The 144,179-nt window shown below is 41.5% G+C and overlaps 2 protein-coding genes across 4 annotated transcripts; one reads left to right on the top strand and one right to left on the bottom strand.

Annotated features, from left to right (window-relative positions):
• Window positions 1-27,068: 27,068 nt before the first annotated feature.
• On the top strand, window positions 27,069-56,773 carry Tslig3b (tRNA splicing ligase complex subunit 3B). The gene is made up of 8 exons (XM_004861527.4): window positions 27,069-27,251; window positions 35,738-35,883; window positions 37,024-37,158; window positions 39,030-39,208; window positions 41,235-41,315; window positions 42,392-42,508; window positions 51,783-51,950; window positions 54,602-56,773. Exons 1-8 carry the CDS (start codon window positions 27,178-27,180, stop codon window positions 54,950-54,952), a joined length of 1,251 nt encoding a protein of 416 aa, XP_004861584.1. The 5' UTR covers window positions 27,069-27,177; the 3' UTR covers window positions 54,953-56,773.
• A 676-nt stretch (window positions 56,774-57,449) lies between these two features.
• Window positions 57,450-130,915, bottom strand: Rasgrp1 (RAS guanyl releasing protein 1). 3 transcript variants are annotated; one of them, XM_087207520.1, is made up of 17 exons: window positions 130,872-130,915; window positions 125,170-125,354; window positions 93,465-93,570; window positions 87,478-87,540; window positions 86,483-86,614; window positions 84,339-84,492; window positions 81,182-81,355; window positions 80,565-80,681; window positions 78,045-78,320; window positions 76,892-76,972; window positions 75,515-75,619; window positions 74,717-74,826; window positions 73,967-74,111; window positions 73,296-73,332; window positions 72,417-72,569; window positions 64,087-64,472; window positions 57,450-60,051 (listed from the first exon to the last, which is right to left on the bottom strand). In XM_087207520.1, the coding sequence occupies exons 1-17, from the start codon at window positions 130,898-130,900 to the stop codon at window positions 59,917-59,919; spliced, it is 2,388 nt and encodes a 795-aa protein (XP_087063646.1). In that variant the 5' UTR covers window positions 130,901-130,915; the 3' UTR covers window positions 57,450-59,916. The 3 variants fall into 3 exon arrangements, with proteins under 3 accessions (XP_087063646.1, XP_004861581.2, XP_004861583.2); XM_004861524.4 differs by lacking the exon at window positions 130,872-130,915 and adding an exon at window positions 129,679-129,841; XM_004861526.4 differs by lacking the exons at window positions 125,170-125,354; window positions 130,872-130,915 and adding an exon at window positions 95,274-95,596.
• Window positions 130,916-144,179: the final 13,264 nt, after the last annotated feature.

The following is a 144,179-nucleotide window of genomic DNA, read 5'->3' as shown; positions in this document are numbered from 1 at the left end:
AAAATAAGCATTAAATGAAGAGAGATACAGTAGAGAAGAAAAGAGAACAGGATAACCAAAAATCCCATGGTAATCATTCGTTATTTCTTCAGGAAACATTTACTGAATACGTATTATATACTGAACGTAGAAATAGAAGGAGTAAGGAGCAGAGTGAATATGGCAAAAATTGAACCGGAGATGTAGAAGATAAACTTGAAAAGATCATCAGAAATACAAGGAGAAAGACAAAGAATGAAAATGGGAGAGAAAATGACAGGTCTCAAGCAGAGGAGCCAGAGGTTGAATCTAGTAGTAATAGATGCTTCCAGAAATAAACACAAGGACAGCCAGAGAACAAGCCATGATTAAAGACAATGACATTCGCCTAAGTTTAAAAAGTAAAAATGATGATGATATATAAATGAAATTAGGTTATCACATTCCAGGAAAAACAAATCAATGAGAAGAGAACAACCTTTAAGTATAACTTGAAATTTTAAAAAAATAACATTTATTTTAAAAAAATTATTTTTGCAATGTTCAGGTATGGAAAAAATAGGTTTCTTCCAGACTACTCACTTGTAATACAACATGCTAGATAAAAAGCAAACTTGCCAAAGTTTTGATGGTAAATGATTGTAGACTAATAAGGTTATGCACAGCACCATGGTGTCTAAAAATGCAATGTTAGAATTTGGAAAATAGCATAAAATACTCTAATAAATGTTCCAACTTACTGAGAGCTTGGGATAAATAGCATCCATCTTTTCTGCCCAAGTTCCAGAGGAAAAAAATTCTCTGAGAAATAGAAGTTCAAAAGGTGGGCCAAATTACGACCCTTATATTTTTGATAGTGCTTATCTTGGAGAATGTGCCTTGTATCTCCAGACTATTCTGGCTTTCCTAAGGGAATGCTAGGACCAGGGATCTGTCTGACAAAACGTCTCCCCCAGGTGTCTTCTGGGTGAACATTCAATTTGGTGAGGCAGAGCAGGACAGAAACTTCCAGAAGGCAGGTTTGGTTCAGAAAAGATGGTGCAGCTGCAGGCATGGTTGGTTTTTATTCAGGTAAGGCCCTGCTCCACTCCTACTCCTACCCAGAAGAAGTGAGTAAGGGATGGAAACAAGGCCGTGACTGTTCCCCTGCTGCTGAGGATGGATGGAGCACCCTGTTGCTCTTCTCCTTTTCCTCCAGGGCATGCCCACCTCGTCCCTGCCAACCCCCTTAAAGAAATGAGTGAAAGTGAAAAACGAAGATTGGGCAAGTTGTTACAGTATATAAAATGTCTCACATTCCTGCTCCCTCTTAGAATCTCTACCAAAGGGAAAACCAAAACAAAGACAAAACTTATGTTAGTCATTATGGCACATGTAGCAGTTAAAAATAGCTTTGTACTACTTACGATAGCAAAATACTGTAAACTACTAAATGAACATCTTCAGGAAGTGGCAAAATCATTCAGCCCTAAAAGTGATGTTTTAAAAAGGATTTTAAAAACATGAGGAAATGGAAGAATTATAACATTACATAGTACAGAAAGTATAGATGGGCTTTATCTCACATATCAATTAAAATTAATTGTGAGTTTTCTTTTTTTGGTTGCTTTCCAGATGGATTTTGAGGCCACTTTTGGTCCTCAAAGAATAGAATACAAAAGAATGGCGTAGACAGAAGTTGACGTACCTTGTGGTTATTTGGGGTGGGGTGGGAAACAGGGTAGTTAATGGTGTGGTACCTGCCACATATTTGGCATCCACCTTATGGGGTAATTTCAACTTTGTAAGAAGAATGCAAATTTTAAAATGATGAGAAGAAAACATGCCCAGGAATAGACCTAGCTTTAGGGAGTTTGGAGCATGTGGCATTATCGGCTTCCTTCAAATATTGCCACTGTGAATCTAGGCCAGGTTCCCCCGACTGAAACCAGCTGCACCCCTTACCAGCCTTTGTTGCTGAACCTCTCCACACACACTGCTGTTTCATCTCTCAAAGAAATAATGATAATCACACTCATCTCATAGGCCAGGTCAGGTCAGGCAAAAGGGCCAAAGTTCAATATATCAAAAACATAATGTGCTTAGGGCAGTGCTGGAACTCAGGAAGTCACATTCAAGTTTTGACCATTATTTTTAGAAGTATTACAGGGGGCAAAGCCTATTTTTTATAATGAGATAAACTAAAGCAGAAAAGATTATAAGTACATGCGAATAAATATTTCATAAAATCTTGTTTCTCCCAAAATAAGACCTAACCTGAAAATAAGCCCCAAGGGTTGTTACCATGGTGATGGCCAGTGTCATGCAAATTATATCTCCTTATTCTCTTACTTAGTGGCTATTCTGTGATGGCAGATAAGGCAAGGGTAGGATGATTGGGTTGGCATTTTTGATTTCTGCTTTTCAAAGGTGTTAGGTCTTATTTTCCGGGAAACACAGCAGAAAGTGGCAAAAGCCTTATGCTATTGTTGGGATCTGGGACTGTTTCCCCAAGACCCATGTGCTAAGAGCTCAGCCCCCAGATGGTGATGTTGGGAGGAGATGGGACCTTATGGAGGTGGGGGTCTCTTGGGAGGCCTTTGAGTTGTTGAGAGTGTGCCTTGAAATCGGATTGTGGGGCTGTAGTTTCAGCCTCTCCCTGACCTGACCATTCCACCATAAACTCCCTCCATGAGGTGCTGCCGCACCACTGACCCAAAGCAACAAAACCATCAGTTGTGGGCCTAAATCTCCAAAACTCTGAGCCACAAGAAATCTCTTTTTTAAGTTACTTCAGATATTTGTTATAGTGATGGAAAGCTGACTAATACAACTTGCTGTATGATTTTCTGTTTAACTTGAATGTAGATGTCTTAGACACATTACCTGACACTCACAAGTTAAAGGAGAGATTTATTTAGCTCACATTTTGTGAGGTTCCAGTCCACAGCTGGCTCCAAGGCCGGGTGCCATGGCAGAAGAGAAACAATAGTTCATGGCATGGCAAGCAGAAGACAGCAAAGCAGCACAGTAAGCTTTCCCTTCCCTTTTATCCCATCAGGGTGACAAACCTTTTGGATGGTGCCACCCACACCCACATCCAGAACTATGCCAAACCAATCCGTGGACTAATTTAGTTATCACACACTTAATCCACATTCACATACCCTAGATCTGCCCACCTCCAAAAAACACCTCTTATGAGCACATGAAGCTTTAGGGGGACATCTAGATACAAGCTGTATGGTAGATATATAAAAATATGTATTTAAATTATGCATGTGGAGAAATATATGAAAGAAATACCTTTTTGGGGGGGGGGGTGTTAAGATAGAGTCTCACTATGTAGCCCAGGCTGGCCTTGAACACATGACAATCCTACTTCACTGCTGGGATAATGGAACTGTATCACCATGCCCAGCTCAAAATACTTTTAATAGGTTGAAATTATGAGCTTTAAACACCATTTTCATTTATGTTTTTATTGTTATTTAAAATTATACATGTGATTAAAGGAAATTTCACCTCACCACGCACACAGACACACACACACTGAACTCTTACAAACAAATGTCTTCACCTATATAGCTAGATATCTATAATTTTGTTTCCTCAGCATCTCTCTACCTTTGCTCTTGAAAGCAGAGCCCCTTGCTATTGGGATTCATCCCCCTTGTTAACCAGGGTATTTGTACAAATGTTGGTATGGCTGGTGACCCCAAGGAGGGCAATTGACCCAAGCTGATCCAATGGTAGCCCTTCCTGGGAAATTTTGAATTTGTGACTGGAAAATGTGACTTGGTGTCTCACTGGGGCAGGGGGGTGGGGAGCAGGGTATAGTGGTACATGCCTGTAATCCCAGCATTTGAGAAGTTGAGGCAGGAGGATTTCTGGGAGTTCCAGACCAGCCTGAACTACATAGTGACACCCTATCTCAAAAAAGCGAAAAAAAAAGATTTTTAGGCAAGGATAGTTGAAGGTTGAATCTCAGTCCTTGATTAGGTACATTTGGCATTATCATCTTTTGATGTACATTTCTTTGCTTTATTGTAGTTGATGGGTGGCTTTTCCAAGTGATTTTAATACATCTGAGTCAGCAGTTCTCAAAATTTGACATGCATCTGAATCACCTGTGGATACATTTAAAATTCCTAGACCTCATCCTTAAAATTTAGGGCAAAGTCTGGAAATTTACTTTTCCAACAAGCTACCAGGTGATGCTGGTCCGGGGACCACACTATGAGAATCACCGCTTTAAATGCATACTGATTATGAAGCCTACTTAACTGGGAACTCCTGAAACCAGAAACCTCTGCAGTAGGCTCCAGTCTCCTGCTCAGTGTACAATGTAAGCCTGAGAAAAAAACCTAAAAGACAGAACTAAGAGAGACAGAAGGTGGGGCACCAGGATGGCCAATGCTGTCTAATTACCAAAGGTGTTGGTCCATCCAAGCCACTGATTTTTATTGGTTATCAGTTGGGGTAAAAAAGGTGAACTACATGCGAGGATGGCACTATGTGTGGTTACTATGGAAACTAATGGAGACAAGGCTTGAAAAGGAAAAAGACAAGTATTCTCAAATTAGGAACAGAATAGACAAAATATATGGTTGTAATTCGAGCTCTGTCCTTCTAGTTAAGAAGGTTTTAGTTGTGGGAACAGAATTTGGGTATGAGTTACTCTGACCTTGGCACATAAGCTTCAGAGGGATTCACTTCTATAAACAAGCCAATTGTGGAGTTAACTCTTTACAGCCTACTTTGGTGATAATTAATTTTGAAGTCTCCTGCATACTTAGGCTCTCTCAGTACAGTATGTTCCTGACTTATGAACAAGTTCCATTCCAGGAGAATGTTCATAAGTCAGATTCATTTGTAAGTCTGACAAACATGTATAAGTGAGTCTTATACACTCATAAGACACTTCCAGACATACTGGGCTCTGATTAAGCACTGTGCTAGTGTACAATCAGCACACAGAAGTACAACTATGAAAATGTCCAGCAGACATGTGAGCTACTTCCACCATTTGTTCACATCTACTAGTAATGCAAGGTCCATTTGCATCTATGAAAGTTCAAAACTCGAATGTTTGTAAGTCTAGGACTTACTGCACTGGTTTAAGTTCAGATTTAAATATGTATGTTTTTGTGCCTTTTCTTCTGAGTTTTTTAGATGTATCTAATGTATCTCTGTTGCTTAATGTGCATTCATTCATAATTTTATTGATCCAGTTGATTCTCAGTGATCCAGGCAGTAAAGTTTGACCTTTAGTTTTATTTGTTGTATTTTGTTTTTTAATTGCACTCAGCTGAGCTTTTTGGGTGGTGGGGGTTTTAGATCACCTTATCTCTAAATATTCCTAACCCCCTGCATTAGCCACCTTTTTATTCCTATAATGAAATACCAGAGGCAAGCTGTATTATAAAGAAAAGAAGTTTATTAAACTCATAGTTGTGGAGGCTGAAGGTCTAAACAGCACGATGTAGGTTCTGCTGGCTCATCACAGCATGGTGGGAGTGTATGTGTGTGTCTCTGTCTATGCCTAGTCTCTGTCCATTTTCTTTTTTTTTTTTGGTACCGGGGATGGAACTCGGGTCCTTTTGCTTGCAAGGCAGGTGGCGGAACCACTGAGCTAAATCCCTGACCCTGTCCATTTTCTAATAAATCCACGAGGCTTCAATCATGGGGGTTCCAACCTCAAGATCTTATCTAAACCCAATCACTTTCCAAAGGCAGCACCCCTAAATACCATAGTCACATTACATTTCTATCCTATTAATATCATTAATATATCACTTGCTTAACAATTTTCAACATTCATTTTTAAGATTTATGCTCTTCCTGTGCTGGTCAGTTGCTGACAAGCTCTCCTTCTGCTCTTTGTATCTGTTCCTTGGAGCTGTGCTTCATATTCAGCCACAGCCCCCTACGTCTTGAGCCCCCTCATCCTTACCTCAAGGCTACAGACCAATTTCGCAAAGGTTTCGGGGCTGCTTTGCTGTGCGGACCACCAGACAGCACTGACTGCAATAAACTGTTACATTTGTTCTCTTTGACTCTGCTCTTTCTCAAAGCTCTCTTGGCCTCCGGTGACTTTGAATCTCACAAGTCCTCCGGATTCATCATTCATCGATCCCATTAAGTCCTTCTAGAAAGGCACTGAGATCAGTGTTGCCAGGGACTTTAGCCTAGAAATAGTAGCTGCTCTTCTCAGTAGTCTTTTCCTGTTCTCACTTTCAAATACTTTCCCCCTTTTTTCATAGCGTCAGGGTAAGAGACAAAACAGCTGTGCTTTATGTTTGAAAACTGCAACTCATATCTAAAATGCTATGATCCCAGCAGAAAGCCTGTTTTCAGCATTCTCCTCTCTCTCTCTCTAATATAGGCAAGCCTTATTCTTTTATTTCAGTGTAACTTTATATGTGTTTGAAACACACAAGCAATACTTTTTCATTGTTGGAAACTTGGAAGATACCAAAAGCAAAAATAGGAAAATAACCATCAATGATTTAAAAAAAAAAAAAGCCACCCGGAAATAACTGTTTCAGCACTTCTAAATCCTCTAATTCATATATTTTAGGAGAAAAAGCTTTCCCATATAAAAAAAAGTCACACTCAGAAGTCCAAGGTGCAAACAGATGAAACTGCAAGGTTGGATTGGAGGTGAGGGAGTGGGGCCCATGGCTCAGCGTGCCTCTCATTCATCCACAGAAGCCCCTCGGGGCCCTCTGCTGCACGCTCAGCCTGCACAGGCTGCTGTGGACAAGCCCCAGCTCTGAGTCATACCTGTGTGAACTTAGGTGCTGCAGATGCTCTGCCAAAAGCATTCTAGATGAAAGTCTCTGGTTTGCTGGGGCTTGAAGCAGATGCTATTTTTGGAGGAGTAGGCTTTTAATGTCTCCATATTATACCTTTTCATTGAGGCCTATTAACCTCAGTCTAAAGCAGAGATGTTTAATCCAGGGCTCAAACATTCCTGAAAATGCATATCCATAACTTTAATGTACAGTTTCATGCAAATTATTTTTTCTTGCTAAATAATATGTTTGAAGATCTCAGATGTTTCCAGTTCGGGAATACAATTAAAACTGAATTTATAGAGTTAGATGGTTGAAGTGTTAAGTATTTGGAAGAAAAAGAGAAAAAAAAGTAGATCTTTTCCCTATTGCTTTTAAGCTTGACCTTGGTATATCAGGTGTATACACACATATAACAACTGCTTAGCATTTTGCTCCCTCACCTCTAAATTTAAATTGAAAATGGTGTCTTACACTTGGTGTTTCAAAGTCACCATCATGAAAATCACATAACATAAAACTAACCTTAGAGTAAAAAGTAATGGCGCTGAATTCTTACAAAGATTATGCTTCTCTCCCCTTGTTATTAGTTTAATTCAGTAGGCCATAAACATACTGCCAAAAATTTGTCTTCCTACAATGTTGGTAATTTCACCTCTTTTAAATGTACTAATATGATTCCCCAAAGAGATCCTGAAGCAAGTATATCCTTTTAAACATAGTAACACTTTTATAATGTAAGTAGGGCTCTATATTGCTTTGTTTCTACATCGTTTTATAGATTCCCATTTTACATTTTGAATTTTCTGAAATTCAGCCCATTGTATGTTGGAGGTTCTCAGGTAGGTGCCTGGTCTATATAGAAAGACTCAGGACTCATCCTCGGACTACTAGATCCTAACTGTTTAGAGGGAACCTTCTCGGCTCTGAAGCCTTTCTACCCCAGCCCTGAGCATAGATTTTTGCTTGTGAGACTTTTGACTGTGATGGAGCATAGCTGGGCCGAGACTCTGCCCTCTGTCGGGGATCTCATTACCCGCTAATGACAGAGTATTTTTATGTCTCATTTATCCATTACTTGACATCCATGATACAGTTTATGACAGAATTTAAAAGTACAGATTCAGAAAAGACCCTACATTCCTGCTCCTTCATTGAGTCTTCAGTGAGCTCCCTTCATTTAGTACCCTGTGCTGTAAATAATTGTTCTTAATGGATCACTGCAGCGCTAGCTGCTCACCTGTTAGTGACTGGGTGAACAGGCAGAAATCCACCGGGAAGAGTTTAAAGGATAAAGTTAATGAGACAGGAAGCAGCCCGTTGGCCTCCTGAGTGCCTGGTGCGGCTCCCTCTGCTCCTAGGAGCTGATCCCCCTAGTGGCGACTTCTCCTCCCAGTGCCTCTCGCTCAGGGGCTGCACTGCCGTGCCAGCTGGTGATGCCAGTGTGATTGTCGCAGCAAGTTCTGCGTATCTCTGAGGTCAGTTGAATCCAGAGCTTCTAGTTCCATCTTGCGTGGCTGTGAAAAGAGATCCCTGACGCACAGTGACGATAATTAAAATTCCTCATTTCCTCCAGTCGGGTGCCTGCTCTCTGCAGATGCACCCTTGCCATGTTTGGGCAGGGAGGCTGCAAGCGAGATCATCCTTGCTTAATCGGAGCGCAATTCCTCCAGGAGCAGCTCTGGGAGCACACCTCTGCGCATGCACCCCACAGCCCGTAAACTTACAAGGGATCTGAGCAGTTCCCTTAAACTCCGGAAGCGCTTCGGTTTATATTAAGGGTCCTAGAAATGTATTCTACTGAATTGTGTAACTAGCCCGTCAAGTGCTGGACACCTTGTCTTTTCCTGTAACTTCAGTTCTGAGCATAAAATCTTGCACATAGCATGTACTTAATGAATCAAATTAATGAATAGACGCTTGTGTGTAAATGGTATATTTTTCTTCCAGAATCATTACAGATTCAGGACTAGTGTTAGAAAAGATAAATATTATGTCTAATAACAAAATATTCCTATTTGTCAACCCTTCCTGGGGAACAAACTCAGACTATGTAGGACAGGACAGGCCCATGCACAGAGGGTGTGGTTGATTTAATTTAGGCTGTAGACATGTGCAAGGCAGTCGTGTGGGGCTGTTGAGCTCATTCGTGCTGGGATCTCACAGACTGCAGTCTGACCTGTCCCCAGCAGGGATGTGCTGCTGCAGAGAGGGCCATGTCCCAGGTGAGTCTCTGAGAACATCTGGCAGAGGAATTGACAGAGACCCACATAAACTCTATAGCCCTGCCAGCCACAGCCTTAAAGGAACCTAAGGTTCTTATTCTAGAATTGACAATGTTGCCATTGTATAAGCCATCTGTCATAGCTTTGGTTTGAAAGATTAAAAATATTAAAATGGAGGACTATGGGTCAGTACAATCCCACAGTAGCCTCTGGCTGGGCTTCCTTGAGAAAGGCGATTCCCTTCTGTGCCTCCTCCTTCCCTCGATAAGCCTTTACTTTTCTGTTCTGCCTCGCAGATCCTTGCCAGGCCGTTATTACTGGGAGGAGGTGCCCCACCCCAGGCTCAGCACAGCTCTTCCCAGGAGCCACTGCTGCAGCCCCTGTCTGTTGCTCTGACATAGTCTTGACCTTCTGCTCCACTCTGACAGCAACCTTGTGAGATGGGGTGGGTGGTTGTTAAAACAAGGCCCTGTACTCTGTAACAAACTCGGATACCAGGCCGCAGCACTGAGCTTCCCAGGTCTTTTCATACGGCTCTTTTGTTTGGCTGGATAGCTTAGTTTGTTGTTATAGTTGCACAATGGGAAGCAATCTGAGTGGGCAAGTGAAGTGAAGTGAAAAGTAGTACCCTGTGCTTGCCTTGAAAGGTGAAGCAAGCTTGTGTGAGCACTGACATTTTTTCTTCGCAGAATAGTTTCTTCTCTGTTACGGTTCAGATCTAAAATGCCTCCCAAAAGTCTGATGTGTGCAGAAGGTGATTGATTCACGCAGGAGCTATTCTCGTTAGTGGATTCATCCATTGAGGAGTTCATAGCTGAATGTGCAGTTGAGATGGAGCCCGGTTGGAGGTGGTCACTGAGGGTGTGACCAGAAAGGGTATATTCTTGTCCATGGCTCCTCCTTTTGTTCTCTGCTTCCTGGTTGCCATGGGTTGAGCACTTTTCCCCTGCCATGTTTGGGTTTTTTTGCCTTGGAGCTAGCCAAACATGGACTGAGCCCTCGAAAAACCATGAACCAAAATAAACATCTCTTCCTTTAAGTTGTAGATGACTTTTAATTACTTTAATAAAAATGTTGTCTTCATAGTAAAAAAAAAAATACATTCTCCATTTCCCTGGAAAGATTATTGATGGATGATGGGTGGCCATTGTCCCTTGGCTGCCTGGGCTCTTAAGCCTTGGTGGTCAGACATCAGCCCCAATACCTCCCTTCCTCCTTAGGGCTCATTTGTCCCTTGGGATGCCTATGGGAGCTCTAGGTCAGTGCACCTACATAAGGCCTCATTGGGTAGGTTCTGCCTTCTCCTAGTTAAGTGGTTCCAGACTTTTACATGGCAGACCCAAGCACTGAAGGCCAGTGGCTTAAGAGGACTGCTCATGAACTGTGTTGACTTTGATGTCTTTGCCTGGAGAACAGCATTACTCTACTGTGCTTTATTGACCTACCACATTTTATTGGTCTCACACATCTGAGGGGAAGGTACATTGACCCTAATTAGCAATGGAGGACATATCAAGAAATGTATAGACATGTGCTTAAAATGGCCATGATCAATGTTCACTCTCTCTTCTCCCCCTCTCCTCTTCTCCCCCTCTCCTCTTCTCTTCCCTTCTCTTTCTCTCTTCTTTTCCTCCCTCTCTCCTTTCTCTCTTTCCTCCTTCCATCTTTGTATGTATCCCATCACCAGCTACCATATATTCACACAGTGGTACAGATGCAAGATTCTTTCGGAAGCCCATCTCTTGGCCTTGTACTAGTATCTTAGGTACTTTTACAGTTTGATATAACTAAAGCTGCATTTACTGAGGAAAGTTTTCTTTTCAACAGTGGAGTCCAATTCATAGTAACTGGGAATGAAAAAGCAGAGAGTTGTGTCCTAGAGAGCAATCTAAGCTGTGGCATCAGCTTCCACTGTGAGCCACTATAATGCGTTCTTAGTGGAGCACTAGTGCAGTGTGGGAGGGGGAGTTCCTCAGGGAAAGGAAAGCCCACCTTTGCTGTTAGAAAATCTGTAATGAAAGAAAAAAGGTACACGGTTATTAGTATTGTGGCCAGTTTGAGCCAATAGTCTTGAAACAGCTGGAAAGTATTATTCAAAGATGGGATGTGCTCATAAATGGGTTCAGGTTTGTATTATACAAGAAGTAAAAGGGGAAAACTAGCTAGATTTCAGCACAGTACTGATAGTCAAATTAATTGATTCTGGTAGTGCATGTATATTCATCATATCAATAAGTAGAGCAAGTTAAATATTCAGTGAGCTTTCCAGGAGAGTGTTCTCATGAGAGAATCTACGTTCATATCAAAGGAAGTTTTACTGGTCTTCATCCAAAGCATTTGAAAGCTTTTGAGTTCTAAGCATAAGGCGAAGCAGTTTGGTGGAGGAAAAAAATGACAGACTTTAGTTTGCACAGAGATAACCAAATGACTTCCTTCTGGGAAAAGGGATGTGATCATATATAATATATCTGAGTTTGTTTTCCTTTTTAATTGCTTGTTAGTGTATCACAAGACAGACATTACAATTCACCAAGTCTCTGGTGAGATTGCAGTCAAACAACATTATCTGTGAAGATTTTCTGTAATTGAGCCAGTACAGGGGAGAGTATCCAACAATTTACATGCAGGAGGGTGTAAAATCTGCCACAAATACTTTGTGTCTCATGACTGTGATCACGATCTTCATAATAAATGCTTGAAACTAACAAAATACTGAAACCAGTGTTCATGAATTAGGTAGCGCTTAGCGTTTTGTGGCTGTGGATTATGCCTACAATTTAAAATCTACATGCACCGGGCATGTATTTGCTGTATTTGTTCCTTATAATATATGTGTTCCTAGAATTGTTTATGGATCAAAGAAGGAAGTGTTTTTACTTTAAAGTGAATAAATATGAATGCAAAGCCAGTAAATAACTTACGCATGTGTGAAACAAAATAAGGCAAGCTTTACTCCTACCTTTATGATGTATTTTTGTAATAACTTTTTTAATATCTCAAAGAAACACCAGATAATATCGTTAACAATTATTTACAGTATTTGAGGTTTATTCATGTAACTGTTACCTTCATACATGAATATATTCAATATTTGCAATAAAATTTAACATGGAAGATGTTATTGTCTGTGTCTAGATGATCACCCAAAGCCTCATGCAGTCTTGTTCAGAGGTGGCTGAATATGGAATGTGTGATACTGGAATTAAGGGCATGTGATTACTAAACCACTACACGTGAGTGATTGGTTTGGCACTGCCCTAATCCCGATAGTCTGGATGGGATAAAAGGGATAGATAGATGCTGTTAGGGTTCCCTTGTTGCTTTTGTTAGTTTGTGGATGCCATGTTGTTTGTCCTCTGTGATGGCTATTTGCCAAGCCATCTCCTTTGAGATGCTTGGAGCCAGCCTTATGGACTGAAACCTCTACAGACTGTGAGCTAAATAAATCTTTTCTCCTTTAACTTTGAGTGTCAGATATTTTGTGGCAGCAACAAGAGAAAAATAAATAAGACAGAAGAGAAAATAGGACACTCTTAAAGTTACCATTTGTTTTTTGGGTTGCCCAAAATTTATTTCTCTTTCTCTGAGTGACAGTTAGCTCCCCAGTTGTTGCTTGGGCATCCACTTTCTACCTACATGTGCTCAAAGGATGCTAGCCCTTCTTTCAGATTTAGGAATCAGACCTGATAGGGTTAAATCCCTGAGCCCAGCCACTTCCACTAGACATGGTAACTAGTATAAGAATGGGCATAGACCCCATTTGGACACTGAGAAGCAAGAGGTGGCTGAGGTCTTTATCTGGGCACTTTCCCTCTTCTGAAAGTGTCATCAAGACAAATTCTTCCTTGCAGTGCAAAAATCTAGAGTCTACATGAAAGAAAACAGAGATGAGAGAATTGCAGAAAATAGAGCCAGGAGTCTGCAATAGCATAATGAAAATTCTTGGGACCAAACCATTCCTAAAACAAGAAATATTCGGCTTATAAATTGGAGCCAACACATTCCCATTGGTGCTTCAGTCTTTTTGGGTGGGCGTTTCTGTTACTTGCAGCACAAGACTCTTAAGTGTGACATAGGCTTAAACATTCAACAATAGGAGGAACAAAAATATTTAGCTGAATTGGTCAACTTATTTACATATAAAGTTCCCTGAGATAGAATTCATAATACTTCAATGTCAGGTTATGTAAGATCCTTTTCTTCTTTTTTATCCCCTTTCCCTGGTCCCTTGTTAAGGACCTGCAAGGAGGAGAGGCACCAAGAAAGAACATTGGAAGATTCTCATTTTGCCCACTTGAAAAAAGATTCTAGTGTTTTAATTCTAGCTAAAGCCAAAAAAAAAAACCACCAAAAAACCCCCGTTTTTCACGTTGTCTCCTCTGACAGACAACAAAGCTCAGAAAACAAATTACATTAAAAATAATGTGAACCAGCCAGGCTTAGAAGAGCAGGTGAAAGCCCATTAATTACCATGGAAGTCCACAGGTGCAGCAATGGCCATTATGCTCTACCTGTGTTACATAGACTAAGTTTTATTTTTAAAATTTATTTTTATTTTTATTTTTATTTTTTTGGTACTGGAGATTGAACTCGGGTCCTTGCGCTTGTGCAGCAGATGGCGAAACCAGTGAGCTAAATCCCTGGCCCCATAGACTAAGTTTTAAAACAGTTTTATTGAAGTATAATTGACATACAATAAATGGTACATGTTTAAAATGTACAATTTAAGTCCTGAAATATTATACACATGTGAAATGAGAGTCAAGATAGTGAACATATCAATCATCTTGAAACCTTTCTTTGTGCTCTGTAATCTTCTCTCTTACCTGCCCCTCCCTGCTCCTAATAGTCTGTAGGCAACTACTGATTTGCTATGTATCTTTATGCATTTCCTAAATTTTACATAGATGAAATGATATATTAGGTGCTCTTTTTTGACTGGCTTCTTTTACTTATGGTTATTTAAAAAGTCATTCATATTGTCCTGTGTGTAAGTTGGTTTATTTTATTGCTGAGTAATAGTCTACTGTATAGTGGTACTACAATTTGTTCGTTCTCTTTACATGCTGATGGACATTATTTTTACTGAATCACTTCCAGTTTGTGACAATTACAAATAATGCTAAAACATTTTCATACACGTCTTTGGGTATATGCTTGCCTTTGTCTTGGGTTAATGTCCCCTTGTAGAATGGAGGGTCAAATGGAGGATGTATGTTCAGCATTTAAAGAAGCCATTGTACTATAACTCAAAGTGTTTGTACAATTTTATATTCCTGCCAGTGGTATGTGAGAATTCAGTCTGATCCATAGTTTGCTTACACTTGGTATGATTGTTTTTCTTAATTGTTTTTAGCCATTCTAAAGTATGCATTGGTAACTCATTGTGATTTTTATTTGCATTTAAGAAAAATTATATTAAGCATAGTTTCATTTATTTTGCTTCTATATTTCTTTGGTGAGATACCTATTCAAGCTTTTTGCTCATTTTTATAGCTGGGTTATTTGTTTTCTTATTGATGAGAATTCTTTATTCTGGATACAAATCCTTTATCAGATATAACATAAGATTTTACTCTGCACTTGTGGCTTTATTTTTATTCTCTTAATTGTCTTTATTCTCTTAGAATGGCAAAAGTTTTTAATTTTGATAAAGTACAATTTATCAATTTTTGCTTTTATAAATTGTGCACTTAAAGTCATATTTTAGAAATTTTTGCCTAATCCAAAATCCCATAAATTTTCTCCTGTTTTCTTTTGCATTGTTTTTTCTGGGGTGGGAGTAAAAAATTTTTTCTAATTAGGATTTACATTTAGCTTTCTGACCCATGTTAAGTTAAATTTTGGTTATAGTAAAATTTATAGATACATTTTTTTCCACATTCTCTTTAAAGACTTCTTTAACTGGAGAGAGAAGTCTTCTAGGATCATATTGTGGTGAAGGAAATGCAATATCTTTGTCAATGACTTATTTTTCCTTTTAAGCACACAGACTGTAGGTCCTGGCTTCCTTGCAGATAGATTAGTTTATTGTGACTGGGTTTTCATCTGCACAATGTAGATAGAAATAATGAGCTTTCTTCTAGACCTGAGCATAAAACTCTGAGAATCTTTCTGCATGCTCCTCCTATTGCCTTTCATGCTGACTGTGAATGCCATGTGTCAAAAATAGTCATGAAAAGAGGTCTGGATCCTGAATTACAACACAAAGGGCCACAGGTCTGGTTCTCTACTGCTGTGTTAAAATCCACCCCAAACTCACTGGCTTAAACAATAGTGTTTTTGTTTTTGTTTTTTTAAAAATCACTGTGACTCTATGAGTTAAAGGGACTCAATTGGTGATTTTGCTTGGGGCCTCAGACAATTGCAGGCAGTTGTTGGCTAGAAGTGCAACATCCGCTGATGACCCAGCTGAGATGAACAACCAAGAAGATGATTATTTTCTGGAAAGTCAGCTGATGCTATTAACTGAAGTGCTTATATGTGTCTTTTCATATGGACTGAGGTGCTGGCAGCTTATCTAATATCCTTCTTTGACTCAGGTCAAAAATTGACCTGGCACAGGTCCCTGACAGGTTCTTTTCTTTTTTAAAAAATTCTTTTATTGGTACAATAAATTTACATTTATCATTGGGTGCTTGTACCTGTACATGATGTATCTTAGTTCTTATTTTTTCCCCATTACCTGTGCACCCTTTACCCCCTCAACCCTTCCCTATTTACATAGATTTCGTTTCCTTTTTTTTTTTTTTTTTGCTTTTCACATAATTTTTCCTTTCTCTTCTTCCCTTTCTCCTTCCCCTCCCATTACCCATACACCTTTGGATCTTTTCCTATTTCAAATTATCAGTTATTCATTTTAATCATTTGAATCCTTATTTACACTTTCAGTTTCTCACACTAGAGAAACTATTCAGCATTTACACATGTGTGTCCTATTTATTTCACAGAAGAGTATGGCCTCAATATGCACCCATTTAGCTATAAATGACTCTAGTTTCTCATTCTTTATGGCTGAGTAGTACTGCATTTTATTTAAAAAAAAAAAACCCACATCTTCTTTATCTAGTTTCCAGTTGATGGGCACTTGGGCTGTTTCCAAGCTTTTGCTATTACAAACTGAGCTGCTCTAAACAAGGGTGCACATATATTGCTGTGGTATGATTCTTTTAATTCTTTTGGGAAGATACCCAGCAGGGTAATAGCTGGGTCAAATGGGACCTCTAGCCCTAGTTCTTTGAGGTATCTCCATACTGATTTCCACAGTGGTTGCACCAGTCTGCACTCCCACCAACAATGGAGAAAGGTTTCTTTCTCTCCACAACCCCGCCAGCATTTGTCATTGGTTGATTTCTTGATAGCAGCCATTCTTTCTGGGGTGAGATAGAATCTCAGTATTGTTTTCATCTGCATCTCTTGAATGACCAGTGATGTTGAACATTTTTTCCTATATTTATTTGCTGCTTTTACTTCTTTGTCTGAGAAATGTCTATTCATTTCAGATGCCCATTTTTGAATTGGGTCTTTGAATTTGGGGGGTCTGATTTCTTTCAATTCTTTATATATTCTAGAAAGTAGGCCTTTGTCTGAGGTACAGCTGCTAAAATTTTTTTCCCACATTGTAGGTTGTCTCTTAACTCTGTTGGTGATTTCTCTTACAGTGCAGAAGCTTTTTAATAAGATGAGATCCTCGTTGCTGATTCTTTGTGCTAGTTCCCGTGCTACTGAGGTTTTGTTCATAAAGTCTTTTCCTATGCCAGTATCTTCAAGAGTTCTACTTAACTTGGGCCAGGGATTTAGCTCAGTGGTTCCGCCACCTGCCTTGCAAGTGCAAGGACCCGAATTCATTCCCCACTATCAAAAAAAAAAAAAAAAAAAGAGTTCTACTTATCTTCTAGCAACTTTAGTGTTTCTGTTTTAATATTTAGATCTTTAATCCACTTCGATCTTAGTTTAGTGCATGATGATAAGTACGGGTCTAGTTTTTATCTTTGGCAGGTTGAAATCCAGTTTTTCCAACACCATTTATTAAATAGGCTATCTTTCCTCCAATGAGGGTGGTTGGCTCCTTTGTCAAAGATGAGGTGGCTGAGCATGTCTGGAGTTGTTTCTGCATCTTCTAATCTAGTCCACTGATCCTTGGGTCTGTTTCTTTGCCAGTACCATGCTGTTTTATCACAGTAGCTTTGTAGTATAGTTTCAAGTTCAGGACTGTGATACCCCTAGCCATGTTTCTGCTGCCTAGAATTGCTATAGCTATTTTAGGTCTCTTCTGGTTCCAAATGAATTTTTGGATTGTTTTCTCTAGTTCTGTGAAGAATATTGTTGGAATTTCAATTGGCATTGCATTAAATCTATATAGCAGTTTTGGAATTATGGCCATTTTCACTATATCGGTTCTTCCTACCCAGGAACAAGGGATGTCTTTCCATTTTCTTATATCTTCCTTGATCTCCTTTTTCAAAGTGCTTTAGTTTTTAGTGTAGAGGTCTTTTGCTTCCTTTGTTACGTTGATCCCGAGCTATTTCATTTTTTTGGATGCTATTGTAAAAGGAATTGTTTCCTGAATTTCGCTGTCAATGAGTCTGCTATTTGTGTATAAGAAGGGTATTGTTTTTTGAGTGTTGACCTTATATCCAGCTACTCTACTGAATCTGTCAATTAGGTCTAGAAGACTTCTGACAGAGTTTTTTTGGTCTTCTATGTAAAGTATATCATCAGCAAATAATGATAGTTTAACTTCTTCCTCTCCTATCTTTATTCCTTTTATTTCTTTCTCTTTTCTAATTGCTGTGGCTAATGTATCCAGAACAATATTGAACAGGAGTGGTGATAGTAGGCATCCTTGTCTTGTTCCTGATTTTAGCGTGAACATTTTCAGTTTTTGACCATTTAATATGATGTTGGCTATTGGTTTTTCATAAATAGCCTTAATCAGGTTGAGATAAAGGCCTTCTATTCCAATTTTCTGTAGCGTTTTTATCATGAATGGGTGATGGATTTTGTCAAATGCTTTTTCTGCATCTATTGAGATGATCATATGTTTTTCACCCTTGACTCTGTTAATATGGTGTATTACATTTATTGATTTTCAAATGTTGAATCATCCTTGCATCCCTTGGATAAATCCGACTTGTTCAGGGTGTATGATTTTCTTGATGACCCTCTGTATTCTGTTTGCCAGTATCTTGTTGAGGATTTTTGCATCTAGGTTCATTAGGGAGATTGGTCTGTAGCTCTCTTTTTGGGTTGGGTCTTTCCCTGGTTTTGGAATCAAAGTAGCACTTGCTTCCAGGAATGAATTTGGAAGTATTGCTTCCCTTTCAATTTCCTTGATGAGTTTAAAGAGTAATGGTGATAGTTCCTCTCTAAATGTCTTGTAGAATTCAGCAGTGAAGCCATCAGGACCTGGGCTTTTCTTTGTTGGTAAATATTTTATTACATTTTCAATTTCACTCATTGTAATTGGGGTGTATAGAATTTCTATATCTTCTTCATTTAACTTTGGCAATTCATATGTATCTAGGAATCTGCCCATTTCTTCTGTGTTTTCCACTTTATTAGAGTACTGGTTCTTGAAGTAGGTATTGATGATCCTCTGGATTTCTGCTGGGTCTGTTGTGACTTCACCTTTTTCATTCTTAATTGCATGTATTTGTGCCTTTTCTTCCCTTTATTAATTTTTAAATTAATTTAATTATCATTCTTTTAGTCTCCATTGCATTGATTTCTGCTCTGATCTTTGTAATTTCCTGTGGAGAGTGGTGTTAGCCATAGAGGCTCCATGTTAAATCTTACCCTCCATTGTATAGAGCAAGGAGACTATGTGACGAGGAAACGCGTCCTTGCCAAATTAGATGTTTACCTTCAGAAATTGTCCTGGAACGTGATGAACGTTTTGTAAACCCGAGAAACAAGAAAGTCCATGAGGGTGGGGAATTTCCAAAGAACTAGAGAACAAGGAAGCAGGTGTCTTTGGATAAGGGTCATGATTAATAACCAAACTCACCTGTGATAGAAAGGGGAGGAGAATAAAAAAGCGCAGCGGCAGTCTCTCTGGGGGGCTCCCGACTCTGTCTCTGTGTCTTTCTTTTTCTACATCCTCACTCTCCCATTCAGGTGCTGTTCAACAAGTGACGGCTGGCTCCGTCATCAGGTGTTCTTTGTCATGGAAGTATCTAATTTTGAAAGATAATTTTGCAAGATACAACAGTCTAGGTTGGAAGTTACTTTCTTTTAGGGCTTGAAATACTTCACTCCAGGCTCTCCTTGACTTGAGGGTTTGCATTGAGAAGTCAGCTGTGATTCTGATGGGCTTTCCTTTGTAGGTGACTTGTTTCTTTTCTCTGCTTGTAGGATTTTGTTCTTCTGTTGGGTTTCTGGGATCTTGACTATCATATGTCTAGGTGTAGAATTCTTTTGATCGTGGCTGGGTGGAGTTCTCTATGCCTCACTTATCTGTATGTCCAATTCTCCACCTCTGTTTGGGAAGTTTTCTACTCTTCTGTGAACAGTTTTTTTATGTCAATTGTACTTTCTCCTGTTTTTTTGTGGACTCCTATCAGTCTTATGTTGTTTTTCTTCACATCATCTAGCAGCTGCTGGCTTGATTTCTCGTGGTCCCTTACTATTTTTAAGAAATCTCTATTTTCATGGTCCTTCACCACAGTCCTGTCTTCTATATCTGATATTCTATCTTCAGATTCCCTTAATCTGCTCTGCATGCTTTTAATGGAGTTTTTAATCTCCTGAATATCTGTTTGAATCTGTTTCATGGATTCCATTTCTTTCTTATGTAGGGTGATCATGGTTTCCATTTCTTATGCTGGGCATTCATGGCTTCCAGCATGTTTCTGATCTCATTTTTATTTATCTGTTTCTGATTTAGAGCCTCTAATCATATCTTTCACCCTGCTCACCATCTCTGTAGTTATCTGAGAGATTATTTCTGTTTTGAATTTTTCTAGAGCCTCATTCATCTGTTTTGTTACTTCCTATGCTACCAGTTCAGGGTGTCCAGATGGTTGATTATCAGACTTTTTCATCTCATTTCCCCCAGAATTTGCCTTTTGTGCAGTGGAAGTCTGAGTTTGTGACTTGCTTAAATGTCTTCTCATTTTTGTTTTTGGTACTGTCCTTGGTTTAGTTCCTTGGTTGATACTTTGAAGTTGTTTACTGTAAGTATCTTTATTGATGTATTTAGAACCCTTATGGAATGATTGCTTCTCAGAGGTATCTTCCAGATATAGCTGGTGTTTAGGTTTTGAGTCTCTAATGGCTCTGATGCTGTCTCATTTTTATTATACCAGGAAGGAGAACTGATTAGATCATTCACAACACCTTAGCTCAAGTGATACAATTAACACAATAGCATCAAGTACTTCTTAGAAAATGGCAATTTGTGGTAGTTATTAATCTACCACCTTTAACTGTGTGAATTAAATCAAAATCAAGGACTAACCCAACATATGTTTATAGTAAATAAACTCTTCAATATAGAAACTTTACCCTTTGAAATGGGGAGTTAGAAGGAGTTGGGGAGGGAGGATAAGTAGGTAGAAGGATAGGGAAGGTTAGCAGTGAGGCCAGAGGACACAGATGAGAGAAGAAAAAAGAAATAAAGAAAAAATACAAATTAGGGCCAGAACAGGAACACAAAGGGAGATGAAGAACAATGTGGGACAGCAAGGGAGCAAGGGAGAGAGAGAGAGAAAGAAAAAAGAAAGAAAAAAGAAAAAGAAAAAATTTAAAAGAGTAGAAAAAGAAGGAAAAAAATTAAAATAAGAGCAAGAAAATAGTGGTAATTTTGAAAATAAATAAAAGATTAAAATGAAGGGCCTCCTTCAGGGTATGTCTCTGCTGTCATAATAGACAATGTGGGCAGCAGTGTGCAGTTATAAGTCAATGAGTCTCAGTAAGCCAGTCACAGACCTGTAAGATTCAGGCAGATTTCTGGCTGCTATTACCAAGTTGAGCTCACTGTCCTCCTGCAGGGTTGATCTTTGCAAGTTTCTGTTACAGGTTCCAGCTGCCTTTCCCCTGAAGATAGTCCAGGTTCTGATGGAAGGTGATGATCCCTCTAACTTACCAAGTACAGTGGTCTGGTGTGCCTTTACTAAAGAGATTCTCTTCACTTTTCCAGTGGGCTTCAATTATCATCAGGGAGCCTGAGAGAGGCCCTCTCTCTCTTGTTCACATCTGCAGCTAAGGACAATGGCCTTTATGTCCCCGTGTCTCTGTAGTGTGGAACCAGGTAGCTGCACAGCCAAGAGGCCGGAGGTGGCGGCGGCAGGCGGGGGGCTTTGTTGTTGTAGGTGCCTGCTTGGCTCCACGGGTGGCTGATGGGCATGCCTGGGGGGGTCCTTACCAGCTCTTAGTCACAAGTAGGCATAGGCAGCTGGACAGAGCTGGGCCCAGTTAGTCCGCGCAGCTCCACGGGCCAGGTTCCTTTCTTTTAAACAGGCAGCTCAACACTTCTCCTTATATAAATATTAACTGTCTTCTGATAGCTTTCCCTCAGCCCAGACAGTGAGCCATATATCATCCTAAGGTAGTCAGAGACCACATAATCCCCAGAAGTTAGGGTCTACAGTCCCTTTCAGAAAGAAGCAGCTATATGAAGACAGAGCCCTCTACTCTCTCAACACCCCATTAAAAATTATGGGGATTTATGTCTCTCGGGAAAATGAAGCTGCAGAGGCAATATGGCTGGAGCCATTGGGCATGACCTGTCAATTGCAGAGACTAGGTAACTGCAGGCCAGAGCAGCAGATTCTGAGCTGGGGACCTGATACTAATTTTCTGACTTGAGCGCACGCTGAGCCTGGCAGGTGATTCCAATTTCCTGACATGAGATCAAGCCAAGCCCCATACCTGATACCAATCATCTAACATGAGATCAAGTGGGGTTTTGATGGGATGGCCTGGATCTGATGTCAGAAAGAAGATACAAAAGGCAGCAGCCATTGGCTCCACTGTCCTCTTGTTCTTGCAGTGGCCTTTCCTGAAAGCAGGATGTATCTTCTCTTTTTCCTTCAGAGCACTTTTTCTCAAGGTGCTCTCACTTCTTTTTGCATGTCGTTTCTTGTTCTTTTGCCCTACAATGTTAAACTTTTGCCTTCATCAATTGTTCTGTCCAAAATCATTGAACAGGACAAAAAGAGCCTGGAAAGCACTCCTGGTCACTCCACACCCAGTGACATCACAGAACAAATGGAACTGTCTCATTCCAGATGTTTGGTAGGTTCATTCAGGGATTTATCTCAAATCTTTCTGTTTTGTATGTGCTAGAATCTTATTGCAGATTCCAAGGCATTTTTAAAATGGGCCTGTCTCTGATTTCAGTGACACCATTTGTTCAAATAAATTTTATATATTGCATTATTTATAAACATTCTCAAGAGATTATTGGAGTCCTTGATCGTAGCAAAAGAATTGCTACCCATTTGTGTAGGGCTCACTTCAAATCATTTGCATGACTATATATTGGTCAAAGGTTTAGTCTTTATTTTTATCTACTAAGAATCCTTTCTGCTGTTAAGAGGCCCAAAGGATAACATCAAGAAGTGTGCCACTGATTGTTTCTCTAGCTGGTATGGTGCCTAATAGAAACCCTCCCTGATTTTCTGCACATACCAGATAGTCTGGGAGGACCTACCCATTTTCAGCAACTAGTAAGGTAGATGTAGATTTCTTGGTCAAGCATATTATTAAACAGTCCATATTCTGAATATGTCAGTCTGCATTGAGATTCAGGTAGGTTCTCCAGGCTGATGCAAAAGAATATAGCTTTTTTCTTCAGACCCCCAGTAAGGCAATGCTGAAATTCATAAACTTGACTTGGCCTTTTCCTCGTGTCTTAGTCCATTTTGTGCTGTTAAACAGTGTTTGAGTCCAAGCAACTTATAAAGAACAGAAGCATTCAACTTTATAAATGGTATCAACTGTTTCAGCTCATGGTCCCAAGAAAATAGCTTGAGACCAAAAGCTGGGGAAGAGAAAAGTGCAGTAGGAAAGGAGAGAGAGTAGAGGTCCATTATTGTACTAGTGAGGCCTAACATGTCAGTGGCAGAGGGGATTCTGACCAGCCACTTGTGGTAGGGTTGGCATATAGTGACTGCCCCTGCTAATTGAGCTTGTCTTTTCTGGTTCACAGGATGTCTCACTTGTGGTAGTGTTGCCTTGAAATAAGGATCCATTTTATGGAAAAGACAGTGCAGGACCACAGTATTTACAGGTACTGCCTACCATGTACCTTATCAGAAGCAGCTGTCCTCCCTGAATGGTGAAAAGTCCTATTGAATACTGAGATAAGGCACAAGCTGGGGCTCAACATCCTGTAGGTTGAGGTGCTGATTTGCAGTATCCCCCATGTGTTATGTGTATTTTTTTATTGTTCTGATTAAAACATTTCCATTTCAATTTTTAGTTCATTGCCTGGTTATTTAGAAATGTATTTTTCAAAGTCCATCAAATCTGTGGGGATTTAAAAATTTTTTTCTATGTGATTTCTAGTATAGCCAGAATGATATTCTTTATGATTTAAGTCTTTGAATGTGAAGAGAATTATTTTAGGATTAAGTTTTAAGGTCAAGTTTTGTAGGTAACATGTGCACTTGATATGTTTTTGAGTTTTTAAAGTTTTAAAGTTTTGGGGAGCAGTGGTCTATGTATATAAATCACGTCAAATTTATAAATGGTGTTTTCCACATCTTGTGTGTATCTACTGATTATTCCTTTTCTGAATACCTTAATTATGACAACATGGAATCTGACTTACTATCATAGTTATTTTATCACTTCCTGGGCAATGGAAGAATCTTATAGATCTGTATTTCTCAGCTCCCTAACCTCTCAATTTTTATTTCATGAGACACTACTGTTTTGAAAAGTTGGTATTTATCTAGTTTTATTCATATATTTACCCTTTCTGGCAGTACTCTTCATTCTTTTTTTACAGTATAGTATTGTGCTTTTATCCATCGTCAGTTTCTTTTCACCCAAAAAACTATTATTTCTTTCAATGTGAGAGTGCTGGACACAATTTATCAGTTTCTTTTGTCTGAAAATATCCTTATTTGCTTTCATTTCTTAAGGATATTTCCATTGCTTATAAAATCCTGGATTTGGGGTTATTTAAAGCGTGTTGAAGGTATTACTCCATTATGTCCTTTTTTTTTTTTTTGGTACCAGGGATTGAACTCGGGTCCTTGCGCTTGCGCGGCACGTGGCGAAACCACTGAGCTAAATCCCCACCCCCTATTCCATTATTTTCTCCCATTGTTCTTCCTTGAGAAGAAATCTTATCTTATTAAAGTCTAACCTTAATTTTTTGCTCAAGCTGCCTTTAAGATTTTTCCCTTTGTCTTTTGTTTTCAGGATTTTTGCAAAATTTTCTAAATTGTGATTTTTTTTTTTATCAACCCTATTTGAGGTTAGCAGACTTCTTGAATCAGTGATTGTTCTGTCAGAAAATTCATGGCCAGAATGTCTTCTTGCTTCTGCTCCATTTTCTTAGGGATCTTCATTTTTGAAGTTCGACCAGTCAATTCGTTATGTGAGACTTTTTTCAGCTTTCCCATGTGGCTATCATTATTTTTGAAAGAATTTTTTCTATGCTTCAGTTTTGTCATTTAAAAAGAAAAACAGCAGCAGGATACTCCAAATTAGCACCAATGAAGAACATTCACCTCATTAGATTTTTAGACATTCTTTTGCTAAGATTATTAAGAATACTACTTCTACTACTCTCCAGCTCTTCAATGCAGGCAGTAATCAATAACATCCACTCGTGTCTTAGCTACTTTTCTCATTGCTGAGACAAAATATCTGACACCCAAAGTTAAAGGGGGAAACGTTTATTTAGCTCACAATTTTTAGAGGTTTCAGTCCATACTTGGCTGGCTCCAAGGCAGAGTGGCACATGGCAGAGGGGAACAGTTCATGGTAGTGGAAGACACCAAAGCAACAAGGAACCTTAACAGCATCTTTCTGCGCCTTTATCTTATCCAGATAATTATGGTGGGTAGTACTCACACCCTTAATCCTAGTGCCCTTGAGCCTGGCATTGATTCATGAATTAATTCCAGCATCACACTAGATCCAACCACCTCTGAAACATCCCCCATGACTGCATGAGGCTTTGGGGGGAACATGTTGACACAAGCCATAAACCAGTCCCCTGTTTTGTTTGGGAAGAATTCAGATTCATTAAACTGCAAATCATTTTGTACGGAATCCTTGTCCTTAAGCATTAAGATACAGTGAAATATGAGTAGGTATTATACAAACATGAGCAAGCATCCCTGGGGTGTTTAACAAATTTATGGATAAGCTTTTTGTTTGAAACCATGATTTGGGGAGGTCAAAGCATTATTGGAGTGGGGCTAGGAATGCTATATATATATATATATCCTGTAATACAGAGGAAAGTCTGTGCTAAGGAAGATATGTCTTGTATGACCTTCATCCATCCTACTGAGACACTCATATAAGTGATATACCTGCTGATAATGATCTGCCCCAGTTACCTGATACCCTTTTACATATGAATGATGTTATGGTTTAGTTGTATAATGTCCCTCAAAGGTGTTATGTTTTGAGAGGTGGGACTCTCAGAAGATGATTGGAACATATAGGGAAGCCAAGATCATCAGTGTATTAACTCATTGATGAGCCCATAGTTCAATGTGCTTTTAGGAGATGGGAGCTGGTTACAGGAGGTAGGTGGCTGAGGTGTGCCTTTGGGAGGTAAATCCCTCTCTTGGGCCCTCTCTGCTTCTAGGTTGCCATAGGTTGAGAACTTTCTTCTGCCATTTCTGCCTTGGAGCAAGACATCTGGCATGGATTGAACCCTCTGAAACCATGAGTCAAAATAAACCTTTCTAGACTCAGTTGTAGGTGTCAGTTATTTTGTCCCAACAAGGGGGAAAGGGACTCAAATGCTAAGATCTTTTCTTTCTTTGTTTTCTTTTTTCCCTTTCTTTCCTTTGTTTCTTGCTTTGTTTAGGTAGATTGAATTTTGCACAAATAATACACAAAGGGAATCGTATAGAAATTTTATGAAGACTTAGTCACAATTTTAGAAAATCATATCAACTATCTTGTTCTCATAGTATTTTTGTTATACAAATCATATATTGTTGACAGTACAATACATAGTCTGAATGTGTATTTGAGGGGATTCTATACATAGATACAAACATCTGATCACTTGTTGGTCTACATTTCATAATGAACTAATGCTTTGTTATACAAGGTATGATCAAAAACAATGGTGAATATTTAAATCAAGAAAACTTATTACAGTAAAGACATTGCCATTAATCCCCTCAAAACTCTGTAAGTCCTCTTTTGTAAGTGTCCTTAGTTGGGCTGTTGTAGTTGCCTTGATCTCTGGAATTGATTTAAAACCTTTGCCTTTCATGATTATTTTGACTTTGAGTATGGGCCAGAAGGCACACGGTGTCAGATATGTGAATAAGGTGGATGAGGACACGAGGTACTGTTTTATGAGGATGGCTTTTCATTGGATGGCACTTGGTAGCTGCATTCATCATATTTTTTATTCCACTTGGTAAAGGCACAAAAGGAGACTTCTAGAACTGCTTCAGAAAGTGGCAAGAAAGATGAGATAAGTGTGTTTGGAGTAAAGAGGAGTATTTTGAGGGGGATTAATGGCAATGTCTTTTACCATAAAACATGTTTTTTACATTTTATTTAAATATTCATCATATATTTCACTCACACCTCATAAATTACCTTTCCTTTATCTCTTCTTTATATTGACTGGTGCATTGTTATTTTGATTTAATAATTATACTCGTGTGTACATGCTATTACTAACTGTTTAGCTCAAGATAATTATAATTTCATTTCTGGGTTTTGTTATAAAAAAGAGAGGGCTGGAGTCTGATAGGTTGAGATCAACAGGGTGGAATTCCGATATTTGGTAAGATTAATTTCAACACCCAGCACAAAACGCTTTACAACTATTAATTTTTAGTGTTTTAAAAGTTACTGCTGTTACAGAAAGCGGTTTTAGGCTGTCAATGTAGATTACCCCTGTGCCAGTAACTTTGGCACAAGAGGTACCTTTGTCTGTCAGGGTCTATACCCCACCCGGAAGCTTGACGCGGTGACACCAGTTTCCGGCGGGCTCTTTAGAGCGCCGAACAGCTTCGGGGCAAAGGACCATGCGAGGGCCTGAGCCTGGCCCTGACGCCACTACCATGGAAGGAGACGTGCTGGACACACTGGAGGCGCTGGGGTGAGAGCTCCTGGGGACCCTTACCGCGGAGATCGAGGCGTGCGCGCCGCAGCGCTGCGGCAGCCGCCTCCAGCCGAGACTCCACTGGGCCTGGGCGGCGGGTGAAGGCCGCCCCCTGCTCGGCCGGTTCCCTCCGGCGCCGATGGAGTTAAGTGGGAGGCGGGAGAGCATCGTCTGCGGGTGGGCGGCTGGGGAGGCAGGGGCGGTGGTTTATCTCCGTGACGGGTTGCCTCGGCGGGAGGTAGGGAGGTGCTGAAACCCGGGCTGTGGCGGGGACAGCCTGCGGCGAAGCGGGGCTCGGAGCGAATCACCCCTACTCCTCTGAGAGGGGAAAGTGTTTTCGGTTCCAGCCAATCTGTACTACAGTCCGATGCTTATTTACTTACGAGCTACAAGAAGACAGTTTTCAGATGGTTAGCTTATGCAGTCATGGGAGCTATAGAGAGAACTGTCATGCAGATTACAAGTCAGGGCGCAGGGTGTTCAGTGAGAACTCCTGCGGCACGGGGAGGGGTGTGCGTTCATAGGTGCAACAACATAATCCCCACCTCAGCCTCAAATTATCTTGCCCTGCCCATTTATTGGTTCCCCTGAACTTCCCTCTTGCCATTTCTCACTCCTCCTCCCCAAGTCAGTTCCTGGAAAACAGGTGTCTTACCTGTTTTGTTCGTTGATATTTTTCTCCGCCGCGCTCTAGAATCACGTTAAATGGTGGCTGAATGAACGGGCAGAGTAGAAAAAGGTCAAAGGAGAGTGCACGAAAGTGAACATTGAGCCAGATCGTTGAGAATCAAAACAACAAAGTTAACTGAAGAGCTGGGTGTCATCTGCAGAATTGTTTGCCCAGCTGCCTGCCAGAGTTTCATAGGAAAGCGGTGCCCTGGTGGTGGTGCTGCTGTGAAATTTGACCCCCCCCCCGCCATTTTTTTCTTCAAAAATTGCGTTTGCTACTCTTACAAACCTTTCTTAGGAGCACTGTGATAACAGCTACTTTTCTGTGACAGTGTGGCAGAGCCTTGCACTCAGTAGATCCCTAATGAAAGGACTGAGCCAGCCATGATTTAAGGGGCGTTTTTACTTCTGTGAAATTCCTTGGAAATTTTCAGTTGATTTGGCTAAGGAAGTAACCAAGAGAAGAAGTTAAGATATGTTGAAGTGTTTAGGCTCTGGTTTTTGCTCTCAAGATGGAATTCTGTAAATTGTTTATGCAAAAGAAAAAGACTGCTTTCGTCCTCCTTTCATTTCTTGGCCTTATGCTTCATATTACAGTGTTTTGGGAAATGAAGTTTACCGTAATCTTGATTTTTATCAAGTAAATTTAGTTTCACATTTTTCAGTATGTAAAGTAAAACAGTTACACACTTTATGGTTGGTTTTTCCTGGAATAACAGAGGGCAGAATTTTGAAATTTGAAATAAATGTAGAAAAAGTAGTTGTTTATTTAAAATATAGGTTGTAATTGAGCACTGTTTTTGAATGTCCATGTAAATTGTAAACACAGTAATGCATTTTCTGTTGTGATTAAGACATTTAGGATATCAGTGAGCTTTAGTTTAGGAATTAAGAGGGAAAATCTGTATGAAGGAACAGTTCAGTAATGTACATTATAAATGAAAACAGGGTGTGAATCAGTTTCCTCATTTCTGAAGTAGTATTGGGGCAGGTGACTTCACAAGTCTCTTTATTTCTAATAGTATGATTTTGTGGGACAGTAGATCATGATAATAGGTCTGGTTGTGCAGCAGAGTCATATATGGGCCTTGTGAAAAATGTTCTGGTCTGCTATGTGCTACAAACTGAATGAATCATAATCGTCAGAGGTACAGTACAAGCATGCATATTTTTAAAAAGCTTCACAAACTAGATTGAGAACCACTGTTGTAGGAGGAAGTATATTACAAGTGTTTATGGGGTACAACTGCGTATTGGACACTGTTCGGAGGAGTCACTGATGAGCAAATTAGACTTGGTCCCTGTTCTTGTGGAGCTTATTATCAAGTGCAGAAGCAGACATGATCACACAAATACTAAACTATAATAAGTGCTTCTGAGGAAAAGAGCAGGGTAGTACAGCAGGAGACTTAGGAGTTAGTGATGGGTTCCTGAGGAAGTGACATTTGGATTGAAATAGGAAGGGTAAATACAAGTTAACTAAATGACATTGGATGGAAAGGAGCATGCTGTATTAGAACAGAAAGTTAGTGTCGGGGGCTGAAAGGCAGAGGGCAGTGGGCAGAGTATTGGGAGACTGGACTGGAGAATTAGGTGAGGACCAAGTCACGCAGTACCTGTTAGGCTGTGTTGTGGATTTTATTCTTTTTTTTTTTTTTTTGGCGGGGGACGGGGGACTGGGGATCAAACTTGGGTCCTTGTGCTGTCGCAGCAGGCAGCGAAACCACTGAGCTAAATCCCTGGCCCCGTGGATTTTATTCTTAATCTAACCGCAATGAGACATGATTGAAGAATTTTAAGTAACAAAGGAGTGATTAGATATCTCATTTGAAAATATCTGTAAGAAAATGATTTGGAAAATTTAGTTATCCCACTAGTCTGAGAACAACTTAGTGGTTGCTCAGAGGCAGTGGATATGGAAAGAAGTGGATTACAGGAATTAGCGGTTGCTTGAGTATTAGAATTTAGGGATTCATTTCTTTAGTCAGTACTTACTAAGCACCAAAGAGAAATAATGTACTGGGTATCTAAATTGGATGAGAAAGAAAGTGAAGATAGGAAGCTAGTAAATACAGACAATGCAAGGGACCAGTGGAATGGAGGTAGTGATGAGATCAAAGCATAGTTGTGATTGAGTGGTCAGAAGAGCAAGCTGGAAGGATAAATAGTAGACCCTGGTCACCTGATGGGGCCACATTAATGGTGAGCATTGATATAATTTGGAAGATGGAAGTAGTTCTAGTGAGGCAAGGTCCAGGGTGGCTGATTGTTATGGAGTGGAGAAGGTCAGTACAGGGGGAGTTAGGAGATGGACAGCTCAGGTTAGTAGGTAGGGTATACACATGGACTCTGATGAAACTCCATATAATGGCAAAAGCAGAGGTGGGGAGGAAAACTGATTAGAAGAAAGGCTGAGGAGCATCCAAGATACTGATAAGTGAAAATCATAACAGACAGAGGGTGGCAAATCTGACCAGCCAGTGGTTTGAGAGAGCGGGAGAAGTATGTATGGGGAGCACTGATTTGAGTGTTGTATTGGAAAGCAAGGAGGACAAAAACCCTCCCGTTTGACCTTGGGCAGTTTGAGAGTTAGAAGACAGTCTTCCTGAGAAGAGATGCACAGCACAGGAGTGTTTATAGATGGAACAGGGTAGAAGTGTGGGAAGCAGGGAGAGATGGGAGAGCTGGTTCAGAAGCAAGGCCAGCAGGGTGAGTAAATGACAGGGAAAATGAAAGGTCTCACATTTTATATGTTGCTTATGAAAATAGAAAAATAATAAATGAGGCCCTGGATGTGTGTTTGAGGAGAGTTGTCAACAGCCTTAATGGACTAAAGCTGTGGATCACCTAGAAGTAGTGTCCAGGCCAGCCATTGTGGTTCCAGTGCAAGGTCCTGGGCCATGGAGCGACTGCGGAGGGTGTGCCTAGGGTTGTAGTAATGGTCATGTTTTTCTAATGGAATAAGACTATATAGAACAACATAGGAGTAGACAGCAGAACTGTTTGGAAATGAGAGCAGGCACAAGAGCAAGGAGGTGTGCACTGATTGGTTGCTAAATGTAGCCCACTCTGATTTCTAATAGACTGCAAGAGCAGAACAATGAGAAGTGGTGATGAGTTTTAGAGAGATTTTGGTGGAAGTAAAAAAGTGTACACTAGAACTGTGCTGCTTGGGGAGAGTTCTGTGGAGCTGCACTACTGACTTGTCTCTGGAGTAGGACTGTAGAGTCCCAGGCCTCAGTACATTATTGAACCAGAATGTGTGTTTCAGCAAGACCCTCAGGAGACTAATGTGCACATCAGTATTTAAGCACTGCTTTAGTTAGATTTACCTTTCACGCTTTTATTAAATTATCAGAATATTTTTAGACATTTCTATTGTGTAAAACAAGTAGAAAGATACATTTCTGGATGGCAGTAGTTTCAGAGGGCCGGTTATGAACACGAGGTGTGAAGGTAGAGTAAATGGCTGGCTCAGTCCTTAGCCTCTTGTTAGCTATGATTATGACAATCCTAGGGGACTTGTCTCTGTGTTCTTCAGTTCCTTTCTCTGTAAAATAAGGCTAACCATAGTACCCAGAGCGTGGAGAATACAGCAGTTAAATGAGGTAATAGACACAAAGCGCTGAGCATTGGGCCTAGCATGCAGTGGGTACATAATGTTAGTCACTGTTGTGGTTATTATTAGACGTCCCAGTTTATTGAACACATTTAGTTTTTCTTATTTTTACTTAACTCAATGAGTTCAGGCCTTAAGGATTGTGAGTTTTTATTGTTTTTTACTTTAAATTGAGTACTTTTGGTGATTTGGTCAGCTTTCATTGAATTTCATAATTAGTATTTCAGTGAAAAAGACTTGTAGCCACCAGTATGAATTAAACTTATTCAGGAGTTCATGAACATTGCCTTATTGCAGAATTGAAGACAAATGGGGGCAATAAGATACTTACTGTTAAATTTTAATGAGACACCGTAAGACACGTAGGCAGGGGTAATGCGCAGAAGCAGCCTTGAACTAGAGGTGCGGAGACCATGTTCAGTCTCCACTCTGCCTTTTCCTGGCTGTGTTATCTGAGCCAAGTTGTTTGCTTATAGGTGTTAACAGAGGCTTAAGAGTTCACAGGGAACATCTGAGATCAAATCTGGTTTAAATTTTAGTGCTATCACAGTCCTATACAATTACTGTAGAATAATTTTAACATCAAAGCATTGCCATAAAGATTAAATGAATTACAACTCTTATGTGCCTAGCCCTGTGCCTGGCCCGCTACTTAAAGCTGGTATCCTAACCTTGTTAAGTCTTAATTTCTTTACTTGCCAAATGAGGATGTAAAATACTGTGCATGAGATACAGCCAGAGAATTTAGAGAAAAAGAAATACACATCTATAGTCCTAGCAGAGGCAGGAGTATCACAAGTTCAAGGCCAGCCTGGGCAATGTAGTGAGACGCCGTCTCAAAACTTTAAAAGGGCTGGCATATAAGCTGAGGGGTAGAGCACTTGTCTAGCATGCATGAGGCCCTGTGTATTTGATCCCCCAAACTGGAAAAACAAAAAACAAATGGCTTATATAGATATATGCAGAAAGGTAGAACATTGCCTCATGAGAGAAATGTAAATTCAAATGATTCTGACCTACCAGATCGTCAAAAATCCAAGTTTGACAATGTTGAGTACCAGAGAATGGATAATGTCATACCTTGATGATGTGGGTGAGATATTTAATATCATCTAGCAAGATTATATATTCAAGGGTCCGGGGATTTAGCTCAGTGGTTCCGGCGCCTGCCTTGCAAACACAAGGTCCTGAGCTTGATCCCCAGTACCAAAAAAAAAAAAAAAAAAAGATTATGTATCCACTTACTCTTTAATCTAATCATCTCACCCCTAGAAATATATCCCAGATATACATTGAAAATTTATCAAACTATAATACTAAAACATTGTAAATAACAAAAATATCCTTCATTAGAAGCTAATTAAGGTACAGTACATCCTGATGAGTACTATACAACTGTAAAAATGATTAAGGCAAGTCTCTAAATGTTGATCACTATTGTATGCAAATGTGTGTACATGTATGTGTTTAAAGGATTAGAATATGTAGTAAATATGTAGTAAACTACTTTTTATCTTAAAAAGGATAAAAATATACGTATATTTATATCGAAAACTATATGGAAGGACAACCCAAAACTAATAAGTATCATTACCTATGGGTAGAGGGCAGAGTAGAGGGAATAAGATATGATTAAAATTATAGATTAGATTTATGTGGATTTACCTTATTTTATATGTGAGACTTTAAAACTGCTTAAATTACATAATTATAAAGCAGAATTAAATAAAAATGAAAGTAAAATAAATAAATGCCTACAAATTAAAGCAAAATGAAACAACTATTAGCATATGGAACATGTGGGTAAATTGCATGGAAATGAATTGTTTTTCTATATATCCTTATTTGAATACAGTGGTACCTCGGTTCACAAACTTAATTTGTTCTACAATTTTGGAAAAGATGGCCATATTCACTTTGAGTGGGAAAGATGGCTGCAGTTGTGTTTGTCACCCGATGCAGAGTTTGCAAATAAAAACAAAATTTTGCCAAATCTTTTTGGTGTGTGAACCAAATTGCAAACAAAAGCATTTGTGAACTGAGGTACCAATGTATATTCTTAATACTGAAGCACTGGATCATTGATCCAAATGTGATCAATTGAATAATTTATCTCTCAGATGAGTTTAATTGAAGAATTTGTCCTTGATATTCTATGAAAACATACTAAAAACCAAAAAGCCAAAACAGGAAAATTTCTGACATATTCTGTATAGGGCAATTGAAAGCATTATTTCCAAATTAATTGGCCCATAAATTCAGGCATGTCATGACAAACCCCTCTCATGGTCTTACACTTTACTTTACATTTATTACAGTAGGGCTTGATGTTTGGGGTGTATACATCAATAGATGACATGAAGGAAGTTGCTATTATTATGGTAACCTGAGCATGTTGGAATCCAAAGAGGTTGGATGTTATATGCAGACTATGAATCCGAGTCAGTGGTAGATCTAGGCAAAATAGACAGTCAAGGTTGGGCACAGCAGTCACCAGCAATTCCCAAATAATGTCTGTCCCTTGGGAGAGGCAAAATGAAAATTTTCTCAAAAAGAAAACCCACTGAAAAAAAAAAAAATCTGGGTTGATCCCAGTTGAAGAATTTGACTCATAGGGACAAATTGTTCAATTGTTCAAAAACGTAAGCTGTTTTTGGTGATGTTTTTAGTAATAATGCTGAGTAATAAATACTGAGTTTGCTGTTCCAAACAATTTATAGTTTATATCCATCTTGTATGTAACAGGATTATGCAACTATCATGAAAAATTTTCATTTTAAAAGAAAAATGTAAAACAAGTGAAATCCTATAATTCTAAATATAAACTGAAAATTGACATATGAATTCCTGATAGAGTTCCTTTTAAAAAGGTGTGGTGTGGCTTAGTGGTGTAGCTCAGTGGTAGAGCACACACAGCCCAGCCAGCGCCCTGGATTTGATCCCCAGCAACCCTGCCAAAAGACTCAGAAACACTGGCCAGCCTGTAATGACAGATTATATACTAAAGGGCCGGAGATTTAGCTCAGTGGTTCTGCCACCTGCCTTGCAAGAGCAAGGTCCTGAGTTCAATATCCGGTACCAAAAAAAAAAAAAAATCATATACTCAAGTTACCATTAGAAGTGATCAGAGCCTCAGGGGTAGCAGTCTGACCTCAGGTGTAGAGCTGGAACATCTTTTCATAGAATGCAAGGAAAGTATTTGAAGGATACTAGGGAAATTCACAAGACTCGGGATGTGAATGGGCTTAGTACAGTTTAAATATCAAAATAGCTGCAGTGGATTAAAGCACATTAAATGTATTAAAATCTATGTTTACAATATTAAAAAAAGCTTCATTGCAGAAAACAGTAAAAGAAAATTGATACCTCAATTAAGATTCTATATAAGGTGTTTTGAACAGTGAAGATTCTTATCAAATACAATTTACAGAAATGTTTAAAAGTATAAAATTATGAGATAAATTAGATTAAAATGATATCAGGGACCTTTTCAGCTGTAGGTTTTAAAAATTTTTTTTGAAACGATCTTGATATACAGCTCAGGCTGGCCTTGAACTAACTGTGTAGCCGAGGTTGCCCTTGAACTCACGGTGATCCTACTTCAGCCTCCTGAGTGCTGGGATTACAGGCACTCCTCACTGTGCCTGGCCAGTTTAAGGTTCTTTAAATTTGATATTTGCATCTGTACTTTCATCACTGTACTTCTTATTCTTTGCACTCATAAAGCTGTTAGACTTTCTTTTCCTAGACTTTGTGTTATCTGTAATATTTAAAATTGGTAGTTTTACTGTAAAATGTTAAAATATGGGGAAAAAGCCAAATATTAATTACATAGAGAAGAATCAGCAGATTGTTTCTGAATGGGATATTAAGGCCAAAGAGTTAGCATTACAGGCTTTGTTGATTATTCTGTTACAATTTGTCCAGCTCTGCCATTGTAGTATGAAAGCAGCAATAGACAGTCTATGAATTAATAGGTTTATTGGCTGTGTTCTAGTAAAAGCTAATTTACAGGGCTGGGGACTTAGCTCAGTGGTTTCGCCGCCTGCTGCGCAAGCTCAAGGACCTGAGTTCGATCTCCGGTACCAAAAAAAAAAGTTAATTTACAAAAACAGGCAGCAACAGGCCTGGATAAGAGAATACTATAGGATTCTTTCTCTCTCTCTCTCTTAAATGTTTATTTCCTCCTTTGTAGGTATAAAGGACCACTGTTAGAAGAACAAGCCCTTTCCAAGGCAGCAGAGGGTGGACTTTCTTCACCTGAATTTTCAGAGCTCTGTGTTTGGTTAGGCTCTCAAATAAAATCATTATGCAACTTGGAAGAAAGTATCACTTCAGCTGGTATTTGCCATTATGTTTTATCTACTTTATGTTTAATAGTAAAATGAACTGACAGCTTATAATTTATAGTTTTCTGAACACAAAAATCACTGATATTATGAAGAACTTCATTATAGGCTATTAAAAACCTTTGGATTAGATTTTATTGTAATCAAAAATTGATTCTTAAATTTGCTAGAAAATTATAAGCAATTATTTATCTGCTATGTTAACCTTAGTTTTGTTCTTTAGAAAAAATAGTCTGAATTTTGTTATTTAGAAAGTTTAATTTTTAAATATGGCTTATTTTGAATTAAGATTTTTTTATTTTTAAATACATGAAATCCCTAATTTATTTTCCCAAGCTTGTAACTCAGGACATGGATTCATGCAGAAAAATACTTTTATAAAAAACTTCTGTACTAGCTCATAAAACTTGTTTAATTCATCACCAACTTAGAGTCTTTTGGGATCTTTGGATAATAAGATGAAAAATGATTAATCACAGGCCATTTGCTAGGGGAGAAAGTAGCCTTCCCTTCCAAAGCTGTCCTTTTAAATTATTTTTTCTGTGCCAAGTTAACAGTATAAAGTAAAATATATGAATCTAAAACATGAAACAAGTTCCTGCCTACTTGTATTATGAAGTAAAGATAAGCAGTTAGGCTTAGTTAGAATGTATAGAAATAGTAGAAATGGAGCATTTGGTCTGAAATTAATAAATGTAGCCCTAATAATGCTGTTAATATTTCAGCTATTATCAAATACTTCCAGTTTATCTGTTCTAATGGAGAATCCTTTAGTAGAGACTTGTCAGATTTAGGGCCGGGGATTTAGCTCAATGGTTCCAGTGCCTGCCTCGCAAGCGCGCAAGGTCCCGAATTCGATCCCCAGTACCAAAAAAAAAAAAAAAAAAGACTTGTCAGATTTAAAGATAGTAGTATTTACAATCTCATGATTACTTAAGTGGTACTTTATGTAGAAATTGTTTGGTTGCTTTTACCTAAACATATTAGTCACACATCCAAGAATTAAATGTGCAACTGAAAATTTAGAATTGAATGTAAAATTGAAATCAACTAGTAGAAAACTTTATAGTATCAGATTATATAGTAAGAACTCAGTAAATGTTTTGTGATTTTTTTTCTTTCTTTTTTAAAGGGAGAGATGACTTGGAGAGCTTCCAGCTTGAGATAAGTGGTTTTTTAAAAGAAATGGCTTGTCCATATTCTGTTCTTATATCAGGAGATGTTAAAGATCGTTTACAAAAGAAGGATGACTGTTTAAAACTTTTATGTAAGTTGTTTTTCATTGGACATTTAAATGTATGTATTTGATCTGTTTTTCTATATCTTTAGCTCTAAATTTATGCGTTTCATTATTGAAACATTAAACATTTTATGTATTAAAATTAAATTTTAAATATAAAGCTGTCTCAAATATTTGCATAAGTGTAGTTTAAATTCTGAGTATACCCTCTAACATGTGATACTATGCCTACTCTAGAATGCCCTGTGTTTGTGCCTTATATAATATTTTTAGTAATTTTTTTCTTCATCTAATTCATCTCTTAGCATTAAAGACTAGATGACAAAAACTTGGTGATCTTAAACTCTGGGACGTGGGCTGCTAATCAGATGATTAGATCTTGTTTTTTACTAATAGGCAGTGAATGATAGTTTAAAAACATTTATTGATCACCTACTAGGAAATACATCAGTTTAAAAGAAAGATAAAATTTGTGCTTTCAGAGTTATTTAAAGTTTTCTTCTATTTCAAAATACTTTCTTTGTTTATGCTTTTAACTATGTTACTAGAGGTTTAAACCTCTCGTCCAGATACGTATTGCCATGTTTTGCTTCAGAAGACATGAAATTCTCTGGAAAAATGTGTAAAGTACATAAAATATGAACATGTATTCTACTGAAAAGTAATCTTAAAATTATAAACATGAAAAAATGCACAGTGTCCTTCAAAATTAAAGGGTTATAAAAATACAATGACAGGATACCATTTCTCTTACCAAGTTAACAAAAGAGACCCCATACCAAATCATAATACAAGTTTGTAAGAAAACAAATTTTCATGTACTATAGGCATTAGAGATGGTAGTAGAATAACTGGTGTAGCCTCTTCGGAGGACAGCTTTTTAAGATCACAATTAAAATTCACCTGTCTTTTGACCTGGCAATTCTGTGTCTAGGAATACATACTTAGTCCCTTAAGTGTACAAAGCTTCATAAAAAGGAAGTTTATTATTACTTTAAAGTAGCAAAATGGCTAAAAATCCAAACCACACAGATGTCCATCTTTTACTTCAGATCTACTGGTTTAGAAGCTCTGAGGACAGGATCCTGACACCAGTACTTTGAAACAGTTTCCCAGATATTTGTTTTGCTCAACTGAAGTTGAAACTGCTATATTAAATTGTAGCTTTTGTGTTTGTGTGTAGTTTTAACTGGGCAAAAACAACCAAAAAAAATGTCTTTGAAGTATTGTATTGAGAAGTTAAAACAAAGCTGTAATTATTTAAGAGTTTTAAAATGTTCTTATATATGGCTTTGAAAAAAGTGAATGAAGTGATGAAAGTAAAGGTAATTGTAAACAGCCTGTGGTGTTCTTTTCTGATTTGAATTGCTCTGTCGATTAATTAGAGCTATCCTAACCTAGTGCTTTGTACGTTGGAGAGGATGCATTGTCAGTCTTACATATTCTTAAATCAGTGATTTGCTGCTGGGTCTCAGGTAGTAGATTTTAAACTCTTTGAGGGCAGATACTCTTTCTTATTTGACCTTGTATCGCTATTATCTACCCTATGCCATCTCAGAATAGGGCCTTGGTAAATGTGTGTACCTATTAAAGTAGAAATCTAGATGATTTAAAATATTAATTAAAATGGAACTGAAACCAGCTAATGGGAAATCAGTGAAGAAAATAGTCATTAATTCCTCTTTTGCCTGATGACATTAAATAAATTCATTTTAGCTTTTTATTTCAGTGCCCTTTTTTGAAGTTTACTGTGTTTTACAACTGTTGATATTACTCTTTGGTTCTGTGTAAGTTAATGCTGTTGACTTTGTTAATATTTGTTTTAAGTAAATTATTTCAGCAAAATATCCTAAATTTTTGTGCATGTGTTGACATTGATTTTATCTTTTTTATTATAGTATTTTTAAGTACAGAACTTCAAGCTCTACAGATATTACAGAAAAAGAAATGTAAAAATTCTCAATTAGATAAAAACAGTGAAATTTATCAGGAAATTCAAGCTATGTGTGATGCACTTGGTATACCCAAGCCCACCACTTCTGACATTCCACTTATGCTAAACCAAGTGGAATCAAAGGTATTGTACTTGTTTTATTTTTATTTTCCCCCAAATTCAACTGACACATACATTCTGTATTAAAAATGAAAATATCCCCTTTAATTGTAAAGTGTACTTGTCATTTCAAGAAAAGTTTGTTTTCCTGTAAACTAAATTTTTTATTTGAATTTAACATGCTCGTGACTTCATTTGTCTCTAGCTGATATTCAGGAATGATTGCTTTTCAAATGTAAGGGTTGCTTTCCTAAGCAGGATTGTAATACATTATAATGAAAGCAGTAGAATTATCATGCAAAGTCAAAAGGCAAACTAAACTTTATTGTTCCCCTGGTAGATATTGCAGTGTGGTTTCTTTGAAGGTGAGCAGATATTTTGTTACGTGCTTAATGTGTGTTATAGTGAATGAACGAATGAGTGCTCTGATGGAGTTGATCTTGTACCTCATGGATTTTTACCTTATAATGCCATCTGGAGTATTTACCTAAAAGAGCTTCCTATGTCATTCTCTTCCTACCAAACACAAAAATTGCCTTTTCTTTCTTCTATACATAATGCGCCAAATGACATTTTATCATTGGGGAAGAAAAATTTTACTTTTGCATTTTGTTATCATTGAGGAAGAAAATTTTTCCTTATGGCTGCTCAAATGTGTCACAGCAAATATATATCATTTACTGTTTTAAATGTTGACATATAATAACTCATATAATTTTCATATCACTCATATGATTTAGACACTATTATTACAGCCTCCTTGGGAAGAAATTGAGGTAGTAAAAGATTTAATAACTTAAATAAGCAGATTTATAAGTAGTGGAAGACCTGAGGTTTGACTGTAGACAATCAGCTTTCAGAGCGTATGTTCTTAACTCACCCTATAACAGCTAATTCTTAAATTTATTAAACTAGTTTCAAATATTGAATTCCTAGAAATGAGTGTAGCTACATATAAAAAACTATAAGTGTACATTCAGAATCCCTCTTAAGTGAGGAGTTACAACTCAAAACTTTTAGTAATATATGAAATCATGGTGATTTTACAAAGCTGAGGTACTTACAGAAATGACACCTTAAGATAGTGTTAATTATATAAAATACATAGAAATCAGTAACTACATCGTTCTACAGGTAGATTTGCATCTTTCATAAAATATGTAGAAATCATATCAGTAATTGTAGCGTTGTTAAAGAATAGATTGGCTGTGAAATTAAAAGAGCTAAGCTTTGGTGCTCTCATTTGGACAGGTTCTTTCTAAGCTAATTACCTTATACCTTAGAAGATATAATTTACATGCCATTAAATTCACTCATCTTAAATGTGTAGTGCCATGTATCTTAGTGTATTTACTGGGTTATACATCAGTAAAATCTCATTTTGGAACATTCCTGGCGTGAAAAGAAATTTGTCCATTTACAGTCACCTCTGTTACCATCCTAGCTTTCCAGGTGACTAAAGAGTGCCTTCAACATTAAATAAGCTTCATGCTGCTTAAAATCTGTACTGCTGCAAAAGCAAATATAAATGCCTGATAACTTGTTTGCCAAAATAAAAGTGTTTCAAGTAATTTAGTGGCTTTATAAAAGTAGAAAAAAATTGTGTGTGGTACTTGGCCTCTTTTGGTCTTAAACAGTAAACCAGAATGTGTACAAGGTATTTATTTGAGAAAAATCAATATGCTTTTAAAATATTTTAGTATCCTTCTTGAGAATTTACCAGGAAGTAAAATAGTGCCATCTTAAACTCCAAAATTATTTTAGGTAAGACACAAATTCTCATAGTAGAGCCAATTATTAGGTATTTGGTCTCTATACATTATTATTCTTGGAAAGAAGGTGCTTTATACCTTAGTATGCCTGGTACATCTTTAAAAAAGATATTTTGTATTATAATTGTACTCCTTCCTTGTGTGAGAGGTGTATTTTAAGCATTTCACTTTAACATTTTATTTACTCTCTAATGTTCAAAACAGCTCTTCAAACAAGAGTAAGATCCTTTTAAATTAGGTATGATATACTTTTTCACAATCTTTTCTGTTACTTTTAGGTGAAAGATATTCTCTCTAAAGTCCAGAAAAATCATGTGGGAAAACCACTGCTGAAAGTTGATTTAAGTCTGGAACAGGCGGTAATTCTTCCTTTTTTACCAGTTTTATATAATTAAATTAGTGCGTATGACTATATAAGCCCATTTTTGTTACTGCTGAGAATATCCAAGGCAGGCTAATTTTGCAAAGAACTTTATTTAGCTCTCAGTTTGAGGCTAAAAGTCCAGACAGCATAATGCAGGCTCTTGCAGGAACTACTCCTTGGCTGACAGTGGCTTCTACAATCCCTGTCAAGGACACATTCCCACTTGACCTAAGGCCCTCCCCCTAGGAGCGTATTTCAACTTTCTCTGTCTGTCTGTCTGTCTGTCTGTCTATCTGTCTGTCTCTCTCTCTCTCTCTCTCTCTCTCTCTCTCTCTCTCTCTCTCTCACTGTGGGTGCCACCCCCACCTCCCTCAGTTCCTCTCACCTTCCAGTACTGCCACACTGAAGATCAGGCCTCCAGCACAGGAACCTTGAGGGGACAAGCAGTATGAAAACCGCAGCAGTCACTTAATTTTATAAGTAGACATCTAGATTTTGCAATGTGTATTATGTACATACTGTATTATTTCAGAGAAATGAAGTATATTGATATTCTAGAATAATACATCCTGACATTTCTTCAGTCAAATTATTAATTAAAAATACACCTGGCCAAAAATGCTTAATAGTACCCAATATGTTAGCACAGTTGTGTTTTTTTTTTTTTTTGGTACCGGGGATCGAACTAGGGTCCTTGCCCCTGCACAGCTGGCAGTGGAACCACTGAGCTAAATCCCCAGCCCAACACAGTTGTGTTTTGAAAAGGATAGTACCTTGAAAGTTGATAAGATGCGAGATTATTGGTATTTTCTTTCCTTTTTGGACCATACTACTTAGCAAATTGATTTTTACTTAATATGTTAAATTGAGGATCAGATAAACATGTAATATCTTCTTAATATTATAAATGTTCTAGCGAATACTGTATTATTTAGTTTGCCATATACAGTCTCATCAGAAGATTAGAAAGTGTTCATCAAGTACACTATCTTTAGAATCAGAAAGTACTTACTACAGGCTTATATGCAAAATGAGTGTAAAGGTAATGGTATTTGTTTCCACTTTCTTTAGGAACAACTGGAAAGAATCAATGATGCCCTTTCCAGTGAATATGAATGCCGCCGGCGGATGTTAATGAAACGATTAGATGTGACGGTGCAGTCCTTTGGATGGTCTGACAGGGCAAAGGTGAGGCTGTTTTCCCCTTTGTGTCCTGTAGGTGGTAGCCTGTGACAGCTCTTCAGGTGCTCTTGTCTGCTGTATTATTCTGCCACATTTGTACTTTATTACTAATCTGAACCACATGTCCAAGTTAACTACTGGTCATATGTAATGAACCTAGTCTGGTGTAAAATCTTTTTTTGAAAACAACATAATTTCTCGTTTCTTTCACATTTGTTTAAAATTCGCATTCATTTTAAATCCATAGATTTATGCTAGAACATGCATAAAAGGGGTACCCCATGAGATAATGAGATAGCTAATGATCAAGAAATCAGGTTAAACTGGTGCCTGAGTAGGTCTTCTTAAAGGTTTCTTAAGGCTGGGTGAGAATGGAGTGTGTTACAGCTGAAATGGAGCCTGTGGGGAGAGGGCATTCCCAAGTATGAATCTCTTCAGACAGTTTTAGAGAGCTGTCTCCCATCACTTCCATTTTCTATCTTTAATCTGTACTCAGGTTTAGTCTGGGATCTTCCCTGCCCCATCCTGTGTCATAGTTGGGAAATTCTGGACAGTAAGCAGGGACAGTTGCAGGACTTATCCCATCTTTCAGGGATCATTATCCTGAGCTCCTTCCTGATCATAATATGAGAATCATTGGTTCACATAAGTTATTCAGTTTCTTTTTCTTTTTTCTTTTTTTTTAGTTATTGCAAATTAGTAAATCTGGTACTTATACTCTTTCTTGACCACAAATGCAGTTCAGGTATTACATAATTTGGATTAATTGGACAGTTCATCTGCTCCATGTTCTCTCTGGTGGGGTCACTTATGTAGTCCTATGGTTGGGTATGGTTGGCCTTTCCAGTACTTGTGCTGGAAGCTCGGTCTCCACTGTGGTAGTGTTGAAGTGGTGGAACCCTTAAGAGGTGAGACTTAAAGAGAAAAGTATGTGATTCATCCTCAAGAATGGATTGGTGCTGGTCTTGACTGAGTTTAGTCTTGGCAGGAGTGAACTTGTCCTTTCGAAAATAGATTACCAGAATAAGCAAGGCCACCCCTTGTGCTTGGTGCACGTGGCTGTTTCCCCTTCTACATCTTCACCATGCTGTAATGCAGCTAGATGGGCCCTTGCCAGGATGCTGGCTTTATGCCTTTTGGGCCCTAAAGTTAGTCAACAGAATCATGAGTCAAATAAACTTTTATAAATTACCCAGCTTCGGGTATTTTGTTACAGCAATTATTGCAGATAGCTTCATTCATCTGGTGTCTGGGCTGGAACATCCAGGATGCTTGTCTTACATGTCTGTGTCCCTGAGGCTGACTCTCTTTTTCTCTTCTTGGCTCTAACATGGTCCTGGTGTCTCTCTGTGTGTGTCTGTCTGTGTCTGTGTATTTGTCTGTCTCTCTTTATCTCTTTCCTTAGTTTTCTATGGCTACTATAATAAATTGCTCCAAATGTAGTAGTTTAATACAAATTTATTTTCTTACGGTTCTGGAAATCAGAAGTTCTAAATTGTGGATATGTTGCATTTCTCCCTGATGCTTTAGAGGAGAATTCCTTTCCTTACATTTCCTAGGTATTTCAGGTCTCAGCCTAATGTTGTGTCTCGAAAGCTAGTAGTATAGTGTGGCCCTGCAGTCTTTGTCTTGTCCTCTGTTCTCACATCTTTGTGACTTCATCTCAACATTCAAGAGTTCCTGGAATCAGGATGTCATGTCATTGGGAAGTTACTCAACCTACACATACTTCTTTTTAATTTAATTTTTTTTTTTTTGGCCTTGTATCCCTTCAGTATGATGATATGGTTTTTTCTTTTAAGAATACTTCAAGAGGGCCAGGGATTTAGCTCAGTGGTTCTGCCGCCTACCTCGCAAGCGCAGGGTCCTGAGTTCGATCCCTAGTATCAAAAAAAAGAAAAGAATACTTCAAGAAATAAGTCATGTAATGAATTTTCCCTTTTCTCTGCGTATTTTCTCTCTCAGAAACTTGTATCCTCTTAAAGTTGGGCTGTTTGTATGGCTGTCCTTGGACACTTTATTTTCTGGATCACATGGCCTGCTCTTTCATTGGGTGTTCCTCATTATGCTGTAGAAAAATCTTTAAGAACTTCCACAGAAATGGGTGCACAGGACATGATTTCTCTGGATCCTTGCATTCTGAAAATGTTTGTTTGATTAGATAAATATACAATTCTAAGCTGAAGCATTTTTCTCCAAGAATACTGAAGGCATTGCTTCATTTTTTTGTTTTTGTTTTTGGTACCAGGGGATCAAACTCAGGTCCTTGTGCTTGCGAGGCAAGCAGCAGAACCACTGAGCTAAATCCCCAGCCCCATTGCTTCATTTTTTTAAGATTTAGTGCTACTCTTAGACTGTGTACTGCACATATGTGTGAAAGAAGAGGGAGGGAGGGAGGGAAGGAAGGAAGGAAGGAAGGAAAAGAAAAGGAGGAAAGGAAAGGAAACTGTCATTTCCTGTCCTTCTGAATGACTGTTTTTCTCTGGAAGCTGTTGGGCTCTTTTTTCTCTTACAGAATTTTAAAATTTTGTAGTATGTGTTGGTTTGGATCTTTTTTTATTCATTATGCTAAACACTAGATGAATCTTTCAATCTGTAGACTTAGCTTTCATATTTTTCTTTGTTAATTTCTTTGTTTTCTTTATTTCTCTTTGAAATTCTTGTCAGGAAGATACTTGACATTCTGGATAGGTCTATGTAAGTTGCTTTGTTTACTCTGTCATTTTAAATCTCCCTTTTTGATTTACTTTCTTGAAAATGTACTCTATTTTGTACTTGATGTTGAGTTTTTGTTTCTAAAGTCATTTTTTAATTTCCATGAGATCTTTTTGATTCTTGAGTTTTCTTTTTTCATAAGTTTTTCCTTAGTTTTGAATGTACTAGCTTCTTGAATGCAGACGGAAACTTTATTATTATTTTTATTAGTACATGTTTGCAGTGCACAATGATTGCATTTATTTTGGGAAGTTGGTACATGGACACAATACATCATAATTCTTTTTTGGTTCTTTATCCCTCCCATCCTTTCTTGGTCCCTTTCCATTTGTATAAGCTTTATTTTCCTTTATTTTTATTCAGTTCTCTTTTCTACCCTTTCCCTCCCTTCCCCCTCCCTTTTCCCTCCATCTCGTTTCCCTTCCCATTTGAAAAAGATCTCCCTACTTATCTTTTATTTTACATGTTGTTTTGGGTTTCTCATGTAAGAGAAACCATGTGATATTTAAGCTTATGTGTCAATAAGTCATATTTCACTTAACATTATGATCTCAAGGTGCATCCATTTACCTACACTTGCCTCAAGTTTATTCTTTATGGCAGAGTAGTACTACATTATGTACAAATAGCATATTTTCTTTATCCATTCATCTTTTGATGGACATATAAATTGCTTCTCGGCCTTTTGGCTAAGATCAAGTGTGATGGCCGTATAGGCTATTCTTTTTTTTTTCATATAGGCTGTTCTTAAGATTTAAGTATTATGATTGTGTTGCTATAAATACAGATATGCATGTATCACTGAAATATGATGTCTTAAACTTTTTTAAGAAGATACTAAGAAGGGAAATAGCTGGGTTAAATGGAATTTCTAGTTTTGGTTTTTTGAGGAATCTCCATACTGATTTTCATAGGAGTTGTACTAGTTTGTTTACATTCCCATCAACAATGTAGAAGTATTCCTTTACCCCCTGCAGCCTCACCAGCATTTGTTATTATTTGATTTTTTTGATGATACACATTCTGTGGGGGTAAGATGGAATCTGTTTTAATTTGCATTTCTCTAATGTCCAGTGATGTTGAACATTTTTTCATATAGTTACTGGCCATTTGCACTTCTGAAAGTGTCTGTTCATTTTGCTTGCCCATTTTTTGATTGGGTCTTTTATTTTGGTGGGTCTAATTCTTTTGAGTTCTTTATATATTCTTCATGTTCTCTGAGGAATAGCTGGCAACATTTTTTTCCCATTCTGTAGATTGTCTTATCATTGTGTTCATTGTTTTCCTTTGCTGTGCACAAGCTTTTTAATATGATATGTTCCTATTTGTTGATTTGTGGTATTATTTCTTGTGCCATTGAGGTTCTTTTCAGAAAGTCCTTGTCTATGCTTATGTTAGTTTTACATATTTTATCTTCCAGCAGATTGTTTTAACATTTAGATCTTTGACCCTTTTTTATTTTAGTTTTGTACATGGTAACATGTATGGGTCTAAACTTAATCTTCTGCATGTAGATATCCAGTTTTTCCAGCACCATTTATTGAAAAGGTTATTTTTCCTCCAGGGTATATTTTTGGTCCCCTTGTCAAGATCAAATAGCTGAATATTCCTGGGATTCTTTCTACTCTCTGTTCTGTTCCATTGATCCACAAGTCTGTTTCTGTTCCAGTACCATGCTGTTTTCATCCCGGTAGCTTTGTAATGTAACTACGGATGTGGAATTGTGATGCCTCCTGGTCTGCTCTTGTTACCTAGGATTGCTTTTACTATTCTGGCTCTCTTGTTGGTTCCATATGAATTTTAGGATTGTTTTCTCTAGATCCATTAAGAATGCTGGTGGTAGATTGGGATTGCTTTCAATCTATGTATCAGTTTTGGTAGTATGACCATTTTATATTTGTTTTGTCTGCCTAGGAGCATGGGATCATCATTTCATTTTCTGATGTTCTCTTCAAGGAAACAGTTTCCCTTCAATTATCTGTTTCCTCCAATGTAATGTTTTATTTGCTAGTTTACTTTTCTTGATTACTCTTATTGGTGGGTTTCTCCAACTGTGTAGTAATTCTTAATTAACCATATTGAAGAGCAAAGCACCAAAAAACTGACTGGAAACTGCAGTCATTGATGGGGTTTATTCACATCAGGCTTCAAAACTGGCTGTTATGCTGTGGTAGTTCTAACTGCCAGCATATAAAACATCTTTTCTCTGTAGTTGCCCACACCCCTTTTTTTTTTCAAAAAAGAAAACCTCATTTTCTTATATACCTTTTTTCCTTTTGGCCAGTGGAGGAGGAGTTATAGCATGGACCCAGGATTTGTAGTAGACTGTAGTACCCACTGTAGTTGACTGATTTTCAGCTCCATACTGTTTTCTGAGATGTTGATTCCTTCTTCCCTGTATCCTTTCATTCTCGTTGCTGTAAGATGTGTACCTTGTTATTTAATGTGTTCAGTCTGACTCACTTATGTGTAAATGGTCCTTCATGTATCTTACATAGAATCTCTTTCTAAACACCTTACAGATAGACACAGAAAAGTGAAGACAACAGATTTGCTGGTGCAAATTATTATTACTTCAGATTAAAAGATTGCTGTTTGAATAATACTTAACTCAGCTTTTCAGGTGATTAAAGTCTGATTCCTGTCCATATAGTGGGACCTCGGTTCATAAACTTAATTCTTTCCATGATTCTGGTGCACTTGGATAAATTCTAGGCTGTCTGTCTATGGCATTGGAGTAATGGGTATGCAAGAAGCTTGAGTGCTCTAAGAGCTATAAAATGATAGTTGACCTCATGAAATAGTTCAGATAGGTGGGAGGTACCACATACTTGACTTCTGGAAACTTAATAGAGGTTGTACATGGGTTGGATTTCCAGTTTAACCTGATAGGGTTTTTACAAGTAGAAGGAATTTAGAAGTATGAGAAATACTTAGAAATTGGAAAGTTAGTAACTTTCCCTACTAACCTGGAGACTCAGTGTTGACTTTACGATCACAGGGAATTTCAAACAAATGAGTTTTGATATATTCTTTGAACATTTAAGGTGACATGGGTGTATGGGCATAGTGATCATTTCTTGGCTTTCAGTTGGGGTTGGAGCAAATGCTCTTAGGAAATGTCTTGGTAGTTTATCTTTTCATTTTAGTCTCTTTGCATCATTTCAGGAAAGGGAATTTGTATTTTTTTTTTTTTTCCTTAGCTTGGGACACTAAAATTTTTTCTTAGCTTTTCAAGATATATTTTGGCGTTTAAACTTTTTTCCATTGATTATATGTATATGTACCCTAAGTTTTCTAGTCTTGTTAAATTTAATAGATCTCTATCATTTCCTTTATTTTCTTTTTTTTTTTGGGTACCGGGGATCAAACTTGGGACCTTGCGCTTCTGAGGCAGACACTGGAACCACTAAGCTAAATCCCCAGCCCTTCCTTTATTTTCTTAATAGAAAAATATGCCTGATACTGACTGTCATCAAATGTTTTATAGTAGTTTAAATCCTTGCAGAATATCTTATCTTATACTTATAGCTATTGATGGACAGTGATGTTTCCTCTGATTTTCTGTTTGACCATCTTTAATTAAATTGTTGCCATCTAAATGTTTGTCCACATCTTTGATATATACCTAGAAGTAGAACTTCTTAATTAAAGAATGTGTATGATTTTGATGCCTACAACAGAGTTATTCTTCACATGTACTTGAAAATACATATATATATACACACACACATATCTTTTTATCTTATCTGTCAAGTCTGCCTCCAGAAAGTTTACACACTTTATTTTAATGCTAAATTTAATTTAAGATCAATGCAAGTTACTTTGGCCTCTGCAATTATAAGAGGTGCTCAAAGTGGTGGCCATGAGCTTCCAGACATGTATTGTTAGTATGACAAACTGCTGCTTAGGTAACCTTGGTTGTTGAGGTTGCTGCACGTGTATTTTCAATTTCTTCTCTAAGAGCTGGCAGTGCAGTGGGTTTTTTGTGATATACGACATCCTCTAAGGTCTCCCATACGAGGGTAACACTATCTGTTGAAAAAACGTCATGCTTTTTTTCTTTTCCTGAGGTGTGTATACATTTTTTGGAAGACTGTATATATATTTTATATTTATATTCATATTTATAAGTATGTGGTACTGTGGGTCAAACCCAGGGCCTTTGCATTGAGCTATAACTCCAGGGCTTTTAAAAAAATTTTTTATTTTGAGTCAGGGTCTTGGTCTGGACTTAAACTTGCTGTCCTCCTGCCTCAGCGTTCCAGAGTGCTGGGATTACAGGTGTGCACCACCATGCCGGGCTAAACTCATTTATTAGTAAGATTAATGTAGTTTGTTTTCTGTGTGATTTTGCTGGTATTGAAATAATATTATTAGTATAACTTTAAAGTTTTCTGTTTTTACTAAATGTATTGTGACCATTATCTCTTCTAAAAGTGCTACTTCAAGTTACCTTTTTAAAATTTTAAATTTCCTTTGTTTGAAATATAATTCCCATAACCTAAAATTAACCATTTAAAAGTATATAGTTTAGTACTTTTTAGCATATTCACTGTTATGTAACCATTACCCCTAATTCCACAAAATTTTCTTTACCCTAAAATGAGATAAATAGCTATTAGCAGTCATTGTCAACATTGTAGATCTCCACTCACTGGCAGCCATTTCTGTAATGTTCTTTATGTCTCTGTAGATTGAGCTGTTTTGGATATTTCATATAAAAGAATCCTGTAACATATGCCTTTGTACCTGACTTCTTTCACTTAGAATAACTTTTTCAAGGTTTTCCTGTGTTGTAACATGAATGTACTGCATTCCTTTTAATATCTTTTTTATGGCTGCATTCTATTTTACCAAATGGTGATGCTATAATTTACTTATTGTATACATTTCCCCCATATTAATTCATACCAGAAATATTTCTATAATTTTTATACATTTTATAATGTGTTATAAATTTTAAAGTATAATCTATGGTTGATTCCTTAAAAGGAAACTCTTACTCTCAATTTTGCTGGCCAAATTGTGTTCTAGAGTTGTATGAATTTAAACTTATACCAGTAAGATAAATGAAATTTTGGTTAACTTTAGCCTCTCTGATATTCAGAATATTACTAATTTTCTCACTAACTTGATGGTTGAAAAAAGACTCATTTTAGTTGGTATATTCTTGGTTTTTTTTGTTTTATTTTGTTTGATACCGGGGATTGAAGTTGGGATCTTACGCCTGTGAGGCAGGCGGCAGAACCACTGAGCTAAATCCCAGGCCCAAATTGGTATATCCTTATTATTGGTAAATTGGACTTTTTTTCATAAGCTTATCATTTGAATTTCCTTTTTTTTTCTATTTACCTCTTTTTTTTCCCTGAAGAGTCTGTTTTCCTTTCAATTGAGGTTTTTTATATATTGAGGGAGTTTCCTAGTTTTTTTATTGAAACTATATTTCTCGCTTCTGTTTTGTTTTATAACTTTTGATATATAGAAATTGTAATCTTTACAATTAGGTAAGTTTTAAAATTTAAGATAAAACTTCAAACAACTGTTAATATCTTTGGGATTCCCTTTAGTATATGTGCACCTTATTATCACTGTTGTTAGTATTTTTAAAAATAGCTAATAGTTTGGTCTAGCACCATTAAAAAAAACCTCTTCCTTTAATCTGTGATTCCTTTATCATTTATGTAAATGTTTTCATACCTTTGAGGCTCTAAATATTGATCATCTGTTGTGTTTCATCAATCCATATTTTTCTTCCAAGTTTCCACTAATTATACAAAGGTAGGATGATGGCATTTTTTTCTGTACATTTGTACTTGGGAATCAGACATTTATTAGTAAGTGAGCAGAATTTGAGATTTTTCTCCATTTAGGGATAGAAATTTAAGCTTTTAGGAAGCTTCTTCTTTTTTCATCTTCAGAAAGGGATAATGAAAATCAACCACTTTAGAAGGATGTTTCGAAAATTAAAGACATAATGTCTAACTCAACAGCGTCCTGGCACATTTAATAAGTGCTCAATAAATATTAGCTTTTAAGACTTTCATATTGTATGTTAGTACCTGAGTCTCTTCTTCAAAATCCTTTGAGTCATTTGTACATGTTTAGTTTATAGATTTAGATTGTTTTCATCCTCCCCAAAACCATTCTAATAGGATTATAGTAAATCTAAATCTATAACTTGTGATGAAATTGATAATAATAATCAATATCCCCATCCAGAAACTTGATATTTCTTATTATTCAAGTTTTCCTTTTGTTTGGCAAGACAGTATTGATGTTTGATTTTTTAAAGTCTTGTATCTGTTTCAATAAAACTACATTTATGTAGTTTAATCTCTTCATGTTACATTTCTTAGGGTTGTTGCTGTATGTATTCTTTTAGCACCTGTAGGTCTATTTTTTTATTCTACATATAAATTATCACTTTAAATTATTTACTTTATAAATTATTTACTTTTTCCCAGCTTATACATTATCTTTTTTCTTTCTGAAGATTGATGGCTATTGCTCTTTCAGTAAAATTTACTTTCGTTCATTCTTTCCTCCAACTCTTGTAATTTAGGTAAAAACAGACAGCATAGCAAGAATTTACCAGCCTAAGCGTTATGCTTTGTCACCCAAGACGACTGTTACACTGGCGCATCTACTTGCTGCTCGTGAAGATCTCTCTAAGATCATTAGGACAAGTAGTGGCACTAGTCGGGAGAAGACAGCGTGTGCCATTAATAAGGTCGGTTTCTCTCTCAGCACAGTGGAGAGTGAATTTATAATATCCTTGTTTTGTGTCTTGTGAACTAGAAAAAGAGTGGCGGAGGAGTGTGAGTCCATTGAGGCTTAATTATGTTATTTGTATATGTTCATTTGAATTTCTGTGTTCATAGATTGAATTGATGCTTTATCTGAATTTGAGGAATTTAGAGTTGTTTTCATCAGTAAGTTTAGCACAAATTTTTTTTCTTTCCAATTTGTAGCCAAAGTTTGTCAATAGACTCTGAAACAGTTGTTTCATTTACTGTCATTTGCCTCTATTTGGTATAAAAGTAAGAAGAGTACATGCTCTGTGTCATACCAATCTGGGTTCACATCCCAGCTCTGGCATTTTCTTAGAGGAGTTGCTTCCTTAGGCAAGTTTCTGGATCTCTTTGAGTTTCTCTTTCCTGACTCAGAGTATAGATCCATTTCTGCAGCAGTAGTCTTAAGCCCAAGGAGACTGAATTTTTTTTACCATATCAAAGTAGTAACAGTGATCTAGAATGTTAGTCAGCTTAATCAGTGTGTCTTTTCCATTGAGGTAGAGCCCTCCATGGCATACTTTATTACAGAAGAGTAAAAAATGAAAAGTAAGGCCTATAGGTAATTTTAAAACATTGTTTCTTGGGCTGGGACTGTAGCTAGGTGATAGAACACTTACTAGCAAGTATGAGGTCCTTGGTTGGATCCTCCCGACTACAAAAAGCAAAAACAACATTGTTTCTCCCTCAGTGTAGCTTGAGACGGGGTATTTGGCCAGAGGGATTTTTGTTTGTTTTGTGGTGCTGAGGACTGAATGCAGGGTCTGGTTCTTTCTAGCCAAATGCTGTTCACCACTAGACTACACCCTTAGTCTCCAGGATGATTGTTTTTTTAGTTACTAGTTTGCTGATTATTGCTAAATTAGGCATCACCAGTATTTGTCTCTGTGCTTCCATTTTAAATCAATCCCTCTTATCTTCTAAAAGTGTTCTTTTTTTCAGTATGTTACTTAGTATGTTCTCTTGGATTATGATCTACATCTAGTTTTAGTGGATCAAGTCTTGTGCATCTGTAATGACATTGCCCATCTCTTTACTGGTAGTCTGATTATTTGAGGGTAATCTTAGATCAGTTCTTGAGCATCATCTTCATGTGACCACCAACATGTCTAGTGAGAGACCAGTGAGAATAACAACCAGGAAAGGCTGTTTTCATGGATTGGGTAATTAGGACATTATTGCTGAGATTAGAACGCATACATACCCAGAAACTTGTTCCAGCGTGAGGTTGTACTACTTCTTTTCATGGCATTTATGACATAAATTCCTAAATACAGTTTTAATTAGTGGAGGTAGATTCCAACTGATTTATGTCATTTTGGTTGAGTAAATATTTTCCTTCTTTCCTGAAAACCACTAGCAGGATGCTATTGCATTTGCCTTGGCTATGGCAGGCTGTTGAAACCCTCCTCACAGTTACCCGTCTTTCACCCCACTTGTGGGCCTATGAAGTAGCTCCTTTCCACAGGAAGTTGGCAACTTAAACTAACCTCTTCCCTAATTTATCCTTCAAAATATTGTGAAGCACAGTTCAAGGAATACATCAGCTCTTTATTTTTCTTATACAGAATGCTTAGGACCAGAGGTGTTTCAGAATTTTTTTTCTTTTCAAATTTTGGAATATGTGCATATAATAAGGTATTTTGAGGATGGGACCCAAACTTAAGCACAAAATCTGTTCATGTTTCATATACACCTTATAATATAGCATGAAGGTAATTTTATGCCATATTTTTGTTGCATTTGTGCTTTGACTGTGACCCATCACAGGAGACCAGTTGTGGAGTTTTCTACTTTATGACATCGTTGGCACTTGACTGTTGGGTTTGGGGGCATTTCACATCTTAGATTTTAGGATTAGAGAAGCTCACCCTGTATTAGTAACTACCATTATTGAAAATAAGTGTGCTTGTTTCCCCCAAAAAGGAAATAGTTCTTTGAGAATCTTAGTATCCATTTGCAATGATACTTGGAATTATAGTTATATTCAATGTTGACCTCATTACTTCTACATTATCATATATAATTTATCACTGTTGAAATAAAATGTGCTTAGGAATATACTCATTTATTGGCTATTTTGTACTAACTCAATAACAATGGAAAAGCCCAGAGGTATTGTATAAAAGTATATGAAGTTAGGGCTGGGAATACAGCTCAGTGGCACGGCGCCTGCCTTGCAAACTCAAGGTCCCGAGTTCGATCTCCGGTACCGAAAAAAAAAAAAGAGTATATAAAGTTGAATAATATAGGGTATATAGTCTTTATGTATTGAAAATGTTTTGCTAAAATTTTAGTGTGGTGAATATTATATGTGTTACAGAATTTGTTAAATTTACGTGAGAGGAAATTAGCAAAGCCCTTAAGTTTCGGAAGTACCCAGGCTGTTTTAAAATAATACGAATTCTGAGGAATTTGTCATATTTCACGCCCACATTTTCAATATTCATACAGCCATGTCCAGTATTTTCATGTTTTTAAATATTTGACTTGTTTCTTATGAACAATAATTTTAATGTCATTTGAAGCCTTTATATAAACTTTAATTTTTAAAATATTAGAAACTGAAAGAAAATGTTCCTTCACACAGGTGCTAATGGGAAGAGTCCCTGACAGGGGAGGACGGCCGAATGAAATTGAACCCCCACCCCCTGAAATGCCCCCTTGGCAGAAGAGACAAGAAGGCGGCGGAAGGGGTGGTTGGGGTGGGGCTGGGGGAGGTGGTGGGAGAGGCGGTGGTGGAGGAGGAAGAGGAGGAGGTGGCTGGGGAGGAGGGAGGGGTGGTGGCGGAGGCTGGGGAGGAGGGGGTAGAGGGGGTTTCCAAGGCAGGGGAGATTGTGGTGGCAGAGGGGGCTACAGTGGCAGAGGCGGTGGCTACGGTGGAAGAGGCTATGGCGATCCATATGGAGGGGGCGGCAGTGGTGGGTACAGACGGTATTAAAAACGCAAATTTAGATAGTAGTGCTGACTTCTTGTTAGATACATTAGGCATCGTGTTCTAGATAACGTACTTGAATATCATCTTTGAAGTAAGCACTATGTTAGAGTCCCTGATGATGCCATTCTTTAATATAGGTACCAAGATGGTTTGATACTTAGCAGTTGATCTCTGAGAGGGATGACTTTTTCCATATTCTGTGTACTCTCGAGCATGTTGTCTTTTTTAAAAAAAACAAAAAGATGAACAAAAATTATTTTTTAAAATGTAAATATTTATTACCATCAAATTTGGAAAATGAAAAGTATTTTATTGTCATGATTTAAGACTGTTACCTGTATTTTGTTCAGGGTTGAAACCCATAAATGACCCTACCTGTGGTAGCGAGGAATATAGACTCTTGGCTCATCTCTATTCCCGTGGATGTTTTTAATATTCACTAATTCTGTTTTTACAAAATAGGGTAGAAGACTGATAGTTGTGCTCAAGAGGTAGTTGCTGTGATTTATTTTTCATAGGGTGATTCCTCTGGTCAGGTTGCTGTTCAAGTTCCATTGGCTGAAGCCAAGGTCTTCTTTTTGCTATGCATATTTCATTTATTTTTCCAGTTGGATTTGAAACCCATATGATTTTGATTGAACAATTAAGTTAAAAATTGAGGTCAGAATGAAAGGGATAAAATGTATCAGTTTTACACGGTGTTAAAATATTCCTGTAAACTGGTCTCTTCATCATTTGCACCCTCACTTTAGATAACAAAATATTAAAAGGCAGGCTGAGTTGTATCACAGGATTATGGGAATGATTTCCAGCTTCAGTAGATCATGGGTAAGCGAAGGCATCCATTAGTAATTTGAATTCCCAGCTAAATTTGGGGAACACAGGGTTAGGGAATGGCTCTGTGTAGTTACAGGATCAAGAGTTGTGAATGTGAATTAGGGTGCTAGGGCCAGGGATGCGCTGGATTGAAATGACCTTAGTATCAAAGACTGATTCACCTTCATTTGTCACATGAAAATGAGACACTTGCCCTCTTCTCAGTTTATTTTGTGAAGACCTAAAATACAAATGCAATTTGTTGAAAATGTATAGGGTACCTATTGTGAAATGGCTTAAGAGTGAAGAATGGTATTTTTCTTAGCGTGGAGTCAAAGAAAAAGGGCTGCTCACACAGTTTTTACTCTCTGCATAGTTTGTAGCTCATAGTGGGCACTGGGTCCACACCTGTAACATAACAACTTTTTGCAATCCAGCCAACTCAACAGATAAACTGAATTGTTCCTAGCAGAAAGATAGCATTTAATGTGTGGCAGGCTAATTTTATGTTATGATAAATATGACATTAGTCTTTGAATTTCTGTAATACTTCATACCTCATAGGAGTTTAAGTTGAACACTTCTAGATTGATGCTGGAGTTGGAATCGTCCCTATTACACATTCCTGTGACTCTCTCCTGAATAAAACTCAGCCATCTAGACACTAATATCTTACTCTGCGGTAAGGCAAGATTTTCATAGTAATTTTTGATCAGTAAAAGTTTCTGCAGAACAGTTTGCTGAGTAATATCTAGAAGAGCAACAAGGTGAGTTAGGGGCTTAATGTGAAAGGTCATAATGTGAAAATGTTTGATAAATTGAGTGTAGTACACATGTAGAATATGATCAATGGCACTTCACCTCTTCCTAAAACCGGATACTTGTTTTGATTAACTTTTTTTCTTTTGACTTGGTTCTCAATTATTTTTTTTATCTTTCTGTTTCCTTCCCTTTTTATATTGTTTGTCTAGCCTGTGGTACCTAATAAAATAGCACCTATAGACATGATCTCACTAGCGGTTTCTGAATTAAAGTAGTAACTGACCTTTTTTCTTCAGGCCACATAAAGCGCCTCAGTTCTGTCCATACATAAACACCATACAGTTACTCATAAGCTCTCATCAAAAAGGAAACGGACCTTTCTTTGAATCTGGTTCCTTGTGCTCTATAGATCTTAGGAAACTTGCCTCATTAAAGATGAAAAAGTTTAAACTTTTATGTGTAAATGTGACAGATACACATATAAAAAATATTTGTGGCCAGAAAATGTTAAGAGCAATGATACTGTCTCCTTGCAAGGACCACGGGGTAGAAAGAATTCGGGCTGAGAAGCAGGGTGAGGTGAGCAGGCAGTTTAATCTTTCCTTCAGGGTCAGGTTGTTGGTGCAGTTTCATTCTTTCGTATGAAATATTATGAATTGTCAAAATGATAAATACACTCCCACCAAATGCCCCCGAACGTGTTCACAGTAGAATCTGAGTGGCTGAACTTCCCTTCCTCTTTGGTCTGGTTAACAGAAAAACTGGCTGGAGAACAAGAGAAAGTCACTCTGAATTATGCCCACACATAAATTGCTACAGGGGTTCTGTATGCTAGATTGAACAGTCTTCCACTACTGTTTCCTTCTTTAGTTGGTACTTAGCTTAGGTGGGATTGAAATTAAAGACAGAAGCCACAGAGAAATGACAGTGGTTAATTTTTGTTCTTTAATGTATTTATAGGCTTACTGGGCGGGGGTCACTATGGGAAAAGATTGGGTATTTCTGTACTGTTACTTCTTTGTTCTACAAAAGAGATAATCGAAACATTTCAGCTGAATAGGCTTTGCTTTTGCTTTCAGGAGAAAATTAATAGAACAGAAGAGTAGTCCATACATAAATAATAGTAAAATTTCAGGTGAGGTTTGTACATATTCATGCAGATGAAGAAGAAACACAAGACGTGTGTTGGGGGATCCTAATGTCTTTATCATATAAATATTACATGAAAACTTACATTAAGTATCAAAAAATTTACAATCTGTACATTTTTTTCTTGCAGTCCTTTTACATTATATACCTTGAGACAGATTCACAAATGGTCAGTGAAAAGGTGAGTCAATTAACAAAAAAAATGAGAAGTGACATTGTTAATAAAACATGATTTGTCCTTGTCTTGGGAGATAAATATCTGCCCCAAATTATTTCAAGTCAATATGTTGTTGCAATTTCTTTCTGTAGATTTCACTAGCTCCCACAGCACAACATAAGTAATAAGATAACATTTTTTTACTCTTGCTGTATTTTAAAACATGATGAAACTTTGGCCTGTATTACGCATTTCAGTGATCCATTCTGCAGTGCCTGAGATTGTCTAGCTGTGAAAATTTAATTAAGGGAACTGTGACCTTTTGAAATCCTATATATTACAGATTTATTTACATAAAAACTAGTTTGAGATCTTTATTTTGGGTGGAGAGTATGAGCAAATTTATATTCCATGATTATATTTTCTTTAAAAACTAAGCTATATACCCTTTAGTCTGTCACAGGAAAGTGAAATCTGGATTTTAACATTTGTCATAAGTTCATATTTATTTCATATAAATCTAGTTACAGTGCTAATAGAGTATATATTCCAGGCGATGGACCTAAGCAGCCCTGCTCTGAGGATTTCTGAGTTTGGACTTACAAAAAGAATAAATTTATGTGTGAAGCGATTCTTTAAAACATTTGTAAGTTCTGTGTCACTAAAACTTACTACCAAAAAGTATGCAAATGGGAAGTAATCTTTCATCAAAACTTAAATTATCTGAATCCTGTAAATAGGCAATACTTTGTATTCTTATGGAAACTTGCTGCTTTGGCTTTAAATTTGAAACTTAATTAAGATTATATTCCTGGCAGCTGGCCAATTTGTATATGAATTATAAATTAACTGGTACTGGATTTTCCAAGAATGAAAGCTAAGCTCCCCCACTAAAAGAAAGTGGCTGATAATATATTAGAGGCTGATAATAGAGTTTGTGAATTGCCCAGGCCACCAACTGAACTCATTCATTATTAACCTCCATAATAGAATACACGCAAGACTTGTTACTTGTGATTTTGTTAAATAATACAGTTTATAAGCAAGTTTTCCATTTTGTAACAAACAGAACTATATTATAAGAAACAACTGTATATTTATATAAATGTCTAAAAGTTGTGTAACTCATTTCCACATTTTATAGAGACAGGTCCAAACCACATGCATGCCTGATGTTGTATATACATACTATATACATATGTACATGCTGTCAGCTATTATTTACATTGCTGATCCAATTAGCTTATTTCTAAGTAGTATTAATAGTGAAGACAGTTTAAGACAATCAGTTCAAAACAATTTTAAAAAGTTTAAAAAAGATGAAACATGAAGTTATTCTTCACAGACTTGCTTTAAAAAACCCCATAAATTCCTAATTCTGTGCCCTGTAGACTGAACAAACATGTCTACACCTATTTTTAGCTAATTAGCAAGTCATGTGAGATGGTAACAGCTATGTTTCCTGGTACCAAATTTATTTTATGATGAGTAAGACTAGAACTAATTGATTTGCATCTGGATAATGTCACGTTTAATAGACCACTAAGCAGCCAGGCTGCATCTCTAGATGCTCACACGTGTGGCATAGTGATGAAGGAGGAGAAAGAGGCTAATTGATTAGATCTGAGGTAGTGAAGTGGGAGCCAGATTCACAAAGAATGCTGGGACTTACAAGGCCATCTACTTTTGGAATATGGGTAATTTTTCATTATCAGTAAGCTTTGTGGAACAAAGGAAATTCCTCAGTTTGTAGAAAACCTAGGGAAAAAGTCAATTCGTTTTCCAGAAATTTGTTTTAAGAATCAGTCAAGCAGGCCATATGAGACACTACCTTGTTAGGAAACTAGTTATGTTTTAGCACACTTTACAAATGTGAAGTTTTGGATCCTTCACCTGATAAAGAGAAAACAATACTGTAAATTAGGAGTCTTTAGGTTTAAAAAACAAAACAGTAAATGGCATTTCTCTGTTAAAGTACTGTTTAAAAAGACAGTCCACCTAAAGTTGCCCCGGTCTCTGTTCATCAGCTTAGGAAAGAAGAGCCCCAGTGTACTCATCCCGATTGTGCTCCTTAAGTTCCTGGCTAAGAACAGTCACTCTGTTCCATCTGTGCTAGGACGTGATTGCTTTTTTCAAGCTGAAGGGATTCTATTTTCTTCTGTGCATATTTTAGTTGGATCTTTAGGGCATCATTGTCTGCTTTCAGGGTATTTATTTCCTAAAGGGAAAGGAGAATATGCATGTTAATAAAACAGCAGTGAGTAGCAAATCAGTTACAGTATTGAGAGTACTAAAATTGATTGCCATCTCCTATTCACTATGGGTGAGAATTAAAAACTTTTTTATTAAGTTTATTTATTGGTGCATCTTAGGCAGACAGTACAGTTACATTCATCATTGGGATCTTGTACCTTTACGTGATGTATCTTGGTTCTTACTTTTTCCCCATTCCCCTGCTCTCCCTTCACCACCTCCACCCTTCCCTATTTACAAATAATGTTTCCATTTTTTTCCTTTTCTCATATTTTTTCTTTTCCCTTCTTTCTTTTCCCCTATCCCTCCCATTTCCCCTACTCCTTTAGACCTTTTCCTATTTCATGTTATCAATTATACATTTTGATCCTTATTTACACTTTTAGTTTTTCACACCAGAGAAACTATTCGGTATTTACACGGGTGTCCTATTTATTTCATTTAAGAGTATGGCCTCAATGTGCATCCACTTAGTTATAAATATGTCTAGTTTCTCATTCTTTATGGCTGAGTAGTACTCCATTTTATAAAAGAAACCACATCTTCAGTCTCCAGTTGATGGGCACTTGGGCTGCTTCCAAGCTTTAGCTATTACAAACTGTGCCGCTATAAACATGGGAGCACATATACCACTGTAGTATGATTCTTCTAATTCTTTGGGGAAGATCCCCAGCAGAGGAATTGCTGGGTCAAATGGGACTTCCAATCCTAGTTGAGGTATCTCCATACTGACTTCCACAGTGGTTGCACCAGTCTGCACTCCCACCAGCAATGGAGAAGGGTTCCTTTCTCCCCACAACCCCGACAGCATTTGTTATTTGTTGATTTCTTGATAGCAGCCATTCTTTCTGGGGTGAGGTGAAATCTCAGCATTGGTTTTCTCTGCATCTCTCGAATGACCGGTGATGTTGAACATTTTTTCATATGTTTATTTGCTATTTCTACTTTGAGAAATATCTGTTCATTTCAAATGCTCATTTTTGAATGGGGGGGGGTCTGATTTTTTTTTTTTTAGTTCTTTATATATATCTATATATTCTCGATAGTAGACCTTTGTCTGAGGAACAGCTGGTAATATTTTTCCCACATTGTAGGTTGTGTTTTAGCTCTGTTGGTGGTTTCTCTTGCAGTGCAGAAGCTTTTTAATAAGATGAGATCCCAGTTGTTGATTCTTTGTGCTAGTTCCCATTCTACTGAGATTTTGTTCATAAAGTCTTTTCCTATGCCAGTGTCTTCAAGAGTTTTACCTAACTTATCTTCCAGTAAGTTTAGTGTTTCTGTTTTAATATTTAGATCTTTAATCCACTTGGATTTTAGTTTAGTGCATGGCGACAAATAAGGGTCTAGTTTTAATCTTTGGGAAGTTGAAATCCAGTTTTTCCAACACCATTTATTAAAGAGGCTATGAGGATGTAGTGAAGATAGTTGGCTCCTTTGTCAAAGATGAGGTAGCTGAGTATGTCTGAAGTTGTTTCTGCATCTTCTAATCTATTTCAGTGATCCTCAGGTCTGTTTCTTTGCCAGTACCATGCTGTTTTTATCACAGTGGCTTTGTAGTATAGTTTCAAGTTGGGGGGTTGTGATATCCCCTGCCATGACTCTTGTTGCCTAGAATTGCTTTTGCTATTCTAAGTCTGTTCTGGTTCCAGATGAACTTTTCCGATTGTTTTCTCTACTTCTGTGAAATATGCTTTTGGGATTTCAATTGAGATTGCATTGAATCCGTCCAGACATTTTGGAAGTATGGGCATTTTCACTATATTGGTTCTTTCTACCCAGGAACAGGGGATGTCTTTCCATTTTTGTATATCCTCTTCAATCTCTTTTTTTCAGAGTGCTGTAGTTCTCAATGTAGAGGTCTTTTGCTTCCTTCGTTAGATGGATTCCTAAATATTTCATTTTTTTGGATGCTATTGTGAAAGGAATTGTTTCCCTAATTTCTCTTTCAGTGAGTCTGTTATTTGTGTACAAGAAAGCTATTGATTTTTGAGTGTTGACCTTGTATCCAGCTACTCTACTGAATCTGTCAGTTAAGTCTAGAAGTCTTTTGGCAGAGTTTTTTGGGTTTTCTATGTAGATAAAAACTATTTTCAAAATAGTTTTTTTTTTGCACTGAATAGAAAATAACATGTTAAGTATCAAACGAGCATGAGCAAACAGCAGTTTGTCTGTTATCATTTCACAGATGTAAGTGGCTTGCAGGCAGAATAAACCATTCCTGGCCAGTGGGTAGAGGATGATGAAACCTTTGGGTATTGTGTAGCAGATCTTAACTTGGCATAAACAGAGTCTGGTCAGGTCTGCGCCAAGAAAGTAGTGCTTGAAAATTCTGTAATATGAGATGCTATAGTACACTTAACCTGTTTTCCTACCAAGTCATTGAAAATTAATGTACACTTTAGATAGATTTTTATCCTATGCCCATAAACTGAGATTTAGTTATCCAATTTGCAGTAATTATACAGCCATCAGTTGATTTCCTGGCTTCTGATTTTGAGGCCAGTGTTCCTACATTATGTAACATTAATTACACCAAAAATGTATGGGCAGTGTCTGGATAATTGTAGACACATTGGGGTGTTCCTTAGTTTGAATTATCTGTTGCTCTCTATTAGCTATCATATAATACTGAGCACTTGTTGTGTGCCTGGTGCTTTGTTACATGACAATAAAATATCTTAGTCTTCACATGTATCTTGAAAATCAATAATTTTATAGAAGCAGAAAATGTTGCCATATAATTTCAGACTGGATTTGAACCCTGGTATATATATCTGATCCAAGAGCTATTGTTTGGTTTTTCTTTTGTCCTATGCTGATTCAGGGGTACACATACACCAAAATAACATGTATATTTATACTTCATAATTTTTTTATTACATTCTAAATACTGGTTTAATTTGACGAGTTATGGCTAGGACTGTTGAATTACAGACAAGTCAAAGATTTTACATAATTGAAAAGTGGGACACACTGTTTCTTTAAAATGTATATAGTGAATTTTAGTTTTTAGGTCTGTTTGACATTGATAAAAATAAAAGAGGCAACTGGGAAAAAGGTCTACTGGCCTGGTATTACTGGGTAGGAATTATTCTCGATTTAATTCATTTGAAATCTTTGTCATCTGCTTCTCACAGCATTACTGCTAACTGCATTTTTCCCTTTTCAAAATCATGTAAAACTTCAGAATTTGAAACCTTAGTGTGGAATCCTAACCCTGTATTTACAGAAGATCAATTAGGTCACAGACTGTAATAGCTGGCATCAGAACATCTGGTATTGGAAAATGCCTCCAAAGTCCTTTCTCTTTAACCAAACTCATTTTTCAGTGTTTCTTTCATTTTTCTTAAAAGTTGTCTTTGACAGTTTTACCCTTAAAGGAAAGGGGCTTTATGTAACCCAAGTTTTACCATCCTCTGATTGACTTCTTTCCTAAATCATGTATTAAAATTATTTAGAGCAAGACTTTTCATATGTTCATTTCAAGCACGAATTCGAGTTTAAATACTAGCTTTTGTCTTCAAATGTTTCTCTAACTCCATACCTGGGAGTCTGACGGGGAGGGTGCAGTGTTGGGAACAATGTGGGGATCCTGAGGCCTTGTGGGCAGTTCTGTTGTGTAGGAGGTGGAATTGTATGAGGAGTTGTAGGCAGGTGGACACTTGAGTTACATGTTCCTACTGAGAACCTCCACACACAGTACCAACCTTGCTTTGGGAAAAGGCAGGCAGGCAGGCATTCTTCTCCTTTGTAAAGTGGATGTTAATGTTAAAACAATATACCCTTGCTTTCTTGTCTCTAAAATGGCTTAAGTTGTCTAATGGGTAACGTTATTCCTCTGTCCCTCCCTCTGTTTTGGTTTTTAAATTATTCTTTTCCTTTACCCAGCCAGTAATCAACTTGATTTGAACCTTCTCTGGGTTTAGTCCATGTGTTCTTCTCTGTTTCGCTCCACTTTGCTAAGAGAGTCTGGATAAAAGGGCAAGTAAAAGGAAGGTACCTGTTCCAGCTCTTGATACGATGGGAGTCTGAGATGACGGAGCTCTTCTTTTGATTTTAGGAGAGACTCTTTATTCTCCCACTTGACAAACGCCCGCTTTCTGACCAAGACAGGACTGGGACATGGAGATGTGGGACTGGGAAGTACATAAAGGGTATCCTGGGCTGTCTTCCTTGGAGAGGACAGCACAAAGTGACCAGAAGGACCCTCACTGCCAAGCCAAGGCAGAGATTCGGTCTGTGTGGTCTTGTGGGCAACAGTCCTCTTCAGCCGAACAGAAATCTTCTGTGAGGATACTCCCATCAGCACGATGGTCCGATCCTTACTCTCCTCACTGTGTTCCACAGCCTCTCCATTTAGGAATGTAAAAGATCCTTCCTCGGGTGCTGTGGGGAGACACATAAGATATTGTACTCAGAAAAGCAAACACTCAACATTCTCACGTTAATTTTACATGAGACCTTACTGTTACAGGAGTTGCACATCTTCAAATAGCACTCATTTTCAGGCACCCCAGGTCAAGAGTGAGCAAACGCTGAAATCCAGGGATTTTGATGGTATTAGAATGTGTCCAAAAAAGGCATCTTTTTGCGTTTGTGCAAAGGTTGCCTAGAGGGTTACAATTTCTACAGACAAGTTCTAATTCCTGCCTCAACTTTGCAGATTTTCACCAATTAAGGGGAGCAAGATCAATATGTAGAGGAAAATGTTCCATAAATTACTTTCTGTGGACTTAGGTTTGGAAGCTCTTACTACTCAAGTCTCTGTCTTGATACAAACAAGTGCCCTCTGGTGGATAGTAGGAACTGTCGGACCCACTTGTATAATGGGTACAGCTTCCAACTTCGGAAGAGTGTTCCAAAACGTACTGCCCTTGAGTGACACTGACCGGGGGAAAGGACAGGTGGGTGAGTCAGTGGTTTTGTTCCTAATACCTCTGCCCATGATCCGGCCTGGAAATGTTAACCATAGGAGTAATTTCCTAGAAACATAGAGTAAGAGCAGATGGATGTGAGATGGGTAGTAGGGTTTAAGATTAACAGTAGGTCATCTAAGCTTTCTGTTTGCAAAAACTTGGCATAATTCTCAGCTCTTTGAAAAATCACTAAACACAACGTTTAATAATAAACAGATTATGTGTTTACTTCATTAAATGGGGATGAAAAAATATCAGAGTGTGGAGAATGAAATGATTATGTAAGAGAAAGTACTTTTTAAAAAGTGCATTTAGAGTAAAATTTTTTCCTAATAAATTTTCTAGCTAAGAGATTGGATTGTTAGTTGAAATGGCTTAATAAAACAAAAATTTCTAAGTAACATCTATAACTAGAATCCATAGTTCTAATTATGTACTGGAAATCTTTTTTTGTTTTTTTTTTTTAATGGTAGCAAAGTTTTATTGAAGGTAGGAAAAGAAACTGGCTCTGCAGAGCAAGTTTGGCCAAGTCAAAGTAGGAAAAAAACTTACACCCTACAGCGTGAGGTGGACCATCATGCAAGAGCAAACACAGTGGCCTGAACTATAGATCTTATACTTGAACTTCACTGAATTTTTCCCAAGGGGAACATGATTTTTAAATTATCATTTAATATTTATCCAAATAAAGCTGAAAATTATCACTTATTTCAAGTACTAGAATAATTAAACTGTTACATTCACTCTAAATTACATTATCTTTTTGGATGAGAATGATTTTTTTGCATCTCTATTTTCTAATTTTTAAAATTAACATATTAAACATACCCATTACTGGGATTTCATGGGCCATTTGGTTATTTGCACACATTGCACTGATTGATTTCCCTTCTCTCTGAGACCCTTCCCAGTTCCTAGTCTTCACTATCCTACTTTCAGGCTGACTTTGTAAGTTTCCACATAGGATAGGCAGCATGACTTGTCTGTGTCTGGCTTATTTTATTTAAAATGATGTCTTCCAATTCCATCTTTTTTTGCTGTGGAGGACAGGATTTCATTTTTGTTTATGGCTTAATAATACTCCACTGTCTATATATGCCATATTTATCCCTTCACCAATGTGAACATAGGCTGATTCCATATCTTAGCTATTTATGAATACTGCCGCACTAAACATGGGTATACAGGTTTCATTTGCAAGCTTCATTTTCTTTGGCTTTATATCCGAGAATGGGAGAATTGGGTCATCTGGTAGTTCCATTTTTAGAGGAACTCCATACTATTTTCCACAGTGGCTATATTAGTTTACATTCCTATCAGTAGTTACATGGTTCCTTTTCCTCTGTATCCAGTTATTTTTCTTTTATAGCACCCATTCTAACTGGGATAAGATGATACTGCTTTGTAGTTTGGATTGGCAGTTCTCTGATGGCCAAGATTTTAAGTATGTTTTCATGTATTTATTGACTAATTCTTGTGAGAAGTGTTTATTTAGATCATTTGCCCATTTTTAATTGTATTACATTTTTTTTTTCCCCCCATAGTTCCCAGGGTTTGAACCCAGGACCTTTTCACTGAGCTATAGCCTCAGCCTTTTTATAACTTCTAAATTTTCAGACAGGGCCTTGCTTAGACCTCTAGCCTGAGTATGAATTTGTGATCCTCCTACCCCACCTCCCAGAGGTTTGGAATTACAGGTATGTGTGTACCACCATATTTGGCTCTTGTTTTTGTTGTTTTTGAGTTTATATTCTAGATATTTTGTCAGATAAATAGCTGGTAAATATTTTCTTCCATTCTATGTAGTTACCTCTTCTCTGTGTTGATTGTTTTGCTGTGCAGGAGCTTTCTATTTGATGTAACTCCCATTTGTCACTTTTTGCTTTTGTTACCTATGCTTTCGAAGTCCTGTCCAAAAAATCATTGCTTGTACCAATGTCTTGCAGTGTTTTCCCTGTGTTCAGTAGTTTCAGAGTTTTAGGTTTTACATTAAGGTCTGTGATTTGTTTTGAATTGATTTTTGTTCAGGGTGAGAGATAAGGGGCTGGGTTTCAGTCTCACTCACACAGGTAGCCACTTTTCTCATCACCATTTGTCGGAGAGGCTGTACTTTCCCCAATATATATATTTTTAGAATCAGATAGCTATAGCTACGTGGGTTTATTTCTGGATTTTAAAAGTTCTGTTCCATTTTATTCTGTGTCTGTTGTCATGCCAGTGCCATGCTATTTTGGTGACCATGGCTCTGTCGTACATCTTGAAGTCTAGTATTGTGATTCCTCCAGTTGTGCTCTTTTTACTAAAAAGTTGTCTTGTGAGTCCGTATGAATTTTCATTTCTTCGCCCTACTTTTGTGAAGAATGTCATGGGCACTGGATGGAGATTGTACTGAACATGTAGATCTGTGGTAGTACAGTGGACATTTCAACAACTGTTCTAATCCCTGTATAAGAGAGATATCCCTGTCCTTTAGGGTCCTCGTTGGTGTTTTATAACTTCCATTGTAGAGGTCTTTTACTTTATCCATTATGTATATTCCTAGGTGTGGGTGTATATGTGTATCTACTGTGAATGGGATTGTTACCATGACTTCTGTCTAGCAACTTTATTATTGGTGTATAGAAAAGCCACTGATACTGTATTCTTTCATTTTACTGCAGTAGTTTATCAGTTTTAATAGTATTGGTTGAGTCTTTGGGTGTTTCTATGTATGGAATCTTACCTGTAAGCAGAGATAATTTTATTTCTTCCTCTTCTATTTGAATGCCTTTTATTTCTAACTCTTGCCTCACTGCTCTGGCTAAAACTTATAGTAATGTGTTGTACAAGAGCAGCAAGAGTGGATACCTTTGCCTTCCTGATCTTAAGAGAAAATGTTGTCAGTTTTTCCTTATTCAGTATAAAGCTGGCTGTGAGTCTGTCATAAATAGCTTTTATTATGTTGAGGTATGGTCCTTCTATATCTAATTTGTTCAGGCCTTTTTTAATGAAGGGATACTGAAATTTACCTAATGATTTTTCTGTATCTACTGAGATGATCATATTTTTATTCATCATCTGTTTATGTAATGTATTACAAGTTACACCTGTATGTTTAACCATCCTTGCATACCAGGAATGAAATTAATTTGATCATGGTGCATAATCTTTCTGATGTGAGTACAACTTGCAAACATTTTGTTGAGTTTGTATCTACGTTCATCAAGGATAGTGGTCTATAGTTTTCTTTTTCTGTTGTGTCCTTGTCAGATTTTGGGAACAAGTTAAAAGGTGGCCTGATGAAATGAGTTTGGAAAAGTTCTCTCCCTTTCAATTCAATGAAAACTTTGAAAAGTATTAGTATTACTTAACTTTCTTTAGAAATGTGGTAAAATTCACCAGTGGAATCATTGGTCCTCGGCTTTTCTTTGTTGAGTGACATAGTATCATTTTTTCAAATCTTTTTTTCTTTTAAGTAGAGTCTCCCTTTGTAGTATAGGCTGGCCTCGAACTTGCAGTGATCCTTTTTTTTTTTTTTTTTTTGGTACCAGGGATCATACTTGGGACTTTGTGCTTGCGAGGCAGGTGCTGGAACCACTGAGCTAAATCCCCAGCCCTACAGTGATCCTTCTGCCTCAGCCCTCCCCAGTATTGGGATTATAGGCATGTGCCACCATGCCCGACCAGACCCCATGTATTCTTAAATTTCTCTTGTGATTTATAGTTTCATCTCATTGTGATTAGAAAAGATACAGGAAATGCCTCATTTAATTTGTTTTGTGGCCTACAATTTGGTTTGTTCTATAGAAAATTCCACATGCTGATGAAAAGAATGTGTATTATATGCAGTTAGTGGATTGAATGTTTATTAAGTCCATTTGTTCTATAGTTTAATCCTGATGTTTGTAACTCTTTTTTGGGGTGTCTGGATTATCTGTCTATGAATGAGAGAGCAGGGTTTTGAAATTTGTCACTGTTAACTGTATTGGAACTTATCTCTTGCCTTTGGTGTAACTGTTTTATAAAATTGGAATTCTGATATTACTGCAAGTAGATTTACAATCATATCTTATTGATGAGTTGATCCCTTGATCATTATATAATGATGATCTTTGTTTCACAGTTTTTGTCTCAAGTCTATTTTGTCAGCTATCAGAATAGCTGCTCTTGCTCACTTTAGGATTCCTTTTGCTTGGAATCTCATTTTCCATCCTTTCAGTCTGTTTGCCTGTGAAGTGAGTTTTTATTGTAGGCAGCATATTGTTGTGTTTTTTTTTAATCCACGCATCCAACCTGAATTACATTACATTCAAGGTTATAACTGAAAAGTATGGATTTAATGGCTGTCAGTTTTTTGAACATTCTTTGTTCTTTTCTTCCTCTCTTAATCACCTGTGTGATATGGTAGTTTACAGTACTAATAATGTTTGGTTCTTTTCTGTTTCATGTCTGTGTATCTGCTCTTCTAGTGGGATTCGTGTTTTCACATGCTGTTGTGGTAGTTACCTTTCTTTCACTTTTGGATATAGGACTCTGTAAAGCATCTTCTGTAAGGATGGTCTTTTGGTCCTGAATTCCCAGAGTTTTTGCTTATCTTGGAAGTTCTTTATTTCTCCCTCATTTGTGAAAGACAGCCTTTGTGGATAATAGTAATCTTGGTTGGCTTTTAGGCATTTAGTTTCTTTCAAGACTTGGAATACATCATTTGATTCCCTCCTGGCCCACAGGGTTTCTGTTGAGAAATCTTCTGTGGTCTAAAGAGGTTGCCCTTAAATGTGACTTGGTGCTTTTCTCTTGAAAATTCAAAAACAATTTTTTTTCTATACTTTTCAGTTTGACTGTACTATGTCATGAAGGAAGTTCTTTTCTAGTCTTGTCTATTGGGTTCTAAAAGCCTCCTCTACATGGATGTCCATGCCTTTCTCAAGATTAGGGAAGTTTTCTGGTGTTATTTCATTGAGTAGGTTTTCTATGCCTTTCTTAACCTTTATTTCCTCACCTTCAGGTATTCCAGCGATGTAGGTAATTAATCATTTAGTGGTGTTCCAAAAATAACAAATGCTGTCATTTTTTTTTGTCTAAATGTGTCATTTCGAAAGACTTATCTTCAAATTCCAGTTCTTTCTTCTGCCTCATGTAGTCCACTGTTCAAGTTCTCAGCCAAGTTTTTTAAATGAATTACTGAACTTTTCATTTCCAAGACTTCTGTTTGGTTCTTTTTAAAAATATCTACCTCTTTGCTCAATTTCTCATTTATATTCTGCATTGTGTTCCTAATTCACTTAACTGTTTCTTTGCATTCTCTTGGATCTCCCTGATTTGAGAAAATTATTCTTTTGAAGATACTAGGTATTTTAGTATCTTTGCTGTCACCCGAGAGTTATGCTCTTTTGCAGGTGTCACATTACTTTTTCATATTTCTTGTGCCCACACTGAGATTTGCTCATTTCATGGCAGGGTCGTGTCTTGGGTTATCAGTTTGTTACACAACGTTGGCTTTGTTTTTAGCTGGGCACTGCAGTGGAATTTCCTCACACATCTCTGGCTGTGATAGTGAGTTTAGGTGCAACGTGTGCTGTGTTGGAGTCAGAGAGAACACTGTCCCTGTAGGTCATGCAAGGGTGGGGACACTTTCATAGTTCAGGCAGATATGTAGGCAGCAGGGTGTGTGAGTGTACTCAGTGTTCCTTTTCCAGTGGGTATGGTGGCCCCTACCAGGTGCTGACGTTGGCCTGTGACGTATAAGGGTCTGTGGCACTGCACTAGGCGTGGTAAAAGGAGCACTTCTCTGACTAGACAGTAGTGAGAGTTTGGAGTGCCAGGAGTGGAGGGCAGGGATCACAGCACCTCTCTATTAGCAGCGCCTAGTAAGACCAGGAGCAAGGGCGCTGGTAGTGGGAATCACATAGTGTGGGTGCAGCAGGATGTGTCTTGTTCCTCTGTGTTGCTGCTGTGGACGGTGGGTCCTCAGGTCCCCAAGCTCTGTGTGTGCCTTGGGCTGTGACAACAGCTAGCCCCCTTCCCCAAAGCTGTAGTGTCCACAGGAGCAGGAGGAATGGCTTGTGTCTGGAGCTGAGCAACATGCCTCTTGGGGCTTTCCTTGGCTGTGCATGCCCAGGGACAGGAGCAGGGCCAGGGTGACAGCTGGGGATCCCCCTGCCTCTTTCATCTGTAGTTACTGCAGGGAGTTGGTGGGAATGCAGCTAAGTTCCTCTCTTGCTGTGTGCACCCTGGGGTAGGGTGACAGCCAGAGCTTTTCTCTGAACTTCAGCTGAAGTCCCAGGGAGCACTCATAACTTAATGCTTCCCTTCCTTTGTGATTTCACTGAACTTCCACCTTTTGCATGAAGTCTTTGCCAGCAGGCCCAGGGCGTGGTCTTTCTGTAGCCTATCTGGCTTGTAGAACATACCCTCCTGCATTGTTTCTAACCAGCTCCCTGTTTATTACCTTTTCCCCTAACTAGAAAGAGGCAGACCTTTTTTCTTCCTGAGTGTCTCAATAATACTTAAATTTCATTTCTTTATTATACTGTTATTTGAGTGTATATTTACGCACATCTGTTTGATCTCTGGCCTTAAACTCACTATGTAACTCATGGTGGCCTTGAACTCATGATCCTTCTGCCTCAGCCTCCTGGGCGCTGAGATTATAGGCCTACATCACTGTGGCCAGGCCAATTTTCTCTTGATTGTTAATCTGCAAGCTTGCATTTCGTAGGAGTTCTCCTCCTCTTCCTTTCTGTATTTACCACTGTGTTTCTAAAATTTTGACAGTTATCTCCACTTGGCCTCTCAGGATCCCCAGTCTAGAACCTGGTTGTAAAATAATGGCTTAGGACCCCTCTCCTGGAAGAAAATCAGTGGCATCACAGGTCGTCATTCATCAGTGACTGTATACTTCTTGCTGCTAGCTGTGACAGTAATGACTTTTTCAGGATCCTTCATCAATGATAAGCACCGAGTGGTTCTGGTCACCTTTCATGCATAGTTGGTTTCTGTTACTGTACAGAAATCAGATTCTTGGTGCGTGCTTCTGGAAATGGAGTCATGAAGCTGTGGATTGAGATGTTAATCTTTGGTTCTGAATGCAGCTATGCCTTTTAATATGCTGTCTATATACCATATATTGTGTATGTTATATGGACACAAATGCATACTCTCCCTTATCACTGTTTTGAGTTGGGGATGGAGTAGGACAATTTTTAATTTTAGGCATGATCGTGGCAATAGTCAGTATCTGTACTTGGTGTAGGTGCTCAATGTACATGTGGCTGATTTTTAGACCTAACTTAAACTATTATTCCAGCACCTTTAGGTCAGAGGCAGAGGCAGGAATAGAGGTCAGGGTTAACTCAGACATAGATACATGTGGTTATCTTTCCTGCCCCCAATTTTGCCCTTCTCTCTCTACTGAACATTCCCAGTGCCTACTTACCGTGGAGCAGATCTCTGGCTCCCAGTGAGCAAAGGTTAGATGTTGGTGCCACTGAGGTGGTGTTCTCCGTGGGAGCTGCTGGGTTTTTGGTTCGCTTCTTGCACTCAAACACCACCAAATCTTTGCATTGTTTGTGGCAGTTCATCCCACAGTCTGTGGACAAGACACTTTGGTAGGAACTCTTACCAATTCATACAATACTCTCTTGTCAGACATATCTGTGCAATCCTCTAGAGCTAAGCTCACCAAACATTCCCAGTGAACCTAGCCCTCTCCTCACTTGGCAAACCTGTATCTCTCAGGCTGGTCTTAACCCTTACTGAGTCTTGGAACCTGAAGGAACATCTGCTATTCCAGAGGGAAGAGAGGGTATCCTGGTCATCCGGTACACTGCCCTACTCTAGGGAGACCCTCTGGAAGCACCCAGCTGCTAGACCTTACTTTTTCTTCCTTGCAGAAGTCTCCTTTCCCGTGCTCCTTAATCGTCCTAGTCACAAGGAAGGACACATATCCTCAGGAATCACTGATAAAAGGAAAGCTGACCAAGATCTTTAGTAATCATGTATCTTCTGTTTTAGAACTGATTCAGTCCTGTTCACTGTCGTGACTACAAGAGCTCAGTCTCCTACAAGCTATCTCTATTTCAAAGGCAACCAAGGTAGAAAGAAGCTCTTGGAAACTGCGGCACTGGCCACTCAGGCTTCCCTCTCTCTGTGCAGTATCAGTCACTCTCGGTCTTCTTGGGAAGCCAGTATGGAGATGAGGCTCTGAAGTCTGCCTAGAAGTTGTGGACTGAATGGACAACTACAGTGGATGAAAACTTTATGAAGAGAGCCCCTCAGAACAGGGAAAGCAATGCAATGGACAGTGCTTACTTACCTTTACATCGATATCCTTGTTTGATCACGCCCCAGAGCTATGAGACAAGACAGAAGAATGCACATGTCATTATCTGGTGTGAGGCTCCGCTCATTCCATTCTCTAGCGCAAGTTTATCTCTTGTATGTCTTGTCCCGACCTTTAACTAAAAACAGAACATTTGTGGCTACCACAGTCAAATGTTCTCCAGAAGCTCACTGTAGTGACTTTATGACCAGGCTTTGTGTAGACCCGAAATGGATGAATTATACCACTGACAGATAAGCCTACAGAGTCTCTGGTCAGGAACTTGTGTTCAGCAAAACTGTTGGTTTCAGTGAGACAGGAGGGTCAAAGCTGAGGTGATCCCTTCAAGACAGTGTCTTCTGAAAAGGGAAAGGAGGGTATCTCACAATTTTTTTTTCTAACATTGAAACAGTGTAGGAATGTAATCCAGAATTCAACATTTCTGTACTATTTACACCAGGCCTAAAGTAGGGGGTGGGGGTGGGGGTGGGGGATCAGGAATAAATGAGGCAAAAGAATGCACACACTTTAGGGCCAGGTCCTTCTAGGTGTGTGCTGGGCTCTGAGCTGGGATGAATGCACAAAGATTATGAGGTCTGTGCCCTTCCTACTATCACTGGCCTGTACTCCTCAGTTCCCCCCGATGCACTCCAAGGACAACTTACAAATCCAGCACAGTTGTCACAGAAAGTGGGCTTCAGGTAGGTGGTCTCTTGGAAGCTGTGAGGAAATCCCAGCCCCAGCTTGGAGTAGATGGAGCTGGCCCTCATGAAGTAGGCCGTGATCTCATCCCTGCTGATGAGGCCTTCCCTGCCAGCAAACGACAGGGAGGACGTGAACGTGCTGCAGTCCACGCTCAGAGCCTCCCATGAGCGTGCCTCACAGGAGGGTCACAGCACAGCGCATAAAAGGGGGGGCGGCAGCATCACTCGGTCCCGGGGTGTCCTTCAGCCTGATTGGACCACTATCTACAAGACTTGAAATGATGTGAGATTTGTGTATAGGGAGGGAAATACGTATGCTACAGGTTCTAACTTTAGAGAGTACATGACTAGGTCCCACTAGCCATACGTTTGATTTCTGATAGAGCATTAAAATAGAATGTATATAATTTTAAGTATAGTAAGTATGCAAAGGATTGACATTATTTTCCATAATCTGTAAGGACAAAGCAAGAACGAAGACTAAACTTATTTGTAGTTGGCTGTTTCCTAAGTTGGCAGATTTTTGGAATCTTCAGTTGTGAGCTCTTAAAAAGCATGTAAATGTCACGGTCTCTTGTCCAAACTAAAGGCAGGGAGGCCTTCACCTGATGACTATAAAGATCTGTACTTAAAATTCTTGTAGTGATATATCTGTAGCTCTGTTCTCACCAATGGGCTCATAACCACTCATTCCTGTACACAAATCCTCACCTGTCTTTGTCCATAACACAGAAGGAAAACGGGAAACTTGCAGCAATCTTTTCAAATTCCTCCTGAGAAATGTATCCATCCTGGTCGTGATCATAGTTCTTAAAGACGGACTGAAAAAGGAGTTGTTAGGGTGATTACAAAGGAGAAACCAGTGTTTTCTTTCTTTAGCTAAGACAAAGGGGCTGGGGCAGATAGGTATAGGCCTCTTAAAGCCTGAATGAGGAGAACATGGGAGCGTGCTCCTTGAGCTGTTGCAGATGTGGCAGGTCACGCCCCAGGTGTCCGTACCTTCAACCGTCAGCACATGATGTGCCACCCCAGGCTGTGCCTACTGCAGACCACTGCAGAGAGGTCTGCCCTTCTGTTATTCAGCTCAGATTGCACCTCCTCTGGGAAACTTGTGAACAGCCCATGTCCTCTGCTCCCGTTTCTGCTTAGTCTTCTGTTGTCACCCGAGAACAGCCCGCAACAATAAAGGCTCCAACTATGCAAATGTATACACTCTTCTCGGCAGGTAGCATAGGGAATTGAATCCAGCAGTGCTCCCAATATACCCTTCTGCCTCCACTCAGCAGTTTTTAAACAAATGATCTGCTAGGCCTTTAAGACCAGTCAAACCTGCCCCATATGAGACCAGAAAAGAGTTTTGCCAAACTAGTTTCTGAACTATTTGCAGCCACAGTGTGAAAAGTGGTTCCTCGGGGAGCGAGTCTCAACTTTCTCACACGTTTCTGCTGCTGTGCTTCCCACCCCACGCTAGCAGTGCCAGCCTTCTGTCTCCCAAACAGCTGTACTCACATCCACCATCCTCTGCACGTGTTTGCTGATGGTCTTTGGGTCGGGTTTGGGTGAGACTCCAGAGGCCCAGTCCACTACTACCGGTGGCTTGGAAGGTGTTAGTGGCTAAAATGAAATGTGAAGAGAAACCTTGTGAATGTGATGTAGTATTGTAACTGACAGCTCCTTCCCTTCCCAGAACCTGACAGTCACATCTGCAGGTAACTCCGACTGCAGTGGCAGCACACACACACAGTGGGAATCTATAATACTGGCTAACATAGGTGATGTGCTTCTCTTTCCAAAGTCTTCACATACATGATTTCCGGCTCCAGATACTTTAAAATTCTCAGTGTGCCTGGGCTTCAGTTCCCTCTCCATTAAACCTCTTGTTAGAGCTATCTACAAAGAGTAAAATGGGCCATTTAAATGAAATGTCTCCTATGTTCATTCTCTGGTCACTTTTTAGTTTTAAAACTGTCTTGCTATGCACCTCAGGCTGGCCTCAAACTTGTGGCAACCCTGCCTCAGGCTCCCACATGCTGGAATTACAGGCATGTGCCACCATGCCTGGCCTCTGGTCACTTTTCAGTAGAGGTAGCTGAGGAAAAAACTCCTTAAAAGGCAAAGATACACAAGAAAAAAATTGAATGTTTCACAAGTTGAGACAGAATCCATTTTGAATATTTGAAATTTTGCCCAAATTAAAATCTCTTCTAAAGACAGGAGCAGTTAACCTTTTCATGGGAATGCTTCTAGCAGGCTGGGAATTTAACACGCCAATATTTCCAGTGAACCTCTTTCATTACAACAGGAAGCTAAAACTTGTACTTTCAGTACAGAGGCAATGAAACTTAGCCATGTGAATGGATCAGCTGGATGTCCTATCGGCAAGCACCCCTTCCCTGGAGTACCACTTGTTTTGGGTTGGGAAGCTTCCCAGAAGACTCAGTGGATTTCACTTGCCTGTAGGGAAGGCAGGGACAGATAACCTGTGAAGTTCCTACTGAGAATAGCACCAGGACCAGGTGCTATTTTGAGAACTGAGCAGAAGAGGACAGAAGAACCGGCAGACTGCTCTTTTCAACCCAGAGCATCACAAGATAATGGGGCTTTTCTACCAACCAAAGTGGAAATCTTCAGAAGTGTAGTTTTTAGTTAGTGTGCACGTTTTTCCTCATTAGTATCAAAAATCATAAAAAGAAACAACTTACATGGGGAGAATTTTTAACAGGCGGGCGTTGCCACTCTGGTTCATAATACTGTCTCCCTTCTTGATTCTACCACCCCTGACACTCTCATGGAATATGGTTACTTAGTGTTCACACAGTTGTCTGTTAAGGTGAACAAAATTGAAGCACAGCAAGTGTCATACAGGAGTCTTGATATGAAACTCACTGGGGCTCTGTGGTTCCTTGGTTCCCGGGCATAGGAGAGCTCATAGATTTCATCTTCAGTGTAGAAGAGATCCAGGGATAACTGTGGATCAAAGCAGAATAAGGTTAATTGCTAGGACGCTGTCTGCCTTTCCCGAGACTGATATTTCTTTTCGTTTAATCTTGGTGTTAGCAGTTTGTTTTTACGATTCAGAGTATGGCCTGTGTAACACCTGCAATAGGAAAAGCTTTAGTTCTTTGTTAAAATGTACTTAAGTTTTGGTAAAGTCCCAAGGTGCCCTTTCTAAAACACTGGCTTAATATCCATGATTTAGTATCTAAGCCTCTATACAGAGGTGATACTGTCTCAGGCAGAGATCTGCCAAGGTTACCTGGCTAAAGTGATAGGGCTAGAACAGCAAGATTAGGCACCAGCCAGGAATGAAGCATGGACTTAGCAAAATGCTCTTGGCAAGGCAGGAAGAAGATAGGGTCATTATTCCATTCCCCGCAAAAGTTTAAAACCTGTATAATTTCAGAACTAAAAGAGGTGATAAAATATGCCAGGGAGGATCCCTCTGAGGTTACAGAGGAGAGAAGAGACATGGAGTGTGTGGGCCCACAGTGACACAACTGGTGAACTCTGGTCCCAGGTCTGGAAGGAAGCTCAGTTCACCCCAGACCCAAAGTGCAAATCCTGGTTTCCATGCCACTGAAAAGGGCCCACCTCCTCTTGGCTTGCAAGTCTCTAAGCCAGTGGTGGCGGGACCCAAAGAATAAATCTCTTTTTTTTGTTTTATTCTAATTCATTGCCTTGTCCCCCCTCCCCTTATAAGAGCACACTCTCCATCTGTTATCAACCCTTAAATCCTGATTTGCCATTTCCTCCTAGACAGATTGCCACTGCTTGTGCTAGAGCAGGGAAACACCCTTTAAATTCCAAAGGTCCAATGCTTAAGAGAAATCCGCTGAAGTTCCCCTACTTGGGTCTGAGTCAAGGCTCGGCCACTTAATATGTGGTTCTCTGGCAAGTTACGTCTTTGTGCTTCAGTATCCCATCCACCTGCTTCACAGAGTGTTACGGGGATCAGTGGTGTTAGCATGTGACAAGGTGTGCAGCATGGCACCTGGCACACGGAAGGTGCTGAGTAGCCGTCCTCCGGCGTGACCCTTACCGTCAGCAGGTGCACCAAGTCCTTGTTGGCCTCCAGCGGCGGGGCCACCTCCTGTAACTGGACCAGTTCACTGATGTGATTGTACAGGGCCAGCAGCTTGTGGACGTTCACCTTTCCGTCCTCCAGGTGGTCGGGCATGGCTTCGTAGAGGGAAATGAGGTCTTTGAGGTGCACCCCCAGGATGGGGATCTTGAAGTGGGTGCATTCCCCGTAGGCTCGCCGGTAGTTGTCATAGTTTCTGCAGGAGGACAGCAACTCAGTCATCTCACTGAGAACCTACGAAGAAGAACAGACCAGTCATGGATGTTGCCTGGGCGGGACAAGTTGTCTGTGATGCCATCTGGCTCTCTGTCATCCCCTACCACGATTTCACTCCGGCTCTAACCTGTAGGGCAGGGGGTGATTCACCTAAAAGATAAAGGTTATGACTTCCTAATTACAACGTCAGTGTGTCAAATGTCACAGTATATTTACAGGCACAGGATACGCTTTACTTGATTTTACCACATAACTTAAACTTTCAATGAGGTTTTAAAATTTCTTTTCAAAAATAAGTATAGGTACCTGACATAAAAATTAAAAAGATAATTAAAAGATTAAAAGGAAACAGTAAATTTCTCTCTAATCCCCAGCCATATGGTTCTTTTCCCTAAGGTCTCCTGAATGTTTCCAGAGACACAAAATGTGATGTCTCACGTGCTACCTTTGTCACTGGCATGGACACAGCATGTGTGTTCAGTGTGGAGCTGCAGTACTGCAGTGTGCTGCTGTTCTTTATGAGGCACTCCACGGGCCAAGAGTCTCCAGTGGGGCCCACTGTCGGGGAAGGTGACTTCCATTCACACAGGAAACCCTAAACCAAGGAGGGTGAAGTCCGGTTCCCAGCAAAGAGCACGGGCAAGGAGGAGACAGAGGCCCTGGGACCTCTCACTCGTGCCTGTGCAGCCCTCCATCCTGCAGGTGGGCATGCTGCCCAGCAGAGTGGAGAGGGGCAGCCAGGCTGGTGGTCTTTTCAGGTACCCTGGCTCTTGTCCACCAGCAGCTCACAGAGCCCTGTTATCCATTCAGGACCATTTTCTTTTTCTGAAGCAAAGATTTGAAAGAAAAACTGCCAGTCACATCATCTCACAAAATAACTACTTGAGACAACACCCAAATTCTTTTTTTTTTTTTTTTGGTACCAGGGGTCGAACTCAGGACCTTGTGCTTGTGAGGCAGGCGCCAAACCACTGAGCTAAATCCCCGGCCCCCAAATTCTTTTTTATAAAATTGCGGCTTAAAAAGCACCATTTCTCCACAAAAAAACGAGATGTGGAGTCAGCCCTCAATCACTTCGAGGTAATGAGAGGCCTCCTCCTCACACCTCTGGCAAACACTCCGAGTGTGAGTGTGAGGCACGGAGAGCTCACAAGCCCGGAGCTCAGCTGCAGAGGGACATTTCTGTTTCCTCAGGAGGTGAGCGCAGCTATCTGGGGGACACGCTTCAACCCTTAATTTACTAATTCACTCTGAAGACCACCTTGAGCAACTGCAAACCCAGAACACTGCTGCGAGGAAACAAGCTGAAGAGAAGCAAGCTCTAATGGAGAAGCTAAAGGACACGGGACATGTTCATCTCTGACACATGGGAATTTTTACAGTTGTTCCATCTGGTCTCAACAGAACTGTCAGGGAAGGAAAAGGTGATGAAAGATCCCCTTCTGACCTGTCCACTGAGAGCTCCCCAGAGCCCCCACATTGTGACAACAGGAATAACAAAGGACTCCTCAAAAGAAGACTGCACAGCTGGGAGAAGCAGATAGGGCAGTAAAGCTCAGATCTCCCTCAGAAAAGAGCTGCCTTCCATGTCAACTTGAGATGCCCAGGGCTGGAGAACAAAAAGATCCTATTACGTGAGATGAAAATGTGCAAAGAGCTGTCATAGCTAACCCATGCTGTACATGGCTGCCTTGAGATCCTCAGGAGAGCACGGTGGTTTATAGCAATGGCCCTACATCATAAAAGATTAAAGTATATTCTGTAACATCTGGATAATAGAGAAACATGCACAGAACACTTAAGAAAAATGGTCCTCAATAAAACATTATCTATTACAAAATGGTACCAAAGGGCTCATCTCCAACTCTCTGGGATTACCCAAGTATGCAGGCAATCATTCTCCAAGCCTGGATGGCCAGGGTTTTATCGTAGCACTACATAAGTACACTCTGCATGCAAAACACATTGGAGCGAGACACTGGGGCAGAGGGCTCCGCAGTAAGAAGGGTGACTGAATCTCAGCAGCCTGTGAACGTGGGAAAGGCACACGTGACTTCAGCTGGTCCAGGAGAAAAGGACGAGACCCTGAGGCCTGATGGAACCAGACACTCACATCTGTCACTTCCCAGTCCTGCGGGTTCCCTGGGGGGTGTCCTTGTCCTCCTCCGCCTGTTGGGCAGGAATGGCGTGGTTTGGACATGCTGAGGAGGACGGTGCCTATCCTGGGGGTGTTGGTGAGAGCACAGAGGCAGCGGCACTGACCTTATTGATCTCGTGCGGGACGTGCGAGCTCGTCTCCTTGAGCCTGGAGATGGAGCTGTGACACAGTCCGCCTATCACGGCCATCAGCGTATTGAAGTTCTGCAGCTGATGGAGCTTCTGAGGCGGGAGACAGATGACAACAGCGTGACTGCACAGGTCAGTTACACAGGGAGTGCAGGGGCTCCACCCATCCTACGACTCTTCCTTACACTGGTCCCTTAGTGATGACGAGAGGCAATTTCCTGTTCATTCCTCCCTTTCACTGTATCCCGGACTGATGGATTCCAAATTAGGAAGGCGTTATATTTCTCTCTCTCTCTCGTAGCTGATCTATAAGCCACCATCTAAATGACAGTTTCCAACAAGTACTATGAGCACCTGTTCAAGGCAAAGACGGCTGAACCCCCTACCTGGAGCTGGACGGAGAGATCTGGACTTCTAACGTACCTTTAACGAGTGAGTGGGAAAATAGCATCATCACCCTATCTAGACCCGGGGACAGGCTCCCACCAGGGCTCAAAGGGAAGAACAACTCTCAGTGAAGACGAGGCTGGACAAAAGAAGTAGAGTTAATTTACTTCACGGCCCAGGCCGGAAGTCTTGATCCAGCCACTCACCTGAGCCACGTGGATGAACTTGATGAAGACTTCTGCCCGGAGCTGCGGAGTGGGGCGGCTGAGAACCATCAGCTGCACCCACTGGGAGATGCCGTTGCACAAGGCAATGGACCGCTCCATGGTGGGGTTCTCCTTCACACAGCGATTTACAAGGTAATTTTGATAATCAGAGAACTGGAGGAAGAAAAACACCCATCAGACTCGTGCTCCGGTATTGCGGGAGATGGGGGGCGGGGGTGAGTTCTGCTCAGCGATGGCCGGGTGCCGCTACTGGGCAGGCAAGTCTGTGGCCTCTTCTGCTGCCGTCTTTGCCATGGGGCCCACAAGAATAGTGAGAGGGAAGCCACACCATGGCTCCTCTACATCAGCATCCATTGGGTATACACTAATCCAAATATGTGAGCAGATCCTGTCCTACTAAATTCTAAAGAACAGAGTATACAAGAAAAAGCTCATTACTGGTTTCGGCTGTGCTGCTAAAGTTAAAAAAAAATAATTCCCCTCATAAAAACAAATCATTTTCTCCCCAGCTGTTGTCTTAAACATGTGATAATAAAATCTGCCCTATTTAGAACATGGAATTGTTATAAAGATCAAGCAAGTTAATGTGTGAAAGCACGTTAACTTTTCAAAGTGCTACATAATTGTGAGGTGGTGCTAATGGGATAATTATTTCCTCATGCGCCAACAAGCCTCTTAAATTTCTTTTCTACTCACGAACTTGAGCAGAGGCCAAGTCAGAGGGGCACACAAAACATGGTTAGCTATATACTCAGTGACCACGGTTTACCAGTCTGACAATGGCACTGGGTGTGGTTAATAATGAAACAGCGTATATGAAACTACAAATGTCCTGGCAGATCCAGTGTAGGTGATGATTGTAGGTATCACATCCCTGTCACAAGAATCCCTCTGCACAAACAGTATAGCCAAGAGGGAGGAAGAGCCTGCTGTCTTCCCATGTTCCTGTGGGAGGCTTTGGTGCTATGCCCAGTTTAAACTCTTTCCTGTGAAAGCAGATGTGGCTGTGTGACACAGCCAGCCCACACCAAGTGTGTGGCAGTGATGCGACTTTGAAGGGAAAGACTTGAGAGCCAACAAATGGATGATTGCAACACTGCCACTCCACTGCTACAGAGGTCGTAGGGGTTTCTGGTAAGACGAGGCTTGCATCAGCTGGGTCCAGAGCCACTCCGAACCCTGTTAGCCGTGTAGGATGAGTGATGACTAATCTTTCGCTTTGAGTCACTGAGATTGTGGGTGGGTGTATGGGGGTGTTGCTGCACTACACCTTGGTCTTGCCTTGGTGGTAAACAGGCTGACGAGAGCTCCTAACCTGAATAACACAACTGTATGTTAGCCGAACCCCATTTTACTGTGCTGTGATGGCCGATGGGTAGGACCAAAACCACTCTTCAAAAGAGATGTAGAAAGCAAAATTCTTCCTGGCTCTAAGAGATAGTTGCTGTGACTCATTCCAAGGAACATTTTATATACTCTTCCACTACAGATATACCCAAGAACCCACTATTTAAAAAAAAAAATTATTCCCACAATCTCATCTCCCTTTTGGAGATGCTGCAAGAAACAAAATACCAAATGCCTTTCAATTCACAGCAGAGACAAATTTCCCTCCAATTTCATGTTGGAAAGAAAACTCTTCGGGGAAAAATGTTTAGAACTATATGGGAAAAACAGAAAATCCCTAAAAGAGTCTTCTATGAAGAGACTGTGCCACTCCAAAGAAATGAAGGTTCAAACTTTTTTTAATTTGCAAGTAGAACACTGCTCAACCCCTACAGAGCCTGGCTTGGATCTCTTGCTCAGTGCTCATTTTTCCTTTCAGCCTCCAATGATCTGAACACTGGCAGCAGACCCATGTTCCACAGGCCTTGGCCCTGCCAGCCTCTCTCCAGCAGAGCTCAAATTTCCAGTGTGATAAAGCAGCTTTCACCAGTGTCCTGCCTGCCCCGTGACGGGAGGCTTTGCCGAAAGGAGACTCCCTAATGGAGCCTCAGCGGGGTCCTAGGCTTCTGGAGGGGTGCTGGTGAAGGCTAGAGATGGGGGTGCTCACGCCTGGAGATTAATTTCCAAGTGGAAGCTGGGGGATTCGTGGCTGGTTGGACAAACAGCCATGTGAACACAGCAGGGATGACAGCATTATGGGAGAAAAGTATGAAATACCCTCTGTAATCTGGTTTGCAGGTTGCCTTCCAGATACAACTAGGCTCAATAAATTGGTACTGAAAAGCTCGTGGTCCTGGCCCCAGCTTGGATTCTCAGAAGCTGTTCTGACCTTGCTCTCATCAGCCTCTGGGTTCCCATTCCCTTGCCAGGAGCACATGGCTCATTCCAAGGAAGGCATCCAGCAGCTTGCTGTCTGTGGTTTCAGAGCAAAGTGGAAGACTGTGCCTGTGGGTAGGTCACGCCTTCGAGGAGTGAGGGTGTCCCTGTCAGGAGAGCATATCGGCCTGCTGATGCCACTGTTCTCGATGTCACACAGGGAGTTTGGAGGACTACGGTGAGGACCGGATGCACCTGTGTACTCTTCCTGTTCTTGATAAGCTGAAATCCCCTTCATCCTTCTCCGCTCCAGTCCAAGTTCTGCCTGGTTGCCCCAACAGCAAGGATTAGGCCAGCACAGGTGCTGTCCAGAAGCACGGTAAGTGCTGGGCCAGCTCGGCACCATCTTAGGACTCAAGGCACGTTGTGGGGTAACCTGTGGCATCTATTTTATTGTGGGATTTTCCAGAGCCATTAAAAGCCTACAGTCAAATGAATTCAAACTCTGAGGGGACATACCTCTTTTTTAGGAAGATTAGCATTTGGTTTTCTGGAAGGCTAATGATGCTCAGGGCTAAAGGAGGTGTATACACTCACAGGCACACGTATGCAGGGTGTCACAGGTGTCCTCAACACTGTAACCTGAGTGAGGGGCCGGGCAGGGTTGGCATGGATGGGGTGAGAGAAGGGAAGCCCAACAGGGGCAACCAAAGGAATTCAGATGGTCCCCACTTTCCTGCCATGGTGAATGCTGAGAAGGCGTCCCAGCACTGATGGGGCCTCGAGTGTTCTGAGATGGACAAGCTGTTAAATTCCCTGCCTATTTTCAGAAACTTCCCAGAATAGGTTTTTCTCTTGCCCCTTGGGTACGTACAGATATCCTGCGAAAGGACTTGAACTCCAGGTAGGTCAGATGCTCGGATAGCTCTTCTGGTTCCAGATGGTCAAAGAGCAGAGAGACTTTCCGTTTCTTGCTGGTATTTGATTTTATCCTTTGAGTAAGTTTTCTGGACCAGTCACGAGCATTGCTTTTGTGGGTATATGTGAAAGGGAGAAGACAAGGAAAAAGAATAAATTGCAATTGCTTTTTGCAAGTAAATCCATTAGTGTCACCCACAAAATAGAGAAAGCACCATTAGCTACCCCTCCTCAGCCCACACGAGGACTCAGAGCATCTCCCCCAAATCAGTTTTTCTGTGGCAGCAAGCAGGAGGCCTTGCTGGTTTCTAGTGAGCCTCTGGAATGCATCACGGGGCACAGGGTGAGTGAGTCCTCGGAAAGGCAGTGGAAGGGCAGAGTGCAGTCCTCAGTCATAGTTTCCTTACTACTTGGTCTGGGCCCTGGTAAGCCTGCTCTCTCTATGGCTCCTGGGTGTTCTTCATGCTCCCGAGGCGATAGGACTGTCTGGTTGGAAATCTCAAGGGAGCTCGGCAGTTTTCATGCATGAAGAGGTCAGAGAACCATAGGGAGAAGACATCAGTTGCAAGGAATCACACATAGGAGGAACATGGGGTCATTCTGGGTAGAGTGGAGTTATTTCCTCAGAGGACCCCAGCCACTGAAATGATGAAGGAATCTGGACTGACCCTGGATTGCCATCTCTATATTTCCTCATAATCAACTCATGTGTTTCTTACTCAGTTTTAGTTTCCAACACAAAGGAAGCAGAGGGAGCGGTCCAGTTCTGGAAGGGAGCAGATTCAAGATCTGTATTTCCCAAGGCAATGCTCCTGGGTACCCTGCCTCTTAATAAAAGGGGTCTATGATCAAATGAGCTTGAGAAATACTACAAATTTTATATTGCTCTTGGCCAGTGAATAGGTTACAGTTTCTGAAAGGCAACGCAAAAGGATAACTTCCCTTGTTATTCCTCAAATACAACTGGTCAGATAATATCTCACAGACTAATTCCTAAAGGATATACTGTGGAATCAATTGGCAGAAAAAGGCCAGCTAGGAAATACTGGGACAGGAGACCTAGGTATGAGGATTGTCCTGGGTTATGGGCTCTTTGCCTTTAAAATGAAAAAACAAAAACACAATGTTACCTAGGAAAAAATCTCTTTCGCTCTTTCTGGTTATATAATACTTAGCACAGAATTACAGAGAATCCAGACTAATGAGATTTACTTGGGGCCCTGGATGTGATTTTGCAGTCATTTCTGTGTGGCAGAGACCCCAGCTCTGTCCGGCCACTAGCTTGCCTACCTAGGATCCCAGACCAGTCATAGTTCCCCACTCAGAAAATCAGGACGTTGGCTCAGCTGATCTCTAGAATATGTTCCATTTCCAGAATTCTATGTCTCAGAGATTTGCCCTACTGTGAAATAATGTGGCTATATTATCAAAACCTCATCAGGCCGGGGATTTAGCTCAGTGGTTCCGCCACCTGCCTTGCAAGCTCAAGGACCTGAGTGCGATCCCCGCTACCAAAAAATAAAACAAAAAAAACCTCAGCATACAATGCATGTTCCCCTATTCCAAATTAAGAAAGACTAATTTTCCAGAGTGGGCCATTTATATGAAGAAAAAATGATTAAAAAATGCAAGGAATAACATGACATTTTCCTGAGATCCCTTCCTAGTTCTGGAAGGTTAGGTGTCTTTTCCAGACATTTGTATATGTTACAAATCCTCTGCTTACTGCATTTTCCAGCACTTCCTCTTCTACAAGTTCAGGGCCCTCTTCTGCATCAACTACTGAAGGAGCAGAATCCAGCCACTGTCCTCTCAGTTTCTCATGGTCTGGATACATCTTAGTGAAGGTCCTGCTACCTGATTTCCTGGCTGGGATTTATTTTCTCTGCTCTTGGACATGAAGCTGACCACTGGGGGTTTCTCAGCTGCTCATTAAACGTCAAGCGCCCACTCTGGTGAGACAACCCGGGCCTGCCTGTCTGGGGAGCTCCTCAGCATGAAGGAGTGCAGCTGTCCCCACTAGGAGTCAGACCCTAGCAAAGCAGCCAGGATTACAGAAGGGAGTCAGCTCCAAGAGATGAGCCCAAACCACGAACTCACATTTGAGTGGTATCAATCAGGCAGCAGTGCGACTCCTCCCCGTTTGCTTTCACCAGTTCCTGGAACTCCTCCATAGTGTTTGTCAAGCTGGCATCCATTTTAAACATGATCCAGAATTCTGTTATCCAATACCTAAGAGGAGGGAGTTAAAAATCACAGTCCAGTGCTGAAGCCAAGGACTCAAATGGGCGGGCTCAAGAAGGAATTTGCAGCTACAAAGAGGACTCTGAAAAAGAGGCTAATCTGTCTTACTGTGAAGGAGCTGAGGGTGGGGGCAGGGAGGGAAGGGACCCTCTGGTGACAGTCTTCAGTGTCACCACAAAATGCTCTGATAAGACAGGGTGTGTGATAATCAAAGCAGCCACAGTCGGTCATGTGCAGGAGTTATACTGAAGACAAACCAAATGTCCAAAACACCAGGCAATGAACCTATAAAGTATGCTCTTATCACACATTAGAGCATTGTATCACCATGAAAAACAATGTTTTCAAAAAGTCTTTAAGGACTGGAGAACATTCTTTCAATAGAAAGTTAAGTACAAACTAGAATATAATACTAGACACACTTTCATATCAACTACATTAAGAAATCCATGTGGGAAAAAAAAGGAATATACCAAAATTCATAGCTTGGTGTGAATGATTTATATTATTTTCTGAATGTTAAAAATGTACAATGAGCTATATTACCTTCATAATTAGGAATAAAAATAAATGCCTGTATCCTTCCCTTATGGCATTTGACACCAAGGGGCTGTAACACTGAGAAAAGCACTGGTATGAGATACTGGCCCGGGCAACCCGGAAGAAACCCACCGGCTCCTGTGGAGCACTCCGCAGTACTGAGGCTTGCCCTCTCCAGGATGTGCAGAGAGGTGTTCTGCATTACGGGTGTGGGCAGGGGAAAGGCAGGGAGGACCAAGAAGACCTCAGTCCCTTGCTGGAGCCTTTTGCTTCACCCCGCTCCACAGACTAAGCCCAGGCAGAAGTGTTACCTGACAAAATAGCAGATCTTCAGACAAACCCCTGGTGAATTCTTTGCCAAGGCACCCTTATAGGTAGGGCTGTGGTTAAGGGAAACAGGAGGGTGTTGCAGAAAGAAACCCAGCAACTTCCATCTTTGGAAGTGTCTGCTCAAACGGCCCTCTGAAACAAGGAACAAATGACCTCCTGCCTGTATCCCAGAGACTAGGAGTTCAACTGAGTCAACAGGTTAAGAAAGAGCAGCTCCTTTTGTCTTTAAAAATGTTTCTAGTAACTGATTTATGCAGTAACAATTTGCATAGTGAATTTCAAGAGGAAGAATTACAGATTCAATTGTAATAATTCATTGTCATGATAATTAAGAACAATAATGTGAAAGTTATAATGCATACACCCAAAGGGTATCAGGACAGTGACCTTATAAGCTGTGATGACAAATCAGACAAAGCCATGGGGATAATCCAGAGGACCCTGGAGGTTATCTTAGGGTCCTCATCATCCTAAATATCCCAAGAACAGGAAAAAATAGAAAAATATCATGAAATGTACATGTCTTTAGGGAAAGGATATTCATTTAGGAGTTGAAAAAACCAGAAATACAATAGAAATACAATCCAGTGAGGGACCTGGGTGGGTCTCGCCACATTCCCTCCATCAACAGACTGACGAACAGCCTGTATGACCGTGTGCCCCACAAGGCATGCCCTCTTCCCCCTAAAATCTCTGACACAACAACGGTAATATCAGGCTCAGTAAATTCTAGTTGAGCCCTGAGAGGAACCAGTAAGCAAGCCAACAGAGTTCGCAATGAACTCGGGTAGGAATGGTCTTCCTTCAGTGGATATATGTGTCTCAATTCTTGGAAAATTTAGAATTAAATATAGAAAGGTAAAAGACAGTAAAAATCTTGTGCTAATGTTTACTTGGAAGGCATCCATGCATTTTGAAATTTTACATGCCAGTAACATTTAAAAGCCTATTAGAATGATAGCCTTTAGAATTCAATTTAGAATGTATAATTAAGTGCTTTGGACTTGTGGTTTTTTATTGAAACCTAATTTTATAGACAGCTTGGGGACATCTAAGATGTTAGCTTTATTGTTTATAGCTTTAGTTTAGCATTATAAAAACTATTTAGGATTTAAGGAGGCATATGAAGCGCTAAAAAAAATCTAAAATGTATGACTATAGCTTAAAACCACTGGAAGTATTTGATTAACATTATTCAAGTTAACCAAACATTTTCCAAAGTCCCTTAAAATTGCTTGCTGAAACATGCTAGACGTACACAAAGAATAAGATTTACCAGCTGAACTTGAAAAACTACACAACTATGGTTGTAATTTTGTGAAATTTGTAATTTTAACAAAATGACTCCCAATTTTAAAAATTAAACATGAACAAATTTACTGCCTGTAAAAATCTGTCCTTGAAAACAAAACAAAACAGAAAAAACCCCACAAAACCTCATACGTCAGCAAAGGTAATAAAAATAAAACTAAGCCCGAGGTGCCTGGCAAACTCCATGAAGCAAAAGGTTCTGATGCACACCTCTTCCCGGGTGCGAGAGGAAACCTTTCCATCCCTTCCATTTCCTTACGCCACATCAGTAAGAACCTGTCAATCCGAGCAAAGGGACTTGGGCACAGGCACATTCCACATAAATGGCTTCTTAGGTTCAGTATTTTTGTTATTTTTCTACTTGCTGAAACTTCTATTCCTGTTTCTTACTCTTCTTTTTTAAAAACTAAACGATACAGTAACCAGCACAGTGGTTTCACGTGCTGTGTGCCTTCCTTCCTGCTGCCCTGAATCCTTTTCTTCAAATGTCTGACAGCGCGTGGAGGCTGAGTGTGATGTGTGCAAATCTTGTCTGTCTACCCGAGTGCTGGATCTGGGCCCCTCTAAACGCCAGCCTCCTGAAGCCAGCAGCCCTCCAAAGGAAGCAGGGCCCTTCTTTCTCACTTGGGGCATGGAACAAACACCTAGCAGGGGCAGGCTGAGTCACTGGGGGCTCAGGTGTCTGTGACTGGGGTAACTTCAGTGTTCTCTGGAAGCCTCAGACCCAGCACCTTTTCTCCTCTCCATAACCAGTATTATGGCCAGGGAGGACCAGCACAGTTCTGACTGTGCTCTTCAGGCCTCTGAGCTATTCAAAGCATGTTTTTAAATGAATCTCCCCCCACCCCACCCGAAGGAAAACAGGAAACTGTCTGAGCCTACTGCCTATTTAACTAAAAGTTCTATTACTTCCACATCAAAGAACACAGATATCTGCCTGGCACAGTGGGGAACACCTGTAATCCAAGCACTCCTGGAGGCTCAGACAGGAGGATCTCAAGTTTGAGCCCAGTGTGGGCAACTTATCCACATAAAGAGATCCTGTCTCAAAATAAAAAAAAAAAGGGCCAGGGATGTAGCTCAGTACAAAGAGCCTGGGTTCAATCCCCTGTACCATAGAACAACAAAACAAAAAAATGAAAAGGGAAAGCAAGTGTGGGAAAAAAAAATCACTCTGCCTTCAATGTGCAACCTGGCTCTCCATCACAGGGAGTTTCTATTTCACACTCCCCTTAGAATCCTTTTTCCTACCCTATATTATATCTTAACCTTATGCAATTTGACCTAAATATTTGACCTAAAAGTTCTGGCAAATACAAAAAAAAAAAGTATCCAATGTTTATACTCATAATATGCAAATACCAAAATACCAAATACCAAAATTTACCCACAATAATGCAACATTTACTGCACCTTACCATGAGATGGTCACTAAACTAAGAGAAACAAAGATAAATAAGCCTTGCTCCCTGCCCTGGAGGATAGTCTATTGGAGAAAATGATATGCAAATAGATAAAGTATGCACTCTTTAAATTTTTTAATTTGTAATTTAATTTTGCAGTACCTTTGCAACCTATCATTAGAAAATTCAACAGCTAGCCACAAGGTTTTATAAGTTACAGTACTTGAAAGAGCCATTTTATAATACTGTAAAACTTACAGACTCAAGTTCAGTTAGATGAACTAATTAACCAACACAGCAAAAACACTTTACACTTTCTGTAGTCACAGGCAAAAAGCTTTTCAAGCCAGAATACATCCAAATGAGAGAGAAGGTATCAGAGACCCCTGCAGCAGATCCTGATCTGCTCGGTGCTACGATGCATGGTAAGAAGACACAGAGGGAGAGTTAAAGAGACAGAGATGGGGAACTGAGATGATCAGTGCTTGAGCAAGTGAAGGCTTGAGGAAGCAAAGCCTCTGTACAGCCAGAACCATCAATATTTATTGGAGACACAATCATTGTTAGGTTGGGGTGAGGAGGGGGCTATCTGTGGTTCCCAGAGATATGCTATTGATGCCCAAAAGGCTTATAAAGGAAGAGACAAAGCATTCTTGTGTTAGGCTGGGAATGGAATTTGGGTAAGAGTCACTCTGACCTTGGCTGTGTATTATCTCATATACTTTGGTCAGACTCACTTCTTAAAATAAGCCAATTGCAGGATTAACTCTTCACAGTCTGCACTTCTTACAGCCTGCTTTTGGCATAATCAATGGGGTGGTCTGCCATGAGAGGAAGAAAGACAGTGAGGAGAGAGGAGAGAGGGTGGGAGAGAGAGAGAGAGAGGGAGAGAGAAGGAAGGAAGGTCAGGCTTTGACATAAGCAATGCAAAACTAAAGGGAAAGAAATCAAATAGATTTTCAATCCAGAAGACTATCTTAAAACACTAGAAGTACTTCTAAAGCAAAGGAGGGCTGGAAAGTCAGGAAAAGTCCTTTGGAGGGGTCCTGAAGGGAAGTGCCTGCCAGGCCCAGGGACTGGGAATGACCCATAACATCTGGAGGGCTGAGAGGTCCAGTGTGGAGGGGAAGGGTCCTGGGAGAGCTGCAGGGTGAGGGAGGAGGGTCTGCCTGGGCGGGACCACCAGGACCTTGGCTAGCAAGCTGAGGAGTCACACATGAGCCCTGTAGTTGGGAGAGGTTGTGAAGCAACTGCCTACCCAGTTGATTTTAAGGAAAGAATGGCGATGTGAAGAATAAACAGAAAGGGGCCCATACAGGGGAGATGACCAGTAGGGGCAGAGGTCTGGGAGAGACAGAGGGACCTGCACTTAAGTGGCAGCCCAGGAATGGAGAGAGACCAGGGAAGAATCAATTCTGAAACAGAAACCCTAGGATGGGGTGGTAGAGTCTGCGGGAGGTGAAGGGCAGGGAGCAGCCAAGACTGCTTTCTGACGTTTCTGATTTAGGCAACTGGTAATGACACCACACCTGAAATTGAAAATGAAAACGCAGATGTCAGAGCAGAACTAATGTGGCTGTGAACAGCCTAAGAGACTAAGACTAAGGTATTAGAACATGCTATGGCTGACATGTCAGCAGGAAAAACTAGTCCAGATCTTCAAAATGTGGTTTGGTTAGAGAAACATCTGCTTCAAGTGAGCAGCACAGAAGGGCAGTGGTGGATATGTAGGACAGAAGCACTCTCAAAAGCCAGCCAAGTGAGAGGGAGACTGGGACGCTACCCTGAATTCGAAGGCAGCTCAGGGAAGAGGTAGGCGAGACCTGGGGAGGGGACAGCCAAGCACCACAGAGCCCTGGGCAGAGCTCCCTGGAGAAGCAATGGCTATCTGGCAATCACTGTCCACAAGGATAGGAGAAGCACTGCGACTGCAACTGGTAAGTCACTGGTGACATCAGGGGAAAGTCCGAGTGCTCTAGAAGGAGCCACAGTTAAGGAGTGAGTAGGAGTAAAGAGATCGGAGATAGTGACTGAACACTATTTTAAGATGTTTTTGCATCAAATTTCTAACGCTAGCAATGGAATAAGGGTAAGCAGGGTAACAAGATTAGTTTTAGTTTGGGGACACTTGGTGTGTTGTGGCTGAGGGGAGGTGCCACTGAAGAGGGAGCGATAGTGGGGCAGCTGGCAGAGGGCGGGTCTGTGAGGAGCCGAGGAAACATGCATGGCAGGGGGCGCTGGGCGGCAGTACCGGCAGGGTGGCCCCCGCGCTGAGGCCAACGAAAACATTTTCAGGGAGGAACATCTGATTACCCGCACTGTCTGCGCTCACTGGTACACGGAGAGGACGAGGAGCAGGCAGCCTTCGAGCTGCTGCTGCAAGGTCTTAAGGTTCTCTGCAGACACGGTGTCCGTGCGCTCCTGTACCTGTCACTGCGATCTTCGCCCTGCGCTCCTCCCTCTGGGTGCTACCCGAACCCCTGCTTTGGGGGTAGGAGATAAGATTGACTAGTGGGCTTAGGGAAGAGATTCACACCCGATGGGCTTCTCTTCGGATTTAGTATTTAGTTTTTCTGATGCCATAAGAGGATCTGGGAGGAGTTAGCAGAGTGGTAAAGGATTAGAGCAGCCGCAAGTCATGACTCAGTGCCAGGATGTGCGCCTCGGCACTAAACGGTCTCACCTCCCCTACAGGCCTTTTCCTCTGGGGCCACAGCAGCAGCATCAGTGAGAAAGGGAAAGCAACCCCCCCCCCCATTCACACCCACAAGAAGGCTAGCACCTGGCAGGGCTTGCTTTGGGCATCACTGATGCCTCTGCCTGGCAAGAAGGCCCCAGAAGATCTTCCAGATGGTAGAGCCATGGGGAGCTTCCTCCAGAGCCTGCAGAGGGCTGAAGGGTCAGGAAGGAAAGCTGGGCAGGAAGGAAAGCCAGGCAGGAGTGCACTGCTAGACACCTGCTGGTGCCTTTGACAGTTGGCATAGGATGACTATGGATCCTGACACTCTACAAGAAATAGCTTTTACCACCCAGGCATACTGCAGGTGACTTCTTTGAGCATCTCCCAGACACTACTGCCCCATACAAAAGAAGCTGCACATGTGAACACACACACACACATCCTGAAAGGAAATATGGACCCCTTTACCACTCAGGGTTATTCTCAAACAATCACTATAAAGCCTACTTCAAATGTTGAGCTATGTTTTGAACGAGCCCCATCTTGGGGTTCCAGTCACTCTGAGCAAGGATATAGGGTCATAACTTTCTGGAGCAGTTCTGCAGAGGAGATGATGATGCGGTGCATGGTCAGCATGACTTGCAGCAGTTGGTTACTTCGACACAGGTTTCCATCTGCATCTGAAAATACAAAGAACAGCATCTGAGTCTGGCTCCGCAGACAAGTAGGCACCTGGGGACACCTGGCACCCTTCACTACTAGGTGGTGGCCAGGGGACAGTGCTTTCCTTCCACTGCCCAGGACTTCACTCCATCCTAGCTTTTCTTATTCTCCTGCTACACTTTCCCCTGCCAAATGCCCACTTTGATGTCCACTGGTCATGCTGCCCTGAAGGTGGGAAAAATCTGCATCAGGACACCTATGTCTCTGTGAAGCAGAAGCAGGTCCAGGTTTAGTGGAGTTAAAAGTACACATAGTGGGGTGAAGTGTGGAGAGACCCTCTAAGGCCAGAGTAAGAAAGATTACCGTATTAATATATTGCAGTTAAAACATTACTACTTTCAAAAATTTTACAAAAATATGTGACCATATATATGAACACATGTCTAGGGTTCTCTCATGGCCCTGGAAGGGGCACACGAACGCAAGGGGTCCTGAAATGAAAGCTTCCCTAGTTGTATGATTGAGTGTTCCTCTGATGGAAACAAAGAAGGCTTGAAACAAACATTACATTTGAAGACTATCAGTAGATTACAGGTATCCATGATGATCTGTGTCAAAGAGCATGGTTAGCTGGGTTTCCAAATCCCATCTAGTACCAAATAATAAGATGCATTCTACACACGGGCATTCAGTATAAAACTTCCGCATGGGGTAATTTTCAAAGCCTTTCAGCATTAATGGCATGAAGTGTTAGGGAATGTGCTGGTTATTCACTGCCAGATCTATGCTTTGGGCCTCACCAAGAATCCCATTACCTTGGCTTCCTTGCCAGCTGGATTCCAGTTAGGTGAAGCCACTGAGAAATAGCAGCAAGAGACTAGCAGAGAGAGCAGTCAGAATATTTCTTACTGCCTCTCTGCTTGGACACCAATTCCCCCAAAGTGGCTACCTGTGTCTTCAATGGATAAGCACACTGGTTGGCACTGCCTTCCTGGCCATAACTCTCACTGGGACCTCATAGTGTTATAACAGCCTTTGACCTGCTGGTCCTCGGGAGAGTGATAACTTTTGGAATGTCTTCATTCCGCTCTCCTTCTGTAAGTAGTCCCTTCATTAAGGTGTCTTCATTTACAGAAACTGAGTAAATTCCGCCCCTGGATGAACACTGGTGATTTGGAGGAAGGTATCAAATGAAAGAGTACATATGAAATGTTTGTCATCTGTATTGCTCATTAGAGTATATTATACAAAAGGGGTTATCACTTTCGCTGTTTCAAGTTTACCACATTGTAAATGGGGACACAGTGCATGTGGGCTCAGAGGTCCTGACTCCTAATGTGAGCTAAAGTCAGTTCAATGAGAGGATTCAAGTAAACTAACAGTATCTCTCCCCTCCCCATCACCAAATCCAACTGGTGCTCCCCTGCTACTGCCTGCCCCCTTTCCCTGTAAAAGGAAGGCCAGCCTTCCAGAGCCCGACACACCCACTGGGCTCCAGCTCTCTTCGCAAAGATGCCTACTTCCTGTCCTGCAGCATCAGCTTTTCTCTCTGCTGACTTAACTTTCACTGGCATCCATCCATCCATTCATTCATACTTATTTATTTATCCCTTTTTTAAGTACTATACGTTTATGACACATAATAAATACACTCATCCACTGGCGGCGTTTAAATGTGCCCGTGCACCTCCTACTTCAGACAAATGAAATAAAACAGCACCTTCAATGCTCATCCTCTCCGCCTTCTTCTGCATTTCTGTTTGTCTTCTCACCCAAACCTTACTGTCATCCCATCTCATCTCCTATTCCATTCCACTCCGGTGTCCAATGTTCCACTAAGTCTTCCGTCTTCGAAGTTACCAATCAATGGCACACTGCCGAATCCAGTCGCCACTCCTCTGTCTCGTCTCACTGCGTGACTCAGCTGCATTCCCCCAGCACAGCCCGGGTGCCGCTTCTCTCCCGGGAACACTTGCGTCTCTTGGCTTCCGTGGCTTCACATCTCACACTTCTCTCTCAGCCCCTTCTGTCTCCTCTTCCTCTGCTGGGCTTTTAAATGTCAGCATGCTCTGAAGGCTTAATCCTCCCACTTCTTTTTTCTAACAATTTTTTAAAATTTAAAACTTCCTATAGTTTAAATTTTTTAAATTTTAACGTTTTCTAGTTGAACTCACCTAGTCCTTGGACTGAAGTACCATCCCTCTGCTGCTGACTGCCCAACTTTTACCTTCAGCCTTGACCGCCAGGTTAGCATGGGCAACAGCCCGCCTGACAGACCCACTTAGTGATCTAATCCTCTGCACGAAACCCTTGACCTCTCCCTCCCAGATCATCCCTCCTCCATTTTTTCTTACCGCTAGATATGGCACCACTAAACACCTTCTGAGTTACCCAAACGGGAAACCTAGGAGTCATACTTCATTTTTTTTTTTACTGTCACTCATATCCATGCCACCAGGAAATCTTGATTTTTATTTCCAAAATATATCTCAAGTCTGTTTACTTCACTCCATTCTTTCTACACTCTTATCCAGTTGCAACCACCATGATGAAATGGCTAAATTGACCTCCCAGCTTGCGCTCTTGTCCACCGATAATCCATTCTCCCCACAGCAGCCGGCAGTGAGCCTCGGAGCCTATGAAGTAGGTCATGCGCTCAGTATACTTACATGAACTGCAGCCTACTTGTGTAAAACCCCTTAGCGGGGCCCACAGGGCAGCACAGTCTTGGCCTCTTTGAGTACTGCCCACTTCATTCTGCACCACATTACTTCTCTCCACACTTCTGCTGACACCTCAGACCCTCCAAGCTTACACTGCCCTTCCACTTTTTCCAAAACCTACTTCCAGGGCCTAGAACAGAGCTGACACATGGTAGGTACTTGTTAAAACATGTGCTGACTGAATGAATGAATGGTTATCAAATGGGAAACCCCTTCACTTTTCATGTCTTTTTGGAAATCAAGTTTGATTTTGTCATTAGCTATTTCATTTCTGAGATATAATACACATACTTATTTTCTTCTTGGCCACCGTTTTCAAAAGAAACTCAAAAGCTGCAGTTTGGCAAAACATTTTTATGAATCGTTCATCTAGCTGGTTAATATTTCTGCAAATCTCCCATTAATTCTTCTAAAATTATACTCTGATAAGGAAGGGTTAGTATTGAGTTCTCTGTATTTGCTGGTTGCATAATTTCTGTAATAATTATATCTTGCCACAAAGTGATACATAATAAACCACGCCAAAACTCAGTGACTTAAATCAGGAACCCTTTATTTTTGCTCAAGGGTCTGTGTGAAAGCTGTGGGCCAGCAGACAGAAGCTGGGCTTTGCTGGGGGGTCCTACCCCAGTGTCTCCCAGCTACCCCGCACCAGTAGGCTGGTGGGAGTAGGTTTTTCGCATGCCAAGGACGGGACACTGAAGAGTAACTGGAAGGATGCAGTGCCTCTTAGACTAGGCTTGCAAATGGCACGCTGATGTCCTGCCTCATTCTGTCAGCCCAAAGAAGTCACAGTGTTGAATCTAAACTCAAAGGGCAAGATCTTCAAAGTCTCATGGAAAACATCAGAAGTAGAGAAGATAAGGGCTGGGGATTTAGCTCAGTGGCACCGCACCGGTCTGGCAGGAGCAAGGTCCTGAGTTCAATCCCTGGTACCAAAAAAAAAGGTAAAAAATTGGCAGTATTAACACAATCAAATCCACCACAGCTACAACAGCAGGGGTATTCATATTCCCGAATACTATGGTGAAAATCAGGAGAAACTAACTTGTAGAATATGCATTCAAATGTTCACACGAGCAAGGGACACAGGCCCAGGCTCATTCAGTGTGGATAGCACCTAAAACCTGCCCTCTTGTTATCTCTTTATGGCAGGCTAGCATGTTTCCACAGATGCTTATACATGCAGCCCAGGGCTCAGAAGTACCCTCCGTGAGAGAAAAACCAAATCATATATGGAAAGATTCAAGGAACTAAAAAGGGTTTACCATGGAGGAGACTCAGAGGAGGCACTGGAGCTGTCTTTGAATATTTGAGGCATCAACTGCTGGAGAAAATTTAGATTTGTTCTATGGGGGAGTAAAAGGCAGCATCAAAGTAGATAGGCAGAAGTTACAGGAAATAGGATCGAGCACAATATGTGGCAGATTCTAGCCATTAAGACTGTCCAATGATGGATGGAAGCCTTCTCTTCACTGAAGTATTCAAGAGGAGGCTTGAGGGTGATACTTCAGTAAGCAATGTTGTAACTGGCACAGCAATGACCATTTCCTGAAATCCTACTGAATACCAGGCTGTGCTAGGCCTTTTACAATGTTATTTCCAGTTCTTAGAACAGCCCTGCAACGTTTACACCGTCCACAATTTACAGCAAAGAAATTAAAGCATAAAGAGTTCGGGTAGTTTGTTCTTGGTCAAAGAGACAATGCGTAGAAGGGCTCGCAGCTGGGAATTGGCCCCTCCAGATAGGTCCCTGCTCCTTTCATTCCCCTTGCTGTGAGCTGCATGGCCATCTCTCAAAACAGGGGTGGCTACTGCAGGTGAGCGGGAAGAACCCTTCCCGTCCTTCCAGTCACAAGCCCAAGAGATGCTTCTAGGACAGCGGGCTGGAGACAATGCACATTTGGCAGAATGGTTTTGTATGCTAGTTATTTCTCAAAAACTCTTGTAGGCCTTTGTTGCTTTATCTCCATCTTGAAGTTGCCTCTGAGAACCTCGGGTGCCAGGCCTCGGACTCACAATCACATTTCACTTTTACCTTGCACCTCTTGTTCTACCCAGCTTCAGCGCCGTGCCCACACTGCGCTCGTGAACCCTTACAGGCTCTCTGGGGCGGTGAGTGCCGGCAAATGGCAAGACCGGAGCGGGTAACTCGCTCCCCAGAGGGAGGCAGAGATGGGCAAGGGCAAGAGCAGGGGAAAAACCACTCTACCTACACTAGTCCGGAGCCCTGTTTCCTCTCTGGTCCTGCTTCTCCCTTCTCAAGGCGAGTAGCCCTGCTCCCACCGCCATCTCCTTCCCCAGTGACTGACCTTCAGTCCCTACGTGACCTCATCAAGGATGTGTCCCCCATTTTCACCTCCTCTTTTCGAGAGAAGCAGCCTCCTTTTGCAAGACACATTTCCAAAGTGGGTGGTCAGAGGGGATCCACCTTCCAGGCTTGCTGGATTTTGATATTCTGATATAATTGCTGTAAGCTGATTTAAATATTTCAATGAATAACTTCATTTTTCTTTTCATCTTTAGGCTTTTAAAAGTGCAGGATGTCATACAAAAATTCTATTAGTAAAAATGTGCCGTGCATAATAAAATGTGCCTAACTCTTCACTACCATCTGCTTCTCCTTACATTTTTAGGGAAAGGCTTCTTTAAAGGGTTGAAATTTCTCTGTGGTACAAAGTATCAATCTTACATACTCTAACACATTGGGAGAAAACAGAGGCTCCTAGAGAAGTGTACTAATAAAGAGCCTGAACTGCACAGCAAACAGAAGAGCCATGGGGGTCCAGACAGTCATTTTTCCATGGGCCAACAACCCATTTTCTACCATTAGTCTCAGTGCTGGGAGGGTTTATACCTTACGGAATCATAGAATCTCAAAGTGGAAGAGAGCGTCTTCCACCTCTACTTTCTATCTCGTGCACTGTTTCTTCCTAGAAGTATCACTGCTAAGTGGTTGTCCAGCCTCTACTTGTATCCTTCTCGTGCTTCTGTATCTACTCTATGTGGCAACTTTTCATTCTACTTCACTTTAAAAAATGGAAGCTGGGTGTGCTGGTACCTACCAGTGTAATCCCAGCACTTGAGGGCTAAGGCAGGAGGACTGTGAGTATGAAGTCAGCTTGGACTACAGTGAGAGACTTTGTCTCACAGAAAGGAGAGGACGATGAGCTGAGGATGCAGCTCAGTGACAGAGCACTTGCCTAACATGTGTGAGGCCCTGGGCCCATTCCTCAGCACCAGAAACAAATTTTAGCACAATTAACCAACACTGATAATACTGTCAATGAATCTACTCTGTGGACAGCACTGTATTAGGTTCTACAGGGGGTCTGAAGAGCGGCGAGAGACACACGCTGTTGAGGAGCTCACGGTCTAGCTAGGGATTACTGCACACATTCAAGACACCTAAAAGTATCAGGCAGTAAATGCTAAGAAGGAAGTCCATAGAGACCACGCTAAATGATGGGAAAGTTGAGTGGTTCAGGAAGGATCACATGAGATCCTTGCTAGGGTGACCCGGCACTGTAAGATTTTAATAGGCTGTCTGGTCCTTTCTTTCACTGTCTTGCCTTAGTCTTAAGGAACTGACTTCCCTCAGAGAGATAAACTGCTCCCTGCTGATCAGAAGAGAAAAGTAGCAACATGCCATATTCTAGACCTCACTTCCGGCTGACCAGAAGTGGAAGACTTTCCTACAGTTGGACTTGTCTAGGGGGTGAGATAGAAAAGCTGCAGTGCAAAAAGGCCATAAAAAAGGCATCCAACACCAGGGAAAAACTCTACCGCAGTCTTTTCCGAAATCCCCTCTGTTCTTTATTTCCATGAAAATCTCTAGATGTGTGATAGGAGGTTTGAGTGCACGAAAGATGAAGGTCAGGAAGTGGCAGATGAAGGGAAGGGAAAAAATTGTATGTTCAACCAGGGGCCAGAAAATGGTAACAGAAAGCTCAGATCAGAAACCCACAGAGAGGCAGGGTAGAAGCGGCTAATTCAGGTTGGCATCTCCAGAACCAGTGAGGGCGGACTGGTCCCAGGCAGAACTTGACATGCACGCACACAGTTCTGAATGGATAACAGTGAAATAAATAAATATTCTAGAGAAACAAAACCTACCTGATGGCAAGACTGTGACATTTGTTAAACCAGCTTGGGGAGCATACAAAGGCTGGCCAGCTGAGAATAAGCTCAGCTTTTGCTATTGTTTGTTGAGTTTAGTATTTTTTTAGTGGTAACAGCTGCAACTGAGGCAGGAATGTGGCAATAGGTACTTACAATTCATACCTTCTACTACCTGAGAGCGAGCGGCCTAATACACATAACTGATGCCATCTTAACCTTCTTTGAATTCCTAGCCCCTCAACACTGGGGGGAGGCGAACCATCAAGAGAAACCAACAGCTCTCCTGGGGGTAAGGGGACCCTCATCTGTACTGTTTACATATCTCTGTGTTGCAAATACCTCCGTTATGGTGGATCTGAAGCTAGCGACACGAAGTCAGTAAACACTGAGCTGGGGACAGACACTCGCAGTCCACTGTTGAGACCACTCTGGACCCCCTCCAACACGGCCACTGTCACTGCAAGTCTCAGCAACAGAGCTGAGGTCAAAGCAGTGGTGCCTGCTGGCCTTCCTCTCAAGCTCTTTCCTACCTGGACTCCTGCTCCCTGGGATGATCGTGGATGAGGGAACTGAAACGGCAAGGTCTCGGGCACGGTCACGGGGCTGGTCAGCAGTGGAACCTGGTCACGAATATTCCTCTGGTCCCAACCTGGGCCTCTTTCCTCAGTACCTGGCTCTCCTCAGGGATTCAGAAGGAGGTGGGAATGTATTGGGAAAAGCGCTGCCATTTGGCCATCTATGCACAAGGCTAAACTCCCTGCCCACCCCCCCACTTCTCCTTTTCTCCCCAAGAAGCCCTCCACTCATATGGATCAACCTAGCCTTTCTAACTGGAACTGCGGCACACGCACTAAAAATGTTCCCAGAAATCCTGACCCTTAAAAGCACCATTTTCTGTGACTTCGACTCAAGGCAGCTGTTATTAGCACCATTTAGTTGGGTCAGCTACAGCTTAGCCTGTGGGCCAGGGGCCAGCAGGTAAGGTTCCAGGTGTCCCGAGCTCCTAGTGCCTGTCTGACCAGCACAAGGCCCCTCCATTCCCAAAGCTGAACCAGGCACCAGGAGACATGTTCCTCTCTGGGCCCAGCTTTCCTTCTGAGGCGTGAAGCTCTATGTAAAGCATGACCTAGATTTTTTGGATGAGTGATTGCAATCTATAAATGCCTAACCAAGTGCATGGCATGAATTGCCTAAAGTGAGAAAGAGCTTTTAGCTGTACTGCCTCTGATGAGCAAGACAGCCAGCTGTCCTGGGGGTGGGAAGGGGCTCCCAACTAAACACAAGGGAAGAGAGGGGGCCGGACAGGACTCAGCAGCCCCAGCGAGCTGACTCTGAGATGACGCTGTGAGATGTTAAGAGCCACCGTGGAAGGCAGTGCCAACTTCTGCTTCTCCTGGAGCCCATTAAACTCCCTAGGAACAATCAAATTTTCTGGCTGGGTAGTTAAGCGGCATTTTGATTCTCTGGTGAGCTGCTGTCACTGCAGCCAACTTGGCTCCCAGACAGTGGCCGTCTGCACCACCACCCACAGGAGCATTCCTGGCAAGGGGACAGGAACCAGCAGGGTCTTGTCCCAGCTGCCCACAGGGACACAGAAAGCTGCCACCAGTAGGGTGGGGGGGCAGGGGAATCCCCCCAAAAGAGAGATGGACATAAACAAGCCAAGCAGAAAGCCTGGGGCAGCACTCCGACCTTGCTCACTGGAGCTTATGTCTATCAATGTTCTAGTCTTTAAACACTGGGCCTTCTCTGCTTATTTTTGGGCAGGCCAAACAAGTACTAAGAAGCAACTGGCGGAGTCTTCCCAAATACCCACACCGTGAAATAACAGAAGCCCCATCAGAGAATTATTGGTTAGCCACAACCTTGACCTTCTTTGGAAAGATCCTGCGAATGTGTGACTCAATCGTATCAGATCTGCAAGCCTGGACAACACATAACCCCATTCCAGGGCAGGACAGAAGCACGGCAGTCAGTGTGTACTGGTATAAATAGCAAAACACTGGACACAGCTTTACCACAAATACACTTCTCACAGTGAAAGTTCTTCTTTGCCTATAATTCTCTGCAATAAACAATTCTGTACAAAAAAAACTGTATCACAATATGGGGTAAAAGTCACTGAGCAAAGTCTTTGGTCATCAGATAGAAGCTATTCTGAAAGTCGTTGGTTGCAGTTTAGGGTTAGATTACTTTTGATGAAGTGCATTGAACTATGAAGCACTATAACAATACTAAATGGTTCTTATTTCTCTTGTGGAATTTAAAAATTATTTTGTTTTTTCCTTTGGTCCTGTTGTTTTTTGGAGATCCCAGACTAGAACTATGATTTTTCAGCAAACACTGAACTATGACCACACCACAAAGAGCAGCTGTCCATTGTGGCTGTCTATCTGGCCAGTGAGATCGGACTTGGGTCCCCCTTATAGCCTTACTCCATGGTAGTGAGCTGGTGGCCTTCCAAGCTTTTTCTCAGTCCCAGACTTCAAGTTCACCCTCCATTAAGGGCCTCGAATTAGATGTCTTTGTACTTTCTTGGGTGCCGGGGAGAAGCGTGGAGGAGGGCATGAGATGAGGTCTCCTATGAGAGAGCAAGGGGCTGGGTGGGGAGTCCCTTCTTCTCCGAGGGGAGGAAGAGGCTGGCTTCTCTTCAGTAGGCAAGAGCCAGATAAGAACACGGCTCAAGGGCCGGGGATTTAGCTCAGTGGCACTGTGCCTGCCCGACAAGTGCAAGGTCCTGTGTTCGATCCCTGGTGCCGAAAAAAAGAATGTGGCTCAAAACATCCCAAGTCATGAAGTGGTGCTGTGTGACCAACTCACAGAGACTGCCAAAAGGTAACACCGAAATCCACAGTCACCCACTGGAAGACGGAAGAGACCAGGAGAAATATTTGGTACTGCTGAAGGAAATGCAGCATCTCACCAGGACAAATGAGCAACAAGGTTTCGCCTGGCTCTCTGGAGTGCTTCCTGTGTACCAGGCTCTCCTCCACGAGACCCCTTCGTAAATCAGCCGTCCGAGACAAGCAGTAGCACTGCTGCCTGACAGACACAGACACTGCGGGAAGGCAGTAAAGTCACCTGGCCAAGTTTACAGCTACTAAGTGCCGGGCCAGGATTCAAACTCAGGCTGCTTAGTCTAGCATGGCACTGATTGCTTGTGAGTCTCCACGTGCTCATGTGCTGAAGAAGAGCTCTGCTAATGTCCCAACCCTCCCGGCAGAGATATCAGGAGATCAGTCTAGACAGGAAAAGAACTGGGACTCACACGGTTCTGGGCCAAGTTCAAACTGGCTGATCTGTGGGTCCCGAACATCGACGTGGCCTGACACTAGTCACGCAGGCACCTGAAACCCTCACTATGCTGTTGCTGTGCTAAAAACCTACGTGTACTTGTGCTCTATGGACAGCCTCTTTCTCCTCCTAGGTGAGCTCCTCTGAGCCTCATACCAACTCGGTGAAGTGCTATTTTTATTACAGGTGAGAAACGGAGGGTAAGGCAACGTGACCCGCCTGCAGCCGCCTGCCCCATGAGTGAGAATGTGGGAACCTGAGTTCTGGTCTTTGGACTTGAACCCTGCCCTTTCCACCACATCCCACTGCCTTTCAACCTGAGTTATGGACACAGAATGCACATGCTCAGCCCTTAGAGGTTCTGCAGCTGCCTTGCGTCCTCAGTGACTGGACACTAGCAGCAACAGTCACCATCACGTAGGGCCAGTGACCATGTGCCAGATGCGGGCTGGACCACACGCCAGATGCTCTCCACATTTTACTCAGCACTGGGTGGTGGATGTCTTCTCAGTTTCATACACAAAGGAACAGATACAGGCGGTAAAAAGAACTCGACAAAAGTCCAACAGCTAGGAAGTAGGAGGAAGGGGCCGAACATTATTGTCCTCTTTTTTAAAAAAATCATTCTATGTTTTTAAGTTATTCCTGTGTATGATAATTCTGCACTGCCTTTTAACTGGGACTCTTTCAGGGCTAAGGAGAAGGGTTGTGTCCGCTTCCGCTCGGTGTTCTGCAGGCTCTGGTACTCTGCTGTACGCACTGTGCTGGGACCTCTTCCTTTAGTGAGATCAAACTGCCTGAGGTCAGATACCCATGCAACTACCAGGAAACAAAAGGCGGTGATGCCCACTTACAGCAGGAGAGAGTTACATGCCTTCAAGAGGGGAAAGTGGCTAAGGGCGGCATCCTCAGGGTCGGGACTGAAGGGGATTCCAGGAGGAGAGACAGTGAGGGCACGAATACAGTATTTAAGGGAACAAAAGGGTGAAAAGACGAGACAAAAATCTACTAAGGACCTAAGACTTAGACTGCTCTTTTAATCTACCCTAAGATCTCAGGCACTTAATTCCACTTACAGTCCCGGGCAGAGCAGCCCTCACCCACAGTGACAATCAGATGAGTCTGAGACTCTTGAAGGTCTGTAAAGATCCTGAATTTAAAAGCCACTGTGCAACAGAACAAGGCATCCTCAAGTGAGAAAAACTTAACACTTCCTAGGCTTTTGATCCTGATTAGATTTCCTAAAACTTATCAGGTAAAGGGCTCGGGACTTAGCTCAGTCGTTCCGCCGCCTGCCGTGAAAGAGAGTTCGATCCCCAGTACCAAAAAAAAAAAACTTATCAGCTAAAAAGTTGACCTTTTTGAGGCCTAGAAAGGTAAAGGGCCATGGCTGGGCACAATGGTACAAGGCTGTAATCCCAGCACTCTGGTGGGCTGAGAAAGGAGGATCTCAGGTTTGAGTTCAGCCTGGGAAAACTAGGAAACTTAGTGAGACACTGTCTCAAAAACATAAAAATGAGGCCAAAGCTGTAGCTCAGTGCAAAGGTCCAGGGTTCAATCCCTAGAACTACCCTGACTCCCCACACATATGAAAAAGAAAGATAAGGGGCCACGCTTGAAGCAGCTGACATTATGAGTTTCTGAAGGCATCTAACCAGTTGATTCCCAGATTGCTCAAATGTGTGGTATCTTGCCCAATCACTCAACCAGTCAGTCCTTGGTTTGCTCCCAGGAACCTGCTCTGATCAGGGCAGTGGTCATAAGGATGCTGAGGGTCAAGCTACCACATGGGCACTGGAAATACCACCAAACAGCCCTGACTTGCATTTTCCTAACATTTCACTCTGGAAGTCCTTTCATGTGCATTACCTCTTCTGACAGTCCTCACAACCTTGTGAGCTGGGTGGTGATGATCTCCATGTTACAGATCAGAAAGGCACAAAGACAGGACTAAGAACCTGTACAACTGGCATGTGTTCAGAGTGATGGGAGCTTTGCCGCGTCAGTTATTAACCCTGGATAAATAGCTGCCCACAGATAATATCACCACCAGAGGGTGGAGCTGCAAGTTCCATGCTTGGATTTTCTCCTCAGGAGTCCAGGGTTCTCTGTTCAAAACATGCTAGTAGTCACTGTGGGGGCTGCAGACTAAAGGAGTATCCTGCCCCCAAAAGCATCAAAAATTCACAGGCAATACATAATGCAGAACAGAAGGTGACATGGGCCTGGCAGGAGGGACGCACAAAAACACTAAGGCAGTGCAGAAGAAGGAAAAGCCAGATTTGACCAGAATTAGTGGTACAACCTTCACGTCGAGGGTGACATTTGAGGGGGACTTGGAAGGAGGGGTTAGATTTTGACAGAGTGAGACAAAGGCAAAGGTGTGCTGAGAAGGGAAGAAATTTCCAGGTTTGGAGATGGCAGAGTTACAAGTCTATTTGGGAAAGGACGAGAAGTCCAGTTTGGGTGAGTTAAAAGCTCTTCCTGCCTTTTTATTAGTATATGTTTGTGACACATGACAAACACATTCATTGTGGGGAACTGGTACATCTATAGACTGCATCTTGATCCTTTTTACTTCCCCTTCCCTTCTTTCCAACAGAAAGCTCTTCTATTTAGGGAGAAAAGTTTGGGAAGACAGATCAGAGTCATCGTGTTGGGGAATATATAAACTAGACCGAGGAGCTGCCCTTACTCTGATCTTTTCTTTAAAACTGCAAAAGCAGATGGCCCACCGAGAGGGAGGCAGCACTCTCTGGGTCGGCATCATGTTGAAATGGACAGGCTGTTGTAACCTGACAACCTGAGCTGGAAGGCCTCTTTTCAAGGTGGATGATTTCTCCAGAACCTTGACCCTTATTTCAACTTCCACATGGGAAGAGCCTGCAAAGACACAGCCACCAAGGGAAGATGAGAGCACATCGGAGGGTCCACGCACAGCCAGAGTCAGCCCCAGCAGGGCAGCAAGACAAAGGCCCACTTTTGCTGAACTTGACTCATTTTGTTATTTAGGAAGCTGGATCACTTGCTGTTACTGTTTCTCCTCCTCCATTTTACTAATATTAGCATCTTAATTTAAGGTTCCTTCCTGTCCGCATCTTTCTCTGCCGCCTTTAGAAGCCAAGGAAGCACACCAGAAGGACATCCATGGTGACAGGGCAGCAGCCACTGTAGGGCTCTCCACACTGGTGCCTGGGAGGCAGGATCCAGTACTCGCTGGTAGATGAAATTCAGATCCCCAAAAATGTGTAAGAAAGTTGGCAAGGATGAGGCTTAACGTGAGCACGGCTCTGGCTTCACTGCTTGGCCAAGTAGGGTCATACGGTTATTTCACCTGCAGTCATTCACAAGCAGCACATCTGGCCTGATCCACAAAGCGACTGCAGTGAACTCACAGCCGCGCAGCCAGTCCACACAGGTTCAGAGCAGACAGTGAAGCCAGCAAGCACTTCAGCGCTCCCCTCACTTGGTATGTTTTCTTCCCTTTTCTCTTGCACCTTTCAGCACTGTAAAGTACCTGGTCCCCTACCAAACCACAGGAAAGTCGTGTGTCAGTCACCTGAGACTCATAGTCTTCAAGCACATCTGCACAGTAACTGTGAGAGGAGATGACAATGCAAAGAAAAAATTCACAGAAGGTAATTTGGGGCTCTCGTGAGTTGATTTCTTTTCTAATGAGGAGAACTTAATGATAATATTCTACTCACCCTATGGAGAGTTTTGGGGGAATCGATGTTTTTTCTCTCAGGACGAGTATGTCCACTTTATACAGAAGTAAATGGATATATTAAACCTGATGTTCAAGACCTCTCAAGTAGCTTAAAAATAAACAGTAAACCTCAAACACCACAAAATCCAAAACAGATTCTAAGACCTTACTTTAGAACAACTGTATCAAGATGACCAAGGATGGAGCACAGAATCTTTTTTTTTTTGGTACCAGGGATTGAACTTGGGTTTTTGCGCTTGTGAGGCAGGTGGCGGAACCACTGAGCTAAATACCCAGCCCTAGAATCTGCCTTTTTGAAAAGCTCTTCAGGGATCTGATGACCAGTCAAGTTTTATGAGGCTGATCTGGACCAGTGTGTGCACTTCTTGCCCTGGGTTAGGTCCACAAACTACTAAATGACCCCATGCTGATCTTTCCAATTTCAGAAACCAGTGGTAAGGCCTTTCAGCTGTTTTCAGGGCTAGATAGACAACAGGTACTTAAATAGGTGATGTTGAGCAACATGAGACCCCTTGGTAGGGCATGGCTAGTTCTAATTTGAAAAACACAAGTAGAAGCCTATCAGAAGTCAATCTGGTATAAGGCAGAGAGCCACAATCAAAGGTGATGCATCTGGGCTAGAGGAGTTTCCTGTTATATAAAAGTGCATAAAGAAATGTTCTTGTCAGGGATATGTATTGCTATGAACTTCCTCCCATTCTGCAATTTCCCTTTGTGAGGATGAGTCAAGAGTAGTTCATACTCAGAGGCAGCGTTGTGGACTTTTTTGTGTTCCCCCTGAATGCCCATGGTCTCTCCATTCTCTATTTGGAACTACAGTATTTTCCAACTATAAGGCCTCCTTTGACTCACAGACTCCAAGTAACTAGTTAGTGCCATGGAGTGATATTCACTCACAGTTTAGTATTTGTCAAAGACCAAAGGAGATTCCTTCTCTCTTGTAGGGTACTTTCACAAATTCTTATCATCCCAGAAGCCCTGAAAACAAACTTTCTTTTCTAGGCAAGGTGCCTAAGCTCTAGTTCCTGTATTTGTGAAGTGCTTCAAGGTATAGAATCAAGGTGAAAGTTAACCTCCTATCTTTTCATTTTATTCAGAAGTCTGTCTGGTTTTCTAATACCATGAAAAGTTATTTTACATATTTTGCCCTGTGGTATAGCTGCTTACATGAGGAAAATAATTACAATACCCAATATTCCATTATGGTCGGAGACAGAAATTCCTGCTTTTATGTTCCCTTTATAAATGGGAAATCCCAGTCCTCTCCCAAATTTAAATCCTCTTATTCTCTATATCCTCCGAGAGGTAAATAGTGCATATCAGCTCTTCTATGTTAATCTATGTTATGGAGACATTCATAGGCTTCATGCTATCAAGACAAACAAGATAGAAAAATCCACTTATTTGTCTTCTTTTCAGGGTTTAACATCTTCCATCCTCGACTTTATTTCTGTGTCATTTCTTAACTTTTTATCACTTCTGTTCTCTTTAGCATTTCCATTTTTATCTCAAACCGGAGACCAAGCTTGGACCTAATCACACTCCAGTACAGTATGTGGTCACATCTTGGTGCATCAGACATCTATTTCTTTTGTCCAGCACATCGGCATTCCTTCCCCAAATTCAATCCCATGATTCTAGAGAGAAATGATAAGTTCTCTTAAATGACACCACTCTTCTGACCACATTTGGTTGGTTCAAACTGTGGCGACCTGGTCCAATTTGAACCAAAGTTCTTCCCTGATAATTTTTTCACTGAACTTGAGGGAAAGATATTAATTCTCTAAAGGTAAGAGAAGTATGATAGTAATGTGTTCCTTGTCCATGGAGGAAACAAATTCTCAGTAAAAGAGAATGACTGGCTGACCTGCAGAAGATATGTACTGAGACAGAGGGAGAAAGGGGAGAGAGGGAGAGACAAGGAGAGACAGATATAGAAAGAATGAACACATGCTACAATCCCCTAATGATGCCCTAATCCAGGGGTGGCAAACCTATAACACATGTGCCGCAGCGGGCTGTTTGTATCTCTGAAAGCTCTAAAGGGTTCGCCGTCACTGCCTAGCTCCTAATTTCCAATATTCCCATGGCCTACAGGCATGCCATACTCTGCTCGGGCTTTAGTTATGTGAAAGTCTACATAGCGATTTTAGTAATTTCCATAAAACAGTTCATGTTGGATTTCTGCCATTGTCTTGATCTATATTTTGAAAAATGAAAAAACTTTTTGAGTCTTATTAACTGGACACCAAATTAATATATCTCAAATTCATGAAAAAATTAAAATATGATACTAGCTATGGGCTTATCCATTGTAGGCTTGTGTTTATTGTGACAATGTCCCAGCAATTTTTTGACACAGCTATTCCAACTAGACATTTCCACCCTGTATCTCCATGGTGTGAGGTTTGGATCCCATGTCAATTTATGTTATTAATTGTAGGAAGTGACACACCTACATCCAATGAGTCTGTAGTGATGATGACTGCTGTCCTCTCTGAGTATTTACTCTGTTATACAATTATGATCACATTTTATGTAGTCGAACTTCCTTCTTCCCAACAATCCAGGGAAGTAATGTTTATTTTGATAGAAAGTGACACTCAGAAACATTAAGAAATTTGCCAAGGACATGGCATTTCTCATTAGGAATGGAGTGCAGAATACTCCCTTAACATGTGAAGTCCATTTCTATTAATGCAGTATCAGATTTGTCTTAACTTTTTGAGAAGACACATGACCTTATTGGCTTGTATTAAATGTACATCCGCTGAGATCTACTAGATTGTACTAGTATTTCTCACAAGAACTACAATCAATGCAGATGTCCCTCATCCAGAATATATAAGCAATGTTTTTAAACTTAAACGCAATTTCTATTGAAGTCTTGTTTGTCTAAGTTTAAAGTTCTACATAAATTTTGATTTTCATCTATTGTACAGCATTCATAGCAGTGCATCTAACAAACACACAGATGTGTTTTAAGTCTGACAAAAATATCCAAAGCCGCTCATAAATGGTTATCCCTAACGAATAGCATCTGTCCATGTTCATATCTATATGTGATCTCTATGAATATCACTACTAATCAGCTTTGAGCCCGTCTGGATTTTTATGTAGCCTATATTTGCCCATCTAACACTTGTTGAACACTTGCTTTCTGACTTCAGAACACAGCCTGTCAGTAAGCACCCACACACCCTCAGGTTTTACCATTACAGTGCAAGGCTAACCCAATTTCTACCTGCCTAAGGGCTTTCTGAAGGCCCCAAGCCCCGACCTGTGCACAAAGCAGCTAACACCTTCTAGAAGCATCCTGGAAACAGTAACTGATGGGACTTGGTACACACATACATTTCTCTTGTCTCCCGCCCTTACTCCCAGAGTGAGAACAACTGTTAATTAATGCACCCTTCATGAATAGCCTTCTCCCTACTCCCTGACCAGTTTTTCCTAGGAACATCTTCCAAAGTATATTTTTATTCCAATTTTTGTCTCAGGGTCTGCTTCTGGGGAAACTAATCAAAACAACCTTATATAATTTTCACCTAAACTGAAACAGCCCTGAAAATTTTTAACTGTTAAGCATTTTGTGGATGAGAAAACTATAGTAAAACAATTGGCCTAGGGGCAACGTTTGCTAAGTGACAGATCCAGATTAGAATTCAAAAACTACAGTGCTGTGGCCTCCCGTGGCCTCCTGCTATGATCTTCGCTGGGTTGCCGAAGTACGCCTGTGCCAAGGCCGTGGCATTTCCACTGTCAGAACTGGGTGTGTGTGGGAGGGGTGGGTGAGCACGATTACATTCTCTCTTTTGCCTAACTCCAACTCCTGCCTCTGACAGCAAAAATAAAATTTAACGTCTCCAGTTTTCTTCCTCCCTTCTCTCCTTTCCTAAACAAGGAAAATGAGATGATGTGACATGGAGTGTAAGAAAGGTGCCCTGTTTTCACGATTTTCCTCTCCCCTCTTTAAAGCAGACATGACCATTCCATTCCACTACCCAAGAAAATTACACCAAGAGCTTCCACAGCAATCCTGGAGGCATCATGATACCTGATTTCCAGACATACCATCAAAGTAACCAAAACAGCAGAGCAGGGGCATGAAACCAGACACACAGACCAGCAGAACAGAACAAAGATCCGGGAAACAAACCCACACGACAGTCAACAGATTCTTGAGAAAGCCACCAAGAATATACAGTGGAGAAAGTGAGGAAAGATAAACAAAGATAGAGAAAACGAATATAAGCAAACTCAGTTTTTTGTCTCTCTTATTACTTTCACACTTGGGTGAGACCCCTGTTCAGCTCTGCATGTAAGCATTTAAATTGCTTAAGGAGCATCTGCATTGCAAGGTTTACTGGCCCTAAATCTACCTGTCTCCTCTCCCTTCAAGATTGAGGACAGCCAGATTAGGGTAACTGAAGGAAGTTTCAGGGGATTCAGGGACCAAACAGATTTTATAATGTCCAATTCCAGACCCCCAGGAGCGACACCTAGAAGTTTCCAAAACTACAGTCACCTCAGCTTCCAGGAAAAAGCAGAGCCTCGAAGCCCACCCCCATGATGTCACCTCCTCCCAAGCACAAGCAGTTAACCCACGGCAGGAACCAAGGCAGCGCCCCTCTCAACCGAGAACAAGGTATCTCTCTCGAGCCATAAGGATTTCTCCAGAACTGCAAACCAGCACTGACACAGTGATCAGCTGGGCCCTGGCCCACCTCCGCTGACCCAGAAACGCTGGCCCGTTCTTCGGTGAGCAGGATGGTATGAACCTCTCCACCAGGGCAGCCCCTTCTCGTTACTCATGCTGGAACCCCTTCCCATTATTCCTTACTGTCTAACTCTGTCTAATAAATCTGCCTGTGCTTCACACTGGTGTGTTCTGAAATTCTCTTTCCATGACGAGAGTCAAGAGCCTACTTGGTGGACTGAGTTGAGGTCACCATCTCATCTTTGTGGGATTTCCTCAAACTCCAACTGGTGACAAACAGGGCAGGGCAGTGTATTCAATAAAGGGTGGTGGGAAGACTGTATAGTCACGGGCATAAGATGGAAACTTGAGCCCTCTCTCTCACCCTTATACCAAAATAACAAAAAAATGGATCAAAAGCAAATGTAAGAACCGAAATTCTAAAACTACTAGAAGAAAACCTAGGGGAAATACTTCATGACACTGGTATGGCCAGTGATTTTTCTGGATAGGATCCCCAAAACACAGGAAATAAAAGCAAAAAATTGACAAACACGATTATATCAAATGGCAAAGCTTCTGCCCAGCAAATGAAAACCATCGAGAGAATGAAAAGGTGACCTACAGAATTGGAGAAAATGTTTACCACCTCTTCATACGACAAATCATTAACACCCAATACTCAAAATACTTAACAACAAAAAAGTAATCCAATTTAAAAATGGGCAAATGATCTGAACAGACACTTCTCAAAGGTCGAAGTACAAATAGCCAATAATATATGAATTCTCAAATGAATATCTGAATTCTCAAAATCATTAGCCACCAAGAAGATGCAAATCAAAACTATAATGAGATACCATCTCATCTCAGAATGGCTATTATCCAAAAAACAAACAAAAAAACCCCAAAACAAATGCTAGTGAAGATGTGAAGAAAAAGGAATTCCTACACATTGTTGACAGGAACGTAAATTAGTAGTCACAATGAAGAAAAGAATGGAGTTTCCTCAAACAACTAAAGATAGATTTACTATATGATTCAGCTATCCTACCTTTGAATATATACTCAAGAAAAAGAAATCAGCATACTGAAGAGATACCCACATGCCCATGTTTATTGTGGCACTATTCATAATAGGTAAGATAGCACCGGGGATTTAGCTCAGTGGCACCACACCTGCCTCACAAGCACAAGGTCCTGAGTTCAATTCCCAATACCAGTAAAATAAAATAAAATAGGTAAGATATAAAACAGCCTAAGCCAGTGGTGGTGAACCTATGGCACATGTGCTGCAGCTGGCTGTTTCTTATCACTGAAAGTTCTAAAGGTTCTCCATTACTGGCCTAAGCCATCGCCAGATGAATGGCTAAAGAAAATGTGGTGAAGGGGCCGGGGATTTAGCTCAGTGGTTCCGCACCTGCCTCGCAAGCACAAGGTCCCGAGTTCGATCTATGGTACCAAAAAAAAAAAAGAAAAGAAAATGTGGTATGTATACACATAGTGGAATGTTATTTAGCCATGAAGAAGAATGAAATCCTGTTGTTTGCAGCAAAATAGATGAAACTAGAAAGATTAAGGGAAATACCAGACACAGAAGTTCTGCATGTTCACTCTCACATGTTGATCCCAAAGAACATGGATCTGAAGATAGAATAGTGATTAATAGAGTTTTTGAAGTGTGTGTGTGTGTGTGTGTGTGTGTGTGAACAGATGAACAAAGGAAGGCTGGACTTGATCAATGCACGATATATGCAAGTATAGAAGTACACTGAACCTCATGAATATGTATAATACACATCACAACACTAAAAGATTTAAAAAATGAAACAAAGCCAACAGTGATACCATCATCCACTATACAACTAATGTCCAAATGTCCAAATATATATAGTTATAAATATATTGAGACTACTATATACATACATAACACACATAATTTTTAGAAGGGCCACACATTATGAACGGTCTTTTAATCCAGAAAGTCCGTCTGCATCTTTTTTGCTTTGCATTTCTGAGAGTACACTTTCTCAGTCTACTGGAGCTAAGTCCACTTCAGGTTGATACTGGTAGCTGCTGACAAAGTAGGAGACTCAGCCACTAGAAGGGAGAACACAGGCAGAGCTCAGTGAGCCTCAGAGTAGGGCAAAACCATCAGTGAGCCCCAGAGTAAATCACAGAGGTCAGGCTCTCCTCCTCAGCAATAACTGAAGACAGATGTGGCCGACAAATGAGGAGGGGGAACTTCCCTGTCTGGCCTGACATGCCGGAGATTGGAGGGAATGGCAGGTTTGGAGGGAATGGCAGGTTTGGATGGAGTCAGCCTGAAACACATTGTAAGAAGGAAGGGAAGGAAGCACGGAAAAGCCTCTGTGCACAGGGTGTTAAATAACTGAATGCAAAATGAACATGATTAGCTGCTCATGAGACTTAAGGATGTTCTCTAGATGGTAACCACATTCTAACAAGACAAACTCAGGTGTGATAACTGGGGATTTTTTAATGCCCTAGGTTCCTCTATAACATGGAGCTGTTCACAGGATTACAAAAGCAAGTCCTACACCAGCGTGGTGAACCTTTCAGAGCTGTCCATGATACAAACTGCCTGCTATGGCACGCGTTTCATAGGTTCACCACCACTGTTCTGGACCATGGCTCAGACAGAACTAAAACTGTCCTCTACTCTCAGCTGCCACTGCATTCCTACTCTGGTTATTTATTCCCCTTCAGTATACAACTCTTAATCTCTGCTGTCCTTTTGACCTGGAAGTCCCAGCTCCATTTGTCTATTTCAATTAATCCCTGGTGTCTCTTCACTTCAGTCTCTGTCCTGGCAGCTGCTTCTGCTTGCAGACCCTAGGAAGAACCTTAGCCATCTCCCAGGGCTCTTGACCACACTGTGGAAAAACCAAAGTGGACAATACAACCCCCGTCGCTGCTGAGCACCACCGCTCTTCCCTGTAGAGGAATCATGGATATGCATGTGTCTCACCCCGCTGCTACTAAAGACGCTCTTAGAAGCTTAATGATGACAAAAGACTTTGTTTCCAAAAGGAAAGTTTTGACAAAATTCACCGCGTTCACTACACATCTCGCACACACACACACACACACACACACACACACACAAAGCTCAAAAATTTTCCATTCTTCAAATTTGTTTGTTTCCTTCATTATTACAACTACTATAATCAACCATAGTTAGTGTAATATGCACTTGGAAAGAACTAAGTACTCTTCTTGTAATACCTGCAATTCTTCATCAGCATCATTTTAGTTGCTAAACCTTCAGTTTTATGTGCTGTATTTGAAGGAATTATGCCAGAATTACTTTTTAAAATCAATCTTAGGATAGAATAGCAAGGGTGTGTGCTAGCACACCTCTTTTTAAACCCTAATGTTGATTTCAAGATCATAATTGTTTAAAATGTGAATTATGGAAAGCAGGATTACAGTGAATCTATCATCAAAAAGTCAATATAAATACAGTACATGTAAATATCCACAGAAGTCAATCTAGATACACAAAAATATACTGATCATGATAATCTTGCTGGGGGTGACAGAACTGATGACTGTAAATTTCTTTCTTCCTTCTTTATTTTTTGGTACCAGGGATTGAACTCAGGACCTTTCGGTTGCAAGGCAGGTGGCGGAACCACTGAGCTAAATCCCTGGCCCTGTAAATTTCTTTCTTCTGTTTGTCTGTATTTTCTAAAGTTTTTTTTTTATAGTGAACATGAATGATTTTTTTTTTTTTTTTCTTTTGGTACCAGGGATCGAACTCGGGTCCTTGCACTTGCAAGGCAAGCAACGAAACCACTGAGCTAAATCCCTGGCCCAAACATGAATGATTTTTAAAGTTATTAATGATTAAAAAGTATGAGAGCTGAGTTAAAATTTGAACTTTGTACATTACGAATTTAAAAACAGAATTTGATAATATATGTGAAATATTAATATAAGTGCTGTGTTGTTCGTAGTAATTGTTCAAAGGTTAGCTATTACTAAAATAATATTTTAAATATTTTAAAAGTCCAGGCAAGTGGTTGATTCTACATTATGTGTATCTTACCACAATGAAAAAAAAAGGCCTATATAAGAATAATATATACTGAGTCTACATTAATAATTTGGAAATGGATTTAAATTTGGTTAGGTTTCTAAGTCTCCACCCTAAGGATACTGGGTTTCTAAGCAATCAAAAGCACTTTCTTTAAATGTACAAATTCCAAGGGACTTTCAAGTTACTCACTATCACAATGGAGACATCATTCTAGTCTCTCCCAAACATTTTAAGATTCAGAACTCATTTTAACAGTATCATAATGAGGGGAAACTGAAGCTCAGGTCACAAAGTTACCTTGCAAGCACTTTGCTTTGAAGCCAAGCATAGTCTCAGAAATAAAAACAAAGGCTTCCTTTAGTGCCATAACTTATAAACTTTTACTGATCATCTACAATTGGTTATGATATGGAATTATACACTGGTTCTTAAAAAAACTGATGAAAATGACAATGAGATTATTTACCAAATCCTTGGAATACAGATTTGTTAAGCTTAGAATTAATAAAAGACAAAAGAAACAGGCTTTTTTTTTGAGACTAGGTCTCGCTATGTAGTTGAGGCTGGCCTTGAACTCACTCTGTAACCAAAGCTGGCCTCAAACTTGACTGCTGGGATTCCAGGTGTGGGCCAGCACACCCACCCTAACAAAGACAAATTTAACTACACAAAAATGTACAATTTCTATAAAGTATAATACTAAAACCAACATAAAATGAAAACAGGAAAAACTGCTTGTAGAAAAATGATATTCAAAGAGTTAACAGCTTTTTTAATATAAAGAGCTTTTGCAAATGTCTAATAATAAAACACATTAAGCAAATGCTAAACAGGCAAGGGATATGAACAGACAGTTCATAAAACTGGAAAAACTTATGAAACACCCCCAATGAAAACTTGGTTGTATAAATCAGTAGCGTCTGTAATGATATAGTGGCAATAAAAGCAAATGATTAAATAGGTAAAATAAGAAACAGAGACGCCATATAATGCATGAAAAATGGAAGTCCACAAAATGGAGATCTGGTTGGTCAGAAACAAGAAATGATTTAATCCTGGAAAATTTTTAGGGGTAAATTAAAAACAAAAAACAACTTCCATTCCACAATCAGAATCTCTTCATTTTAGTTCGTATTCCATTACCACTTCTTTAAGGAAACTTTTCAGCCTTACTGATATTTGATTTCCTTATCTTCTAAGGTATATTGTTCCTTTCCTTTGAGGAGCATGTGGAGAGTTTGTTTCATAAGATATATACATGAAAGAAGCAAAGCAATGGCAGAATTGCTTTCCAAATCAGGTGACACCAAAGAAGAGTTGCCATTCCGTTCCCCCTTCCCAGGTAAACACTTTGCTTTGTAAGCACCTGTGTACCTGGACGACAGTGCTATGCAGGAAGGGGCTTCACCACAGGCTCTCCAGGGCTGGAATGGAAGAGGAGGTCCTGATCACAGTCTCTGTTATTTCCAAGGCATAAACACTCCCAATGTAGACAATGTCAAGCTAACTAGCGTGAGTGTACAGAACACAGAGCTGACAGTGGTACATGGCTGCCCATCATCAGATAGTAAAATGTGGTAATGTATTAGGAAGTGATCACTTTTGAATACGTCATACCTCTGCAAAAAAAAAATATAATTGATTTAAGTCTATGTAATTTAATTTTAAATGACAGCGGTGTTTAACCTCTGGCATGCAAAATCCCTAAAAATTTAATATTCTGCTCTTAAGAGCTAGTATGAAACAATCCCACACACCATGGCTAGGAGATGGTGCAACTTTTTTTTTCATATTTTTACATCCCTATAAGACAGAAGATAAGCCATAAACCCAAACATTCTGTATCTCTTCAATACACGGCCAATTGATTTTACCCTCTGGTCTTGTGGCTCTTACAATGACGAATGACTATGTAGTTTGTAGCACCCAGAGCCACTGAACACGGGGGGCTCTCATCCAAAAGATTATTACGAATTTTCATACTGTTATAGCATAAAGCCAATGTGGGGCCCTGGGCATCCTCCCAGTTGATGTGCCCACGAAGCTGCCTAACCCATGCTCCTGTTCTTGCCGTCTGCTCTTCTTCTCGGCCACTCTAGGGCAACCCCAGCTGGGCTGCAGCCCAAACTCGCAGTTGCTGCAGCACAGGCACAAAACTCAGACATTGTGACTGCTCCAGCCAGAAGAGAGCAGGCTCCAAGGTAAGCAGGTTGGCCTGGGTGGGGCCTGACCTTGAGATGGCCTTCTCCAGGAGTCTTAGAGCCCAGTCACTGTCGGCTCTGTCAATTAGGAGTGGACTGCATTTGCATTCGTACCATTTTCCTAATGTGTTTTCATCATGGACTTAATAACCTTCAGATTGCTTTAAAAATCTGCTGGCTAAGTGGAGCATTTGGATTCAGGGGATTCACAACTCCAGTCCTTCAGGGAAGCTACCACTTGTGGCCTCTGACCCCTGGGGGCTGATGTAATTACAGCACAAGCCCTCACTGCATCATTAAATGGGTTTGAGTGTTGCAGAGGCAGAAATGAACACTAGGAAAGTTGCCTTTGAGTGCAAAGAATCAATTTGCAGTTATAACAGATACCCACTTTCTGTTTATTTCCATGGCCAAGAGACTGACAAGTTGTAAGGTTTGTAAACAGTTTACTCCCATTGAGATGAGACAGAAACACAGGGAAATCTTACTGCAGGGGTCCCAGGGTTCGAACCTGCTCACGGGCTGTGCCTGTCTCTCCTTAGGGCCCTACACACTGCTATACAGATGCCGAAGAAGCTGGTTCATGTGCTTTTCTTGTTCATAACTTGAAAGACCTATTTGCTCCACTGCTTCTCCAGACTGCTGTGCTCTTCACATTTTCCTAGAAAGCCTGAGAAAATTCTCTGGGATGTCCAGGAAGCAAGAGGGCTCTAGGGCAGTTCACATGGGTCACTGCCACTGCCACCAAAACCTAGTGACGACTGTGAACCGAAAGAAAACCTCTGGGTTTCAGCACCTATAATCTTAATGTTTAACACACTCGCTCGGTGTCCTTTCCTCACATCGGAGCTGGAGAATCTCTGCCACGATGGACAGAATGTGACAGTGACCAGAGTCAAGACACACTGACTGGAGCTGAAATCTCAGTGGCTCATCCACCAACGAGCTGGACCATTCCCATCATCACCTAACCTTGCTGAGTTCAATTCCATGTTACTCAAAGGAGCAAGATAATGTCCCCCTCGTAGAGCTGCAAGGCAGATCAGGTGGGTCAGGTCAAATAAGCGCTCAGGACCCTACAAAGCCCAAGCACCTGAGTATGCACCGCTGTCTGTTCTCTGCCCCACTTTCTTTCAGCAGTAAAGTTCATCTCTCTGGATGGCTCTACTGAAGGACAGGCTCCCTGTTCCGGAGACACTGTCAACCTTGCACGTGAGTGTTTTAATACGACTCTGTCCTCCACTGCAGAGGGAGGCCTCCCGTAAGCAGAGCCACATAGGACAACATGGAGGAGAGTAACAGGGATTCTACCTCTTGCACCCTCTGGCCCAACAGCCACGGTAACTCAAGGTCAGGAGAGGACAGATGTCCCAGCTTGGGGCCCTTAGTGGCACCAGCCTGTGAAAGACACAGCAAAGGGCCCCTCAGAATGCCGGTTCACTACAGAGGGCTAAGAACAGCCAGGCCTGGGAGTTGCACTACTGCCCAAGAGCCTGAGGATGGGGGGAGCCCTAGGACCATGTGGAAACTCGTGGCCGTGACTCCCAGAGGCTGCGGCTTCCACTGAGGAGATTTCTGGGACAGATTCGATCTTCCTCATCAGGGAAAGGCTCCAGGTCCCTTCCTGGATACTATGCTGGCTGGGCACATTTAGGTCTTGGATCTAAAGGCCCACTGATGCCATGGCCCTTAACTGCTGGATTTGTGCTCCTGTTGCCCGTGGGCACCCTGCTTTGGTATACAGACTTGGAGTCGCAAGTGCTGAGAATCTTTCCTCTGCCCTGGAGGGAACTGTGGCCTCAACGTGTCTGTCTGCCATCAACAAGTACATGGTTTTACCCTTAATAAAGTGCCAAAATGGCTAACATCTAGGCTCCACGGTAGGGAAAAGACATTTATTACTTATTATTTGGGGGGTATTTCTGGTTTTGGGGGTCTTTGGGTAGCATTAGTAACAACACACGTAGTAATTCATAATTAATACTTTGCTGACTCCTGATGGTATGGAGATGGGGTTCAATAAACATTCCTTACACTGAGTGCAGTTTACTTCCTAATCCTGGAGACCAGGCCTGCCCTGAGGGTGTGCAGGTCTCCTCTGTCACAGCAGACAGATAGATCCAAGCTGCCCTAGCTCTGATGGCAAATGGCTGCTGGGAGCAGGGGAAGAAGAAGGAGAGTAGTATGTTTTCCTTTTTTTGGTACTGGGTATTGAACTCAGGACCTTGCGCTTGTGAGGCAGGCGCTGGCACCACTGAGCTAAATACCCGGCCCTCCTTTTTTTTCTGGGTTTATTTTCTTGTTTGTCCAATGAAGATAACAATACCTGACCTATTTTGGAGTTACTTTGAGGATAAAATAAAGTCAATGCATATGGAACTCCAAAAATAAGTAAATAAACAACACTACACAGACAAAGACATTTGGACTCATTTCTCTTCTCCCTGGCAGGTAAGACAAAACCTTCAGTTTCCTCCCACACTTGGCCCAGGAACAGGAGGGCTGCTTGCTAGGCTGATTTCTGGGGCCTGTGTGCAAATTCCTTTTCTGATGCTATCAGGAGTTGTCCTGCCCTGAAGGGGACAAGGAAAAGCTTTGTAAATCTGGATATGTAAAGCCTTCCCTTCAGCCCCCCATGCTGGCAGCCCTTTTTCAAAGTGAAAACAATTTTAAAAGCCGAGATGATCTCATAGGTCTTTCTGCTTCTGAAACAGATGGTGTGATTCACATACATCTGACATAAATGCACCAGGTAGTGATGATTTGCCTTGTTATGTTCAGCTGAAGCGTGGATTAACTAGCAAGGATATGTTGTGGATATAAAGTGTGACCTTAGATTAACACAGAAGGTAGGAGCAGGCTGCTTCATGGTTACTGCAGTGAACTGTGACTCAGGGCTCTATGGTTCTAGTCACCATCCCATAACCTTTGACGAGACACTGGAGGTCTGCTGGAGGCCTTGAAAAGTACCCTTAACTTGTGTGTGCAGGCTACCCATCCTTAAAAGCATTATAATATATCATTCCTCTGAGAAGAGAGTTGCTAACAATTAATGACTAATAATGCCAAAGAGATAGCAGCCATCGGCAAACACTTCTGAACACCCACCAAGCTCTGAGCACTATTAGGACTACTACCTAGAATTATCAGTGAAAGGCAAAGCTCAGTTTCTAGAAAATCTGTCCACTGCTTTTCCCCTTCAAGCCAACCATCTGGCCTCTCCAGCCGTGTCTGACAGACTTTCTGTCACGACTGAAATATTCTCTATTTACCTTGTCCAGCAATAGCTACCATTCGTGAGGTACTTGCAGCTATGGGTCTAGATGCTTGGACTTAAATTTATATTCACTTTAACTGACTGAAATGTATGTGACAAGAGCCACACGTGGCTAAATGGCTGCTGTGTTTGACAGCACAGCCCTGGCCAAGGAAACCTCTTCAAAGCACCTGCATAAAGGTGACATCAGGAAGGCAGTAGAAAGTAAGTTAACTAATGGATCAGCCACTCTTTATCTTCCAAACAGCTTTTTTGGTAGCTCAAGCTAAATCTCCCAGTGCCCTGATACATGCAGTACAATCAAAATAAATGCTGAATGCTTAAAAAAAATTTTTTTAAATATTATTATAGTAAAAAAGACACTGTCACTAATCATCCTCGAAAGACTCCCTCTTGCTTTGGACACATTTATCTCGTCACTCTTGTCACTTTCTAAAGCAAAGGCCTTTCTCATGTCTGCAGTTACACTGTTGTTGTTGCCTTGATGACCTCAAACAATTCAAAACATTTACCTTTCGTGGTCATTTTGACTTTGAGAAAGCACCAGGAGTCACATGATGCCAGATCAGGTGAACAAGGTGGATGAGGGCACACTAACGTTTTACGAGTCTGCCTTTCCACTGGATGGCACTCAGCAGCAGCACTTACTATATTTTTGATCACACCTCATAAAGACACCCACGATAGAGGATTTTCAGAATTGCTTTAGAGAATGACAAGAAGCATGGAGTATGTTCGAAATGGGATGGTGGTGTCAGGGGTATTAATGGCAATGTGTCTTTTACTGTAATACATTGTTTTAAAATTTAATATTCACCATATGTTTCGATCACCCTTTGTAGGTGAGCTAATAATCAAAGAGCAAGAAAAGAGCTGAAATCATGTTCCCTTTCACTATAGACCTAGAGGGTTTTTTATTTCCTCTTTCATGTGAATTCTATGACAGGAAACTGCATTACACAATACACAATAACCTGAGACCTTCCCTCACTGTGTCCCCAGAGTTCCGATACGCCAAGAGGGCCTGGAGAGGGGGGAGTCCTTCATCTCTGACCTCACCATGAAAAGTACTCACTCAAATTCTACCTGGCATGAAGAACTCATTCTCCTGGACACCTTTGTTTAGTATCACTTGTCCTTGTATATTTTTTGTCCTAAACAGTGTGCTTTTCAGGTATTGTTAAGTACTAATGGAATAAGCACTCAGTCACTGCAGTTCTGCTTGTGCCCTGCCCAGCACAGCAGAGACATAATTAGGGGCTTAATCAATGTTTCTTGATAATGGATAAAAGACTATTAGAGTCCACGGGATTTCTACAGCAGCTGCATTAAGGCACTTTTATTTCAGTTCAACATATTTCAGGAAAAAAATCAATGCCCTTGTAAGATTTTTTGAGAAGAGAGGGTTAGGATAGGTTATCTGGGAGAAGGACTTTAGAACTGGTCAGGTACTTTGCAGGTTGGTCACAATGATTTGGTTAGGAAAACAGTCCTCAGCTGGGTTGATAATTGAATGTCTGACACTGGAGGGAAAAAGCATGAAAAACATATTATCGCCCCAGTTTACTCACTAGTAAAATAGAAAATAAAACCTTACTCATGGACTAGTCACCATGTTCTGCTAAGGACCAGGAAGTAAATATGAGCACTAAGAGGCACAAGTAAATATGAGCACTAAGAGGCACAAGGACGGTGCAGTTTAAGCGACTTGGGAATCAGATGCTGACAAAGCACATCTGAAAAATGGTTCCCAATCAGCTGCCCTCACCCAGGTTCATTCTCATTCATATTCCTCTCTCTCTCTCTCTCTCTCTCTCTCTCTCTCTCTCTCTCTCTCTCTCTCTCTCTCTCTCTCTCTCTCTCTCTCTCTCTCTCTCGGTCCTAGTGATTGAACACAGGGGCCTTCACACAGAACTATATCCCTAGCCCTTTTATTTTTAGACAGTGTCTTGTTATGTCACTGTGTTGCAAACGCTGGGCTCGAATCTGTGTTCTGCCCACCTCATCCATCAAGATTCTAGGATTACAGGCATGTACCACCATGCCAGGTGCTGCTATCTTCTATTTATCTCCTTGTGAGTACGTTTTCTAAGATTATTTTGAAAGACAAAGTCATTTATTCTCCTCCAAAACCCTGAACTGGTAGGTCAAAGTGTTATTAAAGAGAAATTAAAATTAATCCAGCAATACAGTTGCTTCCCTCTTCTTTCAAAGTCTACAACAAACAGCACTTTAAGGCAATGATTCTCAAAAGCACGGTATTTGGAGTAGCGGCATTAGCACCACCTGGAAACTTGTCAGAAATGCAAATTTTTGGTTCCCTCCGGGCCCCAGAACTACCAGAGTAGAAATCTGGGGGATGGGGCCTAGCCATTTGCATTATTTTTAAAAAAACCTCCACAGGATTCTGATGCAGTAATGTTTAAGAGCCACTGCTTGGGCCACTGTCGAAACAGTTGAAATGATTTGATGTTGTACTAAACAAGTAACCCTAAGATGTCAGTGTCTTTTTCAATTCTATAAATGAGGTCTGGCCTAGCACTAACCATGCCCAGCCAACAGCACCTGGTTCTGAGATCTAATACATCTTGTGCTACCTAGCATCTGATCATGCTGCCCCTCTGCGCTCTGGGAGGCACCAAGGGCTGGGGTAGGCTAGGGCTTCTGGGCTGAGCCACATGCTCCTACTTTCCAGTGTGAGACTGAGAAACAGAAAAAAAAAAAGGGGGCACACAGGGAGGACTTGATCTTTGAAGTGAAAGATTTCACCAAAGTCCATCAATTTTAACCATTCCCTTCTTGGAGTAGAACAAATACTAAGTACTTCCCGATCTCTGTTTCAGAAACGGTAATCAAAAGACAGTGCTTATAAAATTAAAAATAAACCTTTTCAGATAATTGCTTATTGGCCGCATAAGCCATGCACCCTGCATGGTGACTACAGGCGTTGACCCCGGGAAGCATATGGATAATGCACCTCTGGATAATGCGTGTATGTCCACACGCTCCTCTCCCAGCTCCGTGACCCTGCAGCGCCACTTATTAACCAGTATCTTCTAGTCATAAACAATTACAGCTCCAGATGGGAAGGTGAATTATGGAGAATTGCTTGTCCAAAGATGCAAAGGCTTTCAAATTTCTGTTCAAAAACAATGCTTGCTCCATACCACAGACTATCTGCCCCAAGAACACATGAACAGAAGAGTGTCAGACCAGCAGGTGCATGATACTGTTTCTTGATCTTTTCTATCCCCCGCCTAAGAAAAATGGAAATGTAAACTGCTTGGTAACTTTTCTCACTTTAAACTGCTCCTCTCATCACGACCTATCACACCCACACAGTCATGTGCCATAGGCTCTCCACACAGTCTCCAACATTTCAAAGGCTCAAAAGCTACTTTTAAAGCCAAAATATAATCTAATTGCAACTCTGTAAAGCACTTTTTAAGGTAAGAACAAAGTGAGGGAGCGATTTCTATGCACACGGGCAGCTGGCCAACTCACCAAAAGACTGAATGCAGCTGTCGATGAGGTCGTCCAGGCTGGCTCCTTTGGCTAAAGGTCCCAGGGGCACCATCATTCGGAACTGGGTGATCTGGGCCAGGCTGGGATGGGAAGGGAAGGGGCTGCTGGCTGGTTTTGCCTCTAGTCTTGCTTTAGGGGCAGCTCTGGAGCCATGGCAAGGTTTCCTGGGGAAAAAGAGAAGGCAGTGAGGGCAGGCAGAGTAGCTAGGGACAAACTGGCAGCTCAGGGCTCTGTCGGCAGATTGGAGAGAAAAGGAGTGGAGATAAGACAATTAATCCCAGGAGCAGGACTGATAGAAACCATAGCCCTCCCACTTGGTGAATGCACGGAACAGACTGGTTGGCTGTTAAAGAGACATCTCCCCAGCAAATGACAGGTGAGATTTCTGGACTGCAACAAGGGCTCTTAATTCCCAGCACCAGGATGGCTCTGTCCTGCTGTCTGTCTCCCAGTTCCCCCCAAGGAAGAGGCACAGGCAGGACTGTACCCTGGTAGTCAAAAAAAAAAAAATGTAGCTGCTTGGCCACTGACTTGGGTCTTAAGAATTAAGTTGGTCTCGTCTTCACCTAAGTTTATCTTGAGCAGTACCCTAGATGCTGCAGAAGACCAGGTGGCCTCAAAAACGGCTCTGAAGACCTCAGGGGGTTAGTCAAAGTCTGAAGGGTGTGCAGGGAGTTAGGAGTTAGGGTGGTGGTAGCACTGAGACGTGAAGTTAGCTCTGCCTTCCTTACAAAGTTTGGTTTCTTTAAGAAACGTCCATTATTAATAATATAGGTAATCATTATGAGTCATTTTTATCATTAAACATTATTCCAGGGAGGACTTATCTGGGTCATTAACAGTTAAAAGTGAAAGCTAAGCTAGAGAGACTAAGGGTTTCAGAGGTAAACGTTGAAGCATAAATTTAGATCTGGATATGGCTTAGGGTTCCAGCATATCTTCATCTCTTCACATTTGGCTTTATGTGTGTGACCTGGTAAAAGTCATTTGGCAAGATGACTTATGAAGGGAAGTATTTTATTTTCCTATTTAAAAACATACAGATACATATCTTAAGACTTAATAGTGATGGCAATGCTGTTGGTAACATCTGGGCATAAGTTAACTCTCTCCCTACTTAGCTTTGGTTGCTTCACAAAAAGATAACCCAGGTTCATAATCAGAGATTCCCCACATATAATAAGCACAAAATGACCTGGATTAGTAAGAGCTTCCTCTGAGTAAGACTGTGGTGGGGGGGAGAGGGGGAGAGGGGGGGAGAGGGAGGGAGAGAGGGAGGGAAGCGGGGGAGAGAGAGAGTCTAGGAGAGTACTTAGGAAACTATGTAACATGCTCGTGTAAACTATAAAGCACGTTAGTTGTTATTGTATGCAGGTGATCTTGACGTTCCTTACTATAAAAAACCTAGCTGGGGGATCAGATTGAAATTATGAAATGGCAACCATATAACGCTTAAATAAGCGTCTTGTGAGAAGTAAGAGGAGTAAATGATGTTCTCGGAGGAAGGAGAAGCAATTTCTGGGAAGTGTTTGGAAGAGCTCCTCTGACAAGATAAAATCTCACCGAGACAGAGCTGAAGAAGGCTTAGATCAAATAAAATGCAGCAACACCTGGGTCTGGGGAAACAAACCTGCTAAAAGACCATTCTCTGGGTGCACGGGGCCGTTCAGTATACAGCCAGACTCCTAGAGGAAGGACCCCAGGGGTCTGCAGGGCTGAGGACTGGAATCACCCGCTGGTTAGCTGGTTACGGGCCATCTGCTGATTGAAGGGACTGACTCCAGAGAGATCAAGCTGGTGCTATAGGACTCTACCAAGTCTGTGGCCTCTACTGATTTTTCCCTAGCCTCTGAGATAGCCTCAGAATCAAACTGGTATCTGAGAAAAAAATGATAATCTGCAAATAAAACAATAACACACACCATGAACTGAAAATCTACACTCTGAAGGCACTGTGCTGGGCATTTACATTGTCTCTGAAGCCTACAGTCTACAAAGATATTATCTCCATCCCGTGAGGCTGAAGCCTAGTCCAAAAGAAGCTAAACGACATAGCCGAGGCCTCATGACTCACGTGTGCTAGATCTGGGATTTGTACCTGGCACCTCCCTGACTTGCATTTAATAAATATTTACTGTGCCTGGAACCATGTATCTCATACTACATGACAACTGGCAAGCAGACTGTCAGAGAGAGGCTGACAAAGCTAACTCAATGTAAAACTGAAGTCAAATCCTGCAAAAGCACAGCTGCTACCGTCAGGGCCGAATCTCAGCTCCTGCCACAGGTCCCAGGAACTGTCCTCGAGATGCCAGGGCTGGATGGGCTCTTCATAGTCTTTTTCCAAACCCGTCATCTATAGCTGTAGAGAGGCCAGGCTTGGAAAGGTAATGTCACTGGGCCACTGATGCAGAGCATGCTAGAGGTGGCCTCCTCTGTCACTGCCACACTTCCCAGACGGGCTCCCTTCCCCTCCTGCAAGCACTGACAGCTCTAAGCCTGGTCCAACATTGACATTATTCAGCTTCTGCCTCAGCTGCTGCCACTGCACCAAAGGCAGAGTAAGGGAATGACAAAAATTCTTCCCTGGACAGTAAAAGTCTTTTTCGCTCAGGCCTTCCACAGGATTTCTCTCGACCCTGGAGAAGAGGCAAGAGCACCTAGGGGCTGTCAGTGCAGAGCTCTTCCCACTGGGGCTGGGGAGTGTGTGGAAGGCCAAGGAAAATTCGATTTTCTCTCTCTGTTGGTGGCTTGAACATTTGGGACTCCTGAGGCCACCCAGTTCTCTAGTTTTAGTGACATGCTAGTGCAGGCAACAAGGGAAAGCTCTTTGGTTGATACAGCAATTCTCAGATGTCAGTGCTTTTACCAGAACCAGGAGGGGCAAGGATGGATTCAGAAATAAAGAAAGATCCAGAAGGAAGCACTTTGAGTAGAAGACCAAAGAGGGTGAGAGATGGGACCTGGGAAATGTGGACACCAGAAGGCTAGAGCATGAGAAACCAGGAGGAAGAGAAAATATTAAAACTGATTGCACCTAAGTGATCTGGTAAGATCCGATGATTATGTGCCCCATAAACAGAAACTCGGTTCTTAGACAGGGTCCTGACTGGCTGGCTGCCTCCGGGAGAATCCTCCAGTCTCTCAACTCTCCTGATGAATTAGTGGTAGACAAGGATTCACAAAATGTGTTTTGTTTTGTTTTGTTTTGTACCAGGGATTGAATTCAGGACCCTGCAAGGCAGGCAGCAGAACCACTGAGATAAATCCCTGGCCCCACAAAATGCTTTTGTTATAAGCAGTTTTAAAAGTACTTTAACAATCCACAGAATGAACAGCCTCTAATTCTGCAAAGTTGTATTTTTAAAGGATGGTAGCCAAATGTTTCCCATTTCATTTGTGAATTAAAAAGATAATAATCCAACAACAAAAATCCCTGAGAAAAACAAATGAACTTGAAGGTGTTTTACAGAGCCTAAAAGAGGCCAAAGCCCCCCAGGGCTTGCTGAAGGAAGCTGTCAAAACCTTGAACTGGCTGCAGGGGCAGCCTCTCCAGGCAAAGGGCAAAGATGTCTCAGCGGGGTCTCGGCTTCATGCAGTAGGGGTTGGAGGAGGAAGTGATCAGCAGAGGGTCAGAACCCCAACTTGTACTGGTTAGGGCTGAGCAGAGGCAGATTTCCTCCACTGGTGCTCTTTCCTCCCCCTAACAGCCTCAATTTAATTGTTCAACCTCCCTTGACCACTCCAGGGCCCGGTACAGCGTCGGTGGTCAGGGAATGCAGAGGGCCTGGCACGCGTGGGTCAGAAGTCCATCAGTCCAGCAGCACGGAGCCCCCTGCGCCCTGTGGACGGCTGCACAGGTGCGGCGCCTGCAGTCACACGGAGTCCGCGTGAGTGGAGCTGCGAAGCGCAGGTCAGGCCGGCCCTGCACCGAGGAGAGGCGTCGTGGGGCAGTCCTCTGACTCCGGTGAACACGGAGTGCGAGTGAACACTAGGGTGCCTGACCCGCCCAAACCTTTTTCTCCAGCCAAGAGCCCTTTCGCTCGTCCCTCATCTATCACTGCAGGAATCCCCCTAAGCATCTCTAGAATCGCAGGGTGGAGTGAGTGAGGGTGTGTGGAGGCTTCACGGCTCGCCGGCCAGGGGTTCAGAAACTTCTCCTCCGGGGCAGGGCCGACGAGCAGGCGGCTGTGCCCTCCTTGCAAATGCGGCCGGCCACTCCAGACCGGGTCCGAGAGGCCGCCAGGGGGCGCTGCCGGCCCCGTGCCCGGGGCAGGTGTGGGGGACGCGGAAAATCCGCGAGTGGGAGTCCCGGGCGCGGAGGGTGGCAGGAGGCCGGGGCTGGCACTTTCCCCTCGCCACTCCGAGCTCTGGCCCGAGCCCCAGCTCCCTCCTCCGCCCGCGTCCCCGGCCCGGAGACCCTCCCGCCCGTCCCTCCGAGGTCGCCGCCGCCCCTGGCCGGGGACGCGCTCCTCCGGCCCTACTCACCGCGGAGCCTCTCGCGCCTTGCCCAGGGTGCCCATGGCCGCGGCCGGAGCTGCTCACCTCGCGCGGCGGGACGGGCCCGGCGGGCCGCGGCGCATCGCACCCGCCCGCCCTCGCCGCAGCCCGGCCCGGCCGGCGCCCGCACGCGAGCACGGCGCGCTCTGCAGACTCGGTGCGCGCCCGCTCGCGCCGCCCTCCGCGCCACCTGACGCCGATCTTATCGGCCCAGGAAGCGTGGGGCTGCGCTTCCCCGAAACCGGCTCCAGTACTCAGTAGCGCCCCGGCCCGCGCCTCCCGCACTTTTCCTCCTGACCCTGTGCTCAGCGGACCTCTCCAGACGGCGGTTCAGTGCGTGGGGAGCGGGGGCTCCCGGCCCCCAGTTCCGGGCCCACGCCTGGCAGCTGCCTCGCCCTGAGCCCGGAAAGCGGCCTCAGTGGAACCCCTTCGTCCCCTGCGGGCCTCTCCTGTATAGATCAGAGCTCAGAGTCCGGTCGGGAACTGAGATTGTAGGGCAGGGGGTCCTAGGCAGGAAAAAGGATAAATAGGTTCTCATTAAAGCTTGACCAAAGAAATTAGTAAGAAATCTTACTAAAGGCAGCTTTTGCCTCTGCAGTTAGACTCCAGCAATTAAAAAGACAAAAGTAAGAAAAGACAGAGAAGCCAGACCCGGGAAGGTGCCAGGTAACACAATTAACATAAGAATTTCACAGAAAAAACTACAGGCAGAGATGTAGCCAGGAAGCTGAAAGGCCGGGGAAAACAGCCCCTTCACCCACCTCTGATAAAATGCAAAGGAGATAAGAAGATTCTTATTTAATACGCAAAAGACACACAGTTATACATATATACTTGCATGTATATTCCCGCTTTAGCATCACTATACCTGCACAGGATGCGCACATGTTCCCTTAATTTCTGTCTCTAAGCTGCCCTCTGAGGTTCCCCCCCCCCCATCACAAAAAGGCGGAAAGAAATCAAAGGGCAAGAAAGATTAGGGTCAAAGACAGCCAGAGAGCTGATCAGATGGCAACAACTTCCAGGTGCGCTCGGGCAGGATGGGAGAAATCAACCAGCCCTAAGTAGAAAGGAACGGAGGACAAAAATCCACAGGTATTCACTTCTGATGCCCCCTGCTCCCCCAGAGAACTGTCCATCATCTTTTTTCCTCCATCCTTTTCCAAATAAACCATCGTTACCTCCAGGGGTGGACAGCTCGCCACGCCATGCCACGCCATGCCGCTGCTCTGCTGAAAACGCAGCTCCCAGTGATTCTAAACCCGGCACCAGTAAAGAACTAAAAAAGAGGCAAAGTTTAGTATGACAAAAGACGGTTTATTTGGGGAGAAAAGATGGAAAAGAGGATAGACAGCTACCGTGAGGTGGTAGAGGGCTTCAGAGCTGAAAGCCGGGAGCTCTTATCCCTGGCTCTGTTTATTGGGGACCAGTGTCTTTCCCATCCCCCAGGTGGGCACTTGTCCGTATCTGATTTGTTCTTTTACTGTCTTTGATCCTAACCTAGCTTTCTGGCCATTTGGTTTCTTGCTGTCCGTTTGTAATGAGTAAGTGAAGGGAGAAGGCATAGTAGGAAGGCAGCTTACTTAAGGATTGAGTAAAGGGGACTTGTGTACATGGGTGTGTCTGGTGCGATATACTTACTAACGTTAAAGTGAGAACACACACACGTGCCCATGTGGAGGTGTGTATGTGTGTGCATGCGTGTCTACCATATTAAGAGTCCTTAGATGGCTGTCTTCCATTGCCCTTGCATTCTGTCAGGTGGCTGAGAGGAGCTGGCTTTCCTGGTAATTGTGGTGCCTGTGCCTCTCCCACCTCTAACTAGCTTTTCCCTAAGAAACTGCTTTTAATAAGTTTCCCTATTGATCTTAATAAAGCTCAATGAGGCCTTTTTCCTATCTTTTGCCTATCTTTTTCCTACCTACAGTGCCCCTGTTCCTCCGCCATCTCTTTTATTTTAAACTCTGCCACTTCAGTACGATCCTGGTAGGAGGAGCGGTGCGTACATCTCACCCTGCCACAAGATCAGCTGGGGAGTTGCCTAAACCAGGGCATTGGGGTCTCTTGGGGGGGGGCAGCAGGTGTGGAGGTGCTCAGGGGGGTCACCTGCATCTGTGGGGCATCCAGGGTGTCAGAGACTGTGGGGAGAGAGGAAGGGTGGAAAGGTGGGGTGCAAGCTTGGCCAAGAGTGGCCCACCTCCGCTTGTTGAAGGCCTGGTAATGACAGTAGCAATAGTTAATGCGGAGTGGGGTGTGCGAAGTGCTTTTTATATATTATCCCATTTCATCCAGCACTCCCATCCTGTCCAAATACAAAGGAGTCACTGTGTAAGAGACAGGAAACTAAGGTTTACAGAATACTGTGCCTCCAATCATACACCAGTAAAACAGACAGAGCTATGATTTGGACCAAGATCAGCCTGACTCCAGTAGTACTGTGGGTCTGTCCATCCCAAAGGCACACTTGTCACTGTTAACACTCTGAGATGCTAGCCACTTCCGCTACAAGGTCAGTTGTCCTCTCAGCCTTATACTATGGACCTAAAGGCCTCCTTTATTATTTCAAGTATATGTTTCCTCATATTTATATACCACCTTTTCCTAAAAAAGAATTCAATATAGCTTACAAGAATACATGACCTACAGGTGTGGTGGTGCACACCTGTGATCCCAGCACTCCAGAGCCTGAGGCAGAAGGGTTGCTTCGAGTTTGAGGCCAGCCTGGGCTACATAGTGAGTCCAAGGTCATCCCGAACTAAATAGCAGGACCCTGTCTCAGAAAAAACCAAAACAAACCAACAAAGACACCAAAAAAGAGTAGATGACCTACAAAAAGAGGCTTGTAAAATGAAAAATAAGGCACATAAAATGGAGCCAGAAATGTATGTTGTTTGCAAAACATGTACCCCAGAGAATCCAATACACTTGCTTAGGTGGGACCAAATTTTTTCTCTCAAATTCTAACAGCTAGGCTCAAGAGGAAGGCCTTGTCTAAAATTCAATTCTTGGTCTATGAAAAACAAAACAAAACAAAAAAGTGCTTTAAAAAAGTTCCGCTCCACTTCCTAAAGAGACCTGAGAATCATGAACATTGGGTGATATAAAGACCAAGTCATCAACCACTGCCATGTACAAAGAAGGGGCAGGTAGGGCCTGGGATTTAGCTCAGTGGTTTCACCGCCTGCTACGCAAGCGCAAAGACCCGAGTTGGACCCCCGGTACCAAACATAAATAAATAAAAAACAAGGGGCAGGTAAATGTCAGGAGGATGTTGATATAATGACTCTGTTCCTCACTGAAGAGGTTCACAATTTTTCAGAGTTATTACAGTATATTCCATCCTTCCTGCTAGTCTACAACCTAAACTACTGACTCTTCAGCTGTCTGAAGATGGTAAAGATACATACCGTTGTCTGTATCATCTACATCTTTGTCTCCTACTGTTCTTAGGGTGCAGGCTTTGGTTTTGTTCAAAGAGATCTCTGATTTCCAGGTAAACAATTACCTTTCCCTGACCTCCTTCCTCAAAGTGAGCCCTTTCCCCGCCTCCCCCAACTGTGATCGAGTGCTCACACTTTATATTCTATACCCTTGTCCTTGTCTCATCTTTCCAACCAAACTGTAAGCTATCAGGTGTAGCTTCCTTCAAACAGCTAGCTGAGGTAACACACGTGAGTCATTACCCAAAAACTACTGTTGATTTGATTTTGAAATGTGGAATATAGTGATCTTGAAGAAGAAAATTAGATTCTGCCAGATTATTTCCTCAAAGAGTGCACATTTTCCTTTTAAGTCCTTGTCTACAGCAAAACTGGTAAGTTTGCTGGCACCTTACCCTCTAGCTTTCATGGGGGCCTTCACTGTTTCTCTATTGCATCTCTTCTACATATTCCTTTATGTAAACGCATGATTTTATTTATGTGTAAATCCGTGTTTATATATATAGAGACTGTGGTGTATTCACATAACATTAAACACATATGCAGGCAGTTACGTGCATCTATAATTGAAGTTCGTTGTACATATAAGCAATAGAAATTGAGGTTATTAATTCATTCATGAAATGATTCTTGCAAAGTTTTCTAAAGAAAGAGTCCTTCTTTCTCTTGGGCTTCCCAATGCTGTACCTGCCTTGGATTCTGTTTCTGGGCCCACCTAAGATTTGTGGGGTTTTTTTTTAAGCTCAGCTTTTTCTTGAACATGTCACAAAAGAGGTTTAGTCAAAAAGACCAAAGCATGTTATCATGAGTCTACTGGGATTCTTCTTTCCTCGCCTCTGCTTTTTTCTCCTCGGTAGGGAGCAGTGGGAGGGAGACCTCCTGGGAGTGCAGCACCAGCTGTGGGAGCAGGGCCACCAGTCTCTGAGTGGCAGGTGCCCCATTTGGGCACTGGCCAAGGCCATTGCAAGGAAGCCAGGCCCCAAAAGTTCGGTGCTTACACCAGCTGCTTTCATGAGGGCATGGATCTTAGCCTCCATGAAGGTCACCCCACAGTCCTGGAGGATGCGGGACATGAGCTTGGAGCCAGAGCCCATGGGGCAGGGGAGTGCTTGGCTGGCACTGCTCACTGGACCAAGTGATGGTGAAATCATGACGACTCCTTGCTAAGGGGCACTAAGGCTCCCAAGGCTTTGGAACGACTATACACCTTCTTTCCTGTGAGCCTACAGATAGCCAATCTGTGCATGTCGGAGGATGATTCAAGACCCCCAAGGCAGCCTTAACTTCCTCAGAAGGACAGAGGTCCTTGGAGGCCACTGAGAAGAGGTCTGACCTCAGACCTTTAATGAGGCTTTCTGGCTGCTTCCATCTAAGCAGTACATCTTTTCTAAATGCATAAAAGTGAGAAGTTAGCTCTGTCTTGCCCTTTACCTCCTGCCATGTGCATAGTCTCCCTGGTGTATGAGAACCTCTGACCTCTAGGAACAACACTTGTAGCCTCATATTACCCTCTTTTCTGCTTCTCCACATTTATGATGGGCAACCATCAGTGTCTGTCGGGGACCATCAAGCCTTCTGCCCTCCCTTGGGGGAGTTGCTCCTCCAACTCTTTGTCATTCTACCCATCAGGGCTTCTTCTACAGACCTGTGACTTCGATGGTTACTTAGATGGGGAGGCTACACGTGAAGGCTCTGGTACATCTAAAGTTTTCTGTGTATTTTTTCCTAGGGGAATGGATTTTAGCTTTCATCAGATTTCTAAATGATCCATCATCAAGCTATGTGTCTTCATTTTCCCTGATAGCTTCAACAGGACCCTCCTGAATATAACCATTCAGACCCACACTTCTCATCACTGCCTCCTTTTGTCTTCCCCAGGTCCACATGATGGTCTGGGGCCCCATCATCTCTTACCTGCATGGTGTAACAGACGTGTCACTGGCCTTCTGCATTGTGGCACCTCCTTTTCTGTGATCTTTCCTTTATGTTGCTTCCCCAGGTACTGTGACATATTATTTCCCTGCTTCCAAAGTGCCTGGGAGTCTTCCATTGCCTACGAAATAAAACTCGACTTCTTAACATGGTGCTCACAGGACTGGACCTTCCTGGTCTTGCCTGGCCCCCAGCCATGCCCTCGTAGGCACCTGACCTCTTAGGGTGTACCTTGCCACTCCTGGTAATTACTGTTTGCTGTGTGTCCTTTCAAGTCTCAGTCATTTTGCTTGTGTGATTCCTTCTGCCTCCTCTCTCTCTCCACCTGGTAAATACACAAAAGCAGGGTCATCCCAACCCCATCTAAAGCAGCAGGATGCCTAGAGGGCACACACAGTGCTGCCCCTGGCCAAAGGGAGCAGAGCATCTTTCAGAATCGGTCTGATGCCTGGTGTGCTTGGTAACCCTCTTGGCCGTCACAGCCTGCATTGCATTGTCTAAGGCTTATTCATCCATCCAAGATGTAATTATGGATGCCTCCTTGATGTCTGGAGCAGTTTTTGCCACCTCGAGTCTGGAAGAGAACAAGACAGGCAAGATCCTATTTATGAGATAGTAGCCAAATCAGCAAATAAATCCAGAAGTATGCCATGACTTTACACCATGATTTCGAGGAGCTGCCGTTTAGGGTTGGGATACCTTGACATGTCCCGTCGAGGCCTCCACAGGGACCTTCGAGGACAAAGCCACCGTACGGAGGAACACAGTTCCCAAGGACAGCAAGGAGACAGAAGACGTGAAGGAGGGAGGAGCTCTGGTGCCATCCTGTACTCCCCTGCTGGGTGCTGCTCCTGTTTCTGAGACAGGGAAATTGGCCTGATTATTTGTATTGTTGCGGCTGGCTGTCCCACACTGCAGTTTATACAACATGACCCATCCCTGCTGTGGCTCCCCTGGACTGAGGCTAGACAAGCTGTCCCTGTGAGAAGCAGCTCCATGACCCTGTGCCTAAAGACTGGGACTTACAGTGGAAGCCTAGCCCTCTCTGGTCTCACCAGCTCTGGATGGTTTTGTGGAGGTGCTCTGTCTCCTTGAGCTACCCTCAGAACTCTCCAAGGGGAGTTATAAGTCATAGAAGTTGCATTTTTGTGTTAGAGCATCCCAAGTATAAATTCTACATGTTAAATCCACCCTTATTTTCAGCTCTGTGTGTGTGTGCGCACAGGTGTGATACGGAGATCGAACTAAGATGCACTCAATCACTAAGCTACATCCCTAGCTTTAAAAAAAATTTTAAGACAAGGTCCCCGTAAGTTGCCCAGGTGGGACTTGAAATTGGTGACCCTCCTGCCTCAGCCTCCCAAAGAACTGGGATTACAGACCCATGCCACTATGCCTGGCTTTTCAGCTGCTTTGAAGAACTCTGTCAAGGTAGGAAATCCCTTCCCAGAGCCTCACCCCAACTCAGATTTATTTACATCACAGGGCCCATATTTTCAGTCACATTGGCCTAAAGAATATTTCCAAATTTAATCAGATTTGATGTCAGCATATTTTTCAGATGCTAACACAATAAGCAAATAGCAATAATACTGTCTCCAAAGTTTTATTTGTTGTATGTGTGTGGTGGGGTCCTGATCTGAGCAGGGGAAGATTGGGGTCTGGCTTCTGCTTTAACTGGGACATGGGCTAATGAGAGGGATGGGTAGAAGGTTTTTGGCAGCAAGACCCTCATAATTTGCAGGTGTGTGAATCTGCCGGGTCGTGTCTATGACTGCTCTGAAACTGCTTCAGAATGAGGAAGCCATTTTATATTCTGTGACTCAGTCAGGCGTACATTTTTGCCACATATAAAACTGAAACACAAACGTCATGGGACAATGTCTGCCCTCTTTTTGCATGCAGATCTAAACTATCTACTCCGAATCTGAGCCCTTCAAATGTATTAGTTTTCTATGACATTAAAAAACAATGCTGGTCAGAGTCCATTAAATGGATGCATTACTGGCTTGTGGTCATAGTTTACAAAATAGTTCTAGGTCTACCTTTCCTAACACCGATAGGTCTCTGTAATTACTTGTGGTGAAGGGAACCCATGGGTTTGAGTAGGGGGACTCTTGCTTGTCACTGACCTCACTTTTAAACTTTTATTTTTGTATTATTTGTATCAATCTATTCAGAAATAAACGCTATTTCTAATCATTCTGATGTAGAACTCCTTGCTTTCTGATCTGGCCTGGGTAGATTTAAAAAACCAGAGACTGGAGCCAGCAAAAGTGAATCTACTTTTTTCAAGTTCGCTAAGCAATATCTTTTTTCTTTTTTCAACGAATGGGTGGTAGAATGGCTTAAGTAGTTAAAAATGTGTGACTTGTGGAGTGAGACTGAGCTTAACTCTCAGCCATCAAATCTTGATTATGTGACCCTGAGGGAGTTAATCACTCCTCTAAGCCTGTTGTGTGAAAATGGGTACAAGCAACCCCTCCTGCACAGTATTTAGCTGTTGATCATGCGGCAGGACCTGTGCCTCATGTCTGGTAGCGAAACACTCCAGTCTCCTGACTGCTTCCTCTGTCAGGTGGTGTGGCCACAGGGTGAGTTTCAATAACTTAATAAGCGCTGTGTGGTCCTCTCTGTGAGGCACCCACCCCGGTTCCGGGTCGGTGCAGAGGAAGTGAGGTCAGGCCAGATTTGTAGTGAGCCAGACAGGAGTGAGGGGAGAGAAGAGAAGGGTGCTGACCAGGTGAGGAGAGCAGAGAGCTCCGCTGAGCCATCACCCCCAGCTCTCACCTCTGCCCCCACACACCGAGGGCTCTCAGACTCGATCTTAACGCCTTTACAGCCTAGGAGGCTTCCCACCTGGAAGAGCTCCTTAAATCCCCAGCTCCATTTGGGTTGTGATTCAATTAACACTGCCCCTCAAGTTTGGCTTCGGGTGCTAAAGAAGAGGGGAAAAAGAGGCTGGGTTAATTGAAATTCAACCCTGGGCTTCTTTTCAAAAGGCTGGCCTTGCACTCTGAACAGCAGTAGTTTAAATGATAAAACCAGTTTTGCCATGCAACCAGTATTTTGAAGACTTCTGTTGTGCAACTAGCATCTTGCTGCCTTCTTTCTGCTTAATAATTCAAAACCTACAAAGATAGTTGGGCAAAAGTTGGAAAAAAAAAAATTCATAGACAGAGTCAAATGACCAGGATCAGCCAAAGGATGAAGTTTTTTGGCTTAAACAAACAAACAAACAAACACTACTTTAATTTAATATGCATTTTAAAGTACTGTGATAAGCATAGTACTGAAAACAAACTTCTGAGTATTAATAAACTTGCATATGAGCAGTGAAGAAAAGCATTATGAATTAATATGAGTGGGTATCTCTCAAATGGGGTTCATCTATAGATATATTTTTAAGGTCTACAAGAAATTGCCCCTTTAAAGGGTTCATATTTTCTTCCTAATTAAGGAAGCCTTGAGTAGTCTATTTCTTGCATAAGTTACAAGGATTTCACTGCTTGACTTTGATCCTAGAGACTTAATACCGCATCCTGCTATCCCCGTGCCAAAGGGCGATCTTCCCCATCCCATATAGGCTTGCGTGTCTTTTTATTCAGACTGATTCTTTGTCATAGGAATAAGGTGTGAAACTCATGGGCAGAGAGCAACCTTCTGAAGGCAGAACCTGGGGGCAAATAATCTGTCTATATTTGTTTCTTTTGTGCTCTCTGGCTTCAAAAGTGGGGAGCAAGGCTTCCTGAGCAAGTGAGGGAGGGTGTGTCTCATCCTATCGGTAGCTGTTCTCTGACTGTAGAGTGTGTGTATGTGTGTGTGTGTGTGTCAAAATAATAAAGTCACATGCAACATGAAAATTAGAAATGCACTGATCAAAAAACAAAGCTTGTGAAGTAGGATAGAAGAAATAAAGATAGAAAGGAATGAGGAATATTCCAATTTTGAAAGTGGATTTTTTGTAACCAGCAGCTTGAGGACACGATCAAAGCTACCCAAGGTTACAGTGCCTTTTCTTTTTCACTCTAAGCCTATTTTTCCTTATGAACCTACCTTCTCCTAAGTTCCTAAGAGTCTTAAAAGATACAATAAACCTATAAATTGGGCCCAGTTTTCTTTTGATAAGATAGTGTGTACTCAAGAATTCCAGGACTTCCACCCTCAAAGAAAAACAGCATTATTATTTGGATACCACATCTCTAAACTTCAAACACAAGCAAATAAATTGGATGCAAAGGAATAATCTAACTGCCACTAGGAAAACACATTCCAGATCCCTTGTGTGATATCCCCAAGAGCACATAAATACCCCCAGCCCAGACCACAACGCATCTCATCTCTGAAGCATGTACATTCCTTCTGAATGTGTACTTTGATTACTTAATCTGCCTTGCCTATCACTGACAATCCTGTAATTCTTTTCCTACTTCAGGGGCAGGGGTGAGCTGAGGGCCCGGTCTCCTCTGCAGGGAGCTCTGTGGTTCTATCTGGTAACCTAAGTATAGCTAGAGAGTGGTTGGCATCCCTGGATAGTTTGCAGCCAGCTTAAACACATTGGATGAAATAATTTCTCACTATAGGTCCACAGGATAGGCCAAATTTACTGTACAATACTGCCATTTATGTACCTTGTATCAAACAGAAAATATCTGATTCTGAACACAGAATGCAGCTGGAGAAGTCTGTCTTGTTGGCTTCCCAAGTCCACATTATAGCTTGACAAGTGTGGGCTAAGATCAACCTTTGACTAGATGTCAGCCAAGCAGTCAGTGTTATTGATCAATCAGTGAAAAGCGTTGCCATCTGGTGTGATAAGTGTAATCAGTAGGTGTTTATGTGTGATTTGCAAGCACCCCAGAAGTGGCACTGTGCTCCCAGAGGAGAGTTACCTCATGCTGTATCTTAATTTGGCCCACGAAGATGTGATCTTGTGCTGTTAGTTGCTTTGACTTCATTAGTTTGTGTTTGGGTTGAGGTGCAAAGAAATCTGGCTTAGACTTATGATGCGTGTGTTTGTGTGCATGTGTGTGTGTGTGTGAAATAAACAAGCTGTATATATATATTATATAAAATCAAAGTTGCTTGTTCAAAAGACCCTCTTAAAAATTAAAGTTGTTGTGACTTTTGCTCTAAACCAGCAAGTGGAAATAAAAGGGCAGCAGTGTAGGAGTAGCTTGGGAGGCAGGGCACCATCATTTTGCCTATTTTTGAATTCCCTTTAGACCAGTCTAAACACCGCAGAGGTGTAAGGGCCATATCCATTCTTTCATAAAACTTTAAAAATATTTTATGATTGTGTTGGCATAAAAATACTCCAGACTGGATTCATTATTATATATTAATTATTATCATATTCAATTTGGGGGCTTACTCCTTTGAGAACGGCAGAGTGCTCTTTCTTGGTTCTAAGAGAATTGGTGGCTTCTGGCTATTGAAAGGCATTGGTAATTTTAGAGAAAGAATTCCCTTCCCATTCTCTTTGTTTTGGTTGTTGTTGTTTTGTTTTGTTTTGTTTGTTTCCGGCTTCCTTTGGACAAGTAGTAAGGAAGAATGTGACAGATAACCACCTATAGTGGAGCTTGAAGCCCATGAAAATGGAGTGGGAGTGTATGTGTGAAGGATTGCCAGGAAAGAAGCCATAAAGACACAATTCACCTTAATACTGGACTCTCTAAGACAGGAATTTTTTTGTTTTTTGTTTTGTTTTGTTTTTTTGGTACTGGGGATCGAACTTGGGTCCTTGCGCTTGCACAGGAGGAGGCGGAACCACTGAGCTAAATCCCTGGCCCTAAGACAGGAATTTTAGGGCAGTGAAACTATTTTGTATGCTACTGTAATGGTGGACGCATGCCACTGAACATTCACCCAAACTTACAGAATGTACAACACCAAACAGAGCCCTCAGGTAAACTATGGACCTGGGTGATAAAATGTGGCAGACAGTATAGGGTGAGCAGGTACAACAAAAGAACTATCCCGGTGGGGAGTGTTGGTGATGGGGAGGGAAGCTGCACTATGGGGAATCTCTGTATTCTCCTCAGTGCTCTAAAAACTAATATCTGTTTTGAAAAAGAGCAACAACAAAACAAATGAGGGGTTTCAGAGGATTATTCAAGATGAGAAAGTCTAGTTTAAATGGGTCAAAAAAGCAGTGATGGGGTGGGGATTTAGCTCAGTGGTTCTGGTGCCTGCCTTGCAAACTCAAGGTCCTGAGTTTGATCCCTGGTACTAAAAAAAAAAAAAAAAAAAAGAAGCAGTGACTCAGAAGTGCTTGTTCTGGGCATAGGCATTGGTCCCTATTGCTTTCATCAGACTTGAATTTGAGCCTGTTATACCCAGAGGCTCAGCCATGATGGGACCTGGCAATCTCTGGGCTATTGAGGCAAGTTAACTAGATTATTGGAGTCAAACACAAATAAGCAAACAAAAAAGTGCTGACTTACATGTTAAATTATACCAAATTATATCCTGCAATCAACAGAATTTGTAAAACATTTTTGTTTCCCCTAAATTATTCATGATTATATGTGCTGACCTATGGAGTACCTCCTACACACCAAACACTGTACCAGGAAACACATGCACATCACTTTACTTCATCACTTCATACACATACACACACACACACACACACTTTATGATGATTTACCGTTGTGGTTGGTCCTGCTTTATAGAGAAGGCTTAGAGGCTTAGAAAGTTTAAGCTATGGGAGGACACAGACCTAGTGAGAATGAATCATGTTTCAAGTCAGTGTGATTCTGGAGCCCAAGATGACCACCACTTTGCTATATGATTTATCATAGATATATTAGATTTTATACCCAAAACATTTAAACATGTTGGATGCTACTCATTGTGATTAACCAGCTCTAACTATATTGTGCTCAATGCAGCACTAAACATTTTTCTCTGTTATCAACTAAAATTACAAATGTGAGCCTCAGAGGGGTAAGAATTTTGGCCTAGATACAAGCTATTCCTCACAATTGTCCTTAAACAAGGGCCAGGGATTTAGCTCAGTGGTTCAGGCACCTGCCTCGCAAGTGCAAGGTCGTGAGTTTGATCCCTGGTACCCCCAAAAAAACAACACATACACAATTGTCCTTAAACATGGCTTGGCCATTTCTTGGGCAGAGGAGCCACTAACTCAGACTTCTTTTAGCCCTGCCCCAAGTTTGAGGTTATTTGAAAACGAAAGTAGAATTGTCATAACTGTGCTTTTAATACTTTGGTGGGAGCTGTGTTTAGTTACTATATCAGTTACTTTGTGTGCATGTGCACATGTATGTATTTCATTAATGGATTAGCCACAAATGTGCTTTTACTATAATCTCTTCTCCATGATTCTTTTCTTGAGGACTTCAGTTTTTCTCCATAAGGAATGAAAAATTATTAGATTAAGTGTTTGAAGCATTATTCCTTAGGTCTTAATAACTACAAACCCAGACATTTAATTATTTAATTAATTAATCTATCTATTTATTTATTTAGCTATTTTTTGCCACAGGGTTTTAGTTTATTTTGTTAGTATTTTTAAATTACTGGAATTGTGCTCCAACCTCCAAATCTACTCTAAAAAGGTGTGAATATTTTTCTGAGATACAGACATAAATTTGGACATTTGGTCTGATCTAGTCAGGTGAGGAGTTAATATCCATTCTGAATTTTTCTATCTTTTTCATTGATTATTTTGCCCATTCCCTCAAGTTTCCAGATGACGCCATGCTCTCTTTCCTATTATAGTACCTCGGAAACCCAGGGTCCGAAGTATCTCCTTAGCTTTCTGCTCCACACAATCTGTTCACAGCTTCCCACTGGGATCTGGTGCTGAAGGGAAGCGGCCCTGACTCACCTTTGGCTGTGTGGACATTCCTGAGTCCTCCTGGTCCTTGGCCCCTCAGAGACTCACAAGTGACAAATGAATGACTCCATCAGCGTCTCAATGTTCCGGTCACACTTTCGGGACATTTGAGCACTACTTTTTACCTCAGCCTCTATTTCAGGTAGAGTCCTGGCACCTCTACCAGCCAGAGTGTGCAGACCAAATCCTATCCTTAAGGCAGCATGTGCAAAGGAAGGGTCGGGGTAAACTGGCCAAGCACACCCGCCAACCAGGCAGAGGGCTAAAGATAAGGAAACACAGGCAAGTCAGATGATTTCCAAAAAACAAGTATAGTAAGTCCAGATTCCTGAAAACTTACTTAATTGTGTGCAATCCAACTTCTTTCTCTGGTGAAAGATTTTTTGCCTTCTGCTGAGACCTGTATTTTTGCTTTAGTGACCTGGAGACAGGGAGGCGAGTTGCCTGAGATTGTCTTGATATTTTATATGCTGTAACTTTAGCAAGGCTGTGGATATTTTAACCACAGGTAGGTAGGTTTCTGAAAGTCAGGGGTGACTTTTGAATCAAACTCTCAAGGCCCAATCTTTTTGGCAGACACAGCTCTCTCTGAACAGTAAGTCATTGTTGAGTGACATAGATTGGACGAGAACTGAAGAAAATTAAGGTTTTAAAAGACTGTCTATACAGAAGTCCTTTCAGTCCCTGGTATTCACAACTTCACCCCTCACTGAACCAACCAAAGTTGCTGGTTTTGCAAAGAGAAAGTACATGAAAGTTGCAATCCGGCAGGATTGCACTGATGGGCAGGTCAGCCACTACCTAAGCATGCCTAGAACCCACTGCTTGGTGTAAAGTCCATCTGGGAGCGGGAGAAAGAAGCAAAGCTTTCTTCTCTTGCCTGTAATTATTCCCATCTTGTATTTCATGAGGGCCATGGCTATAATAACAGACACAGATCAAACAGAAGGCAGGAAGATCATTTCAATAGGGAACGGAACTCAGGAAAATGATTGCCAGTTTGCCAGGTTCTTCTTCTTCTTCTTTTTTTTTTAGACTCTTTTTGAAATCCATAGAGATCTAGGTGTTCCTTGAGGAAGTTTAACTCAGATCTCAGTTAGTGCCGAGCTGATCTGGAGAATACAGGAAGGTCTTAGGATTCTGGTGTTGACCTTAGGAAGTGAATCCCAGGATGGGCATGACCTGGAAGTTCCCAGCATTTGGAGACTACAAGGAACCTGTGGACATCCAAAGAAGGATATTTTTTGGGGGTA

This window comes from Heterocephalus glaber, unplaced genomic scaffold, assembly GCF_053883595.1.
Source record: "Heterocephalus glaber isolate CG9 unplaced genomic scaffold, H.glaber_assembly_v1.0 deba00000809, whole genome shotgun sequence".
Lineage (NCBI taxonomy): Eukaryota > Metazoa > Chordata > Mammalia > Rodentia > Bathyergidae > Heterocephalus > Heterocephalus glaber.
Note: the sequence above shows the minus strand (reverse complement) of the source record. Positions and strands in the feature narration are given on the sequence as shown.

What these genes read in the sequence shown, in the direction of transcription:
- Tslig3b (XM_004861527.4), top strand. Translation starts at nt 27,178, where the DNA reads ATGCGAGGGCCTGAGCCTGGCCCTGACGCCACTACCATGGAAGGAGAC. An exon ending in AGAAAGTATCACTTCAGCTG is followed by an intron (nt 35,884 to 37,023) that starts GTATTTGCCATT and finishes TCTTTTTTAAAG; the next exon opens with GGAGAGATGACTTGGAGAGC. An exon ending in ATTTAAGTCTGGAACAGGCG is followed by an intron (nt 41,316 to 42,391) that starts GTAATTCTTCCT and finishes CACTTTCTTTAG; the next exon opens with GAACAACTGGAAAGAATCAA.
- Rasgrp1 (XM_004861524.4), bottom strand. Translation starts at nt 129,713, where the DNA reads ATGGGCACCCTGGGCAAGGCGCGAGAGGCTCCGCG. An exon ending in CAGCTGCATTCAGTCTTTTG is followed by an intron (nt 93,571 to 125,169) that starts GTGAGTTGGCCA and finishes TTGTATTTTCAG; the next exon opens with ATGCAGATGGAAACCTGTGT. An exon ending in GTGACAACTGTGCTGGATTT is followed by an intron (nt 73,333 to 73,966) that starts GTAAGTTGTCCT and finishes CTTGTCTCATAG; the next exon opens with CTCTGGGGCGTGATCAAACA.